This window comes from Necator americanus, chromosome I (assembly GCF_031761385.1).
Source record: "Necator americanus strain Aroian chromosome I, whole genome shotgun sequence".
NCBI lineage: Eukaryota > Metazoa > Nematoda > Chromadorea > Rhabditida > Ancylostomatidae > Necator > Necator americanus.
Genome location: NC_087371.1, coordinates 31011115 through 31154158, shown reverse-complemented (window position 1 = coordinate 31154158; position 143044 = coordinate 31011115). Strand labels below are relative to the sequence as shown.

Genomic DNA, 143044 nt, shown 5'->3' with positions numbered 1-143044 from the left:
TATGGCTAGTCCCAAAAGACCAATCGAAAGTCGATTTTCTCTAAAAGAAAAAGAAAAACGAAAGAAAAACATCTAAGATATAATTCCATCAAAGAATGGTGACTAAAGTAAAGTACTTACATGGTGACAGCTCCCACCATCAAAAATAGGGAAGAGATCAGAGAAACGCAGAAGAAATTCCAACATAATATCCTGTTTGTCGAACACCTGTATCCACCATATTCCCTTAAACGTTCTAAGATTTTAATATACGACCAATACACAGTGAAGACCAGAATATTAAAAAACATACTTTGAATTCTTCCAAGCGACAACATTAGCTTTTCCATGTTTTACTAAACGGAGCAAAGCTTCTTCCGTAGAAAGACCTTTGGAGAAAAGAAGATGATAATCATCTTCCATGCAATACTGAAATATCAATTTAAAAAAAACACTATTTCACCAAAAAAAAGGATAGAAATCATGACACCAAGATAAATATGAGATAGTTCTTATGGTGACACTTGGGAACCTAGGAAGAGTTGCTTAAAAACGCAATGTCGGATATAAACTCTCCTTTTTTTCCACACCAGCATGACTATCATTCCCAGGAAATGAAAGTGCTGCCAATTCGTGAAAACTTCAATTTATGGTGAAAAAATGCAGAATTTGTATTTTTACTGGAGATGAAGGATCGCAGACAAAAACTTACCCCAACTGCAGAGTTTTGCGATAGTTCTTATGTTAGTACTCAGGTTAGAAGTATCGTTGAACTCTGTGCGGGAAAACATTCGTCTAACTCCGTTGGGATACAGTTAAAGGCAACGTTAGGGGTAACTTTTTTTTTGTCAGGAATCCCTTCATCTCCAGTAAGTAAGAGGACAGAAGTCCCTACTATTCTGTTTCTTTTTTTCCCCTTCTTTCTCTTTGCTTTTCTCCTCTTTCTGCTTCTGTCTGCCTTAAAGCCGGTGACTTGATTGAAAAGATCCGCACTAGGGCTTTGGGGTATTCCAGCTTACACAGCTTACTATGTATTTAGCGATTAGTTTCACCTTCTTTGAATTGCGTAGACGATGCCACGGCAGACATACTTAAAGGCATCACCCCAGGAATCTGGAGGTCGTAGATGGTGGAGAAGAGACCGTTGCGCCCCGCCCCTCCTGCGATTGGTCTGAATGAGTTTTCGACAAATCGCAAGCGGGAGTGGGACGCAAAGGTTGCGCATTGCAACAGTCGTAAAAAAAACAGCGTTCGGGGTCGTCCGTTTACGTTGACACAGGGAGAGATCAACGGAATCACCCTCTTCTCCACAATCTACCACCCCGAATAGGGACCACCCGCCTGAAGTCAAGAGAGGAAGTGTTTCACCCAGGATCAAGCGTAACGATGGGACACGACCTCCTTACCGGTGAAAATACGGAATTATAAGGAACATTGCGCACAGGTCAAAGGCAGCAATAGGACCGTACAGGTTCGATTCTCAGCGCAACCAAATTTTTCTAAAAAAGGAAAATACATAGTATATTAATATTTATAGTTAAAGTGAATTCAATAACATTTGACAACAAAAAAACACACATAATATCTGAATAGTGTTAGGTTTATAAAAGATCGTTAATAACTTCGTGAGAAGACCACTTTGGAAAAAATATTAAGACCATGTTTCGTGGAAGAAAGGTTGCTCTACAGAATGCTTGGATTGCTATTAGGGATCATTGTTTTTTTTGTTTGGTATAGTAGACAGATGTGATACACAAATGGGAAAATTGGCACTTTTTCCGTCTGTGTCCCATCTAAATATTGTATTGTAAATATTCTAATAAGAACATACTTGGGAACAGTAAAATCTGGAATTTGATAGAGAAAATCCTTCTTTACAACATACTAAGAACCGTACAACTTTAAAAATACCTCTTCCGAGTTACTAGACATTATTTAAGATCTTTACATACTTATCCACGCTCGAACAGAAAGCAAAATTCTAGCAAGTTTTCCGATCCCAGAAAACGGCTCAATTGTTTAAGAACTATTCTCATATCTGAATAAAGTGTGAGGAAATCTCCTTACACAAAGTTTCTCTTTTCCAAGTAATCCGATTCCTTGAAAATTTAGACTGCAAAAATCTTCAAAGAAAAAACAACAGGAAATGTTCAGCTTTTACCGTCTAGATCCCAAGAAAAATGCAGGAAGTTCCACAGAATATTAATCTGAAATTTTTGTAAAAAAAAAATCCTTCTCTGAAAGATACGTCTAAAAGTGTGCTTCAAAGTGCTCTTCTCGCAAAATTATTAACTATCTTCTAAACTTAACAATGTTCACACAATCTGTGCATACTTAGTAAGTAAATGTTATTAAACTCATGGTTAAACTGTTGCAAAATATCTAATTGTGGGTTTTCAACTTTTTGGTCCAGGTCTAGGTTCCTTCGTTCGCGAAAATTTCGATGCATGAGGGGTTCAAAGCCTCAAGACTTTATTGTCGTCTTTGTGCAACATGTGTCCTGTTCTCTTTTTTTTCTTTTCTTTGAAGGCAGCATACCACGAATCTGAGGTGGTACGGATTTCACGTGGAGTATCCGTATACTGGGTCGTAGGTTGTGGAGACCAGGGTGGTTCCGCTCATCTCTCCCTGAATCACTGCAAGCAGCCGGCCCCTGAATGCTGTTTTGTACGATGCCTTCTATTGCAACGCGCCACCCTTGCACGCGTAGCGTCCCTCACTGCCTACTCCGAATTGATTTTCGACGAATCGCAGGGCGGAGGCGGCGCAAGAGGTGGAGCTTTGCAATAGATGGCGTCGTACAATACAGCATTGTGGAGGCGGCTGTTTACAGTTATGCATGGAGAGATGGGCGGAACTACCCCCGTCTCCATAATCTACGACCCCGTATACGGATACTCCATCTGAAATCCGCGCCACCTCAGATTTGTTGTATGCTACCTTTAAGATAATGTGCCTTTATCGACCTCCCTTCTTTGTCGTTCTCTCCTCCAATCCCCTTCCCTCTCTTGACGTCTTTTCTCCTCACTATCCGCGCACCTACAGTTCGCCAACCGTCAGAAGATGAACAGCATCCTTTCGCCAACCGTCCAAAAGTGGAAGGGGTCGAAGCACCAGCTTGACTATCCCAACTATGTTCGAGCGTGAACCATAACTCTTCTTTGTTTACCTTGATATCTGGATATCAAGGTATACATAGAAGAGTTCCCGACCCCTAGAGATCGATATGTTCTCATTTAATTGCTTTTTTTTTGGGGTAGATGTAGTTTGGGGGGGAGGAATCAATCGGGGTCCTAAGGCGTAAGCATTAGTCTTAGAGGATCTATGACATGTAAGCTTCAGTTACAAAGGGAAAAAAGTAAGTTAGAGCGTCGACAAATAAGGGTGCCACTGAATGATTCCACCCCTCAACTACATTTTCTCCCATCTTTTCTGTGTTGCGATTGCAAACGCATTATACAGATAAGACGGTATCTTATCGATGTAGCAAGGAATTCTTCTTCTGCGGCTCACCTCGAACACATTTTGATCAATTGCGGGCAGAACGTTTTATAATCGATTAATCACCGCTACAGGATCCCATCACAGCATGAAGAAGGAAAACAATATAAATTACAACAATTTGTTCAATGTATTGGCTGAGTCAAGAATCCAACATTCTTGAACGGATCCCAAAGTCCTGTCCCGGCATCTAGTAAGCTCCTAGCTGTTTGATCGCCTACTCACGACAGCTTAAAGTCACCGTCTCAGCACTCACGAATCTGAGGTGGTGAGATTTAGGAGGATAACACTATACGAGATGGGAACTAGGGAGGAGGTGATTCCGTCCATTTCTTGCTAATTGCTGTAAAAAAACGGCCCGGAATATGCGGCGCCGCACAAGACTTGCGCGCTCCAATCGAACATCTTGTACAAAATGGTGCGCCAAAACGAATGAAGCCGTATCTTCCGGGCCGTTTTTTACGGCAATTAGGAAGAAATGGACGGAATCACCCCCCTCTCCGTAGTCTCCCAAGATGTATACGAATACTCCACCTGAAATCTGCACCACCTCAGATTCGTGGGGTGATGCCTTTAAAGTCACCGTCTCAGCAGCTCAGCATTGCTTTTTTCTTCTAACGCCTAAGCATTAGTCTTAGAAGATCTATGACATGTAAACTTAAGTTACTAATAGAAAAAAAGTAAGTTAGAGCTTCGGGAAATAAGGGCGCCACCGAGTGCCCCCGCCCCATCGACATTTTCCGCCAGCTTAAATCACTAGTGAACATGTACAGTAGTTACACAGAAGACCTTATTCGCTCTGGAATAGATAGGAAAAACCAAAAGGAGCTTGCTAGTGCGGCAAAGTTGTTTTCTGGAAGAAAAGAGGGTAATAAAATGGGCGAAAAGAGAGTTAATTCCAAGCACTCAACACTGCCTTAATCGAACTGTTCTTCAGAGCGCTAAAAACGTTTTTAGAGCACAAAAATCGTCCTCAACTCTCAAATGCGGATTGGGGAGAAGCCATCTTTCAGGCGTTCTCTTTCAGTTTCGGTTTTTTTTTCTGGGTTGAAACTGCTACATGATATGACTTCACTATTCACCTTCAGTAGGCCTTATCGGAAAATTTGTAAGAGTTAAAGCATTAGTAGTTCCAGCTCTTTACCCTCTTTTTCTCTCCCTAGCTTTGGCCTACATCGGATGGATCCTCTAAGAACAATGCTCAGGCTTTAAGGCTCGAACTGACATAGCTATCCTCTTCCAATAAGCCTCTTTGGAGGATTTGGTGAAATTAAAGCATTAGTAGTTCCAGCCTCTATATTACTTTTTTCTTAGTTAAACAAAACAGCGGACACGAACGTCTGAGCGAAGAGAAAGTTTCGAATATTTGTGTGGTTTGGAAACTCATTACGAAGAACATCAGAAAACTGATGTGTTACACGTGTGAAGCGCCTAATTATCGGGAAATGTGGGCAAGCCAGTTTTTACATCTGAGAACAATTTCGATTAGAGCAGTGTTGAATGCGCATCCCTAACTCTCTGTTCGCCAATAGAATGAGCAAAAATGTTTTGGAAATGCTTTAAAAGAAGTAATGAAGAATATGAAGAATTGAAAGAATATGAAGAATGGTGGAAAGAAATGGAACGCTGGAAAGACTGCAACAAAAAGACGAACTTTGTGAACTTTGTCTATAAAGAGTGTCAAAGTCAGAGGAAGAAGGAAGTGGAACAAAAACCGGAACAACTAGACGGAAATCTCGAAAGTAAAAGAGCACAGCAAAGTCGAACAAACTCAGAAAAAAAATCTCTCTCTTTCACCGAGTTACGCCACATGACTCCCAAAAATCAGTTCACATTCGAGAAAAAAAAAAAACAGTACGTGAAGATTTTACACCGATTTCACATCTCAAACCAAAGCAACTAAAGAAGAACAAGTGATGAACAGCTTCCCGAGTTCGGAGCAAGTCTAGAGACAAGTGTTGACCAAAGCAAGGTGCTGAGTGTAGTCGAGTAACATTGCTCCCCACAAAAAGCCAATGAGAAAGGAAAAGATACAAACGATCATTGAAAGTAGATCAACAACAGTCTGAAGGAGAGATACGTCAACTAACTGACCAATGGAGCGAAAACATTGTGAAAATTTACTCCAAGCAACAAGAATAATACTCTACAAACAACAAGGATAAAGCTGACAATGCATCAAAGTTTGAATCCTATGAATGAAATGGACATTACTGAGAAGAATATAACCTCAAATGGGGTACTTAATTCAAAAAGACAAAGGCAGGGTTCTTATGACAATTCAAAACCAAGTCGAAATTTAAATAAAAATAAAAACGCATCACAATGGATCATCCTAAGGTCAGTAATGCTGAATAGTGTATATATAGTACGGCCAAGACGACATGAAGCACATACGCAATTGCGTACGCAGCATCTCTCGCAGCGTAGCGGCTACGAGCGTGGTGAAACGCTTGCTGGCATCACCCATCGCTGCAGTTTGCGACGGTCCCAGCTCGGTCCCACTGCTGCCTCCACTGCGCCGCTTCGGTCGAGTACGTAAATGCAAGGCAGCTAGACTCCTGATTCATGTCCTTTTGACCCGACTACAGAAGAGTCAAAATGACATGAAACACGTCGCAGTTGCGTAAGCGGTTGCGCTCGAAGCGGTGAGGTGGAGCGCAGCGGTTAGGATCGAGGTGGGCCCACTGCTGCGGTTCGCGATGCAACTGCACCGTGTTTCATGTCATTTTGACCCGGTTATAATATGAGAGGGACCTTCGACTGCCACTCATAAAAGACTGCACTCAAGTACACATTATAAAACTCGGGGAAAATGTGGTTGGCGGTACTCCACGGCGCTCTTCTTTCTGGAGGCTCTATCTCCTTTCTTCTCTTAGACGGTTTAGCCTAAATGTCATATAGTCGGCTTAAAATGGCATGAACCACGAGTGTAGTTGCGGTGCGTTTGCGTAGGCGTTCGAAACGGCGCGGTGGAGGCAGTTGTGTATGAGTGTTTCCGAAAACATCCGTTTGCGCCATATTGACGCAAATAAGATCATTTTAACTTATTTTAAGATTTTAATGTATCTTTTTCGCAGTTTGAGAACTGAAGCACATATTGGGATCAGATTCATGGTATTGCGGCTTCTCGCTATTATACTGAGATCAGTTCACAAAATTATTGGCTTTAAAAGATTTATTGGCCGAATGTGCTCAACCAAGCGGTTGCGATTAGCAACGCATTTCTTTCTTTGCTCACACACTTTCCTCACTTCTTCTTTTTCGTTCCCTCAGCAGCTTTAGCAGTAATATTCTGAAATTACAGAATAAACTACTCCCGTGCATAATTTTCATAGTTGTCTTCCTATCTACTCCTTGTAGGCTCACGCTCTTCCGTATGATGTTTATGCCAACGTTTATGAACGGTTAGGAACCTCTCCAGAAAGCTCAAAATGTTCAATTTTCCCATTAGATCCCACAAAAAAAACTGTACTTGCTAGAGATTGTATGGCATTACTGTAAGTGCACTAAGTCAGTAAGGTGAGTAACGATACACAATTCATGTGTCGAGCTAAAAATATACAAAAACAGTACGAATTCGTCTAATGTAATCATTTATCAACTGCTCGTGATTAAATCGAAAATAACAATCGCTTGAGCATCTCTTCTACCACGTTCGCACATATTTGCTTCGAAAATGATGGAGAAATGAAGAGAAACGAGAAAAACTGGTTCCCCACACGCCACCGAGGTGCTACTTTGACCACCGCGCGGAGATCGCACGCGGCGGAAAAGACGAAGTGACGGTTGGCCGGCGAGGAGGATCGGCGGGCCTTCATGGAGGTACGAAGCAGTTTTTATTTCCATCAGCTATACAATGGTTGATCCGCTGAGGAAAAAATCCAAGATTCTGAGGATCAGCTGATGCAACTAGCGCTATCCATCTTTCTCTTATTTTTTTCCTCAAGAAAATTAGAGGTGTTTCGAACTCAGTGATGAAGAGAGGCGATCGATTCTCGTCTCAACTTTTCCTCATCGCCACCCTGTGTGTTTATTCTGCCCCTGTTTTTCTGCTGATTCCATTCAACTGTACCTTTAACAATATGGATCAAATACGTGAATTTCAGGACATAAATCCAATGGGTATCCGCAAATATCCGCTTTTGAGAGGAATGACATGACAGGATGATAGAAAGAGATCCCTATCGAAGATAAAATAACCAAATTGTGAATTCAATCGGAGGAAAGTGTGATTCCAACACTCATACACGACTGTGTTCACGTTTTTTTATGGTGCACACTGGACGAGTTCTTCCCCGGAACATTGTTTATCTCGTCCATGGTTTGAGAATTCGAGCAGTTACATCATCATATGACATTGACATAGTTCATTCACGCTGCTTATTTTTCTGTGGATGAATAATTTTGGCATATATCCAGTTTGTTTCAGGTTCCTCCTCTCGAGTATGCCAGTTAAGGACTACGCTGAAATTTACTAGATTCACAGATTAGATATGTACTCCGCTCGTATTTTACCAGGTGCTTTTCGTATTTGTTTCAAAGGACCAGTTTCAGTGAGTTTTTGTTTCAAATGCTTTCATTTCTCCCAACAAGTGTTCACACTACTTACCTATATTAGTCACTAGATGCTACGTGAATGCTTTTGAGGACCCTTTTCTTTCACTTGTTCTTTAAGGAATAAATTACATTGAAAATAGCAAACTAACTGTTTGGGTGGGAGCAAAACTGTCAAATTCTCCTAAACTAAGTGGTAAGGGAAGAAATAGACAATTGGAGTAAACAGTTTTAGAAAAATGTATAGGTTAAGAGAGACTATCGAGCAAAATATTGGATTTGGCTTCTTCGTTAAAGGCATCAGTCCACGAATCTGAGGTGGTACGGATTTCAAGTGGAGTATTCGTATACGGGATAGTAGATTATGGAGAGGGGGGTGACTCCGTCCATTTCTCCCTAATTGCCGTAAAAAACGGCCCGGAAGATACGGCTTCGGGCGTTCTGGCGCACTATTTTCCACAAGGAGTTCGACGGGAGCGCGCCAGCCTTGTGCAGCGCCGCATCTTCCGGGCCGTTTTTTACGGCAATTAGGAAGAAATGGGCGGAATCACCTCCCTCTCCTTAGTCTACGATCCCGTATACGATTACTCCACCTGAAATCCGTACCACATCAGATTCGTGGGGTGATGCCTTTAAGCTGTTTCTGAGATTGACGCCCCTTTGTCCCATTCAGCCATGCTATAGAACACCTCTACAATCGTTTTTCTCCTCTTTTCCATATTCCTATTTGAAATGAGGAACTATCTATCCTAAAACAATTTTCCTTTCAGATACGACAAATATCCACTGTTGCGAAGTCGATAGAGTCACGTTTTCCACGGAGCTTGTTTAAGAATAGTGTTAGTTAACCTCGTTATGATATCCCAAGATAGTAGAGGATAATGTTATGAGTTTTTTTTAGAGAGGTGTTATAAAAGTAATCACAAGAACATGTTTTCATCCGGGTGCAAGTACGCTGGTGCCGATGCAGGTGATGATTTGGTTTTCTCACTTTTTTTTTACTAAATTTAATTTTGGGTTGATGAAGATAAAAAAGTGTGCTCTAGTCGGACCGCGGGGCTAACCTAGTCTCAAGTCGACTCAATTAAAGCGCAGCTGCTCGTGCAATTGCACCACAAATCAGAGCGTCCTAACCCCTCTATATCTGAAGCTGCTTCTCAGTAAGATCGTAAGATCTTTGTGATCATACATGCGATAGTCGGAGCCCGTGTTCCAACCCCCTTAATTTTTGGACGGTTGGGGAAGGGGCCTTCATCACTGGAGCTGCATCACATCACATGAACTAAACCCCCTTCACCTGAGGTGGTGGTAATATTAACCAATTATTAAGCATACAAGTCATTGTAGCATTGCCACATAGTAATTACAAATGTAAGCAATATTCTTATATTTGTTTTCTCTGTTTGCTTATCTGGTTAATCTCACAGAGTGTTTCACTTTGGTTTTTTTTTTCAAATAGTATTTCCTCTTGCTTCGTTCGCTGATATACCAGCTTAGCTTAGATTACAGTTTTTAGTTTGGGAAAGTGACCGGGGCTCATATTCGTATTCCTTGGTACTTTTTTTATTCTTTATCCTCATTTTAAAGTGATTTTCGGTGCAAACATTCAATTCGTTGAACATTTCTGTTATTTTTCAGGCCAATGCTCAGCTCAGCGGATGGCAAGTTATTCGACATTTGATGGAGTTTGTTTGGCCTAAAGGAAATGGAGCAATTAAAAGAAGAGTGCTTGTTGCTCTTTGCCTCCTTGTCGGAGCTAAAGTTAGTCTCCAACTTATCCATTCGACTTTTTCGACATATTTGACGTCAATCACATTATATACAGCTAGCAAACGTTTCCGTGCCGTTTCTGTACCGTGACGTCATTAACTTTTATAACGAGAAGACGCCTACATTTTTACAACTCACATTTGACACAGTGCCAAATGCGTTACTGACAGTTGGGGTGTGCTTAATCATCGCATGTGAGTTAATTGTTTTCAAATATGTTCAAACTTATGTTCGTAAACGTTTTCTAAACTAGCAACTTTGCAGATGGGTTGGCGCGGGTTTCCTCGGCCTTGATGAATGAGCTGCGGAACGCCGTTTTCGCTAAAGTTGCCCAGAATTCTGTTAGGCAAATCGCCAGAAACATCTTTCTTCACTTGCACTCTCTTGACCTCTCGTTTCACTTAAACCGCCAGACCGGTGCACTTTCCAAAGCGATTGGTAAGTATTTTCCGGTAATTGTTATCGCTTTAATTGGTACAAATTTGATTTGAAGGTGTAGATCCTTCCAGTATAATCGAAAGTACAGAGGAAAGTTTTAAAAAGAAGGCTGAAATATTGCTTTGCTTTTTTAGTACTTTTTTGTCCTGATTCCCACCACGCTTATTTTAAATGTTTTTTAAATCTTCTTCTTTGTTGTTATGGCCATTATTACGGAGACAGTATAGTCGAGTCCAGACGACGTGAAACTGGCTTTAGTTGCGTAAGCAGCTGCCCTCGAGGCGATGCCGTGGAGCGTAGCGGTCAGGATCGAGGGAGACCCTTGGTAGCACTTCTCATCACCGCAGTTAGCGATGGTCCCTCCCTGATCCTGACCACTTGTTTCACCGCCCCGCTTACGCAATTGCGCTGAGCTTCTTGATGTTTTGACCCGACTGTACCTTCAATTACAAGCTTTCAATAAAATACCCGTCTGAGCACGTTTGTTACTAGAAATAAGTAGAAGAGTCTTTTGAAGGTTTTGAAGCAATGTCGACAACTCCGGTTTTGAAGAGTTTCAAAGTAGTTTTTAGTGACGCTGTTTTCTACATATGCTTATATTGTGCATGGAATATGAAAATGTCTCAAAAATTTAGGCTCTAGTCTTACTTCTGTCTCTCATCTTCAAAATCCAAATGCACTTTTAAGTGTTTCCATATCTCAGACATCAATTTAGCAGTTTTCTGTTGCGCTTGACTTTTTTTCTGTTTTTGATTCAACGAAACGATACATGCTTTACAGACCGTGGAACAAGAGGTATGAGTTTTGTACTGTCATCGTTGGTGTTTAACATCATTCCTACTGCTGTAGAGATTGCAATGGTGGGAAGTTTCTCCTACTTTGTCTACTTTGATTACTTCATGGAGCATTTCCCTAGGTATCAGCAATTTTTTGCGGATCGCTGGGTGCGGAATTCGCTTATATGACCTTGGGTAGTGTTGGAATGTATGCAACAGCAACCTTGGCAATCACACAGTACGTTGTTTGAATTCATGTTACTACTTCTTTTTGCCATTTTTTCCTTTACAGATGGCGTACTAAGTTTCGTCATGAGATGAATCAGGCAGACAATGACGCTGGCAATAAAGCAATTGACTCGCTTATCAATTATGAAACGGTGAAGGTGCTGTCTTTGTTCCTTTTTCTGTAATGAGTATCTGCAATGCATGTAGATTCTTATTATAAATTCATGCTTTTCCAGTTCTTCAATAATGAGAAATTTGAAGCTGACCGCTATGATTTTTTCCTAAAGAAATTCGAGCATGCTTCGCTGAAAACAACTTCATCTCTCGCTCTTCTAAACTTCACCCAGAACGCCATATTCTCCGCCGGTCTTATTGGAGTAATGTATCTAGCAGCGCACAAGATTTCTAGTGGTAAGTTAGATTTTTACTTCTGCTTCGTATCGGGCATCCCAGTTGACCTACAATTTTTCAGGTGAAGCCACTGTTGGTGACCTTGTCCTTGCGAATACGCTGCTTTTTCAACTTTCGATACCATTAAACTTCCTTGGTACATTGGAAATTACTTTTCTTTTCCTATCCTTCCTTACTGAGTGTATTTATTTTTTTCAAGGATCTGTTTATCGTGAAGTTCGACAAGGTCTCGTAGACATGAACACCATGTTTTCGCTTCTCACGTTGAAGTCAAAAATTAATGAACGACCCAATGCCAAAGATTTAGTCGTAAAAGGAAACGACATCACCATCAGTGTAAGTGAAAATTTTGCTTTTTTTGTTATAAGTTCATATTAGTTTTAATCTGTTGGATTCTTTCTAGATAGAAAATATACACTTTGGATACTTGCCAGAAAAGCCAATTCTAAACGGGTTAACAATGATAATTCCAGCTGGGAAAAAGGTTGCAGTGGTCGGAGGGTCTGGATCAGGGTAAAGTAAAGCCTCTTTGCGTTTGTGTCCGTTACGTGAAGATGTGTTGTAGAAATGGCTTCCATAACTTAAACATTCCCACTGCAGAAAATCAACACTTGTCCGTTTGCTCTACCGATTATATGATGCGGATAGTGGCCTCATCCGTATTAATGGAACTGATATCCACGACCTAACCCTGAATTCTCTCAGAAAAACGATATCAGTCGTACCACAGGTGAATATAATTTGTATAGCTTTGCTGCATTTTATGCAAATAATGTGATCTGTCCGTTATTTTTTCGTTTTCTTTTTAAATCAGACTTCTTGAATAAGTTCATTCAGAATAGATGTTTTTGGTAGAAATTCTGGTCAGATTTGTTAATCCTTTCTTCTTTGCTTTTTTTTGGTTTCCTTCCTTATTGTTGTTTTTACGTTTGTCATGTTATTTTAGACCTTGTTCATACAGTTGGGTCAAAATGACCTGAAGCTTGGTGTATTGCGCAAACGGTTGCTCTAGAGATGGGATCTTCGGTTGTTCTAATCGCATTGGTAGACGAGCACTAACACGTCGCTTTGATTGCAACCGTTTACGCAATTGCGCCAGAATTCAGTTCGTTTTGACCTTCCGTCTTTTCGCGGTCGCAATTTTGGGTTTTAGTTGATTTCTTTCAAAAAGAACGCATTTTTGAGCATCAGAGATGATCAGAAAGGACAAAGGATAAAGTGCACACCATTGATCAATTCCTACGGAGTTGCCCTTGTGCATTCGACTTTAATTCAGTGTCGTTTGAAGTTTATGAACGCTAGAGTTTTTGTAGTCTTACAATGACTTGCGGCGGCGAGCCGATGTGCCATCGATCATTTTCCCCCGGAGATACTTCCCACGAATAGCAGATTTGTGGTGACGGTTATGTATAACTTTAAACAGAGTCAAGCTTACGTTGGGATTTTCCCAGCAGGGTGGTGCTTAGTTCTACCATTTGTGTCCTATCTAAATTTCAAAAAAAAAAAAAAACCGAAAACTGAGGGGGGGGAGTAGTTCGAATACTACTTCGAACATTTTCTAAAGCAAAGCCAATATTCACAGAGCAATTCTTGGATTCTGCGTCCTCCTTTTCATCGCTTTTTTCACTAACCATGAGAACTTAGCTATCGCTCCACACACTGGCTTATATACACTGTTACAGGATTCTGTGCTTTTCCATGATACAATCTTCTACAACCTTGCTTATGGCAATCCAGCAGCAAGTCGCAGTGAAGTTATGGATGCTTCTAGATTAGCCGATCTTCACTATTCAGTAGAAAGAATGCCAGAGGTAAAGACCAGTTTTTGTACTAAATCATTTCACCAGCCATTCCATGACAAGAGGTTTAGGGTTACGACACCATCGTAGGTGAACGCGGCTTGAAATTGTCTGGAGGAGAAAAACAACGTGTTGCTATCGCTCGAGCAATCCTTAAGGTCTGTATTTGGTAGCTTTCCTCCACAATCAGATAGCTTTTATATACGATTTTCTTTAAGAATTCTCCGTTAATTGTTTACGATGAAGCGACCTCTTCTTTGGATGCAATAACAGAAGCCAACATCATGCGTGCTTTAAAAGAAGCTGTGCAACAAAGGTTGTTACTTTTTAGCAGACTACTATTATCTCGATGTTAATTTCCATAGTTTATACAGGACTTCCTTATTCATTGCACATCGTCTTGCTACTATTGTGGACGCAGACATAATTTATGTTCTGGACCATGGTCGCGTTGTAGAGAGCGGTTCACATGCACAATTAATTGCCAAAGGAGGACTTTATGCTCAACTCTGGAGCAGTCAAAATCGTCTGGGAACGGCTGTGCCGGTAATTTTCACACGACTAGCTCCATTATCTTTCATTTTGCTCTGTCCTTCTTTTTTCCAGCCAAAAGAAGAAAAGAAGCATGACGACGTACAAATACTTGAGTTGGATCTCGACAAATGCTGTGGCAGTTCAAACTGTAATCGTTAACATGTAGGAAATGTTCGTTTTAATTCCGAGAGAAGTGACATTTTTGTGTATTTGTTATTGTTGATTTTGCGGTTCAGATTAGTAGTTGCCAGGGTAAGAGTCAGCACGTTTAGTTGTCTCTCATTTTTGCCGATGTCTGTTCACTCCTTCCTTCTTGCTTTATGCCAATGTTTTGTTTGAAAGCAACGTATTTCCAATTCTTCGCAGATGATTGTCTTCCCAGAGTATATTTCAACTTAGTACATTTATAGAGTGTTCACTTAACCGAGTGATAAAGAGAGCTCATATCGATTGTCGATTAGATTGTTTAGACCGTATGAATGATGAAGCTGTTTTGTTTTTACTTAACCGTTGCTCTGCGGTTTTGATATCTCCGGCTGTTTACTTGTCGTCGTAATTGATTTGTGTGAATTTTTTTTTTCAGAAGCAGAATTGATGTCAGGCTGTTTCGATCAAATCAGCTGCAACTGCAGCCTTGATTTGGACGGAAAAAGAAACGCTATTGCATCAGTTACTGCAGCTGCACTTTTCTCAGTAGCATGGTGGCTTATGATTGACACTTCGGCGGTTTATGGGAAGGTATTTCTTATGCTCTTTTCAGGTGGTCAATTGAAAAAAAAACATTAATCTTCCTAAATTTGTGGTTATAAGTGTATTTATGCGTACTGTAGTGTACTTAAGAGCAACTGGGGGAATTTCCGATGTTGTTTTCTTTGCACTAGTAGATAAGTAACGATAAACACCAGCTGTAGTTTTCGATAGTGGCAGCCGAAATGCAAAGCTTTTGTGCAAAGTACAAATCTTGCAATAACAAACCTAGCTGTACGAGATGAAAGCGCTGTTGTAAAGAGTTGTTCCATTGAATAATCGCACAGCTAATCCACTTTACACACTTTTCTCCATCATTTCCGTGACTGAAATAGCATGGCTCATCGGGGAAATTGAGGTCTCTTGTTCCTGAGTTTGTAATTGATGTTTCGGATCTTTACTGCCATAGTTCAAAAATAGGTGCTTGACACAGCCTAGTAATGGAAAGATGCCAACATCGAAAATTTCTGCGAAGCTGATCTTAAGAGTACATCGGCAATGGTTTTGTTCGAAAACCTGATAGAAATGAAAGAGCTCGTTATATGTGTCTCTGCATAATCTGTTTGGGTTAAGGCTGACTGGAACAACGTGTACTACATAATCACTGTAGGTAGTACTGTAGCAATGTTCATGGTTAATGCTGTGTCGAACAGTCAGGTGCGTGGTGAAAGTCTCCACGAAGGACTGCTGGGCACTAAAGGTATGTAGTTCTATCATGTTAACAATGGCTGGTTCCTTTCTCAACTCGTTTTTTAAGGGTCGCGTCTATGGCTGATGGCAGCGTTTGTGTTATCGTTTGCATCTTTAGTCGCTGCTACCTGGATCCTCTTCAGTGACTATGTTCTTCTGACTGGCGATCACCCTGTATGGCCGGGTGTTGCACTTTTTCTCACAAATTTCATAATATTTGCTTCTTCATGTGTATACAAATTCGGTCGTACTGAAGAAATGTGGGGATGAACGTCTGCAATGTTCACTTTATATTTATTTCCACAACTCGAGTTTTCAATTGGCCATTCCTCATCCATCATGTATTTTACTTGTTTTTTTTTATTTGTGCGTTCGTGTAATTTGTAGAAAGATATTTCCATAGTACTCATTTCTGTTTTGGTAGAGGCCTTATCTTTGCCTGAGTAGTGTGGTCGCAAAATAACACTGGAATAGTATTATTATTCTGCAGGGCATAGCGTGGGCTGTAACAATTCATAACGTCCGAAAGCCGTTGCAGGTACAGATGACTACTTAGTTTTGTGATCTGATCGCCAAATAGATGAGTAGCAGTGATCGTTGGTATTCCGAGGAACCAATGTTGCAAATAAGTTTTTTTTTTCTTGTGCATGTCAAGAGAACCCTCACCTGAAGTGTTGGCCCTTCCCGTCTTCTCTCGTCTTTTTTTTTTTTTTGGAATACTCGGGAACGGTGTGTGGTGAACGATTAAGAGACTTTTACATTGCGAACAAATGAAGTAGATGTGGAATATGAAAGTGTTAGTCTAAGTTAGCCTCATTTGATATCATCCACTGGACATTTGTCTTTTCATCAAGAGAATCAAAATCACGTAGAGTTGTGCAAGTCATGGATGAGATCTCACGCGTGAAAATCGTATTACATGTCACATATTACATTTCATTTCGATACATCATAAACAAAACAGTAAATAGAATTGTGATGAAGAAAAAAATGAAGCAAGTGTCAACGTATTTCTCACAAGGCTAGAATATTAATATTTGGCACGAAGTTCGTTAATGATGCAATGTAATGTACAACTCCCCTTCGTCTTAAGTTTCAACAAAGATCCGAGGGAAAATGCTGCCGACTAAATGTACCGTCCGCATCGTATACCGGTTGTTGAGGTTGATAGGGCATTCGTATTACTCCAACACCGCCACCAAGACGGCTGAAAAATCCTTTGTTTTCTTAGTGCAAAAGTCGATCGAGGATATGATTACGTACCGGTAGTTCATGCAACCATGATGTCTCCATTGATTTGCTTCTGGGTCGAAAACCTCGGCAGTTTTCAAATAGGTTGTGCCGTCAAATCCACCAACGGCGTACATACGTTCATTTACAACGGCGAGCCCAACCTATAAAAACCAATACAGGGAAAGTGAACTACTGTACATTCAATTCCACCCACCCCTGACCGCCTATTGTTCATAGCCACAACTGCAGTCCACTCATTTGTCACCGGATTATATTTCTCGGCAGAGCTCAGTTCACAGGAATCATCTCGACCTCCTACTGCGTACAAAAGACCGTCAAAAACTGCAGAACCTAGGTGTTTTCTTCTTGTCGACATTGGTCGTACCACATCCCACTTTCCAACACGTGGATCAAGCCTGGAAGTTGTAGTCACTCTCAGCAAAATTTACTACTTACTATCACTTCATATTGCATTGGTCGAAATTTTGCTCTTCTGCTGCTGCAGCTAAGGCAAAAATTCGATAGTATTCTCAGCAACACTCATTTGAGTAGTTACAATAGACATCACTCCATCAGTTAACCATTCCAGTTTCAAACAAGTAACAAGTACACGAAGATTACTTGCCGTTCCACTGTATTTAGAGGAGACTGGCCATCTGATCCTCCTACCGCATACAGACATCCATTCAGCACAGAAACAGATACTCCTAATCGGCGAGTTCCCATAGGTGCTACACAGGTCCATTCATTCCGTCGAGCATCATAACTGCAGAGTATTCTAACTAGATGGGAACTAGATTATTCACATAAATAGATATAGCTGTACCGTTCAACAACGTCAAGGCAATTGATACCGTCCTGGCCTCCGACAGCGTACAGAAAACCATCGAGAACAGCGACACCAACTGATGTCCGACATGTTGACGTTGGAGCAACATCACATGACCACTGATTGGTTGCAGGGTCGAATCTGTATGACAGAAAATATGAACATCTGCAGACGGCAAAGGTATACACAACAGATGGAGGCAAAAACAACACTTTTGAAGTAAGAGTCTTATAGAATCACATCAGTACAATTTCGATGAAACCCCAAATTTAACGAAAGTGCTAACAAGTCCGCACCAACAATGCTTCGGCAACAAATCACTTTTAAAGCGCCTTTCCGTCGTTGTAATTTCATAATTACCTCATATTGTATGCTAGAAACGTACCGCTCAATACTGTTCAAGTAAGTTTGTCCATCATGGCCACCAACAGCATATAACAAATTGTCCACCACGGCAACGCCTACACCACATCTACAAAAATGACGGAATTAAAATGCACGACATGTTCCTCTGGAATCGCCGTACCTTCGCTTACTCATTGGAGCCACACACTGCCATACAGGAATTGCTTTTCCGGGATCAAGACGCTCTACCGAGGCTATGGCATCTCCACTGCACCATCCGCCCACTTAAATGCAAGACACCACTTTCGTGTTCACCGTTTCATGGGGAAAACAAGCAAACACACCAGCATACAGCACTTCTCCAAATTTGATAGGTTTTCTTGGTCGAGTCCGAGGCCCTTGCATGTTTGCCCGTTCCAGTGGTAAAAGCAAGTAGTTCTAAATAAAAAAAAGATGAAAAATAGGAAAACATACCATTACATTCAATATGGATACAAAAAAAAAATAGAAAAGAAAATAGAAAGAACCATAAATATGTGAATGTATTAAAAGTGTTCTGCCAAACCTTCGCTTCGTCCACAAGATCACGGCATGCAGCATCAGCTTTTACCAATGCATCTTCACTAACGGTGCTAACGAGAAATTTCGGATGACATAACGGAAGCCGCACATGTTCCAGCAACTAAACTGAGATGTCGTGGTTTGAAAAAAAAAATAAATAGTAGAAATAAGAAAGGAAAACACTCAAAGAACACCTTAGATAGATACTGCTTTCGCGACGATAAGTCAAATCGAACCCATTGCACTACAGCAGCAAAGACCTGGACAATAAGTATATCTAGTAACGAACAGAACTAGCGCAAACAAAACGCATTGAAAGTGTGATTAAAAACCTACCTGTTCCTCTGAACGGACATGAAGTTCTTCACTTGAGATAAGATCCACCAATTGATTCACCGGCAGAAGATGAAACTCTTCAGTTCCAACAACATCCTACAGAAATTGTTACTCACATTTCTTCAAAGAGATTCGCGTGAAAGTTGATATCCCCCACAATTAGTTCTTAGTGGCTTCATGATAGGTTTGAAGTTTTCTATGATTTTATTCTTTAAAAGTTTAATTGTTTTCTTTCAAATTTTTCTTCTTGGTGGTTTTTTGGAATGGTTATTCTCGGAGGCAAGATGCGATGAATGGAATGTCCGCAGGTTTCTTTTGTTTCTACAGTTTTTGTAGATCAAGAATGAATGTAAAACGAGAGGAATTTTCCAAACCATCACAATAACAAAGGAGAATGAAATTTATGACCTCTTGGAGGCCAAGTGCCGAACGATTCAGCTACGTTACAAAAAAGATTTCTCTCATAGTATATTCTTTTACTGAAGAAAAAAAAACCTGCACATGACTTTGGAAAACAAAAGGTTTAATTTTTAGTTAACTTTAGTAATTCTGATCGAGCAAAAATCACTGGTGCAAAAAAAAAACAGACGGAATGTAAATGTGTGAGAGGTCCACTTAATATCAATTAAGAAATGGATCACCTGAAAATTATGCAAAGTGTACTTGTCTGCACTTCGTAGTAGTTCTCGACATGCATGAGTATCTGCAAAGGCCCGAATGCCTAAGCAGTTAGATGGATCTAATTGTTTTTTCAGGAACTCGCAGCACACTTCCTGAATCATAATCATGCTCTTCTGGAAAGATAACCCTGACAAAAAAAAAAACAATAAAAATCTGCACCTGCACTTCGTTCAATTGTAGTAGACATGCGGCCGGAAGGATGCTTTGAACGTTAACATCTGTGATTTTTATTTCACCAGAGTAACAAAAATTGACTAGTGCATCCAACGTGTGAGCATCCATGTCGACCATTTCAATCTCCTCTGCAACGAATTGTAGGAAATCGGCCATGCTTTACCTCTTCATTTTGAGTATTTCGGGACAAGAAATGCCAACACAGTGTCTTACCCTCTTTGATACCCATCTGCGCTCTGGGACCTTTCTTTTATGTTTCCTATGCATAAGCATAAATAAATTTCAAGAAGAAAAAAAAACCAAAAATCTTTAGGGACTCGGAAAATTTCTTGCAGTAAAAAGGACAATTAAAGTAATTTACTTATTGCCGTACTGCAACCAGCCCAACAGATGCTGTTTTCCTTCTGAACGGGCTTAATACTAGAGATCTAAGGCATCCAATCAGCATTGCGCAAAAGTCCAACAAGAGTGCTTTTCGAAAATGTTCCATAGAATCTTTTGATGAAGATAATACTAGCTACAGCTCCTTCCTCATGATTTTATTCAGCCTCAGCACAACCAAACATCCAGAGAAATACTGAGAGGAAAGTAACATTCGCTCAATTAAGAATTTTAGGGCGAAATTCTAATAATTGATGGAAGTAATACAATTGACTTAAATAATCTAATATGATTCATTTCAACTCTACTTGTTTCTTTGCTCGTTCCTCTTTTCTTATGACAGATCATCTCACAATCAAAATTCACTTGATTTCAGCTCCATCAAGCTAGGCTAATAGGTTGCCAATTGAACAAAGCGGAACATTCTCTACACCTTTTGCATTCTGCACTTATTCGAAAAGTTAGAACCACCGAAGGTGATCTTCAGATTTCTGTTGTGGATGGAGGGCACCGAATGAGCCACAATAAGCTTAGAAAAGAACAAAAGACATAATGAGAACCAGTACGCGTAAAGCATAAAAAACCTCTGGCAGGGGGTAAAGAACGCTGGAAATGAGAGTAGGAACAACAACGGAAAACAAAGTATTGATAAATTTGCAACAGTTTTTCATCTCGAAAAAAAATTACAAAAACAATTCTCATTGAACCAGCCAAAATTGGTCGGTCGATGTTTGATCACGATCTTTAAATTCAAATTTCCCAGTTTTCAAGCACGAAAACAAACGACGAGCGGTATTTTCACGAAATGACTCCTTTTTCATAAACAGCACAAGTCTCAGCCTGGCAGTGGCCTTATCGTTAATGAGAAAATGAGATAAAAATTCAAATAGTAAACACTCATTTCAATTATCTAAAATATAAGAATTAAAAAAAAACTTCAAAAAAAAAATCAAAACTTCAGTTCTGTAAATCGAGAAATTCTCCATCAAAAAGTATATGACGTTCTGCCACTATTTTTATTTTTACGTGGGTTCCCAAGTTTGAAAAAAACAACCATGAATCATTTCCCAATCCAAAAATTCTAGTCACAGTCATAGTGAAATCTTTTTTTCCGCCGACATCATCGCTATCATTATCGATTGCTGTCCTTTCGATCGGAAGGGGGAATCAGCAAGCGCGTAATGCTTCTGGATTACACAACAGACTCCGTACGTTTGGTTTTTATTCCAAAAGAGAACTTACGTAAACGGCTTTCTGCCATTTCTCCCGTAAACATTGCCTTGAAATAGTTCGAGCATGCAGTCAAGACAAGTCGATGAGCATTGATTCGGGTTCCCTTGAAAATGAGTTATTACACTGAAGATCCGAAACAAATATACTGTAATAGGAGACCAGACTAAAACGCTAGAGAGAGTGTGAACACTGAATAATTGTATCAGGTTTTGCTGAATGATAACCGAAATAAAAACAGCATAACCGTTTCAGTCCACTGAGCTTTATTACGGTAGCTAAACTTAAGATTTACACTTACTAGACGTATCTTACAAGAAACAAGCTTGGAGTTACGAATGAGAATGAAGCGAATGGGACTCCTACATAATTAGCTTGTTTTCGGATCACAACTACCTAAGCTGTAGCGCAATTGCGTAGAAGGGCGCTCTTACGGTGGATCCTTCGCTAGTGGCAATTGGGCTGCGGAACTGAGCGAAAATCCCGTAAGAGACTGGTAATACGTCACATTCAGAAGGCAAAATAAAGTTATTTTTTGACAGTTAATATACTTATAATGTAATAACAACAAAGCCTGACTGTAGAGCAAAATAAGCGTTGCGGACGACCTTATCACTGGGCAATATAATAGATCGAAGCGAAATTGTTCTATGTGCTCCCTGTTGGGTTACGGTAGGTGTGCTGTAGAACAAACCCCTTGTGATTCCGTAGAAAGAGGTCGATTCGAGTGCAAATTAGTACCCACATTAGCTTTACATATGAGTAACTATCCTAACAACGCAAAAAACTGTTCTAGAAACATCCAAAACACTATTTTTAAAATATACGGACAACAATGTGCAAAGTAGTGTTGGTCTCGACCAGAATGCTAAACGATTACCATGCTAACATTATGCCAAGATATCATACTATTTCATGTCGAGTATATTAGATGGAATAGTTTCAATGTCCACATATTTAGTAAGAACGTATAAGTACAACCTGAATTTGGATTCATGCAAACAGTTCAATCAACCCATTTTCGCGCATATTGTCATCTGCCCATTCTGCGCCCGCTCTTCCGCATTGAATATCTACACAAACCTATTTTCACATTTATATAGTAGAATATTACCTTCACAACAAGTGCAACATCACAAAGCCGGGAATCGTCACGAAGTTCGGCAAGCTGTGAGAGTAACAAACGGCTGTGAGTTGAGCTCTGAAGTGAACTCCTCGCTTTAAAGCAAACAATGGAGAAAAGTAATTGTAATTTGGCCAGAACAAAGCAGAAACTAGAAAAGAATGCAAAGAAACAAATACCTTGTGGTACATTGGGACCGTCATCGTGGAAGAACTAACGGATGCTTGCGACGTCTTAGAGTCTAAAACTACGTCTCCGCCCGCATCCATGATGAAAACGGAGACATTAGGAGATCCATACCTCCACCATCATAAAAGAAGGAAAAACGGCGCTTCACATTAAAGCTAGAAAACCTACGGGCTACAATGTCCCGTGGTCGGTAATCCCAGGGCTACGCAGAAATTTTGCGTACGTTACAACCTACTTTACGTCTACAAACATTCTGTCGTTGCATTTTCTTGCCTTTGTCGCAGTGTTTGTCGTGGTGCTTCTTTCTATTATTTCTCCCAAAAGTTCTTAGCATCCTAAAGGAGTCTAGTAGCGTAGAAGTGGCCTGAAAATATAATTCCTTCCCATGCAATTGGAGTATATTAGTGTGTGGGTGGAGAGCATTCTTTCCCAGATGTGTATAAACTGAAAATAAGTGTCATTTTTCTGTTGTAGATGCTACATTTTTGAGGTGATTATTCTGCATTACGACGAATGGTAGGAATCGGAAAGGAAGTTTTCCATTGGAGTTTTGTGAAGAGATAGGAACACATTTTCTTAAATGGAGATTGAAATAGATTCGGTTCAAAATCACTTGAGCACATTTAAATCTTAGTGCAGAGATAGAATCCTCCTTAGCTCCTATCGGACACCAGAAATGAGTTAGGGTCTCACTGTGCCACTTCGAACGCAACGCCGATTACGCAGTTGTACTAGGCTTCGGGTTTTGTCCCGACTGTAAAGTGAATAGTGTTTTCGAACAGTGGGTCACTTTCATCCTCAAATATTCCATTAAAAATATACAGGTAAAATGCGGATCAAGTATTTGATTGCGTTTTCAAGAGGTCTTACTATTAATGCAACAATATGGGGGAAAAATGTAGTAAGTTAGAGCGTCGAGAAATAAGGGGCCACTCAGTAGCACCCTAGCTTAGTTTTTTTTTTCTCTTAGCAATTAGTAATTAGCAATCAGAAAATTTAGTTCGCATGTTATAGATCTTCTAAGACTAATGCTTAGACCTTAAGGGCACGATTGATTTAATTATTTACTTCGAGAAGTGCCACCGAGTGCCGCCTCCCCAACTACCTTTTTTATCCCAATATGACACCTCAAGGGTTGTTTTTTTTTTATAATCGCTGGTTTTTGCTTCAGTTTCTCTTTCTCCTTTATGTCTTTATTTATATGAATGAATTTGCAATTTCGTTACTAAACAGTTAATATCCTCGCGTTTAATCGGTTGATGAGTTCCTGTTACTAAATAGGTGGTTATTCTACGTTGAACCATGGAGTCACCTGCGTGGATGTTCACAAAAGCTTTGTCACATCGTCAGAAGGTGTGTCGTCTTTATAAAAAAGCACTACGTGAGGTGGACAACTGGTATGGTGGTGATAAGTGAGTTTTTGTCTGTTTTATTATACATCATTATATTATTATAATATTATATATTATTATTACATTATTATATTGTACAAATGACAGGGCGTAATCAGCATGAGCTGATGACTCACACTTATTAGGAATTCCTCCTTCAAGGGAAATAATTACAATTATTTATAGTGTTCGATTCTTTGTATAGGTCAAGTATTTTAGCTTGGAGGTCCGTTACCAAAAGGTGATTATGCGTGCACGATTTGAAGCTAATAGAGATGAGAAGGACACTCGTAAGAGTCAGTATTTGCTCGCTGATGGCTGCCGACAACTGTGGGAAAAGCGTCATTTTAAACCATTCAGATGTATGTGTTTAGTCTTTGAATTATATGTTCATCTCTCTTGGTCCTTTAGTTTTGATGAATTGAATTCTTGCAGACCCTCTCGACCCTGGAGGCAGCAGTTACGATCGAGAGCGGGAATCACCCGACGTGGTGCGTTTTCTTGCTCAGTTACTGTTTTTTTTTCAATGTTCGCGCCCATTTCACCTATCTATGATTTATGTATTATGCAGTATAAATGATGATATTACTTCAGAAGAAGACAGCAAATTTTCACACTGTTGTTCCGTTTGGTTTTGAATCTACCAATTTTGTTCTTCCAACTTTTCTTCTATAGGGGACAAAATCTTGGAAATTTCGTGGATTTCGATCACATGACTTTCTAATAAATACATGCATAATTTTTCTATCACTTCTTTACTCACCTCATCAAGGTATCCAAATTATGGTTAGCGTAAACCTGCCCGACAGAAGAGGGGGGCAATTCCGTCCATTCCTTCCTAATTACTATAAAAAACGGCCCGGAAGATACGGCTTCGAGCGCTCGGCGCACTATTTTCTACAAGGGGTTCGATTGGAGCGCGCCAGCCTGTGCACGCGCCGCATATTCCGGACTGTTTTTACGACAATTAGGAAGAAATTGACGGAATCACCCCCCCCCCCCCTCTCCTTAATCTACAATACCGTATACGAATACTCCACCTGAAATCCGTACCACTTTAGATTCGTGTTGCCTTTAATGTTGCCTGTGTTATAGTTTGAAATGTGTAGTAAATCTGCATATAGGTTGCTCAGTTACATGTAAAAACTTGACAAAAACAGTGATGTGAAGTGCTACGCATTTCAGTCATCAATTCCTGCTGAGTTCAATGTGTTTTCCTCGGATGAAAATTTCAAATTCAGGAGATTTTCGAAAAATTTCTACATGAGTTAGACTGGTGCAGGGTTTGTTTCCTAACTATAGGAAACTTCTTATTTTGAAAATTTTTACGCACAAATGTAGAGCCGTATTCAGTTTCCTGCACTATATTCTAACGTTCAGTTTTCTGTACTACGCCGTGAACTTCAAAGATACAGAGCTTTAGTAAGGGCTTCAAACAACGATGGTGCTGTAGATCCTTCTCTAAGCCATCCGGGCAAGGATACCCACTACAAATTTAGTTCCATCTACAGTGCCACCACTTTCATTCATTATTCATTTTGTCTAAAATGTTAGTTCATTATGTTTAGATCCTGGATTCCGATCAGTGGACGTTGGCTGAACGAGAGCAGTTCCCCTACTACTTCAACAAACGCGAACAGAGGAAAAAAGTAATTTACATTTACTAGTATGCAAACATTTGTCTTCTCTGTTTATGTGTAAGATGAAACACACTTACTATATATCCCGTGTCTTGAAACGTTGCAAAAATGATTTAGTTTTTATTCAAACGAGACAGTGCAATATTGAGTGTAGATTTTCTTCCTATGGATTTCATTTGAAAGTAAATCGAGCTTATTATAGGAACTGCTTAGTCACTGGTCCAAAATCGAAAAGGCATGGGATGACGAAATCGCCTCAATTCAAACAGTTCTACCGAAAGAAAAGCCCACGACGAAGGCAATGTAGATGTTAAAGTTGAAATTTTTGTATCGTAGAGTATTCATCTGTGAAAGTGCGAAGGAGAACTGATATTCTTCAAATTATTTCTTAGATAAATAGATTTAGCACTAATGTTTAACATGACACCATCGTACTGCAGCTGAATTTTCAGATTTCTGGAGATTCTATTTCCCTTGCTCTTATCCTTACAATATTTCCCTTGTCTTGAAGTGTTGCAGAAAGCGTTTTAGAAGATCCAATCCTCTGGAAAATGTGATTTTCTTCTTTACTGTTGTCTTCAATAATGTTCCTAGTCTTCTTTTCTTATCTCAATCAGAGAAACTACGGGAGAGGGTGAGTGCAGTGTCACACATGAAGATTTAAAAGGACGAAACTCAGGATTTTGGAGAAACATGTAGAATGGTTGAGAATGATGAAATGTACTGCTCCTTTCGTAAAGGAATGTAGGTTCGAAATCCTGAGAGCTTTGACGGGTCGTTTTCTTACACAAAATGGAGGTTAACACTTTCTTTGGGTTTATTGAAGCTAACGTTGAGGTACGGTAGCTTCTAAATAGCAATACCTGCAAGATCAAAAAGAATGCTGTTGCTGCTGTACTGTGATTCATGCTGTCTGTCAAATGGTTTACCATGCTGCTGGAATAATTGGGAAAATTAAAGGAAATGCGATGGCTGCATTAGAGCCCCAAAAACCTACAACTTGTCACTCAGTCAGGATGAAACATTTTGGTAGTGTAGCGGACGAAACAGTAAAGTAAGCGTTAGAATATCCATTTTATTAAAGGTCATACAAATCGCCACCATTGATTAATATCCATAAGGTTATAGTGCACAGCAAGCTGTTCCACTGTCGTAATTTAGTCTGTTTCTTTTCTATTTTTGGGCAGTTTTAGTCGATTCAAAAAGGTTGTGATACTGTAAACGTTCACTATGAAGCAAATCTCACGTTTTTTTTTCTGCACAGGAACCGAAAACCCTTGATCGCAGCTGTATAACAATTAAATACTCACAGAGACTTGCTACCTTCACAGCGTGAGTTCGGGATGAATGTGGGTTGAATTGGATTCTCAGGTGGTGCTTTCGTAGTATTGATGGACTTTGCGATGAAATAAAGTGTAAAGTGTTTAGCGTTGATCAATCCGCTTGGGATGACCACATTCACTTCAATTCAGAATCGTTTGAGGTTGACGAACGTGTTACCGGCCAATACAAGGACTTGCAGGGGCTGGCTGATGTGTCAAGTCAGTGTTTTATCCTCCTAGATATGTCTGGTAGAGGGCGGAGCCTCTTACCGAGTGCGCTACACCCGGCCAGCATTCTATAAATTCCTAAAATGTATAACTATTCGAAGGATTGTAACCAGAAGCAAGCAGTGGCTTCGTAGCCTCCCAAGCAGATTTTTTTGGTCTCATATATGCGTACATTGCGTCTACATGATGACCAGTGCCATAACTTTCTTGAGTTAATCGACTTGATCGATAGGGTGGTCTCCTTGGAGATGTGTTACATGAGCATAGCTCTGCCTAAATTTTCCGATCTTCAGCGTTCTTCGGAACTAACACAGAATCAATATATTTTTTGCCATTAATTCTCCTACAAACCCTCATCATTTATCATTCTTGCTCAGTCACAGACCAGAGATCTGACCCAGTCGGTGGTTCAGCGCTGATCTCGGTCCTATACAAATTCAGGAGCTGATGGCGCTTAGTGGTTCACCAGGGTGTTCAGGTGATCCTTCTAGTTTGGTAAGGTTCCCTTGCCAACAGCGAATTCAGACGTTATTAGTCTTGAGGACTGAAAACATTGTTAAACAGTTACAACAGTAAAGCGTAGACTCCATTATCCTCGTGTGCCTTTCCAAACCCCTTACTTCTGGGCGTCCGGGTTGTTGTGGGTGGCAGAAACAGAATTTTGTTTGTATCTTGTTTCCGCAGATGCAAAAGCGGACCTCTTTCTTGGCATTAGAATGTTCTTGCAATGTCCTAGTTATACTTTGTAAGGGAATCTGGATCATGAAACTTCTTCGTCGCCTGTATTCCAACATTTACAGACACATGTTGACGGAATTCTGTTCAGCAGTCTTCATTTATCAGATTTGCCATTTCTACTTTCGGTCGAGCAGGAACTCTTTAGTTTCTAGCGCATTGGATTGCTGTTTAAAGGCGTCACCTCACGAATCTGAGGTGGTACGGATTTCAGGTGGAATATTCGTATACGGGATAGTAGAATATAGGGAAGGGGGTGATCCCGTCCATTCCTTCATAAAGCCGTAAAAAACCGCCAGGAAGATGCGGCGCCGCACAGGGCTGGCGCGCTCCAGTCGAACTCCTTGTAGAAAATAGTGCGCCAGAATGCCCGAAGCCGTATTTTCCGGGCCGTTTTTTTACGGCAATTAGGAAGAAATGGACAGAATCACCCTCTTCCCCATAATCTACGACTCCGTGCATGAATACTCCACCGGAAATCCGTACCACCTCAGATTCGTGGGGTGACGCCTTTAAGTACTTCCTTTGCAGTCGCGTCGATTCCGTCGACAATGAGCTGGATAGATATATTAGACATCAACACACTGAACTCATGTAGACATCCATATTGTTGTATTCAACGCTTCCATAGGTTCGCTTCCGACACTTACGATTTAATGCATCTTCTAGCAATCCGGTGGCTTTAGAAGGACATATCTAGACGATATTGAGCCAAATCCTTCAATCATATCGCCTTGGTCGTCGTTCCTCACAGCGATCACGCAGGCTTCTACCTTCGTCTCATCACCATCACGTCAGCAAATGGCGAGGTCTACGATCTACCTATGACGATCCGGTCTCTGATGCGTGCTACCTATGTAGCAAAGTGCAGCAAACGGTACACAGAAATATCTTAGAAGTCTAGACAGGGCGGGTTTTTGGAGTACACTCGACAGTGTCTGGCAGTTGAGCGTGACAAAACGAATAGTTGTTGACAAAGACATGTTTCCTTCAAGTAGTTGACCTTTCAAGTTATGGGCATTGACGATATGCTGAACAACAGCACCTTGTTGCAATAAACGTAAACTGATTGTCTCTCGGCGCTTCGGTGAAGCGTAGCGGCTAGGAGCGTAGTGAAGCACTTGCTGGTACCACCCATCGCCGCAGTTTGCGACGGCCCACCTCGGTTCCAACTGCTGCCTCCACTGCGCCGTTTCGAGCGCGTACGCAAATGCACCGCAACTACACTCGCGATTCATGTCGTTTTGACCCGACTATGGCTGATGCGTTCGCGGGGAGGTAGGAATCAGAGCCCTACACGCAGCAACGATTGGGGCAAATAGGTACCTATCCTGGAATATCTAGATACCTTTTAAGCACCGCGACTCGCGATAACTTATAAGGAAATTCTCGGATTTCAAGCTTCTTAAGTTTGAAATCTCAGATTTCCTGCAATTTCGAAAAATACGGAGGATTGTTCTGAACAAGGTTCTCTTATTACTTGGAGATTTTCTTCCAAAGAACGAGTCTGTTTTACCTACCTTCAGAATTTGAGGGAAGGAGGTTGGAGGGGAACAGTGACTTGCAATTCTCGGTAAACACAGAGATTTCATGTTGCCCCAACCATGCTGGGCCAGTTCAATAACGAAGCTAACAATAGGTTTTGTTAGTTGGCGAACATTTTTCTGCTTAGTAACATCATACAATCTTTATTGGATTCAGAACAAATATTAGAAATGAAAAAAAAAACAACAACTAAACGTATTTCTACCCATATATTAAGTGATTCAATAAGAGCGAGGTAAAAAAAAATTTCCTCTCGGCACTAAGGCAAATAATATACAAACTGATAGTGAACGAAAGATTCCTTGAAGTGAAATCACCTGTTCCTTGTCTATAAATAAAGCTAGGTAAGAATAATACTTGGACAAGACGTCGTCTCAATCTGATATCTGACGATCTAGTGCCTGCCTGGGATGGTGGGATGCATTGAGAAACGTGTCAGGATGGAAGGATGCGGAACTGTTGAGCGCTCGAAGCGAAAATCGTGAGAGTGTTGATGTGAGAGATGTTTTGGTCCATTTCGGTGAAGTTTCCGACGACCAGCGTTTCTCCAGCGTTCTGCGATTTTGGCGGGTGCTATTTCTTCTAATGCGGTAAAAGAGTAGTGGAAAATTCTGGAGGTAGTGTATGAACGTGACCTCCATCATGCCCGTGATCCCTAGAACGAGCAAGTTGGTAACTCCTTTAGTTTCACCACGAGGATATCCAGACTATGAGTGGAAAAGAGATGAAAGAACTGTGCTAAACTCACCCAAAAGCAATTTGCAAAGCAGCAATTACGGCAAACCCGATAAAAATCGCCAACAACTGTTTGAGGCTGTTGTGTTCGTTGTCTTTTTCTTGTGCTAGCACCTGAATTTGTACTAATAGAACATATTTAAGAAATTTCGAGTGTAAAAGTAAGTGCTCACCTCCAGAAATGTGACGTATATGAATGTGCCTGCTGCGAGTGACTCCAAAATTAAAACAGCGCCGTCTTTATGCAATGGGCTGATATTGGAGAGCTTAAAAGACAACAACTCTCAGTAAATCATTTCTTTTTGTTTATTGTCTCACTGCACTTCCATTTCATAGTGTTATTTATCTAAAGTGGATCGTCCAGGTAAAGGCGAGACGATCCTTCCTTTCCATTTTAGCCTCTATCCTTTTTCTTAGTGACATTTTAGGTGTGTGCAACGCGAAGGTCGCTCTAACAGAGCGACAATTTTTGAGTTAGAAAAAAGAACACAAAAACACAGGCAAAAGAAAACACACACACACACACAAAACAAGCACAACGATGATACTTCGCAGTGGTTAAACTGTTACAAAATATCTAATTGTGGTTTTTCAACTTTTTGGTCCAGGTCTAGTTTCTTTCGTTCGCAAAAATTTCGATGCATGGGGGTTCAAAACCTCAACACCTCATTGTCGTCTTTGTGCAATATGTGTCCTGTTCTCGTTTTTTTTTCCTTTCTTTAAAGGCAGCACACCACGAATCTGAGGTGGTACGGATTTCAGGTGGAGTATCCGTACACGGGATCGTAGATTATGGAGACCGGGGTGGTTCCGCTCATCTCTCCCTGAATCACTGCAAGCAGCCGGCCCCTGAATGCTGTTTTGTACGATGCCTTCTATTGCAGCGCGCCACCCTTGCACGCGTAGCGTCCCTTACTGCCTATCGGGGCAGTCCGAATTGATTTTCGACGAATCGCAGGGCGGAGGCGGCGCAAGGGGTGGAGCGTTGCAACACATGGCGCCGTACAAAACAGCATTCTGGAGGCGGCTGCTTGCAGTGATGCAGGAAGGGATGAGCGGAACTACCCCGTGTCCATAATCTACGACCCCGTATACGGATACTCCACCTGAAATCCGCACTACCTCAGATTCGTGGTATGCTGCCTTCAAGGAGGAACAAAACGCGACGCCAACCAATTCTTCAAGGGTTCCGCTTCGGAAGCAGCCATCTACGCAACCGCATCGAACTTCAGATCGCTTTGATCCAACTATATCGTAACGTATGCCCACTGATTTTAACTTGTATTGGAATGATGTGTGAAGAAGCGAGATTTCTAGATCTTTGGTGATCAGAAGTATTAAAAAATTTTTATTCCCTTTTTATTCTCCACTATTCTTTGACTTCCGTTAGCATTCAAGATGCCTTTCCAAAAATATTATTTCTTCTTCTTCTGGACTTCAATGTGATATCAAGAGTGCCGGAAAGTGATTTTATTAACGCATAGAATTTTACATTGAATCCGATTGAAAATCATCTTTATTTTGTAGTTGCTTAATTGCATTTTGTATACGAAAAAAAGAGATAATTTTACCTGAAGAAGGGTGCCGAGTCCGGAACCCAACGGGGTCATTAACGCGTACACGAGAATCGTTGCTACAACGGCTTTTATCTGAAAAAAGAAGAATAGTCCATAATATGTGCTTAACTGTCTTCCAGAATCTTACCTTATTGCTATTCCCTTTCGATATTTGTAATCCTACGGAAAATGCCTCTACACCTTTGTGTAAAATGAGTGAAACAAATAAGGTTACGATTCGGGCGGTAGTATTCTGTAAAATTCCACGGATTCTTTTTTTTTTCGGAGAGTAAAATACAAGGATACAATGTAGTATACCTGTACACCGAGAGCGAATCCTTCCAGGATTGAATGGAATGACATCGCTACAGCGAACGTGAGCGATTTCAGTAACGATCCTTCAGAGGATTCGGCAACCGCATAATTAGCCGTCTCCTCCATCACCAGGCTGAATCTGCACTTAGGAGTTATACAAGCACTGTTCTTCGGTTCGGATGAACTCAGGGACTAACTACTTCTATGTCGGACATCCCTTCGCTTTTTAATCCCTACCTATTGCCGTAGAACCTTACCAAATCGCTGCGATCAGAAATATATAAGGTTTAATAGGAGTTTAGAGAGGTGGGGTGGGGGTGGGGGAAGGGAGGGGAGGAACTTTGAAAAAATAATTGTAGCTCAAGTGTAAAGTGTCCTGTATTGATCCACTTGGGATGCGCCAGCGCGTTCACTTCAATTCACAATTATTTGAGTTTTACCAACGTGTGTCTAACCTATACAGTACCAGACAGAGTGTCTGGCATAGTAGGGTCAAAACGACATGAAACACGGTGCAATTGCGTAAGCGGCTGCGCTTGAAGCGGTGCGGTCAGGATAGATTGGGGAACTATGCTAGCATCTCTGGTTGGTCCCACCTCGATCCCAACCGTTATCTCCATCGCGCCGTTTGGAGCGCAGCCGCTTACGCAACTGCACCGTGATCCATGTCATTTTGACGTTACTATACCAATTTACCAAGGCAGAGGGATCAAAGGCTTGATTGTCACGAAGTGTGTGATACAATACGTGATTACGTACAGTCCGTTTAAAACGTGCTATCACATGTCGACGCGAAGCGTCTTCGGTGAAGCCGTGCACACAACTGTTTCTACAGTATGCTTGGAACTCTCCGGACAACTTTCTCTCTTGCTTTTATTTTGTTACTTTCTCATATTTAATAGTATTTCGTAAAGAGGCTTACGTATCCTAAAATACATCACCCCACGAATATGGGGTGGTACGGGTTTCAGTTGGCTTATGCCTATACGGGATGCGGCGTGTGCACGAAGCTGGCGCGCTCCAATCGAACTCGTTGCAGAGAATAGCGCACCCCGGAACGCTCGAAGCTGCATCTTACCGGCCGTTGTTTACAGCGATTAGGAAAAAAATGAGCGAGATCCCTCTCGTTTCTGCAATCTAGGATACCATATAGTCTTTGACCATCGGAAATCCATATCACGTCAGATTCCTGGGGTGATTCCTTTAACAAGTTTCTTTTCCGTTAGTTTTGTGTTTTCAATGTCTTTGTCCAATTTTTTTTTGTTGTGTAAATTGCATGATTGGCGCTTGCTGTAATCGGAAGATGGTAAAATCCCGAAATCCATCCAAGATGAAGGCTAATCATGCTTAGTTACACAAAGAATGAAGCCGAAATCCAATCCCTGCAAAACGAAATCTTTGAGGAGATCCTCCTGCGGGGTCACGAAAAACATCTGAATCAGCAAAAGAGTGCGTTCTTTGTATTTTTACGACTACGAAAGATGAATAACGTGCGCAAAAGAAAAGGCAGAAAATAAATTTTTACAAGCTAAGATCGTAGAGGAGCCCTAAAAGTGAAATAAACGATAAAACTAGGAAAGGATTCCACTCAGATTGTGTAATCCAACTTGTGAATTATTGCAAAGTCTGCAAGAATCCAAAGCTCCGTAGCACAGCGATTCGGATTGCTCTGTTAGTGGCGCTGAATTAGGTTGCAGCAAAATTTCGTGTTGTTTCGCATGGATTTGCTTCAACTGCTTCTTTTCTGTTGTTATCCTTGTAAACCATTCCCGGTCGTCCTACGCGTTGTTTCCCTCCTCAGGACATCGATCCCCTTTCTGAAAAAGTTCAAGGCGAATCCGTATTGTCCTTCACCCTCAACCGAACCCTCTCAATCACTTTGTACAGCGTTCACTTGCTGTTTTCTTTTATTTGCATTGGTAAAACAAGTATGAGCGCATTCGAGAGTTTTACTCATCACATACCAAAAAAATTTTACCTTCGCAAAGAACTAGTTATGGATACTGTTTACATAAGACGAAACCTCAAGAAGCACTCTTTTACGAATAGGTGTAGATTCATAACAAAAAAAAATCTTCTGCATCAAGAAAATGTACGGAGATAATTACCATAGAATCCACTTTCCGAGAAACGTGATTTCTGAGCGTCGGATTTAATCTCGTTTTGCGAATAAAGTTCCAAAATCCACACAGAAAAATCTTCGAGGATCAGAACTCGTACCTCTTTTGGATTTAGAACGACTACCAACTAAACCCATTGATTTTTAAAGACGAGAAAATCTTGAAAAATTTGCACGTTTGCGAAAAACCTTTGCAAACAGTTATGGAACTCCTTTATAGAGTTGGGTCAAAACAACTCGAACCCGGATGCAGCTGCGTAAGCTGCAGCTCGCACCCGCTAGCTTCGATGTGGATCGAACAGTTCCGGGCTCATCTGAGTTAGAAAATTGAAAAATGTTTAACAAAAGGAATTCCACGAGATGCTTGTCGATTGCATCATTAGTTTTAATTTTAGATAAAAATGATAAAAAGTCACTGGCGTATCAATCCACTTGGGATGCGCCAACGCGTTTTACTGGAATTCGTAATCGTTGAGGTTTTTTGGAACGCGTGTTGGCCTATACAATGAATTGCGGGGCCAGCCGATGATCAAGTCAGTGTTTTTATCCTCACAGACAAGTCTGGCACCAATTCATAGACCCCAGAGGGATGAAAGGCTTGGTGAGCACTAGGGCGGTTTCGAACCATTGACCCATGTGGCTACAACGGACCTCCAACCGACTGCGCCACACCCGCCCCATTTTTATTTTTAAATAGTGATAGGATATTAAAGAGATAAAGGATGAAACTGTTGACGTCAATAAATCCATTCCAGGTGCGGCCCGACGTGTTTAATTGAAAATCTTAGATGTTCATGAACGCATATGTAAATTATCTACTTTTTTCCCAAAGCAGTTTAGTACCAATTTATAGATCGCGATTCAAAGCGATTGCAAGCTTGGTTGGACTAGAGCAGTTTCGAAGTAGATGACCATTCTATCGCTGTGGAACCTCCATTTATTATTGATTTACACCTGTCCGCTGAAGATAGATGGAGAAGGAGAAAAAAATATAGCAGGGTAAAACGAAATGAAATTCGATGCACCGCAAGCGACTGCGCTCAAAGGGGCACGGTGGAGCGCAGCGGTTAGGATCGAGGTGGAACCTTTGCGAGCACCATCTTTGGCTGCAGTTCCCGATGGTCCCACCTTGATTCTATCCGCTTTCTCCACCGCTGCTCGTTTTGAGCGCAGCCGCTTACGCTGTACCGTGCTTTATGTCGTTTTTTGCAGACTATATCGACATTGGGGCGGGTGTGGTGTAGCGGTTAGAGGTTTAGCTTCCTGCACGATCGAACGGAGGTTCGAATCCGCCCTAGTGCTCACCAAGCCTTTCATCCCGGGTCGATAAATTGGTACCAGACTTGTCTGGGAGGATAAAAACACTGACTTGACCCGTCGGCTGGCCCCCGCAAGTCATTGCTAGGGCCAGTTACACGTTCGTAAACCTCAAACGATTCTGAATTGAAGTGAACGTGAGGGCGCATCCCAAGCGGATTGATTAACGCCAGACAGTTTATCCTTTTATCCTTTATATCGACATTCAATGGTTACGTTTCAAGGGCTGCAATCGCTCCTGGATAAGCTTAACTGATCAAGTACCGTTGCTGGAAATAGAGGTTCTTATTTCCTCCTTTTAGTTCCAGGTTTATGTTTGACTTCTGTCCTCATCAAGTTTTGGCTGTGATGCATTGGATTCTGATCAGCCGAGTAAGTAAATGAAATGAAGGAAAACTAGAAATATTATGGTAAAAAAAAAGAATTTGAAAGTGAAGAAACCCCCTCCAGATCCCGAAAACAAATAAAATCCGAACACACCGAAAGAGAAAGCCAGGTGTTACGAAAGGTTTGAAGAGGGTTTTGTTGAACCATTGTTAGCAAAGGAATATCCGACAAGCTATTTTGAACTACTAACACAATATTTCAACTGAAAAATCCCCTTGATTACATTTCGAATTCTGCCGCACTGGTAAGTTGAAATAAACAATGGACGAGTTCGTTTTTTTTTTACTTTTTCGATGAGCTTTGAACGAGCCAAAAATTCTGTAGGAACGTTCCAGCACATCCACAATATTTCCATGATTTTTGAAGGCATTGCTGGTGTTTCAAGAATACCAAGAATGCAAGAATGAGAACAGGTTGCGGGTTTTTTTTTCTGGAAATTGTTGCAAATATGTATGAATTGTTAGTCTCACTGAATGCGTCATTTTTTGGCACTTATTTGCAAAATGGGTAGAAAAGAAGACACAAAATGCTTTAGGACTGAAAATGAGCCACGAAATGTGGATCCAAAAGAGAAACATTGCATGCCTATCATCAGTTACATTTCCTTTTGCTTGTGATAAAAACAGCATCACTAAATTTGTAGATTACGGTAGTAATTTCGTTGAAGATCTGCTTTCAACACAAAATATAGTCGATTCGAAACGATATGAAGCACGGACAATTGCGCAAGCAGCTGCGCTCGAAGCGTTGCGGTGGAGCGCAGCGGTTGGAATCAAGGTGGGTCCATGGTGAACTGCAGAGATGGGTGGCGAGGATCCTTACACGATCCGAACCGATACGCTTCACCGCGCCGCTTCGTACGCAGTCGCTTACGCAACTGTCCGTGTTTCACGTCGTTCTGAGCCAACTAAACGAATTTGTTTACGTATCAAATTCATTTAGAAAAAAAAAACATGGAAAGGAAATTGCGACTGTGCAAGCATGTCAGTTTTTTTTACAGTACTTTTTGGCTCGTTCTACATTAAGAGAATAACAGGAAGAAGAAGAAAAAGAAGAACTCATGCTATAAATGATACTGCAGTGCAAAAATGATCCACACCTGTGCGTTTGCATGGTGTTTCGTAGGTCCTCGTTGTCCTTTATACCGAGCAGTGCTTGAGTACTGAAAGCGATAGCACGTGCAAAGTGTTAGATAGCAGTAAGAAGCTGTTAGCGTGTTTTTTTTAGGATAAGAGAGGTTTAGTTGCTGATTGGTACGATGTACGATGCTACAGATTGTTGTTAGCAAAGTAGTAGATAAAAAAAGAAGAAGGCAGTGAAAGAAAGATTGACTTGTTAGAAAAGATCATGCCACACACATTTGTTTATAGTCAGCGTGTAAGTATGTCTAGCGGAGGCAGAATGTGCGTTGCGGCAAGCGCGACGCGTCAGCGCGGCTGAACACGTTCGGCAGCGACTATACATAGCGAATACTGTATATCAGTGAATGCAATGGTTAAGATGAGTGTTCCGGTATAATCCTCAATCCTTTTTCACTTCTTTCTCCGGCTTCCGGAAAGAAAACGATGAACTAAGATAAAAGTTAGGAAGTATGAGAAACATGCAGAAGAGAAGCAGAAGCGTTGGCAGAAATTTTCGTTCTTGTCATAAAACGTAAACCAGCCTACTTTCTCAGATTAAGTGTGTCCTTTTGAGACAGAGCCGGTGGTGCCGCTTTTTCGATTTGATCATGATTGTGATCGTGTTTCATTGAGAATACCTGCAAATTGCTGATTTTTTTTTTGAGTTAGAAGACTTACACTGCAAAATTCTTTGAGAAAAAATCCCATACAATTTGAAATTTTGAATTTGAATTGAAAAACACCACAAGAAAATTCACTTGCTGACTTTTGTGTTTTGTGTCGAATGGTAAAAAAAAGTCGAATGAGTTCTACTATTTTAAGCAACATCCCGAATATTCTGTCCTAAGAAGAAACATTGTAGTTAACGTTCACGGGATTTAGCAGTAGCAGGATTGCGGGGTTGTGCAGCTTGAAAAATTTAGGATAAGTTCAGTTATGCAGCTTAAAAAATTTAGAGATTTATCTTTGCGTAAATCTAAATTGAATTTTTATCGGGTCTAAACGGTCGCACGAAAACACTTGAAATTACAGTACGCACATGAACTTCTGCGGCTGAAACGTGATCTCATATCCGTTACAGAATTAATCCTGAGATGACGATGACATTTTGCATGCCTTCAGTTCCTTGAAATCATTGTTCGGTGGAAGCATTGTGATTTATTCCACCAACTCTCTGTCCTAAGTTGGAATGAATCAGGAAAAGGGAATTATCTAAATTACTGAAGTTTCCCACACTTGCTTCTCTGAACTGGCTGAAAAAGTGAAGGAAAGTTCTGGAATATACGTCTTCATGGTTTATATGCACATAGAGAAAGGATCATTTCTATAAAAGTTTCAAAAAAAAATCCCAATTTCAGCACATTATCCATATCATTATCTTATTTGCGAATTTTCTTAACTATAGTAACGTGACAAAAACACCGTTGCCGGCTTGAGTTCGAAAATTCGTCGCAAACTGTTCGAATTCTTGATAGGGTGCAAAATTAAATTTTGAAAATACCATTCAAGAACGAATGGGAGTCGCTGGTTTTAAAGACACTTCCAGAATTTAGTTTTTAAAAATGCATGGACTGAAAACAGGTAATGTTCCCCCAAACCTTCGTTAATAACCTCTACACCTCAATCTTGCTATTGGAAAACTCGCGAATGTATTTTCGTGGAAGGAAGAGTTTGTATTATTTGCACTAATTCTTTGAAATTAGATAAAATGATGAATATGTCCGTACTCAGGAGGTTATTTAGAACATTATGGTACCCCGGATCATACGTGGGTTCAAAATTTAATATGTCTTCAAAAATTGACGAAATTGTTAAATTGAAAATTAATTTCTAAAAAAAAATCATTGGTACATACCTTCATGCAGATCTCCTCGATCAAATACACAAGAAAGAATCCAATACATGTGCAAAATTGAGGTAAAGGGAACTGGAAATCGGTCCCAGATAACAGTTTGAAATCTTCGTAGTTCTCGCTGAAACGGTGAACACCAGGTGACGAGTGTAAATCGTGTAAACGTTCTGTCGTGCAGTGACTGCACGTGAAAAACCGTCACTGACGAAACCGACAGAACGTCACCGACTGTGTGTTTTTTTTCATTGGCCCCTAGGAAAACACTGAAGGTGATTGTGCTGCTTGACGCCCGCCGTTTTTCGATTGATTCCCCTTATTTGATCGAATCGAACGGTCGCAGTAATCGGCTCACTAATTCCCTGGCGCTCGATGGTGAACAATGCATTGCATAACTTGACTAGGCGTGACTCTTTTTCTTTGTTTGTCAGAAATTTCGATAAGAAGAGACCTCGATTCTGATTACAATTATTTCTCTTCCATCTAATGGTTTTTGTTCGCCCGTCACGTCGTAAAATATTGATAATGTTAGATGCTGAGGAAATAACAACAGAACTAATCGTTAAGTTACGTCTAGCATCTAAAATCTAAAAGAGGAAGTTCGTATTCGTGTTTATTGACGTATGCGGAAGAGTACTCGACTATACAAACACAGGATTTCACACTTATTTGCTGTTCGTGCGCAAAAATCCAGAGGTACAGCGTGCAGAAGTTTTTAAATTTCCGGTAAGAAACTTCTGGAACACTTCAAATGTTCTCGTGTCCTGGAACCTCGGCATCTTCTGCTTATGTTTTCTATCCGCGTGCGTACAAGGTCCTTAGATGAAATCTTTATTTGTCTGACGTTTCGGATAGTTTTCCTTCCTTGGTGACCCAAACGCAGCAATACTCATTCGCTGGTACACTGAGCAGTGACAAGTAGGTGCTACCAGGTGCCGCACACACGGTGGAACTCTATGTATGGTAGGGTCAAAACGACATGAAGCATGTACGCAATTGCGTACGCGGCTTCTCTCCAGATGCTTCGGTTGAGCGCTTAGCGGCTAGGAGCTTGGCGAAATCGTTGCTGGCACTACCCGTCGCTACAGTTTGCGACGGTCTCACCTCGGTTCCAACTGCTGCCTCCACCACGCCGTGACGAGCGCCTACGCAAATGCACCGCAACTACACTCGTGATTCATGTCGTTTCTACTCGACTATAAGACTAATTTCTATTACTGTAACATGCAAAGTAATAGAAATTAGTCTTATAGAAATTAATAAAAAAAAAGGTCAGATTTCTTCACGAATTCCTTCAAAGAAAATTTTGATGCTCTTCGTGTCCCACGCGAAAGGAGGAACCACAGGGCTACTCTGGCACGCGATCGGGACAAATGGAAGAATTACTGGCGTCCGCTCGACCAGTTCGAAGAAGATCAACGAGAGTCAAGGTGATCAAGGTGATAAGACTAATTTCAACGTATATGGCTTTCGTTTTCATCACGAAAACGACATGAGTTTGAACAATTATGGAAATCCTGACCCAGAGTAGTGTGGCACAACTTAACAACTTCGTGTACAGCATCATGAAGAGTCAAAACGACATCTTACTACGCGGTGATTCCTGGAATTTCGGACATTTAGATAGCTCCACAATGTTCGACCCAAGTATTATCGACTTGTCAAGACAGAAGATCGTCACAGCTAGACAGTCACGCCACTTTCTCAACCTCTGTCTGCAGCACCCTCAAAACGTAGGATTGTAGTAACCACATCTATTTAGGACTCTTGAGACAGCGAAAAAGCCGAAACGTCAGGCTAACTTAGGTCCCATCTAAAAACCTCGTAAGCACACGAGCAGAAAACTTCTAGAACATGGGGTTTATTTCAACAGCTTCTAGTCATTAACCATTTTTTACCATGCTGTCTTGTGTTACCATTCTATTTTAACTACTTTATTCCCCCGTCTTCTTTGTATCTCCCGTCGACAGAGTCTCTGTCACGGAAACAGCAGCTGTCGGATGCGGATTAGAACTTTTTGGAACAGGAAGCAGATATCGAGGATAGTCCGGTGGCAGGATAAACAGAGGAAGAGAAGAGCTCAGGAACTCACATGACTGTGGCCCATTTGCAACATCCTCCGAAAAAGAATGCTACTATTCAGTCATCATGTAAACAGAGCTCTCTTCACAAACTACTACTATGTTTGATCTGTTTCCACAAAAATCAGCGGCGTCCTTCTTTATTTTTGAGATTAAATGAAGCATCAGAGGATTTTATTACTGGCAACTAGTTTATGTTACACTTTGCAACATTTCATTTGCAAACTGTCCATTCTCGCACATTTAGTTTTCAATCACTGACGTATCCTCTATCGATATCGATACATGTTGCCAACGTCCAGGCAATTTCTGGACTCCCTTCTTGTAGAAGTCCAGGGACTTGCGACCAGAGAATGACTGAAGGTCCGTTTTGAAGTCATCCTCAGCGAAGGAGAGACGTCCTTTCAAGTCAGAGAGTTGACCAGTCAGAGATCGGATCAAATAGTAGTCGGATGGGATAGTATTCGGATTGTGTGGCGGATGAATGAAGAATGGTTCAGTTGAGACAGTGCAACTTCATCGGACCCAACTTGGCGACATGTGGGCGCGTGCTTCGTGGTAAAAGAATAGTTTTCTCTGTATCCCTCTGAGCTTAACAGCCACCACGTTCAGTCGCTTGCAGTACTTCCCAGCATTGATAGAAGACCCATGTGGGAGAAGCTCCCAAAGAACGACTCCCTCGACATTTCGCCAAGAACACAACAATATCTCCAAGCCCTCTCTTCTTGAAACCTCGGCATTTGATAGTGTATTTATGTTTTCTTGTTATGCCAACGAGGTTTAGGTGAAACTTTTTTTATTGGCCTGACGTTTCGACAAACTCGTCTTTTTCAAAGGCCTGAAAATGGTTCGAGCTTTTGATTCCATGCATATCCCATCAAACTCTTCCTCTCTCCTCGCCAACCCTCGCCAACCCTCGACTTCAAACAATGTCGAGGGTTGGCGAGTAGAGAGGAGTTTGATGGGATATGCATGGTATCAGAGACCTCGAACCATTTTCAGGCCTTTGAAAAAGACGAGTTTGTCGAAACGTCAGGCCAATAAAAAACTTTCACCTAAACCTCGTTGTTCACTTAACAATGTCGAGGGTTGGCGAGGAGAGAGGAAGAGTTTGATGGGATATGCATGGTATCAGAGACCTCGAACCATTTTCAGGCCTTTGAAAAAGACGAGTTTGTCAGGCCAATAAAAAAATTTTCACCTAAACCTCGTTGGCATAACAAGAAAACATAAATGCAACAATATCTTCCTAAACTCCGATCGGGGGTGAGACTCCCCTCCCTTCATGAGATAGAGGAAGCGCACCGCCAGGAGTAGCTATCAAAGGGGAGCGTTAGTGATAGAGTGTTGAGCAGTCAGGACAGATTAATAATCTATAGTATTGGGCTAATAAGTCAACTAAATAACCTCCTACAGGCAAATCTCTAAAGTGTAACAGAAACTGCTGCCAGCCCAATGGATAAACTGCCGTATTACGTTTAGTATTCGAGAAGAAGAAACCTTCAACATTGTCGAAAAAAAACCCCTGTGTTTAGTTTTCTCACAAACGACTTAAGAAAAACTCTCCGAAAATATTTGTTCGCCAATCGTGCTAGAGCTTAGAGTAAATGCAAAAAACGACGTGTAATTTATGGATCAGTGACCGGTTTTGCAGCGCCGCGTCAAACATCGCGCGGCGCCACCTCTCCCCGCAGTCAGCAATCGCCTATGGTGAGCCGTGCACGTATTGTTACGTAAAATTGAAGACATCGAGAACACAAAAAAAAAACTCACTTGATATGTGGAATTATATCCAGAAAACAGGTTCCCATAAATACTCCACCGGAAAAACATGACAATAGTGACAACCATTTCCCATGTTTCTTATTATCGCCATGTTTTTTGTCGAGAATTCGCAAAAGCTGAACAGTGAAGTGGATTTGATGACAAGAAATTGTAGATTTCTTTTTTTTTGATTTTTTCGAAATTCTACGCGGTTAGCACATACCTTTAACGGGATGAATCCAGCGACGGCGGTTGTCAGAAACATGACGATCGCTAGCGTCACTTGTAGAGCAGCTGAGCTCATTTTTTTGTTTTGCGTTGGCGATTTCTTACGACTCTTTCAGGATTGCAAGTGTAGTGATTTATAATGTAACTGTTTAGTAGTGAACTCCACTTCTACCGGTTCTTCTTCGCTTCTGTTTTGACAATTCCGAATATACTCTGCAACAAATTCTTTTATAACTTCCAAATTCGACCTTATTTGAATCTTAGCATCGTAGAGTTTGATTATGTACTACTTTTAATGCACTTTTAACTTTTACTTTTAACGTGACTCAAACGACTGGTGGTCCGCTAACATCACGATTTTGTGGCTATGGTGGTCTGTCTTGTCTTGTGGGATGAAGAGGCGTTTAATGGAGTAAATTACACGAATCTTTGATTTTCAAGGCTCTGAAGAAGGCGACAACGCCGAAACGTCGAAGGCTAGAATAAAAATCAATAACAAAAAAAAATCTTGGGTCTGCTGAAAAAGTAGTACACAATCAAACTCTTTTGTAACGCTTTCAAAATGAAGATTTAAAGCCTCGGAATGAAATTTTAGAGAATACATCCATAAGAGGGCGGGAAACATTGCAAAAGGAAATCGTAGAGGTGCCTTGCAAGCTCCGTGCGGAAGAAGTGACACGAAATGTCAGTGGACAATTGATAAGGAGGAAATGACCATCCAAAGTACTAAAATATGATCTTTGACTTTAGGAAGCTGGTGGCGTTTTAAAAATTTCATTGATAAACTTCCCTATTATTCTAATAATCTATTATTAATTATAGTTTTGTATTTATTATACTTATTTATATTTAATTTCATAATTATAGTCCTTGTATAGTTGTTATAGATAATTTATTACTAATTAATATATTATTAATTATAGATTTGCATTTATTTATTATAGTTATTATACTTATTTATATTTTATTTTATAATTGCAGTTTTTTGTATAGTTATTATAGATAATTTATTATTAATTATAGTTTTAATCTAAACTACAGATGATTGCACTCGAAAAAAAGTCCAATTATTTGATTTTTAAAAGTTTGCTTCTTAGCTGGACTTGTATTCGATAGAGAGAACTTGGGAATATTTCTACGAAAAAAAATGGAAATGGAAAAAATGGAAGATGGAAAAAAAATGAAAAATGGGAAAATCTCGAAGAAAGAACTTGCTTTTATCTATCTAAACTTATTTTTTTTTATAGAATATCACCGAATTGAATTGTTATATATGTAAAATTTGATCAATTTCGACTTCACAGGACAGGAAATAGAGAAATAGAAAGAAATAGAAGAAATAGAAATAGATAGAGAAATATATAATCATTGGAGGGAAAAAAACAAGTACGATTGACAGAAGTGAGTGTTTTTCCATGGCAGATCCACACCACTGTTTTAAAGGCTCCTTTTGGCCTTTTGGAAAATGGGCGTTTCAGAAACAATTGCTTGAGAACGTGTATCTGTGTTGGAAAGTGTATCAGCAAATTACTTACAAAAAAACTGAAACCGAGAAGAGAAATTATGACGTCACCACTTACTTGGACATTCTACAAGTTACATTTCTGGAAAGAAAATCGTTCAAGTATGATATTCGCGGAATATTCTATTGTTAAAAGGGGACGGGAAGAGAGATGATTAGGGACAAGAATCCAGAAAGAGGAGGATTAGATTTAGTACCGAATACAAGTACTATATGAGTCAGAGTTAAACTATTGCGGCCGTGCGTGCTCGATCGTCCACCCATACCGGATCATCCTCAACTATCTATTTTGCGTAAGAATCGATTGACCGATCGATCGACATAGCTTACCACACAGTTTTCTGGATGTGCTTGAACTGTTTTAGTTGGAAAAAAACTATCGAGAAAACTGTGACAATTATCGTGGACTTGAATGAAACGATTCGAATCCTCAACGAAGATCCTCATGTGCGATTTTCAGAGCATAACAAGAAAACATAAATACACTTCCAAATGCCGAGGTTTCAAGAAGAGAGGATTTGGAGATTTTCAGAGAGTTTACGGAGGTGAAGTGAAAAGAAATCAGCTATCATTGTCCAAGAAAGAAAAAAGAAGACAGATAGAGTCCACAAAAAAGTGCATAACAGAGGAATAGTACCATAGGGAAGGAAATGGGAAATATGGTGGACGATTGGCGACCACACTATCGCATATACAGGTCACAAACATGCGTCTGATGCCAATCGCTGAACTTATACAAGTTGTGCTTTGATAACGGGTACGACACGCTGTCTGTGCATTTTATCTGCTGATGCAATTTTCTACTTCGACTTTAACTCCATTGGAGGAAATATGAGGCTAACTGACAACTATTTAAAGGCATCACCCCACGAATCTGAGGTGGTACGGATTTCAGGTGGAGTATTCATATACGAGGTCGTAGATTATGGAGAATGAGCTGATTAAGCCCATTTCTTCCTAATTGCCGTAAAAAACGGCCCGGAAGATGCGGCGCCGCACAAGGCTGGCGCGCTCCAGTCGAACTCCTTGCAGAAAATAGTGAGCCGGAACGCTCGAAGCCGTGTCTTCCGGGCCGTTTTCTACGACAATTAGGAAGAAATGGACGGAATCACCCCCTCTCCATAATCCAGGATCCCGTATACGAATACTCCGCCTGAAATCCGTACCATCTCAGATTCGTGGGGTGATGCCTTTAAGTGTAAAGTGTAAGGCTGAAGTAGAATCTATGAATCGTAATATGTATACGATAATATATAAATAATTAAGTGGAAAGTTTCTGAAGATCAGCAATCCACTTCGGACCCGCCCCCGCGTTCACTTCGATTCAGAATCGTTTTAGGTCTACGAACGTGTAACTGACCCATACAATGACTTGCAGTGGCTAGCCAATGGGTCAAGTCAGTGTTTTCACCCTCACAGACAAGTGTGGTACCAATTTATCCGGAGGAATGAAAACCTTGGTTGACACTAGGGCGGATTCGAACCTCCCATTGATCATACAGCCACAGCCGAACCTCTCACCCACTGCGCTACATCCGCTCATATAAACAATATCATAATATACATCATAATTTATCATAAAATAATATGTAGCGTATGAACTGACAACTCCATGTCCACAATCGTTCAGGATCTAATTTAGCTTCACGATATGTACAAAAACCTCGTTGTGGCTACCGTCAATGAAATAAATAAAATGGAAAGAAAAAATGTAAATGTAAATAGAAAATATGGAAGAAGAAAGGAAACTGTGTGAGTAACCAGGAATTAAAACCAATAAAAACAACTGCAACTGCATCAATAAAAACAACTAAATGAAAACAACTGAAATAACAAATCAATTAGTGTTAGAAATGATTACTCGATAAAAAATAAACAATTTTCAAACACGTAAAATTGTGTGATGGTCCCGATCGAGAAAATAACGTAAAATATTTCTCGTATTTTTAGCGTAACGAAGATTCTAGTGTATTCTACGCATATGATACTGTTTCAGCGCCAATTCAGAAGAATGTGAGGAACTTTTTGTCTCTCTAGCGGGTCATATTCGTCAAAAGTTATATATCTGCGTAAAAATCAGGACTAAGGATTGAATAAGGAAAATACTTGTGTTTTTGAACAGAGTTAAATAATTCTTGAAATAATAAGTAATAATTAAAATAGTAAATATTAAGTAATAATTAAATGTAAAATAATTCAAGTTCCCCAGACGAGAACTTGAAAATGGCTTATGTTATTGAGCAATTATTAGGAAAATTCCAGAAAATTCCAAAATAATAGAAAGGGCTGCTGCTGGCAGTTTGCCAAATGTATGCAAAATTCGCAGTTGAATGTGTTCCAATCGGTTTCTGTGGACATTTAGTTAACATAACAATAGAGGGTGGATGTCCAGGGGTGTTGCATCGACGAAAAACTGTATTCGATTGACCTGCAGAAGAAAAAAAAAGCGATTCGAGCAATTATCGATCGAAGGATGAAGGTCGAAACGTGGAATTTGTCGATAATCAAATTTAATCAACAGTCAAGATTGTTAACAAACTTTATTACGGTTAAAATTTCGCTGTCGACGCCTTCGTCTGGAAAATCAGACCATTTGTGATTGATCCTCTCAAATGCCTCATCCAGAATCCGGTCATTATTCCCTAGGATGCTACATCCAAAATCAAAACCAAAAAAGTGCAAATCCAAAAGTTTGGCAATTTTTCAACAATCTTTCCAACAGTTTCCAACAATCTTGGAAGTTGCTTAAATTGGTGCAATCGAAAAGTTGCAATCTCTATGCGAAGATTCAAGAAATGTCGAACTTTCGCATTTCTGGAACGTGGAACGATTCGGCACGATAGGATCCAGAAGGATGAGTTGAAGATTAAGTGGAATTATTTGTTGTTTAAGTGAGAACTAGAATTAGTTAAATTACACTTAGTATAAAATAATTAATAGTAGTAATTAGATAATAATAATAATAATAATAATAATAATAATAATAATAATAATAATAATAATAATAATAATAATAATAATAATATGTTTATGACGTTAAGAATACAGAATAGGAGTAGAGGCGTCGATGGGTGGTGGTGTAGGGCGCGTAAGATGGGTCGTTGGTCGTAGGTATGGATTCGTCTGATAACCATCTACACTTCGCCTTATGTTGGCTGACTGTGTTGGTCGAAATGAAATACAAAACAACAGGGAATCGGTGTGAAATTGATAATCGAATCAGAGAAACCCCTCCCCCCCCCCCCCTCGAACCCTCGGCGCGACGACCTTTGGAATAGTTCTTGGTTGGTCGAAGAACAAATTCGAACAAATGTCGAAACGAGTAACCAAAGAGCGAATCGTTAAGATATTTACCACATTTTTCAAAATTTCTGGACTGGAATTTTGTACTCTTCTCTCCTTCGCTGACGATGAGGATTATCGTCAACGACGTTTTTCTACGTTGTTCTATCGGTGATTCCCCGATTTAAATACGGCCAGTTTCTACAACGAAAACAACATCGTGGTGAGAACCAGTAGTAGTAGTCGTCAACTTTCGAATATTCTCCTCTCCACGCACACACACACACACATACACATGCCAGCGGTCGCCCCGGCCGTAAACAACTAAAAATACGTTGATGTGTTTGGAATTGGAGGAGTTGAGGTACCAAAAATGTCTAAGAAGAGCCTGGCGGCGAAAATATTCGTCCTATTCTGCTTCGAAAGCTCTCAGAATCGAATTGAGGACGTTGAGGATGAAGGAGGATAAGCGATGGAATGAAAGGAATAATGGAATGGACGATAAGCGATGGAATGAAAATGAAAGACTTCAGAATCCACGAACGATTACGATTCACTTTCGTCTCTTGTTGTTGTTTCTTGAACAATGACTGGCAGCAGCAAGGTCCTTTTTTTTCAAGGACAGATAAGAATGTCCTGCCTGATTAACTGGAATTCCGGTTTATTTTATTCAACCGATTATCACACACATACATACACACGTCTTCAATCTAATCAAAAACAACATTACATCCTTATAATATTTCCGGACATATTTTTCGAAATTAATTGTTCAATGTTCAGCGCACAAATCATTCGTGTTCGTGTTGTTTACACTTTTGACGGATTCTAATAACGTTGAAGTATGTTATTTTGCAAATTCACTGCTGGAAACGAAATTTGAAATACTGAGCCTGACACTTCCAGAATGTGGTCCGGTTATCGTTCACCAATGAGTTGTGTAATAATAATTCGGTGGCAATCACAATTGAACCATCACCACGGAAACCTCCCATTTATCTCCGAGATTCGCATAATGGTCACACCATGATCTCTACCGATATTGCTACCAATCAATACACATAAAAGGATAAAGGATAAAGTTTCTGCCGTTCAGCAATCCGCTTCGGATCCGCCCCCATGTTCACTTCAATTCAGAATCCGTTGAGGTTCACGGGATGTGTAACTGGCCCGTACAATGACTTACGGGAGGGATGAAAAGCTTGATGAGCACTAGGGCGGATTCGAACCTCGAACCATCGAATCCGTCCTAGTGCTGTGTGATTTCTCGGATGGATCACACAATCGAGAAATTAATAAAATTAAATTAGATTTCGGTAACAAGCGCATTAAATTTTTTGCTTTTTATCTCTGTGTTTGAATGAAAGAAATTTGTTAAGAAAGTGTAGAACATGACAGAGGAGTCGTTAAAGCTTGGTGAGCGCTGGGGCGGATTCGAACCTCCGATCGATCGTGCAGGCAGCGGAACCTCAAACCGCTACACTACAACCGCTCTATCAGTATACAATATACAATATTAATGCACATATTTTAGTAAAAAGGCAATTGCAGAGATCAAATGAGGTCCTTCTCAGTATTTATAAGATTGCTAAGCTCTGAATGAATAGAAATGTTTGTTAAAAATTCTGGATCGTTCCACTTTTGTAGATAGACCATAAATATGTAGTTGGGATTAGTTTTGCACTTTAACAGTGGTTAACGTTTTGAAGGGAGTACTGTAGATTTGATCATTTCATGGAACATAAATCAGGGAATCAGGCACAGAGAAGTTAGTAATGAGCCTAATCCTCCTATGCTGTCACAAACATGAGACTGTACTACCTAAGTGAGACAGGATTTATTTATTTATTTATTTATTTATTTATTTATTTATTTATTTACTTATTTGTTACGCTCAAAAAGGGGTGCCCAGAGTAAGAGGCAAAGAATGAATACAAATAAAAAATAGAAAATCCAGCAACGAGAAAAGAGTAGAATGAGAATAAGCCGGGATAAGTCACGCGAACAGTAAAGCAAGGGACGATTTAGTAATTTCAAAAAGCACATAAACTCGGCAGCGTGGGAATTAAGACTTAGGATATAACAGTCCTAATTTCAAATATCGAATAAATAGAACAATAAAAGACTACAAATAAACGAATAAATGTGTAAACTATGAAAAAAATTACTGTTTGGTCCAAATAAATACATTAAGCACATCGCTATTATTTCACTGTTAGTCTATTAAACTGGAATAAGTCATTCGTTCAGGCACTGCATCCGTGGTGGAGTGAGAAAATTTTCAACGATAAGATTCGAATAGAAGTTTTTTTTAAATTCTTATCGGAAAACGAATACTATTTGTCAGTCACTTCCGGAAATTGATATTCACTAGACGGATTAATTTAGAGCACCGTAGATACAAAGGTATTGAATATTCGAAGGGAAGAGCTTAAAGAGCTTCTGATGGCTATTTAAAATGTTGAGGTGGTCCGAGTATGAGTAAGAGGGTGCAGATAACAAGTTTTCGATATCTATAGACATTCCAGGAGCTCTTAGTACGGGAAAAGAATACTATCTGTTAAAAATACCACCTAAACTAATCTAATAAAGTGGATTATTCTCAATTAATGAAGGAGAAAACAGCCATAATAAGAAGCACTGAGAAGTTTTCGCCGGAAATTTATGATGGAACAGGAATCTCACCGTAAATGACAGAGAAGGGTGTAGCAAAAAGAAGTCTCTAGCAGAAGAATGTGAAGTGAAGATGTGTAGCTGGTGGATGGTGTTTCTAAAGTGTGAAACAACACAACTGAAACCGATTGATTCTGATCGATACAAGCCCGGAATGTCTTATGGAGATAAGGAGGCGACAACATACGTTGTCCTGGTGCTCTCTATAAAATGTGGTCCAGTCCGAAGAGAAAAGAAAATCGAATTCAAATTGCCGAATCCGAATTTAGGATTCTGGTGATGAGGATTCTGCGCGCAGGGAACGCGCAAAGATGACGTACGGAACTGGCTACCCCTAATCTGGGGCTTCCGTATGTGACCTTAAACACACACACACACATACACGCACACAAACATTGGTACACACCGAATCGGACTGGTTTCATGGCTACAAACAACAGCGGAATCCTTGAGTAATCACTGTGACCAGCTGGTGAGGCTTCGCTGCTCTGCTCTCAGAAACGAACGAACGCATCGCTGACGGAGACGTTGACCATGCGTTCAAACGTAGCGGAATAGGCGCCAGTAGAGCACCACCAGCCTCCCCCACTGCGCCTCCTCGCCTAAGAGTGTTACGATATCTTGGAGGGAGTGGCGTCGGGCGCCGCAAAAGGCAAACACACGATTAGGTGACTTGGGAGGGGGGGGAGGAACGTAGAAGAATGAAAGACTGCACCTTGATCGAAGATAGGAACACGCCGTGCCGATTATCGAGGATTTAGACGAAATCGTGGGAGTCATTCACCAAAAATCGCTGTTTGTCAAGAAACATGATACACCAAAGATCACTGTTCATGTAGGAAAGTTTTGTAGGAAGGTCATTCGGTAGGGTTATTTAGTAGTTCCAAGGGTTTCCTTCTTATATCCTCATGTTTTTTTTTACTTGCTCCTTATTTCTTTTTAGTACTATATCCTTATTCAAGCGACAAATGATTTCACTCAAATAAAATCACAAACATTACAATTAAACATGCAAGTTCGGTTCAAAAACTCGTTTTTCTCTTCGATTTCGACTAAATACGCTTTTATCCATATCCGCTAAGTATCAACTGAATGTTTTGGGATTAATGGACAATTTCTAAGCACACACACACTGCATAATTCACTACTTAGCTTACTTAGGACCCAAAAATTTGTCCTAGATCATTGAAAGAAAAATTTTTCGTTATGATTACGTTTATTTTATGATTAACCTGCTAATATTTGTTTCGAAAAAAATCCCTTTCTTGCGCGCACAAAAAAATTAAATTTATTTCACTTCGACGAGAAAAACGACAATTTTTGAAGTGAACTTACATGTTTAATTGTAATTTTATTTGAGTGAAATCAATTGTCGCTTGAATGAGGACCATGAACATTAGTAATAATTAAAATTTGTATTGAAGTAATTATTAGTAGTAATTAGATAATAAGTTCATCACTGAAAGGACTAAACCGCGTAAAAGGTGAATCTCTAATGACTAAAAAGTTTTGCAGTAAAAAAAGTGTCGCAGTGAAAAAAGAGTCGAAAATGAGTATAAGACTATGAAATCTTTTGAAAGCTATGCGCAAAATATTTTGATGACAACGGGTCCTTCGAACTGACGTATCATATAGTCGTGTCAAAACTAAATGAATCACCATGCAGTTGCGTAAGCTGTTGCGTTCCAAGCGTGCTTTGGAGCTGTGCGATTAGAAGTTTAGTGCCTCAGTGTTTCTCTAGTGTTCAACGAGTGAACGTGATGCATTTGGCACAACCCTCTGTCTTGCTCCTCCGCTCCTGGCAGCACGCGACAGCGGAGGAGTAGGTGAGAACGATCTCTGAGGCTTTCTATGTGGACCTAAAGCGGTTCTACAGAAAAATTGTATTTTCTACAGAGCTGCTGCTGTTGGTAATTTCAGTGCCAACATTTACCACAGTAGTACGTCTGGAAAACGTTATCTCCGAGACCTACAGTGTACTGTGGAGGGAGTAAGAAGAAAAGACTTTCCGAGTACAGTGACGACTGAAACTGGGGATGTTTCTATCAGTCCCAACGCATCATTCTTGATCTTCTTGGCTTGCATTGTCAGATCCTCATTGGCTGTTTCTGATATGAGTCCGATCCTTATGCTAAGGAAAAGAAAAAAAAAATAAAATTAGTCGGGCCGGACAGGTGATGCGTTTCAAGGACATTCACTGGACCATAGTTGCGACTGAATACCACGCGATATCAAACGCGATGCAGGAAGACCGTCGAGCCAATGGTCAGACCTCTTCACGATGTCCTTCAAAGAAAGATATGATGCTCTTAGAGTCCCTAGCGAAAAGAGAAGCCACTGGGGCAATCCTTGAGCGCGACTGGAGGAAATGGGACCATTACTAATCCCCACCAGAACAAATCGAGAAGAACAACAGGAGCACAGATGACATAAGTGTGATTTCGTTTCCGCATAATCGCTCTTGCAACCACTTCCGTTTTGTCGCTGTTCCAGGATTACCAGGATAGTTTCTTACGGCTCTTATAGTAGAAAAAGAAGCAGGTGACAAGCGTGCTAGGGTCTATACCTATGGAATGTGGGTAGGACGTTGCCTCCTACAGGATTGAGCAGCCCGAGCTTTGTTGTAGGCAACTCCAAAGCGCCTTTTTATAATCCTAGCCCAACAAAAATGGGAAATTTGTCTCCTGAATACATCTGTGTCTCAGTGCTGGTACGGGATTGCTTTAAAGGCATCACTCCACGAATCTGAGGTGGTACGGATTTCAGGTGGAGTATTCGTATACGGGATGGGAGACTATGGAAAGGGGGGTGATTCCGTCCATTTCTTCCTAATTTCCGTAAAAAACGGCCCGGAAGATACGGCTTCAGGCGTTTTGGCGCACTATTTTCTACAGGAAGTTCGACTGGAGCGCGCCAGCCTTGTGGGGGTGATGCCTTTAAGTCGCATCTAACGTTTTCTCCACCAACTATGGATGGCGTCGCGTAGCCTCTCGACAAACTGGCTGTTATCTCTTCACTGAGTGAAATGTGCTGGAGGAATGAACAACAAATACAAGCAAGTTGGAACCACCTGGACTTAGTACTATTTTAGGAGATTCCTTCTCCTAAAAAAAATAAGCGCCTTTACGCACTTCAAGACTCGAGGGAATGTAATCTTCAACCCAAAAACGTCCCTAAACAAGGAAAATATTTAATCTAATTACGACTACCAGCAACTCATAGTTTTCTCATCATTTCTTACCGTCTACTTCCGAATTTTTGCACTGTTTGTGTAATCGAAAGGTTATTGCTTTTAGAAAAAGAGTTAAACAGTGGGCAAAGATAATTACGTTTGTTTTTCCTTTCCACCGTCTATAGCTATCCCATAAATAGTAACGATACGCAAGGAAACGGACGCCGAGATGTTTCGAGGATATAGAGACGTTTCTTATCCTAACATTGACATTTTCATTTGTTTTTCAATATCAATCAGAAAGAAGTTCCGTCTGTACAGTGGAATTTCTTCGCAAGGATATTCTTTGAGCACTGGTTGTTTGGAAGTAGGTAATAACAGTGGAAGCAGGTTATTTCGAAGAAGTGAGATGAGATTGAGGATATGAAGTAAATAGGCAGCATGCGGGTGTTCACTCCTCCAGTTTCTGCTTTCCTTAACACTTGAAAAATGTCCTAGTGGACGTTAAATACACTGAAGCGGCTTTATTTTGACAGATATGCCGAGGCAGGTGAACGTAAGGTCAAGCAGAACTGAACTGAGGTCTAAGAATTTGAGAGAATTGATGCTCGGATCAATTGGCGCATTTTTCCGCTGTGGAAAACTCCGTCCAAAAATATTCTGGTTCCCAATTAAGTACTGTTTTGCATTGAGCAGATGGTGAGCAACGTTTTCATTTGGTCCGCTTGTGAGGGATTCCTCTGTTGGAACAAATTTGTTGAAATGAAGTTCTCTGTTTTCCTTGATCATCTACTGTCGAATTTTGGTAATTTCGAAATGCATTGATAATTTTTCCTAAGGAATAAACCAAGCAAAAGTAGGACAGGTAGATATATAATAGATATATAAAGTTAAACTTAAAGTTTCTGGCGTTAATCAATCCGCTTGGGATCCGCTACCACTTCAATTCAGAGGTTTGAGGTTACGAACGTGTGACTGGCCCATACAATGACTTCCGGAGCTAGGCGGCGGGTCAAGTCAGTGTTTTTATCCTCCCAGACAAATCTGGTACCAATTTATCGACCCCGGAGGGATGAAAGGCTTGGTGAGCACTAGAGCAGATTCGAACCTCCGATCGATCGTGCAAGAAGCGGAACCTCTAACCGCTACACTACACCCGCCCTTGATTATGATTATTGCGAGGAGTTACTGTTTTCCTTTGCTTTAAACCGTTGTTACAAGCAGAAATTTTTGGAACAGCTACTAAATTTGTAATTAAACAGTAACAGATCTGAAATTTCTAAGATTTTCTTGCTTGTGGTAGGCAAGTTTTGTCCGTACGCTAGAACAGTGCAAACTTTGAAAACCCTATTTTTCGTCGTTTTCATTCCATTTTCTTCTCTTCCTTGCACCCTTATGGATCTTCACAACACACTTCAAATTGAATGAATAAAGCCGCAATCTCAGAACACATAAAGTACCTTGGGTAAAAAAAAGTCTTTTTTTCTATATAGATGTCGCTTCCTTCCTTATGGTACCATTTTTTCTGACATTCAGCGATCAAGAAGGTGGAACTTCCGGCTAGATTTTATGTTATGATTTCAATATTGCATTCACTACATTACTAAAAGCTGAATGTTGCATGCAACATAGCACAGCCCTGATTTGACAGCAAAAGTCTTTCATGGGAAACTGAAAGAGTGCATAATCTCTCTCTAAAGAATGCACTGAGGGAGTGCATTCTTTTTGAAGGAGTTTCGCATGGAGTTCCGCGTTCACTAGTTACTTCCACGCTTTTAAGTTTCAAAAGCGAATGCTTTCTTGTTGAAGTACACTCCTGATAATGAAGAAGGAATGAAAGCTTTGGATGACGACGCAACTTCCCTCTCACGTTTTTCCTGACTGAAATGGCCAAGGGGCACACATACAGAATTATACGTGGATTTTGTTTCCGCAGATTCAAAGATAAACTTCATCTGCGGCAATAGAACCTTTAGAATAGCAGCGTCCTAGATACACTTCAAGGAGGAGTCTAAAGCTTTTTTCCTGGTCTGCACTTCAACATGAATACACACACGTTAGCAGAATTTTGTTCTATAGTCTTTGTCTTTCTTTCTTCTTCTTTTTCTTCTTCGTCTCCTGTTCTCTAAAGGAAAGTTTGGCTGAAGAGAAACTCCTCGCTTCCTTTTATGGAACCGTATTTTGAAGCTTAGAAGAACTGGACGGTGGTCAGTGTCAAATGCAACGTCCCAAACAGCTTTAGATTCTCGGATATCCGACTGAGGAATTTTTGCGGTCAGAACGTAGTCGAACTTAGGGACGTCGAGCGTCCTACTGTAGTCTGCAGGGATTTCCATAGGTCCACGTGAACATACGATCCAATACGAGCTTACGTCTTCTACGATAAGACATGCAAGGGCACATCAAGACGACGTTGAGCAAACTCTTCCACCAGGTTGTTGTAGTTCTTTCTCACAGCTATCGAGCAGCCTCTTGCCTTCTTTTCATCAGCATCTCCACAGAATATGGCGTAGTTTTCGACAATGATAACAGGCCGATTTCCGATGAATGTTATATGTGGTGCAGCAAGGACCACAAAAAATCTCGTAGAAGCCTAGACAGGACGGCATTCTGAACTTCTTCACTCGAGAGCGCTCGGTGGCTCAGACTAACGAAATAAACGACTGGAGCCAAAGATTCCACATTCCCTCATAGGCATTTGATGTATGAGAGTATAGACTTTGGCGATGCGCTGGACAACAGCAGCTTTTTGCAATGTCTCCCGACTCTCTACACTCGAACGACTAATTGGCTCTGGTAAAAATAATGGACCACTACGTGTAGGTAGTAATCAGACTTAAATATGCAATCCCAATTCTACTAAACGTTTTAATTACATGATTGTGACTTATTTTTGGGTACAGTTCTCTCGCATTTCCCTTCTTGTGGTCCTTAAAGGCAGCATACCACGAATCTGAGGTGGTGCGGATTTCAGGTGGAGTATTCGTATACGAGAGAGTAGATTACGGAGAGGGATGTGGTTCTGTCCATTTCTTCTTACTTGCCGTAAAAAACGGCCCGAAAGATACGTCTTCGGGCGTTCTGGCGCACTATTTTCCACAAGGAGTTCGACTGGAGCGCGCCAGCCTTGTGCACGCACTGCATCTTCCAGGCCGTTTTTTACGACAATTAAGAAGAAATGGACGGAACCACACTCCTCCCCATAATCTACGACCACGTATACGAATACTTCACCGGAAATCCGTACCATTCCAGATTCGTGGGGTGATGCCGTTAAAGCATTAATATCAAAGTACAGATGACGTTTGCAGCATCCCCCTCAGGATACAGTGGTTACATGTGTGCGAAGGTGTACCTATGTTTAACAAGAACAGGAGTATGCGAAAGGAGTGTTGTTTTGAGGTTTTTCTGTACCTGTGTGCGTCTGCGCAGTCTTGTCACAAGTACGAACAAAAATTGTCTGGTGACTTTCTCACGATCTAAATCACCTGACATGAAACAAGAAGAAGATCAATGAGAACTGGGCATAATAGTTGAAGAAAACAAGAAGATGACTTTGGACATGGCGGCAAAAGTTATTTTATATTAATCACAATTCATGCATAAGAAACTGAAGAAAAATGTGGAAAATCTGGTGTGAAAGTTAGTCATCGTCTATGTAGTAATGGTACAGACATAACATCACAGCAAACTGCTTGTCATGAATGAGAAATGGGGAAAAATAGAACTGGTGATTACTCATGAGCTCAATGAAATGGCTCTCTGTTTTAGTGTTCAGTCTTCGAACCATCTAAATACACCATCACTACTAGCTCACCAGTATTAAAAAGATTACCTTCCAAAAAGTCGCTCCAAGAAATAAATTAGCTACATTTTTCATTATATTATTAATATAGAAAACATTAATATCACAGAAAACCAACCGAAGCGACTTTGCTCCAAATAACAAAGTACACCCCCCTAAGACGTCATGTTTGATGGAGTTCAAGGTTTCTCTCAAATTAAACCAGCAAGATTGTACTGTTGCAATGGGAAATACTTAAGTGGTATTGACAGCTACTATCTAATCTGCAAAAGAGCGGATGTAGTGTAGCGGTCAGAGATTCCGCTTCCTGCACGATCGATCGGAGGTTCGAATCCGTCCTAGTGCTCACCAAGAGTTTCATCCCTTCGGGGTCGATAAATTGGTACCAGATTTGTCTCGGAGGATAAAAACACTGACTTGACACATCGGATAGCCACCGCAAGTCATTGTATAGGCCAGTTACACGTCCCGTAAACCTCAGACGATTCTGAATTGAAGTGAACGCGGGGTGCATCCCAAGCGGATTGATTAACCCCAGAAACTTTATCCTTAAAGGTATCACCCCACAAATCTGAGATGTTGCGGATTTCAGGTGGAGTATTTGTGCACTTTTGTATTTGGGATAGCTCGAAGCCGTGTCTTCCAGGCCATTTTTTTACGGCAATTAGGAAGAAATGAACGGAATCACCCCCCTCTCCATAATCTACTATCCTGTATACGAATACTCCACCGAAAATCCGTACCACTCTAGATTCGTGATGCCTTTAACTTTTATCTAATCTGCATACCGTCCATAATTTTTGACTTCTTCACACGAGTAAATCCTCAACTGGCTTGAAAGAGCATAAGACGTCAACGACAACAGTCAAGCAAATGTAGACTTCGATAATTGAGAACATAGATACTTGTATAGGAAAAAAAACACATAGAAGAGTTATAAATTCACAGGATTTCAATATCCCTTAAGTTCATCTGGGACGAATAAAAGCCCTTCTTAGGTATCGGATAGGAAAACCTTGGACAAATTTCTCAACTCAGTAAAAATCTTCCCATGTCATCCGTCAATTTTAAGATTGACTTCCACACAGCGTTCACAATTGCGTCGAAAGAGAGATTCAGGAGAGTAATGCAACTCAGATAAAATACTAACTGCCGGTCCTACGAACGTAATGCGAAAATTGGACTGGAATAAAATGGAAGCGATAGTTAGTGGTGGCCGGCCGGCAGTTACACCTCCTTCAATTTCTTCAATGACATTTTCTTATAACATTAAACAGCATTAGCAAAGCGGAACGAATGCCAAGGCAAATTTAGGCGAAACATGGGCAAGGATTTGTCTGCTGAGGCTGAAGCGCTCAAGTACACGATGTTCATGAGAAACGAATGGATTTCTAATGTCTCATTCATAGTCACCACAGCAAATATATATATCCGAATATTCTTAGGTATCAAATAGAGAAACCTTGGACAAATTCGCGATGTAGCATCTTAGGGGATGGTGACTTGTTCTGGATTCTGAGGCATTTGAGAGGATATATCACAAATGATCGGACTTTCCAGGCTCTGACAAAAGCGACGACGCCTGAAACGTTAGCCGTAATAAAGTTTGTTAACAATCTTGGCTGTTGCTAAATTGGACTATCGACAAGTTATATCCAAATACTCTAACAATGTGAATATTTGGCTTGGGAGGTCAGTGTGATCAACAGCGGATTCATGGATCTGAACGAACGAAGAGAGTGTCTTTTTGAAACATTAATATTTAATGAAGAAGACCGCGATCAACCGTAGCAAACACACTTCTTCAAATCTTCTCAATCTCTTAATCTTCAGTCTCTCTATTGCCACCATTCCTTCTCCTTAAAGGCATCACTCCACGAATCTGAGGTGGTACGGATTACAGGTGGAGTATTCGTATACGAGATCGCAGATTATGGAGAGAAGGGTGATTCCGCCCATTTCTTCTTAATTGCCGTAAAAAAAACGGCCCGGAAGATACCGCTTCGGGCGTTCTGGCGCACTATTTTCTACACGGAGTTCGATTGGAGCGCGCCAGCCTTGTGCACGCGCCGCATCTTTCGGACCGTTTTTTACGGGAATTGGGAAGAAATGGTCGGAATCACCCCCACCCCCTCTCCTTAATCTACGATCCCGTATACGAATACTCCACCTGAAATCCGTACCACTTCAGATTCGTGGGGTGATGCTTTTAAACCTACGCATCGAAAACCTGAACATAACCCGAAGATCAGTGTCATCTAATACTCCATCGAAAGGATGATGGTGGAGAAGACATAAAGTAAAAATCAAAAATTATTCCTCTGACGAAGTTACGTTCTCTTATTTGAGAAAGAACGATAAAAATTGAATTGTTGGTAACTGCAAACTTACAGAACTCATTTATTATATTTATTTTCAGAATAGAATTGTTGCTTTTCAGGATTATATTTATTTTTGTGTTCATCGAGGCATTATACAATCATAAGAGAGATAAAGTGGCAGAATATTAGATTCTGCTGTGAGTCTTTTCTTTACATACGCAAATAAAAGGACCTGGGGAGTCGTAGCAAGCGAGATAAATGACAACAAATAAACCTAATGAAAGATAGGTAGTGAATGACCCCAGGATAATCCTGAAAAGAGATGATCATTAAGCAGTTCTACTCATAGTTGCGAACAACACTGAATGAGATGAATATCAACTTATATATACATATTGTCGAGAAGATTTAAAGGTCGGCACCAGTACATCCATTATCGGCGGAAACGGATCGTACAGGAAAAGTGGTGGGACGCTGTTCAGGTTATCCTGGATTCGACCATCGCATTCGAGTTAAATTCGAAATCGAACGAGTTTATCACACCTGTGTGTGTGTTCTCCTAAAAAAGGCACCATCTAAAACTTTGAAGAACGTTACAACCCAGATTCACTGGATTGACGGAACCCAAGCTAATGTTGCTTAACTGCCTTGATCAACACATTCTTTCAACTGATTGAGTAGTTTGCTTAGCATGGCAGAACAACGCATTTACCCTCATTAGGAGTAGGAGATTTTCCGTATTTTGCGCCGTAGCTCCTGAAAAGTGACACCAAGAGCACTGCACCTATTACCGTTCGTCCATGTCTTCTGCATGCATTCATCATGCCTGAATAAGAGAAGAAATTTTGTGAAGTTTTTCATCGACAATTCAAGACAAGAGAGGGGCAGGTGTGGCGGTTAGCGGTTACGAATCCGAAGTTATTGATCTACATGAAAAGATTTGTGAATGGCAGCAGTTGTCAACTTAAATACGAGTGCTAAATTGATTTTGGAGTTATTCACGGGCGATTGATTCGCCGTCTCCACATAAATTTTACTATTATCGAAAAAAAAGGAATAAATAAGAATCCGCCCTAGTGCTCACCAAGACTTTCATCCCTCCGGGGTCCGGATAAATTGGCACCAGACTTGTCTGGGAGGATAAAAACACTGACTTAACAAATCGGCCAGCCACCCCAAGTCATGGTATGGGCCAGTTACGCGTTCGTAAACCTCAAACGATTCTGAATTGAAGTGAACGTGGTGGCGCAGGTCCCAAGCGGATTGAGCGGATCGCCAGAAACTTTAAACTTTAACTTTAAACAATACAAGAAGACTGAAATGAGGTTAGTCTTAGGTTTTCTTCATAGTTACACTTCCAACCACGAAACCATCCAGCCTAATCAAATCTAGCGTTTACATGAAAAATTAGAATGTATGAAGAAATGATGATAAGATACGAGATTAAACCACACACCCAGTCACACCTCCTCAACGCGCAAATGCTTAAAGGCATCACCCCACGAATCTGTGGTGGTACAGATTTTCGGTGGAGTATTCGTGTACGGGATCGTAGAGTATTGAGAGAAGGATGATTCAGTCCATTTCTTCCTAACTGTCGTAGAAAACGGCCCAGAAGATGCGGCTTCGAGCGTTCCGGCGCGCTATTTTCCACAACGAGTTCGATTGGAGCGCGTCAGCCTTGTACACGCGCCGCATCATCCGGGCCGTTTTTTACGGCAATTAGGAAGAAATGGACGGAATCACCTCCCTCTCCATAATTTACTCTAAATTTACTCTTAAAATACTTGCAGTAACGTTACATAGTCGTCATTTTTTAGATAACCATACCGATTTTCACATGAACACAGCATACGTTATATGAAACGCCAGCATATTCTTCTTCTTTCACTGTGGTTGAGTTTGAAAAACACCACAATACACCTGTCGTTCAGTAATAATCGTCAAAACTGCAGAACGAGGTCTGCACTTTGGAAATCATGAATCATAATTTTTCTGGAGGCGAAGGCGGAAGTGTTGAAGAAGTATTAGATTCGCAACTAATTTTTGTTGCACTTTGCAAAGGTTAATTTGCAAAGTGTTTATTCTTGCACATTTAGTTTTCAATTACTGATGTATTCTCCATCGGTGTCGACGACATGTTGCCAACGTTCAGGCAGTTTATACATTCTTTCCTTGTAGAAGTCCGGGAACTTGCGACCAAAGAATGGCTGGAAGGCCGTTTTGAAGTCATCCTCACCAATGAAGTGACGTCCCTTCAGGTGATGAGGTAGAGATAGGGATAAGTGGTAGTTGGACGCGAGAATGTCCGGACTGTGTGGCGGATGGGGAAGGATGGCGCAGTCGAGACTGTGGATCTTTATTTAAAGGCATCACTCCACGAATCTGAGGTGGTACGGATTTCAGGTGGAGTATTCGTATACAGGATAGTAGATTATGGGGAGTGGGGTGATTCCGTCCATTTTTTCCTAATTGCCGTAGAAAACGGCCCGGAAGGTACGGCTTCGAGCGTTCTGGCGCGCTCCAATCAAACTCCTTGTAGAAAATAGTGCGCCAGAACCCTTGAAGCCGTATCTTCCGTTTTTTACGGCAATTAGGAAAAAGTGGACGAAATCACTCCCCTCTCCATAGTCTCCCATTCCTTGTACGAATACTCCACCTGAAATCCGTGCCACCTCAGATTCGTGGAGTGATGCCTTTAATCGCCATTCATCAGGAGCAACTTTAATCAAACTAGTTCCTCTGCGATAAATTGGTCACTATCAAAAAACGGTCACTATGAATGGAGTTACACATCGTCACCGGGAAATAATGGTTGTCAACAGGAAACAAAAAAATCTGTCGCACAAATGCAACTAACCTAACTCTATATTTAGGACATACAGCAAATGAATTGTTTCCGTGAAAAAAAAATGATGTGAACTGTGACCTAATGAAATTTCGGTCTTTGTAGTTACAAACCACGTGAGTAACGTTTCAATGATATTGCAACAGGAATCGAATTATTATCTGCAAAGGTTGTTACAACAAACAACAACAGTGGAAGCAAACTTCGCACAATTATGCATCAAAAACTCGTTACAACTTGAGGCACAGAAGCACAGGCAACGATCATTGCAATTCTTCTAAATCATGTTGAGATTCCTTTATTTTTTCTTTCGCTTTTGTGGAAAGATCAACTGTCTCAACTGCCCGAGCTTTTCATGACCGATTCTTAATGCATCAAATCTGAAGGTTTTCTTAAGTCTCCAGAATTATATTTTCTAAGACATGGCATATTATCAAAGATGAATAATTCTTATATCGTATTCATCAAACCAGCATGCTTATCAGCTGTCCTTCATCCGACATTTTTGAAATTCGATCAGGCATTATGGATTTAAGAAATAGATTGAGCGAAAGTTGGCGATTTTCTTGACTTATAGTCTAATACAGGGGCGGATGTGACGCAGTCGGTTAGAGGTCCGTTCTAGCCACACGGTCGAGGGTTCGAAACCGCCCTTGTGCAAACCAAATCTTTCATCCCTCCGGGATCAATAAACTGGTTGGTACCAGACTTGTCTGGGAGGGTAAAAACAGTGACTTGATCATCGGCTTACCCCGCAAGTCATTGTATAGGCCAACATGCATTCCAAAACCTCATCGATTACGAATTCCAGTAAAACGAGTTGACGCGTCCCAAGTGGATTGATACGCCAGTGACTCTATCCTTTATCCTTTTATAGACCAATACAGTCTTCCTAGTTTCACCAAATGATAGAGTCAAAATGACATGAAGCACGGAGCAGTTGCGTAAGCGCCTCCACGTACACCGTTTTAGTTGCGCTCGAAACGGGCTGGTAGAGCGTAGCGATCAGGATCGAGGTAGCACACTTGCTAGCACCAATCATCGCTGTAGCTCGAGGCAGTCGCACCTCAATCGCAACCGCTAGTACCACCGCGCCGCTTCGAGCGTACCCGTTTATGCAACTGCATCGAGATTCACTTTCTTGGCTCCCTGACCCGACTATAACTTTGAATTCCTGCACATACCGTATGCTACTACATGTAATGCTTATAGTCACGAATATCGTCCGACTGAGTCAGCGGTGGTTCCGTTGTTCGTTAGATGCCACGTGAATAAGCCTCAAACTTGGGTAATTAAACCTTTATTTATCACGTACAATATACACCAATATCAGAGTAAGGCACGTTACATGGCAAATGTAAAAGAACAGACGTGATATAATACACACTACACACACATACACTTGCACAAACAGAAATGCATAAAATACAAGCATCACAAAAAGGGAGGTAAAAATATGTAAGCACACGTGGGAGGGAGGCAAGAGAAAAGGAGATGCTTAAGGCGAATGCTCGACTATGCTCTGAGCAATAAACACAGTTGGACTGTTTATATACGGTCCAAACTCTTTGTCTGCCCTCGGCGCTGTGTTGCTCTTCTGCTCTCTGATTGTGCTCGAATAGTTTTTGCACACCAGATGCGCCTGCTGTGCGAGAGTGCAACTCTCATTCATTGCCTGTTATTCAAATGCTCTTTGTTTGAGCATACCCACCGAGCGTAAACATATTTTTCTTACATCTTCATTTTTATGATCTATGGTCAGGTTTGTGACACTCCCCCCAGGGTTGTGAATTCGAGGGCCCTGGTTGACGGTTTTGGTGGTTCCTGAGCGTCTGCAGCTCTTCCCTCACCTTTTCCAGCTCTTTACGGCGCTTGTTTATCGTCTCTGGCAGGGCACAAAAGGTCTTGTTATGGTGCGTACTGCCGCAATACATGCATGTCTTGCCCTTGCTCCAGCAATGCTCCGTGTCATGATGGCTGTCGAGACATAAGACACAGCGTGCTCTTCTTGATCTCGTGTCCACAGTTGCATACTCTGGACAGCTGTCTGAGTAATGTTCTCCCCTGGCCAAACAGAATGAGCATGTTAGGAAGCGTTCTTCTGATCTCATGTAGTTAAGTCGTCTAATTTTCCTTTCTGGTACTTCCCTATTGTATCTGAGGAACTCCTCGATCCTGGCTCTTCGTTCATCTAGTAGCTCGCTCTGCTCCTTCTCTGCATACTCCTTTTTCGCCGAATGCTTTCTCTGGTATAGGTTGAAGCCCTTTCGCTTGTATCCTTCTGCTCCGTATATTCGTAATCGCCATATAGATCTAAGAGTATCCGAGGCGTTATGAGCTCTTGTGTACTTGGAAGTAGCGCCTTCAAGGCTCCTGTCAAAAGGAATATCTCCCCTTGTCGGGTTTTGTTGGAGGTATCCTCAACTCACATTACTGTGAGATTAGGTATTGAGATTGTGAGATTAGGTATTGAGCCCTCCGTAACGTGTGCGCTTTGCTTCTCGCACCTTGTTAAGTTCTGCCGTACATATGACGGCTTCTTCCTTTCTTCCTTTTTTTCATTTGAAACAGGACCTTGTTGAGGCGGCTTGACTGGTGCTGTCTTGAAGCACGTAGACGTATGATGCTTTTTTCTGCAATTTATACAGTCTTTGCTTTTGCAATCGGCATAAATATAGGACTTTGATCCACACCCAATGCAGCAGTTTGTCTTTTTTAAATATTCCAGTCGTGCTTTAGGTGCCGCTATTTTCGTGCATCTTGTGGACCAATGTTCTTTGCTATAGCAATAGAAACAAAAGGGAGACCGCCCTTTGATTTGGGACTCCGGTTCCTTTGTAGTTTTGCTTAGAAGTTGTGGACGTTCTATCCTCTTTGGCAAATGCAGTTCAATTTCTTCTTCGCGTTTTATGACAATGTCAATTGTTGTCATCAATTTCTTTAATGTCCAGGTCTCTCCTTGGGGCAGAGAGACCTTTTCTTTAAGTGTGCTGCGTTGAATCCTTTCTGTGAATTTAGAAAGAATTTTTGATAGCAGGCATGGACTATCGGGAGGTTCGCCTTTGCTTTCGAGTTGTGCGATAATTGCCGACAGTTGATCATGCAGTTTTCGTTGGTCCCTTAATTGTGGGCTTCTAGCACTCCAATGCTCTAGCTGTCGATGCAGTCCAGTGATTATATTTTGGACGTTGCCGTATCTCTCCTTCAAATGCTGTACTGCTAGCGGGTAGTTTTCTGAAGTGATTTGAAAACGAGCTATTGATTCACGGGCTTCTCCTTTTAATGTTCTCACAAGATAGTTGAATTTTTGCAAATTTGAGAGCGGTAGAGAATGCACCGTAGCGTTGAATAGCTCCCAGAAGCTATCCCATTGCCAGCTTTTGCCGTTGAACTCCGGTATTGGTATCCTCGGCAGCTCTATCTTGGCTGCAGGAACTTCTGGTGGAGGATGAGATCCAGTATATGTTGGAAATGTAAGGTTATGAGAGGCTAGGCTAGCCTTGGTCATTTCCAACTTAAGAAGCATATCAGTAGTACTGGCGATGAGTTCCTCTGCGTTAGTAATACATTCGGACACTTCATCGTCTTCTTCCTTGGTGAGGGGTTCCGATATTCTGTCCACCGTGTCCGTGAATGCGTATAGGGCTCCTCCAGAGGTTGTTTGAAGGGTTTTTATCTCCACTATAGCATTCTGGACTTGCTTTAGTGCTGCGTTGCATGCTTCCCTATCCTGTAGGTTGACGTCGCTTCCCAATTCTGCATGCTTTGCCAAAAGTTGCGTTAGGGAATTGAAATGCCTAGTCAGAACTCTCTTTCTTGTTTTGAGAGATGTCGCCATTTTATCTTGGCTTGGTCAGGCTGGAATATAATTTGTGAACTGATGATGTTCAACAATTATATTTAAGTGGTTTCGAGGATAAGAGAATGCTTTGAATGCAAGAGGAATAGTTTCCCAAGTTCGAACAGGCGATAATGATGAATGCAAACGCAAAGTTATAAGAGCATGCAATAATATTGTGATGCTCACCTTCATATTTTTGTGGTAGATTTGTTGGTGTTGGCGCGGTCGTTCGTATTGCCGATGCACCAGTTGAGTCAGCGGTGGTTCAGTTGTTCGTTAGATGCCACGTGAATAAGCCTCAAACTTGGGTAATTAAACCTTTATTTATCACGTACAATATACACCAATATCAGAGTAAGGCACGTTACATGGCAAATGTAAAAGAACAGACGTGATATAATACACAGTACACACAAATACACTTGCACAAACAGAAATGCATAAAATACAAGCATCACAAAAAGGGAGGTAAAAATATGTAAGCACACGTGGGAGGGAGGCAAGGGAAAAGGAGATGCTTTAGGCGAATGCTCGACTATGCTCTGAGCAATAAACACAGTTGGACTGTTTATGGTATGGTCCAACCTCTTTGTCTGCCGTCGGCGCTGTGTTGCTCTCCTGCTCTCTGATTGTGCTCGAATAGTTTTTGCACACCAGATGCGCCTGCTGCGCGAGAGTGCAACTCTCATTCATTGCCTGTTATTCAAATGCTCTTTGTTTGAGCATACCCACCGAGCGTAAACATATTTTTCTTCCTTCTTCATTTTTATGATCTCTGGTCACGTTTGTGACACCGACGACCTTCCACGTGTCATCCGCCGGTGCACCACATTGATTGCACCACCATCGGAAGTGGCTACATAAAATCGTCTTCACTTCTTTGGTACCGAGGAGATCAACAGATTGCCTTATTCAACGAGTTCTGAGGAATTTGTTGGGTTTAAACGGGAAAAGGCCAGCTGATTACGTCCAAGCTTTCGCAGAAAATCAAGAAGGTCGGGCAGAGTTATGTCCATGGACAACGCACTTCGGCGAAGTGCCAAAGTGAGCCTAATCCGACGACAACTTTTTATCTATGTTTTCTATTGGGTTCAGATACAGGTCTGGTGTACCCATCGAACCCTATTTTATGGAAATCTGGCGCCGGCGCACCAATCCGACGCCGTTGGGCTCGTGGCAACCCACTTTATGGATATCTGGCCCCGGCGCACCAATCCGATTATTTAAACCCTTATTGAAAATTTTAGTGCATATAATAATAAGATACGAATCAATTGGTTTTTAAAATGATTTCCTTGAGCTGTAGCCAAGATTGGTATTGATCGTCCTTATTAAACAACGGCTAAACTAACAAGAATAAATTGGTATGTATCTTCTAACTTCTCTGTTCCACAGCAGTTCTCCCTCAAAAGCACAAAAATTGGAGCAAAGAGGAAAAATGGTAAAACTCAGAAACTTGAATAGAGGGAGGCATGCCGTCCAGATTAAATTAATGAAAATTGTAATTCTTGGATATCGCAAAGAAAACCTTCCACTAGCGCTTAGCAGTAGTTTGCCAAGAAAGTCTTGTCAGGGTTTTTTTTTTTGAAAAGTCCGGAAGCTTAGACTTTTGATGGATACCAATGATATATCATGTGGTAGTTGTAGAACATCCTCGAAGCTTCTCCGCCAACGGTACTTATAGCCGGCTACGCTTAAGCACAATGTCAGTTTCACAGCAACTGCTTCGAGCCGTCATTTTCTATGAACGACGTCGCGGCAGCGGTGCGACGACAACAGTCCGCAATATCAATAGCGGATTGGCAAAGGACACCACTACCCTCAGGACTAATCACTCCTGGTTCGCTCTCTTCACGGGAAGAGACACTATCTTCGAAATTAAAGGCATCACCCCACGAATCTGAGGTGGTACGGATTTCAGGTGGAGTATCGTAGATTAAGAAGAGGGGGTGATTCCGCCCATTTCTTCCTAATTGCCGTAAAAAATGGCCCGGAAGACGCGGCGTGAGCACACGGATGGCGCGCTCCAATCGAACTCGTTGTAGAAAATAGCGCGCCGGAACGCTCGAAGTCGTATCTTCAGGGCAGTTTTTACGGCAATTTGGAAGAAATGGACGGAATCACCCACCTCTCCATAATCTATGATCCCGTATACGAATACTCCACCTGAAATCCGTACCACCTCAGATTCGCGGCGAGATGCCTTTGATCCAGGTCTTCAAATTGTGGAAATGCAGTCATTTTCGACACTGTCAAAAAGCAGTAGAACCAAAGCAGCAGTAGACCAAATAGGGCCGATTTTTCACTCCATCGGTCACTAATATTTGATAACGAGTCAGTGCTCAATATCAGCAATGGAGTTTTCTGGTGTACGTCAGGTGTTTTCTTGACAAGTAGCACTAAGAATTCATATTTGCCCATATTTGAGCAACAACTGCGAAGTTTGGAGAAGCACGAGGCCAATAACTGGTGAAGTATACTTTTTACGGCGGAGATGATTTAATTGACTTCTATTAATTATTATTATTATTATTATTAAAAATAGAGAAGTTAAAAAAATGAGATGAAAACCGTACTGGTATTAGAAGTACTCCACAGTCAATCAGGATAATAAAAAGAGGTCCCAAGTCCCAATCTTCTGTAGGAAGAAGACGCTGAAATTTACGACTGCTTTAATGACTGGGGGAAGCTGACAGATACAGCTAAAAAATAAAATTGTAGGTACCAAGTGCTAAAAAATAAAATTGTAGGTACCAAGTGCTAAAAATTAAAATTGTAGGTACCAAGTGGAAAAAAGCAGATTTGTTCCGAAGAAGAGTGTGAAAAATCAAGTGACACCACCACAGGAACAGTAAAGCTGAGAAATTGCATAAAATACGCTGAACATTTTTTCTAAAAAGAGAGAGGAGAAAAAATGAAATGTAGAAAAGAAGTAGAAAACACAAGAACAACATGAAAACTGCTGAAAGGCTAAAAGAAGTACACAAGAGGAGAGAATTTTAGTTCCATCCACAATTCATCAACGCCTTATACGATTGTAATCGAAAAAGTGTACTTAAAAAGAAGATTCTTCATTATTTCTGGGAAAATTCCCCGTTCAGATTCTTCCATATATCAGGAACTATGCAGAGAAATGAGCTTTCGTATGAGAACAGATGTTGGTTGTAACAGAACGAACCCTAAACAGAAATCACTCGTTCGATCAATAAACATTGACATTTCAAAAAGCTCAGATATCTCTATTTTTGATCGGTTTTTGGTGAGCTTCCAAATATAAGTAATTTTAAGCAAAATTCTGCGACCATGGAGAAAAAGAGCATCCAGTACCTTAAGCGGAGAAATGCAAAGAAGTTCAAACATGCATTTTCTGACAGAACATTCATATTTTTTCATATTATTATTTATTTTATTTTTCAATTTATTATTTATTGTTTATGTCTATTTATTCCCATTATTTTTATTTTAATATTGCTTATTATTTTACATTTATTTACTTATTTTATTATTTTGTACTTTTATTAATTATTTATATGAATAATTAATAAAAGTATAAAATTATTATAAATATATAATAAATATATAATAAAGTATAATTAATTATATTAATTCCTAAACATTTTCTTATAACTTACTGGGGGAACTCATGGTTTGAGAAATTTAATCTTTTGAGAGGAAAAATCTTTTGAGAAGAAAAAGATTTGAGATTTGAGAAATGTAGTCAACAATACTATCTTCAAGCAATGATCTCTGAAAAATTACAGAAAAAAATTAGAAGAGGCAGCGGGTGCGGTTGTAGCGGTTGGAGAGGCTCCGCTGCCTGAACGATCGATCGGAGGTCGAATCCGCCCTAGTGCTCACCACAAGCCTTTCATCCCTTCGGGGTCCGGATAAATTGGTGCCAGTCTTGTCTGGGAGGATAAAACCACTGACTTGACCCGTCCGCTAGCCCCCGCAAGTCATCGCATGGGCCAGTTACACGTCCCGTAAACCTCAAACGATTCTGAGTTGAAGTCGATCGCGCAGGTGCATCCTAACCGGATTGATTGACGCCAGTAACTTTATCCTTTTATCATTCATCCATACCTTTTTTATAACTGCTTATTTCCATTGCTTCTATATCAAACTATCTATTTCTTTCACTAATTTATACTATTATTTATAACTATTTCTGAACATTTTCGATAAAACTTACTTGGGAATTCATAAGCATTGAAAGGTGTCGCCAACAGAGCCATTTTCAAGGAATGGTTTCTCAAAAATTACGAGTTGGTTAAAAAAGTGCATTGTTTAATGAATTGTGATATCTTTGAATATGAATATGGATTTACAACTAGCTGTATCCACAAAATCCGTGACCCTGAATTCCAGCAAATTTTACTGCTGTATGATATTGTGAAATCATATATATTTATACTATTATTATTATTATTATTATTATTATTATTATTATTATTATTATTATTATTATTATTATTATTATTACTATTATTTAATGAAGCACTCAGGATGTTATCGTTTCCACTCCATCGATCACTGCCATTTCGTTCGTATCATCGAATGCATCAAATCATCCAATTTTCTAAGTTCTCGGATTTGTTCACGTATTTCACGGCTGAAATCGATCGATGTGAGATCTGTCGTCCACTAGGTTCCCTGCATCCATGATCTTATCCTGGTTGAGCAGCTACCAGAACTCATCCCTGACATCTATTGTGAAAATCGTAAAAATACATTAAAAAAGTAATATCGTGTGAATTTTTTGCGAAAAAAGTCAATTTTTTTCGCAAAAAATTGTCTTTTTGCAAAAAATTTCTCGAAAAAAAATTGCAAAAAATTTTTTCCTTTATCAGTTCCATGAGTTTTCACTAAGGTAACGGTTCGGCGACTTGTAGTTCAGGCGCTTGAAGGTCTAGGATGCGCAGCTGTCGAACGAAGGCTATTCATCCTGGAACTAACTCGGATGAGATTTCAGACAACCTTTCAAAGTAAAGAGTAACGAAATTAATCTCTTGGCAACGTACACGGCAGCACTAAAGAGGACGCTGCTATGTAAAATTTAGGGAAAATTCTAGTGAGCTTTGTTTTTTATTGTTTTTCATTTTATAGATTTTTCCATTTTTATGTTGTTTATTTTTTGCGCTTTCAAATACACAAATAGATAAATAAGCTTCGATCCGTATTATTTTAAGAATAAGGGACCTTCATATTTTAACAATTAATTTTTACAATTGATATGTAGAATATAAATATATAAATTATATAAAATTAATAGATAATTTTTATCGCCATCAAGGGCACCGCAAATGTATGTAGCTCGGTTCTGTAGGAGCACTACCGTTCATCTCTCACTTGAGTTCATTTTTTTTCTTAAGTTAGACAGAAAAAAATCGAGTTTTCTTTTTTTATGGATCTTTTCCAGGTGGAATTTAAGAGGGCAAGACCACTTGGGAAGCAAAAAATTTGCATATAGGTTCATTTTTCATTGTCGCACCTGCTGCTGTGTTTTTCTTTTCCACTTTTCTTAGTGTTAGTGTCCTGCTCCTCATCTCTCTCTTTATTTTTCTCATCTTTCAGCTCTCCACCTTTTTGTTTATGTTCCTCTTTCCTTCTGCTATCCTCTTTTTCGTCTTTCTTCTCACTTTCCTTGTCATCAGCTTGCTCAACCTCTCCATGAGCTGCCCTTCTTCTTCCACATCATCAATATCCTTATTTTTTCTGTGTGGATAGAGTACATAGTGTTGAATAATGAAAAAAATATCGAAAAGTGAAGATACAAGACCCAGTCTGCACATAGGTTTTTTCTAAACATTCTTTTCATCTTTCTATTGATTTTCTTGAACTGTAGCCAAGATTGTTATTGATCGTCTTTATTAAAAAAACGGCTAACGTTTCGGAGTTATCGCCTTCGTCAGAGCCTGAAAAATTCAAAGGCATTAGGGATTCACCCCACGGAAAGCATCCAAACGGTAGGCAAACTCGTCACTCACAGATTTAAAGACAGTCGAACATGGGCAATATTCTTTCCATCTCTTGGATGTGTGTCGGTATTTCCCAGTCAGCCTGTTTTAAGCACTTTCGTCTAGCCTTTATTTATTTGGCTTACAACTGCAGGTTAAATAGTTACCTTGGAGAGAGATTGAACTCGGAACCATACATAGATCTCCACTTCTAATTAAATTACTTGAATTCTTTCAAAAAGTAGCTCGGTGTTCAACATTTTTTTTTCAACATATCTTTTTTTTAGGCCTACAATTCTCAGTACCTGGAAATGATAGATGCATAGCTTACTAAAAAAATTATCTATCTTAGTATAAAAATTATCTATCTATCTCATAATTTTTGCGAGGACTGCGGCAGGAGAATTCAAATTTCGCTAGGATCAGGGCAAGAATTGCATAAACGCTGTGTAAGCCTAAGCACTGTGTAGACTGAAGTTTTTTTTAACGAATATCAAATTCCAGTACTTGTCTCTTTTTTCTATGTTTTTTGTACTGTTATAGTAATTGTTTGGAGTGAACAATGCAACAGCGTTTCATAACTTTACGCAACCGTCACACATTGATGACCACCACCGTAGCATTCCGGTTGATTTTCATCGCCGTAATTGTTATAATTGCATTTCATTCGCTTCACCGCTCATCGACATTTTATGATGACAACCTTAGTCTACGCTTTTTGTATTCATGTTATTTTTTCCTGCGAATTGTGCTAAATCTTTAGCAAGGTACCACGAAGCACAGCGTTACTATGAGTAGCATGAGATGTAACGTACAACACCGCTACTAACTTGTGTCCCAAAATCCGTCGCCGACGGATTAATCCGTCGCAAACCGTCGGAATTCTACAAAACTAGAAGCTTACAATGTAAACTATTGTCAAGTACAAGTTGTTTGCTGATAAATTTCCGAGAAGATTTTTCACAGCTTGGAAAGCATGGCGTTTTATTAGTCTTCGATGGAGCACTTTCGTGAATTTCTGAAGAGAATGGAAATTTCGGACCAACATATGATGTGGAGTACCAAAATGCTCTAAAAAACCTCCTGATTACGGATGTAATGAACATTTTGTCCAATTTCGAGAAATAAGCGGAAATCTTATGAACACCCCTTCCTTCCATGATGTATCCGCGGGATATGCCTATGGAAGGATTGCGAAGGTGTGAAAGTAATTAACGGGGCTTGAGGAAACTTTTCCCGTTTTCAGGCCACACATTTGTCAAAAGTAAATTCTGGAAGTATATTTGAAATCAGCAGCTCATTTATTTTCGAATGGTACTTTCAAAATTTAATTTTGACCACTTCCAAGAATTCCGACGGTTTGCGACGGATTAATCCGTCGGCGACGGATTTTGGGACACAAGTTAGTAGCGGTGTTGTATGTAAAGCTTTGCTTTATGCAAATGTGGTCGTAATCCTCCCAGATCTATCATGAACTAAGAAGAACTTCGACACCGTACCGTGCACCAACACGTCCTGTCACTGTCAAAAGATTGCGTTTCGCTAGATAAAGGATAAAGGATACAGTGTCCGGAGCTAATCAATCCACTCGGGTTCCCTGCTCGACGTTCACTTCAATTCAGAATCGTTTGAGGTTTACGAACATGTAACTGTCCCCTACAAGGACTTGCGGGGGCTAGCCGACGGGTCAACTCAGAGTTTTTATCCTCCCAGACAAGTCTGGTACCAATTTATCCGGACCCCGAAGGATGAAAGGCTTGGTGAGCACCAGGGCGGATTCGAACCTCCGATCGATCGCGCAAACACAGCGGTAACTATTACCGACTGTGCTACTAATGCCCCATTACATTTATGTTATTTATTATTTACATAGCAGATAATTAAGCGGAGTCGGCAAAGATTTTGTAGACGATTCCAGTGCTCGAATAATAACGGAAAGATGAAGCTCAATGAAAGTGGAGCAGCATGGAATCACTTCTAAATTTATTGTATCTGATTCAAGATAAGTTGGCAGCACCTTATCCACCGAAATTGGTTGCAGAGATATGCGCAGAAGAAGCGATTGATATAGAAAGGTTTCGCCAAGCTTGAAAGTTTGATCATTTATATGTTTGTAAAGTTTGTAAAGTTCAAGTAAAAATATATCTTTATGTTAACCGCTTGTTTTTTCACATTTGATGTTAAATCTCGGCCCCATAAGCACAACCTTAAGCACCTCCTACACTTAGGATGCTTGGATAGAAATGCGATTTTTTAAGCCAATTTTAGAATTTCACAAAAAAAAAAAGCAGTGCCAATATTTTATTCCATGATATATTCTTCAGGGTGTAGCTCAGCCAGTAAGAGGATTCGCTGTGGCGCTATGATCGATCGGAGGTTCGAATCCATCTGCAAAGTTTGTGAAGTTCAAGTAAAAAGATATCTTTATGTTAACCGCCTGTTTTTTCACATTTGATGTTAAATCTCGGCCCCATAAGCACAACCTTAAGCACCTTCTACACTTAGGATGCTCCAATACCAACTAAGTCCTTCACCGCTCTGGGATCAATAAATTGGTATCAATAAATTGTCTGGAAGGATAGAAATACTGATGCGATGCATCGGCTAGACTCCGAAAGTCATGGTATCCGTAGGCTGGGAACTACGGGTTCGTAATCCTCCAGCGATTCTGAAATGAAGTGAACGTGGTTGATTGATTGATTGATTGATTGATTACCGCTGAACACTTCACCTTTTGTGTTCTTCTCAACCATTAACAGCACTTTGCTAACGTCCACGTAGAAAGTCGATGCCCTCCTTGTAGAACTGAGCCGAGTGCGCGTCAAAAGAGGTTGGCGGTCCAGATGCGCGCTTCATCCATGTCGTTGTAGTTTTTTTCTTCCATATTACTGTCCAGATGTAGTCAGGAGGAATCTCTGGAGTTAGGAATGATTTCCGAATGAGTGCAGAAATTCACAGAACAATCATTATTTAATTATTTAACTATTATAAATTAATTAATTAATTTTGCAATTTTTCTTTGAACTGTTCGTGATGAAATCTTCTGCATTATAAATAGTTAGATTTGCAACAGGAACAAGGAACAAATGAAGTGACAAGGGAAGTCAGTGTTTCCAACGATAATCACGAAAAAAATCATTAAAAATTACTTTGAAAGTAAGATACTCATGTGATGGATGATAAGGCCCCTGCAAAAGACTTTAGGGGGGATTTTTTTTATTTTTAAGGAGACGTAACTTCTTCCTATCAGTAACATTCCGTTTATGTTTGCAACCCCAACGGATTAATTAGGTACGTGATTCATTATCGCTATCAAATTTAAGACGAGTCCATAAGCTCCTCAACGTCCAAAATAAGACGACAACATTCGTTTCTCACTCAATCTGTACGTTATTGACCGTTCCTGGGTTTTTCTCATTTTTCTGAGGGGATTTTAACCACAACTTTCGTGCAAAATGTGCTGAATACGATACCACTTGCTACATTACACGCTATCTGAGCGCTAAGCGTTTAAAATTGAGGTAATTTCCGAAGTAAACAGTTCTTGTTTACTCAAGAAACAAGATTTTGCAGAGTAAAAATTTATTTTTACAGTTAGAGGTTAAACTTCTTTATTTTAGCTGCGCGGTGCTCACAGCTGGGCAGAAATATTTAGTATTGTAAGATTTACGCTAATTCCAAGGGCCTATAGGATTGACATCGTTCATATTAAGCAAATTTTTATATTTAGTGTAGAGAGACACGGGAAAAATGCGACTGATGGTGTTTGGGTGTGGGATTGTTGAAGTGAGAATCGAAACCATGGAATGACGAAGATGGAGTGACGTTCAATAATTCAATTCATTCAATATTCAACAACTCCTTAGAAATAATTTATTATTCACTTTATTCTATTCTAGAACCTAAATTATGATGAATTACTTCATAAATAAATCGCAGTAAATATGTAGATCTTAAATGGAAGTCGTTATAGAAAGGTTAATAGTTTATAGTAATGATTAAAATCGGGGTGGGTATAGTGTAGCGGTTAGAGGTTCCGCTGTTCCTGCACGATCGATCGGATGTTCGAATCCGCCCTAGTGCTCACCAAGCCTTTCATCCCTCCGGGGTCCGGATAAATTGGTACCAGACCTGTCCGGGAGGATAAAAACACTGACTTGACCCGTCGGCTAGGTCCCATAAGTCATTGTATAGGTCAGTTACACGTTCGCGAACCTCAAACGATCGTGAATTGAAGTGAACGTGAGGGCGCATCCCAAGCGGATTGATTAGCGCCAGACACTTTATCCTTAAAGGCATCACCCCACGAATCTGAGGTGTTGCGGATTTCAGGCGGAGTATTCTTATACGGGATAGTAGATTATAGAGAGGAGGGTGATTCCATCCATTTCTTCCTAATTGCCGTAAAAAAACAGCCCGAAAGATGCGCGCGTGCACAAGGCTGACGCGCTCCATTCGAACTCCTTGTAAAAAATAGTGCGCCGGAACGCTCGAAGCCGTATCTTCCGCTAGCCGTTCGTAAACCTCAAACGATTCTGAATTGAAGTCGATCGCGTAGGTGCATCCCAAGCGGATTGATTACCGCCAGACACTTTATCCTTTACACCTCAGGTTATTCGAGTAATCATAAGCGAGAGTATTAGGTCCTGCATTTCCAATCTTCCACCTGGGATGTATCTTTTGATCTAAGCTAAGTTTCACTTTCGAGTTTTAAATTTCTAGTTTCTAGTTTTAAAAATCCCTATGTAGCTGAGTACGCAAAAAAGTAGGTCTATATTAGGCTGAGGAAGATGTTTCGAGAAACTTTGTTCTTTTTCAAAATTCATCTCTCTCTCCTTTTCTTCATTACTATCCTATTTATTATAGAATGGAAATGAGTCCCACTCAATCAAATTCAATACCAACTGATCGATACCTGTGGGATGAGAAAGTTTGGTTGGCTTCAGGCGATGTTGATCCGTCGACTATGCTGGGACTGTAAGAACTTCTTACAACCTCCAAAGCACACCCACTCCAATATCCAGTGAAAACAAATGTCAACAAAGAGAAAAACAAAGATTTTCATAATATTGCTGAACCTTCGGCGTGACTGGACAAAGAAGGATTTGATTTTTTCCGGTCGGATTCCCATTCCTCGTAAAGGGCAAGTGAAAGAGAGAGAATCGAATCAGCGATGGTACCGTCAGATTAGCGATGTCCTCGCAATTTCCACAGAGGAATCGAATTCAAATCCAGTTGATGGATTCGGTCACGAACAATTCAAAACTCACTTTCACGAGCCTCACATTCGTTTCTTTCCAAACCCATTCTTTTTTCGCATTTCCTTCCTTTTCTTTTGTTGCTGCTGACGGTGTGCGTCGGCCATCAGCCAGGAATGGGATTTCTTCGAGTTCATTGAGCACTGATTCGTTAATGTGTCTGAAACCAGCACCACCACCACCACCTGCACCACATTGACCTGGAACAAGGAAGAGGCTCAAGGAAGCCGCTCAGCAGCGTTGACCACATTACCTCATCCGCTACTCAAATCGTCTATGGATTTTTTGATTGACAAACCCCCCGGGGGAATTTCGAACGGTTAAAATCGTAACTATTATGGACGTTACCGTTGGAACATCAGGAAATATACCATAAAAAATAAAATGTAATAATAAAATGTAAAAAAAATATTTAAAAAACATAAATAAATATAAAAAACATAAGAATACAAACATAAAAATAATATCTAATAATACCATAATAAAACAATATGAACGTTTTTCAATCATTTTTCATTTTCACATTACAATTACATTTTTCAATCGTTGCTATGAATTTTCGCTGGAAATTTCCCGTTACTATGGATTGGTAGTAATTCCAACACTTTAATTACAACTAGATCACCTAGGCCGGCATCGTACATCGTATCGTACGGTATCGTACTGATCCGTAACTGTATTATTAACTGAGTGTATTATTTTTTCCGTTTTTCACTATGTATTTACGGTATTTCTTTTTTATTTGTACTTGCATATCCGTCCTCTTTGGCTGACCACTGAGCGTAATAAATAAACAAGTAAACAACTGCAACCTACCGTGACAAAATAGCAACTTGAAAGTAACCGAAATCCACGGGACCGAACCCTTTCGCAGGAATTTCACAACCTATGTACTTCAGCACTTGATTATGCCCTAAATCATTTTCATGCGATTTTTTCTCGCCCCGTCGGCGTCCACGCTCAAGAGTATGGACGACTCAAATAAGGACATCGCATAGCTGAAATTATTCTTTCCACTGCCCGATACGACCGTTTAATGAGCGAGAGATGTTTATTTTTCTTCTTTTGCTCATTCGTTGAATGTTTTTGTTGTGGTTATCGCTACGGTGGTTCTTCGCCTTCAATTCACAGGTCGAGAACGACTTTTTTTCCCCCGTTCTCAATTCGAAATCACCCGCACGTACATACTCTAAGCGCCTATCCTTCCTTATCCTTTCGAGGATTTTCATTCACTTAAAGTGCAACTCACAAATCCTTGACTCTGCTTTCTGCAGATTTCGTGAGCGGTGCAAATTTTTAGTTTTTCTCGTTTTTCAATCTTTCTTTTTTTCTATTAAATGCTATAAATTGTTATGATTTATTATTTTATTTTTCTACTAATTATTATAAATTAAGTTATATATTATATTGTTAAATATTATAAATTCTTATGATTTTATTCATTACTATAAATTATTAACCATTCTATAATGACTTCTACTTAAGATCTATCTACTATTATTTATTCGTTTATGAAGTAATTCGTTATAAATTAAGTTTTAAAATAAAATAAAATAAAATAGCTAACATACATATTTTGAAGGGTGTTTCCATATTTTCTCCTTTTTTTCGCTTCAAGATATACGTGAATTTGAATTCCAACATGTACGGTGCAATTTCTGCCACATTTATTCCTGCTTTAGTTTACTGGCTAAATTTATTTATAATTTATATATATTTATATTTATATAGAGTTTTAAAATTTATTTATATAATATAGAATGTGGAATGAATAATATAGAATGTTATAATAATAAATAATAGTAATATAATAATAATAATAATAATAATAATAATAATAATAATAATAATAATAATAATAATAAATTTATTTATATAATGTAGCATGTGGAATTTATTTTGGGATGCAACTTGGAAAATTACATTATTTACGTGATTACATCTGTAGTTCCGTGTATTCAACAGGAAAAACTGCATGGCCCCAGTTCTTGTATAGGTCCCGTACTGATTATGATCTACTAAAGCCATGGGACCTAGCCTTAGACTAAGAATAAATATATAAGCAGGTGAATTGCACCCCGCTCCAAGTTACAGTTCAAAAACCGTCATTTTAAAATGACGTCGAGACGAAGAAGAAAGAAAAACTGCTCCTGGCTGCCAATTTGAATAATTTTATTTATTTATTTATTTATTTATTTATTTATTTAATACATTCGGTGGTGTGTCAAGAAGGATGTGACATGGACAAATACAAAATAAATACTGTGAATAGATAGTGAAAAGAGAAGAAAAAAGGGTACAATCTGTAGGGATAAAAAAAGTAGAAATAAGTGTTAGGATTATTATTTTGTTATTATTGATTTATCATTTATTTATTCATTATTATCATTGATTTATTATTATTGATGAAGAATATCCGTGTACGATTCCGGCCTAAGTAATTTAGCACTCAAATCCACCCACATACAAGATACAGGATGTTATCGCTGTAGCGAACAATCGCTTCTTGTACCTCTGGACACATTCGTGAACGAGAACGAGCCACTAAAAGTAACAATTACAGGTTTAGTACAATGTATTGCACAACTGATTGACTTATTTGATTTAACTGATTTAATTTTACTTTTTTTAACAATTGATTTAATTTTTTAATTTTTAATATTGTCATTTTTCGGCTTGTTTTTCCTTTTGTTTTTTTTTGCTTTTTTGTTCGCTTTTCACCGAAATAGGGGATCCAGGATGAAAGTTCACGCGCGGCTGCTTCTGGGCGCTCAGCTCAGGTCTTCTGCGTTCGAAAAGACAGTCGATTCCAGTTCAAATTAGGGCTCAATCCAAAAAAAAGAGTATTTTTTTTTGGTTTATATTTTTTGTATATTTTTTTTTGTTTTTTGACTTCATCAATTTTCATTATGCTGCTAATATCTATAGCTTTAAAACTCCACAGCTCTTAGATCCCTAAGTTTCCTTCCTCAATCTGGATACGCCCTAAGCACTAAATTACCTGGATACTAAGTACTAAATTACCCAATCGTACACGAAACTGACCCTGCTCATTTTTTTTCCTTTTTTTCAATATTATTATTCTTTCGGTCTTTTCACTATGTATTTATTGTATTCATTTTCTATTTTCCCTCACCACATGCTTTTGGCATAGCGCGTAATAAATAAATAAATAAAATATTAGTCCAGGTCGTATATGTAGCTTGTATTTTCCAAACGTAACGTAACATAGAATGATTGCGTCGAAGCAGAACCATCTGTATATGCGGCGGCCCCCCGTGGAGTCTATCCTGGAATAAATTCGGAATTCCCCAACATTGAGCGATTCATGACGCTTTTGTCAAGCTTATTATTAAATTCTGGGGTTGGTGTAGCGCAGTCAGTTAGAAGTTCCGCTGTCTACACTAGCGGAGGTTCGAATCCGACCTGGTGCTCCAAGCCAAGCCTATCACCCCTCCGGATTATTTGTCCATATTCCATGAAAAATCTGACTTTTTATCCATGACAAAATTAAGCGAATCTGGGATGAGTTACTTGAAATCGTTCTGTGGAGTAAGAAATATTCCAAAATATGATAATCCTTTTATTCTTCCCTTTATCCTTTTATTCTTAAATCCTACCATTATATTCTTACTAGTCTTCTTACTCATAATGAACACTAGTTATTTCTTATAAGTAAACAATATAACTGATTTCAATCCAGCATTTGTCTCCTCAAGTTGAGGTGGACACACGATTTTTATAATCCTTTATCCCTTAGCTAACGTTCCGACGAATTTCGCTTCTTCAGAGTCTTAGGATCCTAGGATTTCACTGCCGCTGTTAGATATTCGTGGAGATTTCAATATGTTCGAGAAGTTTATCTTTTACAGTGATTTAGATCTGAAGCTATTTGTAACTGCATCTCTTCGGGGTGAAACTATCTGAACTGCACGAAAAGGATCTCACCCCGTTTTTTTTTACATTGAAATTAAAGGCCAATTTTTTGGATTTTTGTTCTAACTCATATGAAATGAGTTCTTTCTTTGGCACACCATTTTAGTTCAAGAAAATAAATGCGAAATATTGAAAATGGTTAGACATATTGAAAAATTATCAAAAAAAAATAAATTAAAAAATATAAGGGGACGAAAACTATAAGAATATTATATTACAAAAATATTTAAAAAAAATTATAAAAATAAAATGGTCAAATTGCCTTGTTACTAGAATTAGCTAGTGTGGTCTTTATTAACGATAAATAGGAAGCTTCACAAAACCAGCATCAGTCGGCAGCCGCCGATCCAGAACGTCTGAGGGAAAATATTCGGGATAATATTTTCTGGACAACATTCATTGAATTATTGCTATCTTTTGTCTATTCGTCTTTTGTTGACGCTAAAAAATATTCGGATAATTTTTGCGCATGTCAACTTAAATTTTTTTTCTTAAAAACGTACTTTATTTTATAAAATTCACAATTGAAAACAAACAAAACAACTCGGACGATTAAAAACTGGATTGAAAGTCTGTCAACACAAGGTCATTCTAATGATAGTGTCTATTGACCGATGATAAAATTATCTAAGTAAAATTTTTCTTTTTTCTATCGATTTGCTTGATCCGTAGAAGGAAAGAATGCGATACCTTTGGTTAGGACCGTTACCGTAAGCAAAAGTGTTAATTTCCTCTAAATTTTTTAAAATACAAATTTTGATTGAATATCTTCTGGTTTTTTTTGTTTATGTTTATTTATTTTTTAATTATATCTATTTTTTTATTCTTCTAAATTTTTTGAAATACAAATCGATTGATTGGGTTTTTTTTCTGGTTTTTTTCGTGTAGCGCTGCATGAATAGCGTTTTTAAATCATCGAAAAAAGTGTTAGAAAAAGGAAAACAGCAGAAAGGTATAAGAATTGGTATTGAACTTTATTTCATCTTAATTTTAGCTGTTAATAAAGAAATTTCGGTGGAAAACTAAGCTACGGCTCAAACAAAAAAAAGGGAAGAAAAAAAGAAATCTTTCTGAAATAGAAAATGTTTCTCTAGAAAAAAAAAACAAAAAACTATGCATTCAGCATGCCAAGATTCAAAGGACCATCAAAATGGGCACGGTTCTTTTTTTTAGATTGGCTGAATTACTACCAATAATCACTCTACTTTCCAATATCTCCAATACATTTATGAATTTATCATTTATGAACATTTATAATGCTCTGGACATGACAAAGTACAGTAGTTTTTTCCGGAAAACATCCATCAAAGTGCTGCAGCCTTCTATCCGTCTTCCATTCATTGATGCTAACTTTACGATGAGCATTTGCCGGGGTTGAAATTATATCTCCTCTCATATTTCTCTGAGATATTAATCCTACCGACGTATATTACATCATCGATAGAGTGAAGATCATATTTCACCATGAAATCTGCCTTCATGGATGTCTCCTGCCATTAAATCGACTCACAAATTGTTCGGAAGATTTTCCTCTCGAGAAAAAATCCCCCTTAGGTTATTTGATTGAGTTGATCCTAGCTGATATTCGTATAGGAAGTGGTGCAAATTTTCGATTTTTTACAGTACGTCTTTCAATCTTCGGGTGATATTTTCAGGGAAAAAATCGGAAAATTTTCTCCTCCTAATTCGCAAATTGTTAGGAATTTCGGGGGATTTTTTTAACCAGGAAAAAAATCGTATCGTTCTTAATTGGCAAATTGTTTGGGAATTTTTTTTTCCCGAGAAAAATTTCCCCTTAGATTATTTGATTGGGTTGATCCTAGCTGATATACGTAGTGGAATTGGTGGAGTTGATGATCTTTTCTATTGATTTTTTACAGTATACTTTTTTATTTTCAGGGGATTTTTATTCAGGAAAAAAATCTAATGGTCTTAATTCGCAAATTGCTTGGAAGTTTTTTTTTTCTCGAGAAAAAATTTCCTAGCAATTTGCGATTTAAGACTTAATAATTAAGAAGACGAATTAATTAATTAATTTTTTTCCCGAGAAAAAATTCCCCGCAGGTCATTTGATTTAGTTGATCCTAGCTGATGTTCGTAGTGGAATTGGTGAAGTTGATGATCTTTTTTATTGATTTTTTATAGTATCCCTCCAATTTCGGAGGAATTTTCTAGAAAAAAACCCATATTCAAACGATTTTCTTCGCGATTTCTCAGCATTCCCGTTGCCTGACATGGCATTAGAGACCGAGCGGCATCTGATTCAGAATCGCATTCCATCGTTGGCATAACATCGGCGATGATTCGGCGTCTCGGCCTTCTCACCCCCTCTCCGACCGCCAACGTTTCAGCCATCGGCAGCTGCTGAGAATTTATGAACCGTTTGCCGTCTGGTCGTCGTCATCAACTGAACTGCAACCATCCCCCCAGGGAGCTGAAGTGCGAACGTCCACCCCGTCGACAACGGATGATGTGGATGTTCCATGTATGTATGTTTCGTGCTGATTCCCTTGATCAAATAAATCCTCGCTACGTCCGTTCTTTCGCTGCGTTCGTTCGTTCGTTCGTGTTCCGTCGGTCGTTGCGTGCGGTTAAATGGTGCATGGTGTGCGTCGTCGTCGGACGTTGATGTAATCCTACGCAATTTTCGGCGGGAGGTTCACTTCGCACGGATCTTCGGTGGCATGGCGCCAACGTTCTTTCTTCCAATCATTCCACCTATTGTATGAATTCAAATTGTTGCTACGGATGACCGATTTCGTTTGTGGATTCTACGACTTCTTCGAAATACTTTGCGATTTCCAGCAGGAATTCGTGTCCTGGGCATTATGGCACAAATAATGTGTTTGATCTTTGAGAAAATTCAAAATTAAAAATAAAGTTCAAAATTTTTAAAAATTTAGCACTTCTAAGCGTCCACATTAGTCCAATTTCCATTAGAATTGGATAGCTCTAGTTAGGACCGTTACCGTAATCAGATGTGTAAATTTCTTCTAAATTTGTTTAAAAATTTTTCATTGAACTTTTCCTCCTTTTTCCCGTGTGGCTGTGCATGAATAACGTTTTTTTAGTCGTCGAGAAAGAAATTATTATTTAGAGAGATTAATAGAGGACGAGGCATTTAAACCGAACTTTGAAAATTTTAAAAGTAGTCAACTAATCTCTCCTCTCTTTTTTATTTCATTTTGTAGCAAAAAATCTCTTCTCCTTTTATTTTTTATTTCATTTTCTGGTAAAAATTTCTCCTCCTTTCTCTTCATCAAATTTTTTCTTATTTCTACTCGCTTCATAATTCAGTGCTGATTCTGTTTTTGATTGAGTTTGCTAAGTCCTGAAGCATTTCTTGAATTCACCACTTTCTTTCTAATCCACAAACCGAATCCAGTTGCTTTGACATTTCCAATTTTCCCTAAAATGGTTACATGACTTTCCTAAGGAGTGCTTCTTTGAAGAATATCTACACAAAGACTGTATCTCTGTTGGTGTCGCTCTTATTACTAAATTTTATTTTATTTTTCAATCTCTTCAAGTTGCCCATCTACTTCTTTGAAATTTCAAAGAATCATAGACTTCGACAGAGAACTTCTTCGGAACGCGGATGAACTCTGCATTACTCATCACAGTACTTTAAGGACAGAAATAAAATTTTTGCACAATCCTTCCTTCTTCAAAGCTTCTTTTACTTTTTGATGAAGTTCATATTTCATTTTGTACCGAATAATAATGTCTCCTAATTCTTTTTTGAAAAGATTTCTTCTTATTTTTACTCGTCACACATTAAGTGATTTGTGGACAAATGACGCTGATAGTTACCGTTAGAGTCAAATTCTCAAAAATCTCAAAAATCTCAAATTCTCGAATTCAATTTGAATTTTTTTTTTGGAAAAAAGTTCTTCGCATCTTTCTTCTTTCTCTCAATCTATACGTTTGCTAAAGAAAGTGCTCGTTCTTTCTTGAGCGGCCGTATATTTTTATAAGTTTATAGATATTGCGTTCCTTTACTATGTGCGAACCGTCGTTAGCTTCGTCCTAGTAAAATTCGAAATCATCCGAATTTTATCTTGAAAGACTCCTTGGTTTTCTTTTTTTTGACTGAGTATCTCCTGTGTTTTTTTCTTTTGGGAAATAACCTTTTTGGGAACCATCGAGATTCCACAAATATTGCGATCTTCTACATACTACGACTTAATAGCTTAATTTTAATAAAATTCTGGGAAATCTCTTCTTTAATTTGGTAAATTTGACTGATTTTGCTTATTTATTCAATTAGTTCTTTATTTCGTCAGCTGAGCGTAACTTTACTGTGAAATTCGTTGGAGTTTTGATATAGATTACTGCACATGTTTCTAATTTATGAAGTATTCCCCATATTGGTCGAATGTTCTGTTCTTGTTGATTTTATCATTATCTGGAATACTTCCTATACCATAGAGCGATTTCAAATAACTCATGCCAGATTCGTTTAATTTTTATCATGGATAAAAAATTAGATTTCTCATGGAATGTTGACAGATATCAAACGAACAATTTGGTTAGGGAATTTTTTCTGTCTACTAAATTGTCTGGCGAAAAAAATCTAGATTATACACTGAATTCGATTTTTTTCAAATTAGTGTAAATTAGTAAATTATTATATAACATAATTTTAATTAATTAATAAATGCGATGAAAGAAAACACCACTGCAGTGTCCGTATCGGATATATTTGTCGTTGAGAGGATAAATACGATGGAAACAAAACCATTGGTGGTCTCATTTGACAGCCGTGGCATCCAAGTTTATTTAATTATTTTACTGACGCTAACTCGATGCAACTCATGACTTCGCTGTGGGACCTAATCAGAATTTGGTATTTGGAAACGTTCATGTAATCGCTTGCTGCGGGGAACTTCTTTAAGGTGCTTTTTTAAGGCACGAACGTATTTCCACTGCATGTGATGCGTTTAGCCGCCGGGGAAATTTTTATTGGATAGCAATCTGGATCCAGTCAGGGCACATTTTTCCGCTGCGGAGCGCATTTCTAAAACTGGAGGAATTTTTTCTGGATATGGGCTCAGCATTCGTCTGCACGTTGCTGATTTTGTCATGAGTTGTCCGCTACGAAAAGTACTGTGCCAGATTTTCGCTGACAATAAAATGGAAAAATTCTTTTCCTTTTTTCCTTTCTTTCTTTCTTTCCTTTTTTTTTCTTAAAATTTTCCTTTTTTTCCAGATGTTCTGATGTTTAAATGTTTTAATTTAAATTAAGAACGAATTCAACGGATAATGTTCGTTTAAATGTTTTAAATATTTTTAAATGATAAGGTGTGTTTCTTTTTTTTTCTGATGCACTACTGGTCTATGTGAATAAATAAATAAATAAACAAGCAAATAAATACGTTTCCTAGCGATTGTTCAGCCCAACTAATATGTTTTCTTCGTACGGTCGACAACACAAAAAGTCGCTTCGTAGTGCGCTGCGCTTTGTTTCTCAAGGTCTCCGAGCATCGTGATTATGTGAGCGCTTGCTGCCTACCATATGCATGTAATTACGTATGGCGTATGGATACGGCTTACGGCTCCATGACTTAACTCTTCCATATATTACTACTTCAGATGAGCCACAAGTAGTTTAAGCGTAATTCTCTGTTATTTTTTATTATTAAAAAAGTTTTTCACTGAAGAAACAAGAATTTACGCAGAAATTTCTAAACGTCTAGGAATTTTTTTTCTAATGGTCTTTTTTTCCTTGTAATTTCTAATGCCACTAGGAGGAAAAGGGCATATGCTCTGAATACGATGTGAAAATATGGAAATATGGAAATATGGATTAAGGGATACGCCGAGTAAATTAAATAAATTATGAGTTAAGTAGTTAAATTAAAACTTAAAGAATTAAATTAATCGGTTAATGGATTGAACGAAATCCATCGGATACGCTAAAGAAATCAAATAAATAATTAATTAAATAATTCCATTGAAAGGAAAAGGAATTTAATTAATTAATTAATTAATTAAGAAACTAACAACGAATTCAGCGAATAGTGTTCGTTTAACTTTTTTCGACTGCTTCTACTGCTCGATTTTCCTCGATTTGGAAGTACATATGGAAATGTTAATTCCGACTTTTTTTCTCGTCTTCACATCCAATAATTTTTAATTTTTCCCTATGATTTTTTTCAGTAATTCATTTCTTTTTCAATTTTGAGAAGAAAAAGGATTCCGATATACAAACTTTTTTTAGGATGACGTTTTGCAAAGCGCATTTGAATAGTTACAGTTAGAGGAAGAAAAAAACATTTAAAATAGAACTTTTAAAAAAATAGAAATAAAGAAATAAAAATGAAAAATAAAATATAAGAAATTTAAAATAGAATAAATAAACTTAAATGAAGAAATCCAAACTAAAAATGAATTAATTAAGAAGAACTCCTTGCAATGATTATATTACCATGATTAAATTAAGGAAATGTCGTTTATGGGTTGTAGCTTGCTGATATCCGTCGTAGCTCAGCAGCTTCCACACGGGCGCCGTACTTGCGCTACGCAACTCGTTCGTTGCGCGTTGATTCTGCCACACTCACCTCCTGGCTTCCATTGACGTCAGCCATCCATAGTATTAGTCAAGTTTGGTGACCTACTGCATCGTTTTTTCCTTTGTTTCTTCTGTAAATTCAGATGAAACGCGCGCAAAAAAAATAGAATTCCCTTCACCACTCCACATCCCTTTTCGAAGGAATATTCGGTCCTCTGCTCGTCGAGTCTGAGTCATTAAGTCAATAATAAAATCGAATTCTAATAATGATTCTGAAGATAACAACAATGCTATCTTTATTCGACCCTTTCTTTCTTTTTTTCAAATGTTCTGATTCGAAAAGTGTCTTTTCTTCCTTTCTAATATTAATAATAAATAAGTTTAAGAACTTTCTGACTCAGCCAAGTGTGTTTTTTTTTCTTTCTGATGTACCACTGATGTATGAATGTGAATAAATAAATAAATAAATAAATAAATAAATAGCATATGTTTTCTTTTTCGAGAAATTCACAAATATCCCTACGAGATTTTGTCGTATACAGTGAATAAATAACTAAGTAAATAATTAAATAAGTAAATGATAAATAAACAAATATACAGGATACATTTTGTGGGCGAGAAAAGAAAGACAGAAATTGTCTGTGCGAGATTTTGTTGTATACAATAAATAAATAAATAAATAAATAAATAGCATCCATTCCTTGGACGAAAAATCCACCATTATTTCCATTCTGTGCGAGATTTTCTTGTATTCATGAAAACCAAAAGTCAAAACGAATAATTGTGCTGGGAATTGATTTCAATTGAATTTCTACGGATTCATTTTTCGGATTCCTACGTACACACAGTAATTTGCTAATTACGACGATTTTAATGGGAATTTATGTTCTTTCCGAATTTTTATCCACAGTAGGGATTGTTTAAATCGAGTAAAAAAATAAAATAAAATAAAATATTCGAATAAATAATTAAAATGTTTAATTCATAATGTAATATATGTTCGTATAATATAAATAATAATATAATATAAATGTTCATATAATTCATAATGTAATAATTCAATATTCGAATAAATCAAATGATTCGAGTATTTTTTTCCGTTTTTTTTCTTCGTTAAAAAAAAGATTCGCCCACCACTTTTCTAGAACAAGGACGTTCAAATTCAATCACTTTAACATGTTGCTGAAGGTCATCTACTGACTTTGTCAGTTTTGATTAACTGACTTCCAAAACAATCCATTCATTTCATTATGGAAGTGATTTGCCCTTCGTCATTTCGCGACAGATTGGATTTTTGCAAGGTGTAGGTAGAAAATAATCTCATCACGCGCATCTTCGTTCGATTTTTTTAATGAAATCCGATTTCACGGAACTCTCAATCTTTCCTGGAACAATGGTAGATGAAATATGGATCATCCTAGTGCAGCAGATGAAAAATAGGTCTGTCCTCATCCTCCACGAAGGACGCAGATCCCTTCCGTTCATTCTCTGCGGTTTAATTTAGTAATTTTCGGGCAATTTGAGAGCATTTCGGGTGTAGAGCGTTTTTCAGAATTCGGAAAAAAAAATAAATTAGAATCTGATTAGAAAATAGGATTAGGAGACAGAGATTAGGAAATGGGATTTTAAAATGAATTAAGATTAAGATCACAAAAAGCATGTAGTATAGATCGCAAAGAGTGGAAAATTCTAAAACATTGCGTGGAAGTTGAAGGATGAAATTTGCGGGAATTTGAAAAGAAAAACATTTGCCGTGCAGCTGCATTATTTGTTCTTTTAAAATAAATTTCGATGAAACTAAGACAAAAAAAATAAAAAAGTAAAAAGTGCTAAGTAAAAAGTAAAATAATAAATGATAATAAGTAGTAGTAAGTTAGTAATAGGCAAAAAGTAAAATAAAAAATGAAAAGTAATAATAAAAGTGAAAATTAATAAAAATTAATGATTAAAAAATAAAAATAGTGAGTAGTGGTTATAAAGTAATAAATAATAAGGATAAATAAAGGTAAAAAAACAAAAATAATAACAACAATTAATAATAAAAAAATAAAATGAAAATAAAACGAGACGTAAACTTGATTTAAGAGAAAAAAAAAGAATTGTTTTTGCGCTGAGAATGTTAGAGTTAGAGCCTCACTGTAGGATGAATCCTCATCGTCTCAATCCTCATTGTAGGAATGATGAGCCGTCTACGAAGACGTTTAAGAATTAAAAGTAAAAAAAACCCGAAGTTCTGCTACCAAAGGACTAAAAATCGCGTGAAACGACTCGGAGATGTCCACGCTGCGGACACACTTCCCCTTGCAAATCCGAATTTAAATTTCCCGATTTGTGATGACGTTGCTGGATGAGAGAATAGTGCGAAAGGATGTGCTATCCGATACCAGTCTCCTCTTTTCGGAGGATTGCGGCGGGGCGGGGGGAATTTGTTCTTTGCCTCGGCCGTGGCCGTGCTTTCGTTCCTAATTCGAAATGTCCATCGTTATTTTCGCCAACAACGGTGGTGGCAGCATTTTTTCCCCCCTCCAACACCAAACCTCGGATGGTGCGTGCCGCCATCCGAGCGCCCAGTTCCGTGCGCTTTCGTGCTCGCGGCTTATTCTCAACATCTTCGTCCGGGTTCGTGAGGTCGAGGAGTTCTTTGTCACTTATTAAACAAAAACCTTTATGTAAACAATCTCAGAAGGTTCTTTTCTGGATTCGTTGATTGTGATTACTTGAAAAATCGGATACTTAACATCTTTCATTTGCAAATTCGTTCGCAACGCATGGGAGGTGTGCATTGTCGCCCTGTCGCCTGTCGCCTGCGCTTACTCTGTCCGCTTCTTCACCGCACCCCAAAAAAAGAAACGAACCGACGATTCGTCTGCCGTTAGTGCATTGTTTGCTTAGTGGAGGTTATATGCGGAGAGGAACACGCCCCAGCTTCGGCTTTGAGCATAGATTGAATTTCCCCGAATAAACCCCGCCCAAAGTCACACGTCATCATGTTACTAAATCGACCATTTGTAGCCGTCGACATCGCCGCCAATACCGATGATGGGGTCATTCGATACTCTCTTTCTCTCGGGCATAGGGCTCTGGATCTGCTGTGGTGTCCATCCACAGTAGCTTCACGCTTCGCCATATTTATTCAATTCAATCCCGTCCCCATCGAATTCCTTCCCAATCGTTCGTTGTTCGTGGCGGGCGGGCCATTGTGGTACACACACCCCGTATACACATTCGACAGCTCTTTGTTGAATGTTCGAAATATCGATCGATCGATCGGTCGGTCGTCATAAAATGATGCACAATGCGTCATCGACCGCGTCAACGCGCTCTGTCCACACATAATGACACTTTAGGCTTTAGGCGGCCACCACCATGCACAGCGACCACAAAGGGAATTCCCCCCGCTCTTCATCAACTACCTCAACCTCCACCTCAAATTTTTCTTTAGGGTATTTTTTTTGGAAGAGTTGACTGTAAGAATTCCCCAGGCCTTCACCAACTATCTCAATCCTAAACCTCAGTTTTTTTTTTCCTTTAGGTTATTTTTTTTTCGGAAGAGTTGACCGTAAGGATCGGTTTTTTTTTCTTCGGAAGAGTTGACTGTAAGGATACTGTACGGTTAGAGTCGGAATATCTACTGCTTTACATCGATATATTTTATTATTTATATTTTTTCTATTTATTTATTTTTTATTATCATATGTATATTTGAAATCAAGGGGTCATTTGCTTTTAAATTTAGAAAAAAAAAATAAAGGATAAACTCTGTCAATCCAGCTGGGACGCGCCAGAGTTCCGTTCTCCGTTCCGTTTTCCGTCTTACTGTAATTCGTAATCGTTGAGGTTTTGGAACGGGTGTTGACCTTTATGAAATGTCAAGTCAGTGTTTTTATCCTCCCAGACAAGTTTGGAACCAATTTAACTAATCAATTTTTTATTTTTTTGAATTTTTTAAACTAATTAATTTAACCAACTGATCCAAAAAGGATGAAAAGCTTGGCAGATACCGGGACGGTTTCGAACCATCGACCGTATCGCTACAGTGGAACCTCTTACCGACTGCGCTACACCCGCCCCTTTTTTTAAATTGAATTTTCAAAACTTAATTTTGTTCACTTTCAAGGACTCCGACGCCTTAATTCGTCTGAGATGGATTTTGGGAAAGGAATCGTTGTAGGTGTTGTATAAAATATGTTTCAGAAAGGTCACAGGTATCCCTGATTGTTACAGTAAACTCACAATCCTAAGCGGATAATGGGCTAGTACAATTCGGATAATCCGCAACCGATAGCGTGAAATGACCAACGATTGAATCATGCACCAGAAAATACGGTCGCTTCTATCCTCTTTTTTCAGTAATGACTAAATTTTTTCTAATGTTTCTAATGACCATTATTTTATTCATAATCGGATAAAAAATCCAAGAATTAGGAAGATTTCCAGGGAAAATTCTGCGATTTCCATAAACTTGACATTTGAAGGAATCTGTGTTGTTTCATTTTACTATATGGTTTTTCTTAGTTTAGATGCTTTCAGCCACTTCTTCTCCTTCTAAGAATCCACGAAAGACAATTTGTACTTTTAAAGTCTTTTTAAGATTTAACATTCACTTTTTAAGAAGCAAAGAGATGTAAATAGTAATATATTAATAATACATTAATAATACATTAGAACAATATAAATAATACAAATAAATAGTGAATGTTAGCAATAATAATAATAACAAGTAAATAAGTAGCAGTAGTGGTAAGTAGTACATAGCAGAGTAGGTCTTAGTAATAATAATAATAATAATAATAATAATAATAATAATAATAATAATAATAATAATAATAATAATAATAATAATAATAATAATAACAATAATAGTAATAATAATAATAATAATAATAATAATAATAATAATAATAATAATAATAATAATAATAATAATAAAATAAAAAATTAATTATATTTTTTTTTTTTTTTTTTTTTTTTTTTTTTTTTTTTTTTTTTTTTTTTTTTTATATTAATATTATTAAAATAATATAATAAATAATAATATAAATAATACAAAAAAATTGTGGATGTTAGTAATAATAATAATAATAATAATAATAATAATAATAATAATAATAATAATAATAATAATAATAATAATAATAATAATAATAATAATAATAATAATAATAATAATAATAATAATAATAATAGTAATAATAATAATAGTAATAATAATAATAAGTAAGTTGTAGTAATAGTAAGTAGTAGTAGTAGTTTTAAAGTAAGTTTTAGCGATAATGATAAAAATAAAAATAATAATAATAATAATAATAATAATTTAAGATGTTTTCTTTCCAACGTTTCCCTTTGAAAATTAAATCTCTTACGGAAGTTTTCAAAAATAATACCTCCATCAAGAAAAAGTGGAGTTCCCACGGCACGCAGGTATACGGTAGCAGTGGAACAAACGCGAACAACTTTGCTCTCTCCTTCTTTCTTGTTAGGGCTGAGTTCTACTTTATGTTCGAATACACTTCAAAGGAGATTCTGTGAGAATTCTGTAGAGGAGCGGGCGGCGCCGCGCCAGTCGGTCATCTCCCACGTCGTCGTCGGTCGATGTCGGGCGCCGACTCTTTTGCCGGATTTTTTTCTGCCCCGGCATTAAACAGCCGTTGTTGCAGCCATGCCATGCCGCTCCACACACAGCTAATAGAGGTCCTATTGTGCGGGTTTCCGATGCGGGATCAAAGCGGAGCCGCTCTCCGCTATCCGTATCTATACGGATGATGTGGAAATTTTGGAAGCAGCGCGCAGGGACCCGTGTCCACCCCTGATTCCTCAGCAACGAACTTTTTGACGTTGGAAGGTTGCAGTTACCGCTTTCTGATGGGTCACCGGCAAAAAATCCCTTGGAAACATCAAGTTTTTTGGGGTTTTTTGCGTTCGCAAAGGAAAATTACATACATTTCTCATGGACCTTCTTCTGCGCCAATCCATGTTGTTTCACCTTGAGCTCGTCTTCTTCTTCTTCTTTTTTCTGCTCGTATGTAGTCCTCTTTTTTTTGGTCGTACGTACTTTTTCCCTTGCTACGTACGTAGTTACGTAGTTTTCAGTCGTCGCTACGAACCAGAAATGATTCGGTTGTTCGACGTGACCATTACTAACTCATTTAGCCGAAAGCTTTTTAGCCAAGCTAAACAGAGAGTGACGGAGGGAAGCGGAGAGGACGATGCATCTCGCTTTCACGTCTTCATTCACCACTACCACTCCGCTCACTTTGGCCGGTCGGTCACTCGATCACACACACGCAAAAGGACGAGTTCTCTGCGCCCAGCCGAAATCTGCTCTGATTCCTTAATGAATCCTAGACACGCCACTTTCCTCTTCGTTTCGATCCTACTATGGTGGTCATTGCGATCTGCGTCCTGTTGTTGAGTTCTATCATATAAAACTTTCTCAAGTTCCTCAGGCTCGTAGGGTCCCAAAAAATTGTTCGGGATCGGGACCCACCACTCTTCATGCTTTGAACAACCAATCTTGCTGTGTAAAATTCAGGCGAAATTCTAGTGAGCTCTGTTCCATCGTGTTTTTTTTTGGTTTTATGGCACACTTGCAGGTGTTTTCAATAAATAAATAAATATATAAACAAATAAATAAATAATCTGCAATATTCAATGCGGGATTATTGTTTTTTTCCCCTTTCGTGTTGTCTTAAGACATCAAAAGGCGATATGATGCTCGGGTTTTTCACGGATACTTTAATCCAGCGAAGGATGCGTAAAAATCTTATTGTTGTCAGTTTATGTTAGTTTAGTCTATCAGTTTGTTTTTGAAAATATATAAATAGTCAACTAATTAAAATATATTTTACATTAATTTTTTATGTTTGCATTACTTATTTATTATTTTTTTAAAGTCATCTACTTTATTTTATTATTTTTCTTTCTTTATTTCTATTATTTATTTTTCATTTTTTAACCTCTATGTAGAATACAAGTCTTTTTTTTCTTAAAAAAAAACTATTCTATTCTTACCTACTCACCTTATACCTTTTTATTATTTTTTAAAATCATTTACTTCATTTTATTATTTTTCTTTTTTATTTCTATTATTTATTCCTTATTTTTTTTTACCTCCACTTAAAATGTAGATCCTTTATTCTTAAAAAAGCTAGTGGTTTCTTACTTATTCCTCTGACCTTAATCTGCGCAGTTTGCTGGTTGTTTTCGAAAACGCATTATGGTTACGGTATTCACGTTACTTTTCTCGATTACTTTATTTATTATATTATATTTATTATACTTATTACTTTACTTATTACTTTATTCTATTTATTATACTTATTACTTTTACGATTACTTTACTTATTATGCTATATTATTTATTATTTTATTGTGTACTTTATGTATTCACTTAATTTTACTCATGACTTACCTAATTTTTGCATAACTCGATGGTGATCCTGTACAGAAATCACATTACTGACCGGCAGAACGGTCGGCACATCACTTTAGCCGTTTGCGTCACACGTCGACGGTGGCGCACTCTTCGCCGCTGACATTCTGTCCATCCAGAGGGCGCGTTCGCCTTTTCGCGTCGGGAGCGGTTGATGGACGCCTAAGTGGGTGTATGTATTTATGTTTGACCTTCTCATCGTCTTATCTGCAACGCATCGGCGCGAAATCTCTCGGATAATTGAGGTGTAGCACGTCACACGTCAGCCGACATACCGTCAGCAACACAGTTTATTATTCACACCATCGTTTGCTCGAATTCCACACGGGTCCCACAGGTCCAGAACCATCCACATTCAAGAATTTTTAACTCTATTCCCAGAGAGGTGTTGATATTTATTTTATTTATTTTTACTTTTATATTTTTTTAATCATTTTTATCTATTTTGTTCTATTTTTAACTTTTTTCCCAAAGGAGCCATGATTTCCATCGCTTTCAGTCCGATAGATTCAGATCTATAGGTGTAAAGAGTTGCTTCGTCGTGTAAATTCACCTGACCCATCCCTTTTCTTGGAGTTATAAGCTTGACTTTGTCTTTTTTTTTTCAAGGAGTGATGAAATCCACCGCTTTTATTTCATCTATAGGTGTAAAGAGTTGCTTCGTCGTGTAAATTCACCTGATCCATTCCTTTTCTTGGAGTTATGAGCTTGACCTTGCCTTTTTTAAACGAGTGTTGATATCCACCGCTTTCATTTCATCTATAGGTGTAAAGAGTTGCTTCGTTGTGTAAATTCACCTGATCCATTCCTTTTCTTGGAGTTATGAGCTTGACCTTGCCTTTTTTAAACGAGTGTTGATATCCACCGCTTTCATTTCATCTATAGGTGTAAAGAGTTGCTTCGTCATGCATATTCTCACGATCAATTTATTCCTTTTTAAAAAATTTTAAAATTATCAGCGTCTTTGAATGAAAATACAGTAGCAAATAATTAGCCAGAGGATGAAAATCCAGAAATGAATGAGGTACTCAGTTCCGCGAGAACGTTTCCTATACAGGAATGGTCACCAACGATGGCTGCGTAATTCTGCGCTACGCATTCGAAAATCCTTTTTTCTCATAATTTATTAATTTGTTAGACGCACCTTTTGCCCGAATCCCTAGACTAAGCTCAATTTGCACTTTATGTTTACCTTTTGACGCTTTTCTTCGCCGGAGAAGTTTTTCCGAATCCATTCCGTAATTCTCTGGTTTCTCTATGTAGGTAAAACGTAAAATTTCATATTATATTTATCACATATTGTTTTATTTACACTTATGTAATATGTATTTATTCCATAATTATTTTTTATTTCTAAACAAATTCTATTTAATGTTCCGGATCTATTCCGTAATTCTCTGTCGCTCTAGATAAAACGTAAAATTTTACATTATATTCATTATATAGTATTTTATTTATGAGTATTTATGTCATATACTTATTTGTTTTATCTATTTTTTTATTTTTGAAGTAATTATGTCCAAGTTTTCGGATCCATTCTGTAATTCTCTGGTATCCCTACGTAAAACGTAGCACCTTTTATTTCATACTTATTATAAATTATTTTATTTAAATTTATATTATATATTATTTTATATTTATTTTATATTTTTGAAAAAAATTCTATTCAATTTTCATTTATTTGCTTGCTAATTACTTTGAACTCGATCTGCAACGTTTTGTGGATATTTTTGTTCGCTTTTTTTGTTGCTAGATATTTTTTTAAAAATCTTTGCAGGCTGCTATTATCTACAAGTTTCTAGTCTTAATCAAAGGCTAAGATTTAAAAAAAAAACCTTATGAAGGAGTTAGCCGAACAGAGCAATGAACCTATAGTACATTGGAATTGGACTTTTTAAAATCTTTTTAAAATAAAGATCTTTTTTTGAATAGAAATGACTAGAAACTAGGAAGTAGATTGACTAAAAAGTAAAACTAAACTAAAAAGTTGCGTTAAGCCGAATAATGGACCATATATCTGACCTATGCTGCTTCTAAGGCCGAATAACAGGCCGCCTTGGGACCTAACGTTACAGATCGGAGCATTTATAGCAACCATCACGTAATTTATATTCTTCCACAGTATTTTAATGCTCTTCTCGCTGATTAACGATTTCCATGTTGAAAATGTACTTTCGTTCTTCTTCTAAGGAAAGGAGAATCGAGAAGAGTCGATGGTCCTCGGGGACCTTCACATCACACAGTGAACGAAGCCATTTTTCCACGAATTTCACTGCTATTTCTCTTTCCAGTTCATTTTTCTCAACATCAACTCAGAGCGGGGGGAGAACAAAAAAAAACTGGTTTCGTCGCTCCATATTTTGCTCATGCACGTGTCTGGCGTTGTTCACTTTCATAGAAAGCATGAGGCGTGAATTCCTCTGTGTGTACCACATCGTTACGGATTATATTTGTCGAGTTCATCCACATTGTCGTCGTCGTCGTCGTCGTCGTCGGAACTCGTTTGTCGGTGGCGGCGGACGTCGTCCATGTTCCCATCCGTGGGTGAGTGCAGAGGTCGCGCCCAGTGTGCACTCGAACTCTTCCGGACTCCTTCCCGGAGCCCTTTGGAATGGAGCGCTTCCTTTTTCCGCTGAGGAGCCGGGTCGCACACCCTCTTCTTTCCCTTTTTCTTCTTCTTCTTCTTCTTCTTGGCGGTATCTCGTTCCTCCTCTGTCCTCTGATTGCCTATTCGTTTTCTTTGTCCTTCATAACTGTTCAGCGGCCTTCTGTTCCTGTAATTGCATTCGAGATGCAAGATGCAAAGCGGCTTTATTCGTTCCAACCTGTCGATTCCTAACTGCTCTGAGGAAAAAGAAAAGAAATTAAAACGGAGAAAGAGAAAAGAAAAAGAAAAGAGTTGGAATTACTTATTTATTATTTGTTACTTTTAATGTTTATTTGCTTTTATTATTGATATTTTTGAACAACTTTTTCAAACAGCGAATTAACGTTACTGTTTTTCCGCACCTTAACCTGATTATTACTCTTCTAGTGGCTCACATGAAAAATCTTCTAGAATTCTATGATTAAATTAAATTATATGATTATAAATCTTATTTCTTATTAATTTTTATTTTTATTCTTTTTTCTTAGGATTAAATTAAATTATATAATTATAATTCTTTTTCCGTATTAATTTTAGTTTTTTTTTTCTAAATTTTTATTTTATTAGTTTTATTTCTTCTTAGTTTCCTGCTTTGGCTAGGGTTAGGCCAGGGAAAGAGGGAAAACGAAATTAAAACAGAGTAAAAAACATTGGAATTGCTTATTTATTATTTGTCATCTACTATTTTTATCATTTATTTGTTTTATTATTGATATTTTAAATATTTAAAAATATTTGTTTTCTAGTACCCAAGATATCGCAATTATTTTTCTACCCCTTATCCTATTTCTTTTTCTTCAAGCTGTTCGCATGAAGAATCCTTTGAAATTCTCATATGATTAAATTAGATTATATAACCATAATTCTTATTTCTTTTTTCTTATTAATTTTAGTTTCTTTCTAAATTTTTTGCTCTATTAATTTTATTTCTTACTAATTTTTTGCTTTGGCTTCGCTTAGGCCAAGGGAAGAGGGAAAAAAGAAATTAAAACAGAGAAAAACACTGGAATTACTTATTCATTACTTGTTACCTATTTATTATTAGTTTTATTATTTATTTGCTTTTACTATTGATATTTTTAAATAACTTTTTCAAACAGCGAATATAACGTTGCTACTTTTTCCGCACCTTAACCTGCTTCTTTCTCTTCAAGTAATAGCTCACATGGAGAATCCTTTGAAGTTCTCATATAATTAAATTAAATTATAAAATTATATTTCTTATTTCTTATTAATTTTAGTTTTTCCTAAATTCTTTATTTTATTAATTTTATTTCTTATTAATTGAACAAATTTGACACAATTAATCAAAAGAATGCAGGTGATTTGGATGTTTTTTTTGGCATGGGAGAAATCCGTCGAAAGAATTATAAATTTTATTTCCTATTAATTTTTATTTTCATTCTTTTTTCTTATTAATTTTTATTTTTAATTTCTTAATTTTAGTTTTTTTTTTAGTTTTCATTCTATTAATTTTATTTCTTATTAATTTTTTGCTTTGGCTTAGCTTAGGTCAGGGGGAGAGAACAGAGTTAGTAAACCCGGGAAAAAAAAACCACTACCAGGCAGAGTTGTTTGTTCCCGGGCAGTCCAGAAAGACGTATCCGGACTTCTCCCAAGTTTGTTCTTTCCTTCCTTTCCTCACGAGCAGAATCTAACTCTGAACTGGTTTTCAATGGATTCTCTTCTCATTACCTACAGTACCACCACCCTCATCCTCGTTTATTTTTTATGAGTTGAAACCGAACCAATCTGATTCAATTCGAACTTGGCGACATTTCAATGACGCTCCATTTCAGATGTTCTCAACCTCAATTTTTTTTTCTTCAAAATGTTCTGACTCAGACAAAGTCTGCTTCTTTTCTTCCCGTTTTTTTCTGGCGCACCATTAGTGTATGTGAATAAATAGACAAATAAACGAATAAATAAATAAATTTGATAATTCCAGTAAATTCTAATAAAGTATGTAGTTATATAATGTTTTTAATAATGTAATTATATTAAAGCAATTATTCCAATAAATTTTCCTTTAAATTTAGAATTCTAAGCAAAGCGTGTGTACTGCAACTACGGTAATTTTCAATAATAAAAAATTGATACATTAATAATAATAATTCAAAAATAAAAAATTAACATATAAATAATAATAATTTAATAACAAAGTAAAAAGTAAAAAGTAGCAGTAGTACTAATAAAGCAAAAAAATAATACATTAATAATAATAGCAATTTAATAGTGAAAAATTAGTACATTAATATTAACATCAATAATGCAAGTAATTTTCCGAGAGAAAAAAAACGTGAGTACGGCAACTACGGTAATTTTTAATAATAAAAAATTTGATAATTCCAGTAAATTTTGATAAAACAACTATGTAATGTTTTTGATTATATAATTATATTAAAGTAATAATTCTAATAAATTTTTTCTTTGAATTTAGAATTCTAAGCAATCGAAAATGACGAGGATCCGCTTAGTTTACATGAATATTCCCGCGCGCTTTCATTTCAAATCTATGAATACACATAAAGGAATTTCTCATGTTTTTCATTTTTTTTTCCATCGCTTCTCGCGCTTCTCAAACTGCATAACAACAATTTTTATGGTATTTGTTCGTCTTTATGGGGTATTTCAAATTTTTCTCCATCGAACTATCGTTTTCTCTGTGTTTTGGATTTATTTTTGCAATAAAATCATTTAATTCTAATCTAATCGATTTCTGAGTGACTTATGATTATTTATTATTATCATTTATTATTTAAAATGTTCTGACTCAGACAAAGTGTGTTTCTTTTTTTCCATTTTTTTCTGGCGCAGCATTAGTGCATGTGAATAAATAAACAAATAAACGAACAGATAAATAAGTAAATCTGGTAATTCCAGGAGTTATTTATTATTTATTCCAGTACTTATTTTTATTTATCATTTATTATTACTTATTATTTGATTATTTATTAAGAATTCGAAAATAATAACATGCGTCCCCGGCAAAAACCACGACGACGATGTTTCTTATCGCCGTCTAATTCGGAACTGCTTTGTTTTTAATGGAGTGAGATAGCGTTATCACCTCTCAGGGTCCCCTCTCACCTCTCACCGGTCGCCTCCTTCCTCGAGTTTACACGGTGACCTCTTCTCGACCTCCTCATGAGAAACTTCTATTGTCTTCTGTGTGATATCTCACTTCACCTTCCAGGGATATGCGCCTAACAGCTTTGCTGCTGAGACTTGGGACCCATCGGTTGGGACTTTCACTACCGACAGTCCCGATGGCGGCAGTGACGATTGCAGCCAGGTGTTTGTCATGCAAGAACCGCGTCATGTTTTGTATGTAAATAAGGTAGTTATCGGCAAAAAGCTGTTCATCGATCATCGATTTCGACGATTTCGGGGGGACGACGGGGGTAGGTCGGGTGGGGGGAATCTCGACACATGTCCCCGTATTTCGTGTACACGAATTTAGGCCGATTCATTGCTGGTTAACGCTGACGTACGTACGTACGTACGTACCGCCGACGGTCCGCCATCCGTGTGTCTGGGAAGTGTCGCTCGCCTCCGCGGACCTCATTGTCGAGGACTTTCGGCGTATGTATGTGTGTGTGTTTGTTGCATTTGCATTGAAATCCGTCAAGTGGCCCTCAACGCGTGACAAGCCGCGAAAATCTCCGCAATTTTACACACACACACTACACACGACCGACGATCCGATTTCCCGGAGAGCAGACACTTTTTGCACTCGTGAAGTGCTTCTTCCTCCGACAGCACCTCCCGGCGGACCAACCGGAGGAGGAGGTGACAAGAAGATGAGGTGCAGGTCCAGCAGCAGCAGGTGAATTCCTACTGCTGCTGCTGCTGCCATCAGCTCCAGCTCCGGCTCCGGTTGTACAGCTTGCTCCGCACGGGCGCGGTGTTTGATTCCAGTGTCGATCCGTATTATTTGCTCAGATTGTTAATGTTCAGTTCGCACCTTGCTGTGCTTTTTTTCTCTAACTCTCCGGCTACATTTCATGTCTCCTATCTGACTTTCTCTCTCTACGACCTCTCCCATGGACAGATCACTCTCTATTCAAATTGTGCATAATTTCCTTTGACACCTCACCTCTCGGGATATGATGGGGCGACCGACGATCCCGCCGCCTACGGTCAATGCGCGTATTTGCTACGTTTACGTTCGCTGATTCATTACCGGATCGTGGGAATCCCGCCAATTTGTGTAGTTTTGGGGGAATACGTGGGAAGAATGCGCGTATGTGGCCTACGTATGTATGTGGAACGACGTATGACGCATCCTTTATCTCTACATCGTTCCAGAATGTTCCATTTCTGGACAAGTGGTTCCGATTTGATTGCTCCTTTTCACCGCTGTATGTTCCACAAATGTCTTTCTCAATTATCCATAGATTTTTTCGATTGATTTCTTTAGATTTGATTTTTGATCTGCAGCCTGGATTAATGTTGATCTTCTTTGACTAATTAATTGAAGTGTACCACCCTTGATTAGTATTGATCTTCTTTCGTTAATTAAGCAATTAGCACATAAATTGATCACAATTGATTAGAAATTGATTAGATTTTTGAGAATTTGTATTTGTTATCCATGAAGAATAGTTCGCGTTAGTTCTTTTTAATACATTTAGCTGCGGTTTTCTTGTACCCTAACCAAAATATCATTGTCTAGGTCAAAATAATTAACAAGTAATAGGTGAAATTAAAATATCCTTGTATTCGTGTAGATAAATAAAAGGATAAATAAATAAAAACAACGTTTCATCCAGAGATCCAGTAACGCCGCCAGGAGTTCCTCATGTTCTTTCGACGCTCTGTGTCACACTATATTCTACGTAATTTGTCTTCGCAAACATCCGTCCGTCCGTCCGTGTGCCGCCGCCGATACATCGCCGACAAGTGTCGGCATCATTTTTTCCCCAATCGCGTAGGTCAACCGAAGATTCGAACGAAGTCGAGTCGAGTCGAGTCGAATCGAATCGACCCTCAGCCTCAGACGATTGAACTCGTTCGAAACGTTTCTTAAAACGGGTTCTGCTAGCTGGCTGGCTGTGCGTGTGCGTGTGTCTGTGGTTCGCGGTCAACTGCCATTCATCGCTTGACCTTTGCACGTCGTAGCGCGTTCAGATCACCGAGCAAAGGCGTTCGGTTCGGTTCGTTCGACGTTCGTTCGTTCGCGTTCGTTCAGCGATCGTCCCCATTGTGCACGTGCTGTGCTTACCGGCCGTATTAGCTATATGCTATGGATCGTGTTGTGTTTATGACCGTGTTCTCTCTCTCGCGCTCTCTCGCTCGCTCGCGCGCACACACACACTCTCGTCCGATTCGTATTTTCTCTTTTTATCAGAACATCAGCTGAACATCATCGCACAGCTGAATCGTACTGTAGATAGATCTTCTGGATGTAGCACATACATTATCCGTGGAGAACTGGGTTTCTTTATAGAATATTTTATATTATTATTATTATTTTTATTTTTGGGGAAAATATTGTTCGGAGAAGGGGACTCAGTGCCGCCCTTATTTCTCGACGCTCTAATTTACTTTTTACTCTTAGTAACCTTAGATTACATGCCATAGATCCTTTAAGACTAATGCTTAGGTCTTAGGGCCCCGAATGATTTAATTATTTATTTCGAGAAATTTTGGGAAATATAGAAAAATTAGAAAAAAAAAGAAAATAAAATATAGGAAAAAAAGAAAAAAACTTTAGATTACATCTCCTAAATCCTCTAAGACTAATGCTTAGGCCTTAGGACCCCAACTGATTTGATTGTTTATTTCGAGAAATAAGGGCACCGCCCCGCCAATTATTTACGTCAATCCTTTTCTGGACCTATCGCTTCGTCCCCTTGGAATATGCATATCGTAATCGATTCACAAAAATTGTAAAAGTAAGTAAGTAAGTATAACTCTTTGATTCTTGTCCTGGAATCGATTTTGTTTCTATTTTTTCTTATTTTATAGATCTATAAAAATCGTAAATTACTAACTACTTTACGTACTAAGGCATCACCTACGTATGAATTAATTTTTCAGAATTTTCGGCCATTATCAGGTGTTTTTTATTGAATGGAAATTTTTTGACTGCACACTAAGGCTCGATGAAGTTAACTTATGAAACTTTGATTCTTGTCCGGAATCGATGTCTCTCAGATCCAGTAAATGGTTAAATCTTCTGCTCTCTGGATTTTTGAAATATTCCATTTCTTCCCACCTGTCCAGCTATGACCATTGTTGCATTTTATTTTAAAGTTCTAAAAATATTTATTATTCTCTTTCCAACCTTTACTAGAATTAATGCAACTCTAGTTCTTGTTTCTGTCCTCATAATTGAATTCTTTTCAGAAAAAAAACATCGATTTTTTAAGAAATAATTTCCATTTTTTTCTGAATTAACTTCTCATCATCGCTTTCCCCACTTGATTTTTATTTCTATGAAAAAAATTCACTCCTAAACAAATTACGTACTGTATGAAATACTTGGATTGATTTATTCATCACAATTCGTTCAAGAAACAGGTCATGTCACTATCTATAGTTCAGGATGACCGCGTTACCTCCATGCTGTTGATTTTTCCTGGTTCGATGAAGAAAAATGTTTACACAACAAATTGACCCATATGAAAATTTCTCAGTGTTTAAGGATAAATCTACTGAAAAGAAAATCTCTCAGAACTTTTAATTTCAATTCTTTTTCCAACTTTCTCTTCAAAATCATTGAAAATTTCCGAAATTAACTTCCCACCATCATTTTCTTCGCTTGATAATGTTTTTATTTCTTTCTTTAGCTTTCTATTTCCTAGTTCTGTTTCTTGTTTCTGAAAAAAATAATATTTTCAAATTGTGACGATTGGTTCAAGCTGCTGGAACCCACGCCCACCGTAGTGACGTCGCCGGGGACCTTGTCGGGGCTATGGTGATGGTGGCCTTGAGTTCCATGCGTGGATTCATTGTTGCTGGAGGACCCTCGAACCGTTTGAGTTTCCAACCGTCGTCGATTGCTCCTTTATGAATCACTCTCCCCCTAATTGCCTGTCTTTGTTTACAGTACTCGTGTATCGTATTCTTTCTTTTGAATTCTAGAACCATTCCTTCGGTTACGAGGGTCCCATGGGTATTTCTAGGCATATGAAATAGACAAAAAAATAAATAAATGAATAATAATAAGTAATAATAGATAATTTTAAATAAATAAGTAATAAATAGTATTCATTTATTTTTAGGCATATCTAGTAAATAAAAGTAATTAAAGAATAATGTAGATCTAGTAGAATATTATTAAGCAATAATCTAATGTAACAGAATATAATTCAATAGAAAGTTGTAAATAAACAAGCCATAAATAATTGTAATAAAAATAAGTGAAGAAAATTTTAAAAAATGTAAATTAATGAATACGAATCTTCTTAGCACCTACAAACTTGTAGCTGGCCTATCGTATCGTGTAACTAACCCCGATAATCCTTAAGCCGCTCCGCAACCTCAACCCCGACCGTAAGACGTATGGCGGCCTCATATGTGTTTGTATGGATGGTCCTAATTATGCACCAGAACGACCGTAAACAACTTCTTATCCCTAAGATTTACCGCTTATATTTATGTGCTCTTCTGTTATTTGTATTTTTCTGTCGCTTACCGCTGCTCCTTATGTCCTTCGTCTCCAGAATAATAAGAATCTGAAAAATATACTAACAACACTTTTTTAGCTTCAGCTATGTTATAATATTTGTCATCAGAAATTACGGAAAAAAAGGAAAGAAAAAATATGAAAAAAGACAGAAAGCTAGTGAAATAGAATGTTGTTCATATTTTCACCCACGTATGAATAAAATTTTCAGAATTTTCGAAAATTTCTACCTGTAAAGAGGAGATTGCAGGTTCTTCTGTCTGTGAACCTCGACATTCCATATTCTTTTATTCTTCGATCACTACTTTCATTCTTTCGTTATTCTTTTTACTTCTTCAAAATTCTTTTTTCTTTTGTGTATTAAATCTCAAACGTTATGAGGTAAAAAATTGTTCTTCTCACCTATAGCGGATTAGAGAACTTTTTTCTAATCTATCTCTATGTATTTTTGCTTCAGCTTCTTCATGTTTTTTTCTTTCTTTCTCTGTTTTCCTATTTGTGCTGATTTTTAACATTGGGGACTTTTTTCTGCTTATTCCTTAACAAATACTTTGTGGTTGAGTCGTTTGACCTACTTTTTGTGATCCAAATAATGATGAGGATATCTGTATCTAGATTTAAATACATAGTTCTTTGAAGTTGCTGGGAAATGAATGGAACGGCAGAACTTTTTTATTAGATCAATTAAAGTTAGAAAATTCACTGGAAATCTATAGATTTAATTCTTCTTTAGATGACTGGAAAAGAAAGCGAGAGCGAAAAATTATCCAAGTTTTTTTTTCGGAATGTTGCCGAAACCCAGCACTCAGACATAAGGGCTTTCTTTTTCCTCTAAAGTTCTATCAAAAAAAAGAAATTTTTGAATGAAACTAGCACCGAGTCAAATATATGTCAAACTGTGAAAGGTGGCCCCAGATTAAAGACTAGATAATTGCAGCCGATTCAATTCAAAATCGATCACTTTTTAAAGAAAATTTGAAAATTTACTCCGTTCTTTTTGTTGGTACTGATCGATATGTTACAATAATTATAAATTCTGTGAAATTCTAGTCTAACGCAAAAAAGAAAAAGATTTCGTACCACAAAAAAATGAGTAAAAACTGCCAGAATCGCATCACCACACCCATGTAGGATCTGAAAATATGATGCAAAAATATGATAAAATAAAAATAAAATATGGTGTGAAAAAAATATGATGCAACTTTCTTATCAATGCTCTTCATTTCACATGTTTTAATGTTCTCGCACAACATCTTCGAAGAATTTCATGGTCGAATTTTCAAAAGTCTGTAAAGTAGGGAAAATTTTCGAATTTTATGCACAAAAGCACTTGGAATGATTTCTAAACTTTCGTTAAAAAAAAACTGCAAAATCTTAAAAAAAAACAAAAACCGCGAAATTAAAAGAAAAAATATTGCGGAAATAATCTGGAGATCAAAGGGTGTGATTTTATATTATTACCTGGATCTTAATTAGCCTTAATCTTAATTAGTAAGTAATTAAATAAGGAAATATTGTCAATACATAGTACAAACAGCACTAAATGCATACCATTTTCCTAGAAAGATCGTCACTAACTTCCCTGTGAATTTTAATACTTTAAGGTTTATTAGAGAAATTAAAAAAAAAGTGTACTCAAGTAAACAAGCGATTCACAAGCATTTTCATCGATATTTCCTCATTTTTCTCTTCCTCTACTCATTTTCTACCTCGAATCTCTATTTAGGGTGATAGTAAATCCAAGGAACAGCTCTATATTGACAATGACAATGCCACAGTTTTTTGTCCTTTTGTTTTTTGTTTTTCTTTGTTTTTTTTTGTTTTTGTTAATCATCGTTAGCTTTTTTCCATCCACTTTTGAAAATTCTAAAACTTCCTGGAATTTTTTTTGCTGGTTTTTAAAAAGAGCAAACTACATATACATTAGATGACGTAAACATCTTTTCTCTTTTTTTTTAGCTTCCAAAATCCTCATTTCTCAGGAGAAAAGAATTGAAATAAAGTAAAATAAATAATAAGTAATTTAAAAAATCCTTTATAGATAAATCTTTTTATTTAAAAATTTTTTATTTTTTGTCAGCTATACTTTCTATGGTTTTCATATCAGTACCAGGATTTTTTTTTCACATAATCATTAGTCCATTCTTATGTAACCATTCACAAATTGTTCCCTTCTGCTCCACTTTTCCTCCTTGATCCCTATAAATATTGCTTTGCATATTGCCTTCTACCTGATTTTTTAATGATTCATGGGTAAAAGTTTCTTCAGAGTTTCTTCATTTTCCTTTTCCTCTGTGCCTTCTTTTTCAAATCTCCGTTAAGTGTAGCCGATACAAAATTTATGAGATAATTCCAGATCGTGAACATCACTTCTTCTTGATTTCCGGAAAATTACAGTTGACTCTAAACTCACCAGGATTTGTGTTAGGCTGAGATGTAATCGATAACTACTATAAATTAAGTTGATGCATAAGTAATGACGTTTTTTCAAAAATTTTAATTCCCACACAGAAAAAAAGAGTTTAACGTTATGGAAGAAGTTATTTGAAAGAGTATTTCCCTCTAGAAGACATTTTTTTTGATTTTTATACTAACTTTTTTTATACTATATTAGAAAAATACAATAAAATATACACTTTTTTATACTATACTAAAAAAAACAATTGATAATAATATTGTTATATCCGCTACTGGAAAAGATTTTCTCTCCACGAATTTATATATGTACAATTAATAACAATAATAATAATAATAATAATAATAATAATAATAATAATAATAATAATAATAATAATAATAATAATAATATAGGAATACTTTAACTTATAATAATATAACTACAACTACAATCTATTATAAATAAAAAAAAAAAAAAAATTAAGAAACTACAAGACAAATTAAAGTACTACAATCTAACGTAGTGAATTTAGTTATGTTCGCTCAAAAATAGCAACTTTGATGCTGTTAATTAAAGTAAGTTAAAAGTCACTAAATAATATAGTAGTACTAAAATAAATGATAATAATATAATGATATTGATGGTAATTTTGTTAATTTTTACATAAATATTATTAAAAAAATGATGAAATGTGAAAAATGTGAAAAAATAATGTTTTTTTTCTCTTTTTGGTGCACTATCTGTGTATGCGAATAAATAAATAAATAAATAAAATATCTTGGGTAGCTGAAGGTGTTCCCAGGGTATTGTTATGTGTATTCCGCTTGAGTTGTTCCCGGTGCAGAAGAGCTACATACATACACTTCATATGCAGACGTGACAGGCGTGGAAATCTTAGCAGCTCTTAGTAGCCGGCGGATGGATTCACTCCGGCGTGATGCTCACTCACCACTGCACTGCACTCTGTGATTGTTTCTCCACATAATGCGCGTTGTAGCATGAATGGCGCGGACAACATACGGACGTACGTCGCATCGTCGCGAGAATAGGAGGAGTAGGAGAAGGAGGTGGAGGAGGAGGAGAAGGAGGTGGAGGAGAAGGAGGTGGAGGAGGAGGAGGTGAGCGTGAGTGAAGTAGTTGTGACGCTTATATGAGCATTATTCGACGAATATCCTCCACTCGTCCGGTGACGGAATGATACATCACTCCCGGATCCCCCCGCCACGCTACAGCTTTATCCGCTTCATGAAAAGATTTTATCTTCACAAATTTACATATATCTATTCTCAATATGTGTGTGTATGCGTACCAGAATTGCTGAATTCCTGCAAAACTTCAACGTTTCCTCCCATCCTGCAAAGTCGAAGCTTTTTCCGACCCGAATGTGTCCTTTCTTTATTCATCCTCCATCTCTTCACTCACGGTTTGCCGAACAGCTTTTCATGGAAATGCAAACATCCTGATCATCTCGTTGTCCTTCGATTGCTCGAGCGTTGACGTCGCCTCCTCTCGTTTGTCCTTTGCCTTTGACGTTGCCAAGTTTGCAAATCTAAGACGTTCTATCTACGTTTATTTCAGGATGCCACCGGATATCTACCGATTCGTGGCGATTTTTCTTATTTTCGGCACAAATTCTATAGGTGAGTACTTCTACAAGTAATTTTTTTGGGTAGTAAGTAAGGATTCAACCAAAAATAAATTTTGTGGCGTAAAAACTATAATAAAGTGCTAATAACTAATAAAAACTTTACTTGAAATTTGTTCTTCTCAGGACCACACTTATCGAATTCGTTCCATTACGCTTTTAGTTTGTTCTACGTTCGCTCGGCACCAGCGTAGCTGTAAGTTCCGCGTCGAGAACAAGTTCAAACAACCCTAAAAACCTGCCGGTGTAGATTTTTTTAATCGTAGCGTTCATAATTTCATGTGAAATTATTTTAAAAATAATGAGATTAGAATTAAATTAGGGCCAACGAATCCGTTCAACCCCATTTTTTTTTTCAGCAACATCATAGCAATCATTATATCACGTGAAACTCCTCTAAAAATGATGAGATCAGAAAAAAAATTAGAATCAGAAAATTCATCCAGTAGAATTTTTTCTTGCAAATTTTTATTCCTTTTTTTTTGGGGGGGGGCACTCAACCCAATTTGAAGCACATAAGGGAAAGATATCACTGGTTTTTTTAAATGTCTTTTATCATGTGAAATCCCTTCTGAAAAAATAATTAGACTAGAAATAAATTAGATCCAACAAATCCTTTCGGTACAATTTTTTTCCAACAACGTCATAGCAATCATTATATCACGTGAAAGTCCTCTAAAAATGACAGATAAGAAAAAAATTAGGGTCAGCGAATCTATCCAGTACCCAATTTTTTCTTCCAACTTTTTCATCCAATTTTTTCGATGGCAGTCAATCCAATGGGAAGCACATAAGGAGAAAATTTCACTAGTTTTTCATGCTTTTTCTATAATCGTGAAAATCGTGTGAAATCGTTTTAAAAATAGTATAACAAACAGTGTAAAAAATAGTATAAAATAGTGTAACAATAGAATAATAGATATATAATAGATTAGATATAGTAGATATAAAATAGATTAGAATCAAGTTAGGGCCAACAAATCCGTTCGATACATTTTTTCCCCAATAGCGTCATAGCAACCATTATATCACGGGTATTTAAAGGTCTTTCAAAAAAAAAAAAAATTAGGGTCAGCAAACCTATCCAGTACCAATTCTTTCTTGCAGTTTTTTTTTATCCAATTTTTTTCTTGTGGCAGTCAACTCAGTGAGAAACACTTGATATCATCACTCCACGAATCAGAGGTGGTACGGATTTCAGGTGGAGATGGGAGAGTATGGAGAGGGGGGTGATTCCGTTCATTCTTTCCTAATTGCCGTAAAAAACGTGCCGGAAGATACGGCTTCGAGCGTTCCGGCGCACTATTTTCTACAAGGAGTTCGATTGGAGCGCGCCAGTCTTGTGCGGCGCCGCATCTTCCGGACTGTTTTTTACAGCAGTTAGGAAGAAATGGACGGAATAAAATCTGAGATATAGACCGGAAATTTCTTCCATAAATTGTTTTTGTTTCCACTATAAACAAATGTAAAATAAATAACACTATAAATTAATAAATATCTATTTATATAAATACGTTATAAAATAAATACGTTGGAAGCTTCGATGCTTCAGAAAATTTCTTGGACTTGATCCTAAAGATACGGAAGGAAAGAAAATTTTTCTCAAGCATTTCGCATTATTCCGTTAAATTGTCCTGAGATCAATTTTATCCTTTAAATTGATCATATGATCACTTTTAGTGGACAACATTAGTAACACAAGAAAAAACAAAAAAAAAACAAAAATCAGATAGTAAGTAAAAAAAGTGATGAAATAACAAGTAAAGAATATTGACCAGCGGTTTTATGGGGTGATGCCTTTAATCACGGGTGTCTGGATAGGGTTAAGGAACTCCATGTGGGAGGAATCTTATAGCTCGTAGAATAGTATGAATGGAATAAAGTAATCGATAATTGATAAGCGCTCATTTTCTTTTTCCATTAAACGATGAGGGAGGGAGGGCGTCATTTTAAGAGCTGACCGCTCGACTTAGTCGTACCAAATAGTAGCGATTTGAGTATGGGACTTGACCAGTTGAGGCATCTGTATATAACTAGCAGTTATATGCCCCATAACCATGATACAGTTGAAGCCGAACATACCGTAATAGCGATGTCCACACGATTCAAAAGAACAGATATGAGAACCAGTATATATCCGCATCCAGTAGTTGGTTCTGGATACAAGTGTACGGTGCGCGACGGAAAACTGCTGGTTTTTGAAAATGTTGCGCGGTTATACTATTGTGACCATAAGACGAAAAGAGACCGTGTGAATAGCGTACAAATCCCAGGGACACAGTGCTGGAATCAGATCCTGGTCCTTAAGAAAGTTTTCCATAGGCGTTTTTTGATTTTGCGGTACGGTATGTGAACATAGTAGGCGTCAATTCACACATTTTCTATGGCTTCGCGTCAAAAAGAACCATCCTCTACGTACATCTGATTGAATTATATGAAGTACAAGTGATTTGTATAGAATAGAACAGTTTCTTTCTGGAAAACTTTATTTCGTAGGTCTGGAAAGGCGGCACGGACTACTAGACGGATTTTTTTCGAAAATCCAACTATTTTCTTCCCCTGTTTTCACTTCTTCTTTCGAAGAGAAAAGAGGAGTGATTTTTCTCACTTCGGGAGAATAAAAAGTTGTCTGCTTAGTCATGGAACCAAGCAGACAACTTTTTATGCTCCTGAAGTGAGAAAAGCACATTTTTTTTTTAAAACCTGTAGCCTGGTTATTGGCTTACATAATATTTGCGGAACTTAGTGTATTCCTCTGGTTTTAAAACACTTTGACATGACACTTTTTCTTTCTTTTTTCTTTCTTTTCTTTGAATTTCTTCGGTTGGATTTTCAAAAAAAAAAATTGAGAACGCTGATCAACGGGGAGTTCAGATCACAAAAAAATTCTGCTCCGCATGTTTTTAGGAAATTGAGCGAATATCCACTTCAATTACACATTAATCACAAATTTAATGTATGGAAGGGAACGTAACATCAAATGAAACTCCTGAAACTTTACACCTTTAATATTCTGTTTAATTTTTTCTTGATTTGGTTTATTGAATTCATTTTCTCTTACATGAGGAGGCGAGTCAGTAGGAATCCAACGTCCGGTGAAAAAAAAAAACTGTAATGTCTTATCCATAAGGTGGGCCGAGGTTATTATCGGGTTTTTCGAACCGTTACCTTATTTTTCAAGTACTATCAAAATTATCAAAATTATTATTTTTAAAATCAGATGGAAACATAGAGTCTCTAAACATAAGAACATGACAAGTACTTAGTGATTAGTAGCGTGAATTCGAAAAAACCCCTTTTGGTCGCGAAAATTTTGGCCTAAAAATTCATATTTTTTATATTATATTTTTTAGAATTAAAAAAGTGAACAAAGTGAAAAAATTTTTAAAAATTCAAAATTTTTGATGTGTACGTTTGATGAATGCGTTCCGGTGAAACGTTCGTCCGAACGAATTTCGGAAAGTGTCCATGTCCAGACATTGTATTCGACGATCCGCTTCCGGTTTTCGTTCGGGCAAATTTCGCCGTGTAAACAGTGCACTTTAAAAGTGACGAGTGACCGACGTCAGATGAAGTCATTCTGGATTCTGCGTTTTCGTTACTATTTTGGATTTCGTTCATCTTCTAACTAATTCTAGTAGTAAATTATTTCTTGGATTACATCTATACCTGGATTTACCCTAATGGTTAACGTCGTATAAGCCCTCGCAAGTAACTTCCGTCAGTGGCGATGCTGTGGAGAAAAATAGAAACGTATAGGTGTAAAATTTCAAAGAAATTGTAAAATTTGAAAAAAAATTCGTTCCAACTAATTGATCAGTCCTCAAGGAGATGTTGTCGATAGTTATGGAGGAAAATGAGTAGGGTTTGGAGAAATAATTGCAGTTTTCCTTAAGAAATCGTCGCTGAGATGTCGTCAGTTTGTTTTATCTGTATCCGTAAGCTCTGAGGATGCATTTTGATTTCTTCCCATGCAATCACAAAAAATCTCTGGATTCATCTTTGCTCCAGAAATTTATCGTCTTCATTTATATAACTCACAAATGCTACTCTATGCTTGCAAGAAAATGTTAATCTCACTTTATTTGTGGATTCCTCCATGGAATAATCCAGTTTGTTTTTCGAACAATCCCAAAAACTACCGTAATCGCAGGTTTTTTTCATTAAGCGCACCAAAATCGTCTCAATTCCATGAAAGTTCCGTGGGAGATTCTTTTTTTGAACTCCAGGAATAATATTGTGAGGACCAACAATTCTATTGGTAAACAGTATTAGGCCACAGGTCCGAGCAGCGAAACCGGACGTGGCTCGCCTCACACAACGCAAATACTGAGTCGTTGAACATATTATTACACAGACACACATACACCAGGATCAGGAATCTCCAGGAAGCGCAGCGAGAAATTTCCCGCACATTTGAGGGCGAAAATCAAACCGAAACAATACATATATATGTATTTACTATTGTATTTATATGTGTTCCTTGTTAGTTCTCAGCCTGCTACCGTAATGTAGTCTACCAGGATAACAAGAATCCAATCGGATCAGCCATTTCAGTTTTTCTTGATTGATTTAAAAACGAGTTCAATCATAGCTACATTTGGTTGATTGAGCTTTTTTTAAAATTTATTCTTGTATGAAAACAGTTAACGCTTTCTCCCCTCTCCCCGTCCCCCTTGCTACCGTAGTAAAAAAGAGTACAGTAATCCTAAACGTTCGAGATCTGATTTGGATAGTTAGGATTATTTTGTTAAACTTTAAACATTTTATTAGTTTTTTTTTTCAAACATGCGATCAGATCATTTGAGATTACACGACACGCGTGCTACCCGCTAACCATAAACGGCATTTACAGAAAAGTAAATACAATAATATTACAATACTTAATAATAAAGTACAATAATAATGTAAATACAATAGTAAATACAATAATAATGTTGGAAATAAACAGATCAAATCAATCGATCGTCCTGCTCGTCTTACCTCTATCTTGAACATCTTTTTTTTTCTATATTTTTTGGCAGTAAACAAAAAAGATGGAGAAGAATTAGTTAGAAATTTTATATAAATAAAATAAATATTTAATAATAATATGTATAGATAGAAAAATGGAGAAGAAATAGGAAAAAAAAAGTCGCAGCAAGGATGACTTCATTCGGGGACATCACTGACGAATAAAGAGAGATACAACGACTTTTCACTGTTTTCTTCCGAAGCATTTCAGAAATTTTATTTTTCTCCTAAAATATCTCTTTTCTAATAAGGATTTAATAAGGATTTTTAAAAGCAGAGTCCTTGATCCTTTACTGTCTACGCAGATCAAGTTGTTGATTGTTAGATGCAACTTTTCCCAGAGAGGAGATAATTTTATCATATTAGTACATAGATTTTGGTTTTTGTGGTTTTTTTTTTAAATTAATCCCTTAAACCTTAAAGAAATGGCACATTTAAAAATTTTCCCTAAAAACGTACATGCCTTCCTTTTTTATAGACATTTTTTTGAAAGAAATCCTTATCACCATCATTAAAAAAATCTGCTATTTTTAGGAGCAATTCGACCACGGCGGTCCTGTAGACATCACTACTTGGCGAACGTGGACAAGACGTCGGTGCTGCCATTGCGTGCGGACGATGGCGTTTACAACGTCGTCTGTCGTATGCCGTCGACATCGGACGGGCACATGGAAATTATCACCGAAATCCAGTCTGGACTCTCGAAACAACATCAAATCCATGAGAGGCGGAGCGTGAACTTTCAGTAAGTGGTCAGCCACTTTGTCGCAGCATCATACATAGTTCAGACTACCGTATATGTACTGTGAACAGGTGTTTGAGAGTTTTTCGCTGCAACTGACCTTTACCGGCGCAGAATCGGTTCAGAAACATCGAAATGTAAAGGTCGAAGCACAGCAGCTGCGTTTTAAGATCAATTTCGATTTTTTCATCGATGGAAATACGCTTTTCAAAATATGTTGAACAACGGAATGTATTTATTTTTAAAAATGGCGAAACCTGAAGAGCAACAGGATTTATTTATTTACAAACGTAAAAATTCGATGTTCCTTGAATCTTGGCATAACTGCTACTGCGAATATTCGATTGACAATGTCAGGCAATAGCCAGGATTGTTAACTACTTTTTTTCTATTACTGCTAACGTTTCGGCTTCGTTGTCGCCTTCGTCAAAGCCTGGAAAGTCAGAACATTTGCAATATATCCTCTCAAATTCCTCATCCAGAACACCTTCTTCAAAAGCATCACTCCAAGAATCTGGAGTGGTACGGATTTCAGGTGGAGTGCTCGTATATAGGACCGTAGATTAAGGAGAGGCGATAACGTAAAAAACGGTGCGGAAGGTACGGCGCCGCACAGGGCTGGCGCGCTCCAATCGAACTCGTTGTAGAAAGCAGCGCGCCGGAACGCTCGAAGCCGTATCTTCCGAGCCGTTTTTTACGGCAATTAGGAAGAAGTGGACGGAATCACCCACCTCTCCATAATCTACGATCCCGTACACGAATACTCCACCTGAAATCCGTACCACTTCAGATTTAAAAGAAATAGTTGTGCTTGCCCAAATAGTTGTGCCTACCTCAGTAGCCGCGTAGGCGTGATGTTAGCGGATATCCGCGTGATGACTCACTCTCGCTCGTTCCGCTAATACTAATTAGGATACGACTCGCACATAACCCTGTAGATCAAAACCCGCAAAGATCTTGGCACAGAGCCAGTTCGTTGGTCACAGCTAAACACTCTTTCTTTCCATACATTTCTGGACCTTTTACGTTTATCCAAAACGCCTCCAAAGTTCTGCCGGCCACAATTTCCGGTTCGTACAAAAGGAACCTGGTAGAAATGCAGAAAGGAGCATTTTCATGACATTTTCTGCGAAGAACTCCAAGAAGGGTCGCTGCATTCGACTGTTTCATCCCTTTTAGATGTTCTTTACAATACGAATACAAAGTGGTTTGCGCTCTGTTTCGTATTTATTTACTTATTTATTTATCTGAAAACACCCATAGGTGCATATGTCATGAAAAATAAACAAGAGAGAACTAAGCTCACTAGAATTTTTATGGATTCGTATTTGTGAACAAAACGTAGTAAAATACGTGTACAGTAGGCAGTGGAGAACTGTTGGTGCCATTACGGAATACCGTATCTTGTTGTCGTTTCAGAATTCTCGATCTAAATATGTTACGTGATGTGGTTCGATGGTCAGATTGTGAGCAGACGCTAACGGTGAGATGGGACCGCCCACCTACATCGAATTAGTACGTTTCGGATTTTTTCACTCCAATTTTCGCTTCCACAAATCATTATTTTTAGCGGACATTTCATTGTGAGATCACTTTTGAATGAAAGTCTGGATGTGGTCTATATAGAAGGTAATTTTTTGATGAACTATTTCACTATGGAGCAGAATGTTGTGTGAATTTTAGGAAATACAAAGGCTGAGTACGCTCTTCGTGGCCCTATGGCCGGAATTCGCCATATTTTCCCAGTAAATTGGCCGCAGGACACTGCCGCTACAATCACCGCTTCGCCTTTATCCTGTAAACAGAGGATTTTCGTCGATGATGGATGCCTTTTTCGAACACGGGTAAATATCTTCAAATATGTAGTGGTTTCGAAGCATGTTAATCTTTCCGCGCCTGCTGATGACGTTCGGAACATGAATGAAGTCTATTTCCCTGGAACATTGCAAAATTTTTCCATTCCTGTTAACATATTCACATTTCAAATGGAAAAAAATCCTGCCTAGAAATAGGATCTTTCTTCATTTTCGATTTATCTATCCGACAAAGTGTCATCATCGCTTGTATCCCTCACATTTCCTTCATTTCATAAATCTGGATTAAAAAAATCAAATCGGAATGATCTCAGGAACAGTTTAATTCCATTATAAGCCTGTTTCTGCACTTAATCCATTCTTTTTTTACCATCACGCACTCCCATCATATTCCTATTGAAGGTGAAGGTATACCTGGATTCGACGAATCCGACATGGTCCTGGGAATTTGCATTTCGAACACATCGATCCGATCAAGCACTGTTCTCGTTGCGCACTGATAGCTCCGAATCGATTCAAATCAGACTGGAACGAGGTACGTCTCTTTTATTTTTATGTACTGTAAGTACGTATACTCACCATATTCTTTAGATTTTTTCCTTCGAATCGGTTCCGAAAAACCTTCGCCGGTTTCCCAGCTTTCTGATGGTCAATGGCACACGATTACTCTCACCTCTGAGGCTGGTGATGTATATCTGACCGTTGACGATCTGGAGAGGATTCCCGTGGCAGAGGTGCGAGCGTACGGATTACGGTGAGTTTTTGGTTCCGATTGAAGAAAAACAGGAAATTGATATAGTGTCGAAATCACATGGATAGTATAGAGCTGGAGGTGTAGATCACGAATACGAGTGTACTACGCCTAGTTGCCCCTAATCGCCCTAAAAAAACGGCGTGGGAACGGCATTTGTCCCTACGAGGTACCATAGAACGTGCGTGCCCTTTTTACACGCTGCTGTCTCCTCACCAATCGATTCTGTTGGTCTTGCTTAAACAGGCTGGAGAGGAGACCTCAATGATCCTCGACCGTTCGCACGTGATGCGGCGCGCGTATAAGGGGCGCGTTTCAATGCCACTCGTAGGAGCAAATGCACTTTCCCACGCCAATTCTTAAGATGAAAGAAAACGAAAAAAAGAGAAATGAAAAGGAAACTAGGGCACTAACATATTCGTAATATACACCACGAATTCTATATTTTCCACAAGGTTCCCACACTACGTCAATTTTGTGATAGGATACTTTTAAAGATCTTTTTCTCTATATAGGGAAAATCCATTAGGTTTACTAGCCTCTTATGCAAAATAATGAGACGTGATACAATCCATAAAGTTTAGACTATCGGCTGTGGAGATAGAAGTGGACGGGGAAATTTTACTTATTGATCCATCAGACACGTCAGAGAATTGTGAATTGAACGATCGAAGAAAAGCAGTGGGGTGAGTGCAGAGGACATCTGAACGGATCTGAATTGACTTCAAAAATATGTTGAAGTCAGCTCGGATCTGGTTGGGTATTTGATCTCCAAAGCTCAATTTTTTTCAGAAATTTTTTTCTCTACATTAGTTATCCGTTCCAGACAATCACAATTCATGCAAGCGTGTAGCGGTTGTCAATGTACGGTATTGAATGGGATTTTTGACGGATTTCCTGCTCCCTCATGTGCTCACAACGGAGAAGAGGGTGAGAGTCGCTTTTTGTTTTGTCCGAGTCTATCATCTCTCCTTCCTCCTTTCCTCTAACCTACAACCACTATAAGCGCCACTGAATTGTTCTTCAAGGGAGATTAGAGGGGGCGTAGAGGACCTTTAGGTGATCAAAGGAAGGAGTGTTTATTATTGATATTTATATTATTTTTATATTATTTATTATTTATGTTATTTTTATATTACCTATTATTTATATTATTTTTATATTATTTACTATTCGTATTATTTTTATATTATTTATCATTTATACCATTTTTGTATTACTTATTATTTATATTATTTTTTTATTATTTATATCATTTTTACATATATGTGACATGATATTATGTGACATAATAATATATAATATTTATGGGAATATTTGTGGGATTAAGATTTGAGGTCTAAAACTGTGAATGAAGTTTCTTTATAACAAAACGACCTGGGAATTGAAGCAATTTTGATAAATTGCGTCGAAAAAATTTGGAGTCAAGTGGCTGAGTCAACTCTCTTTTTCAGTATTTTTTTTTCTTGAAAGATTGTTTTTTCATTGGCAGCTCCTTTTTTTTGTTTCTTTTTTGAAACCACTCTTTTCTCCTACATACTTTTCCCCCTCTGGGCAAATTTCCATGTGCTGGGAATTTCTGTGACTGAAAAACTTCAAAATTGAAAAGTTATGGCTACAGGGTATTGATTGGCTTTTTTCTATAAAATAAAACTTCAAGGGAAACCAGTTATTATTATTTACTTTGATCAATTTTTTTCCAGCGTATCGTCTACTACGCGACCCTGATCGCCTTTCATTCTTCTACATTCCTGTTTCTGCGGACACACAGCATTTGAAACCATTGACACGAATTGGACTCACCTACAAAAGTGAAATGGTACGCGAGTATTGGAGGGGAATGTTCTCCGCAGCTAAGAACGGAATTTTTCCAGGATATCGGTTTGCTTTTGTTCGGATTTTGGCAAGAGGAAGAGACGAAGGGCCGGTTTCAAGTGTACTACAAAGATCGCCATCTCATCGGGATCTACTGCGAAAACCAGGGCGAAGAAGTCTGCCGAGGGTGTTCGCTGAGCAGAATTGAAGGTATTGACCTCTTTTTACTATTTATCTACTATATTAAATGATAAATAATAAGTAAAGAGTAAAGATAAAGTAGAGCAGAGAGCAAAAAAAAAAGAGAATTTTCAACACCACTTGTTTTTTTCCTTCCTATTGATCTCGGATTTTTTTTATCGTGAGGCGAGTTTTTTATCGTGAGTGAAGATAAACATTTAATATCTATCTTTATTTATTATTTATTATTTAATATTTACTTATTGTTTGTCCATTGTGTGGTATTTTCGCTCATCACAGCATTTTTTACGTAGTTACTCTTTCCCGAATTTTTTTATTACGCGATAAAAAAATCCGAGATCAAAAGGAAGGAAAAAACAAGTGGTGTTGAAAATTCTCTTTTTTTGGCCTTGAGCTTACACTTTAATTATTTGAAAAAAAACCAGTACCAAAAAAAATTAAAAAAAAAACGAGAAAAGAATTCAAAAATCAAAAGATATCTTAAGGTAGTAGATTCTTAATGGAGTGATATAACATTACATAACTTTTATAATTAAAAACATACATAAATATGAATATGATTCAATTGAATATAACTGAGTATTAGTTTTTGGAAAAAAATTTCCCGTTTTCGTGTAAATTTTCCATTCTGAATAAAAATAAGGAAATAAAAGTTAGAAATTTTGAAGTAAAGAAATTAAAGTTGGAAATTTTGAAGAAAATTTTCAAAAAGCTTACGACTTATTTCTCGATCTGGAATGTTTGAAAAAACCTGTTTGTCCGACGAAAACCTACTTTATGGATTTTACCTGGTTTTGCTCACATCCTGAAACATTTCACGATTCTAAGACATGCCTTATCATCGATGAGAGAACTCTTTCTTAAGGGCATCACCCCACGAATCTGAGGTGGTGCAGATTTCAGGTGGAGTATTCTTATACGGGATCGTAGATTATGGAGAGGAAGGTGATTTCGTCCATTTCTTCCTAATTGCCGTAAAAAACGGGTCTGAAGATGGGGCGCATGCACAAGGCTGGCGCGCTCCAATCGAACTCGTTGTAGAAAATGGCGCGCCGGAACGGTCGAAGTCGTATCTTCCGGGCCGTTTTTTACGGCAGTTAGGAAGAAATGGACGGAACCACCCTCCTCTCCATAATCTACGATTCCGTGTAGGCACAATCCACCTGAAACCCGCATCACCCCAGATTCGTGTGGGTGATGCCTTTAACTATTACTGCTAACTACTACGACAAATTCTTAAATTCGCTCCGTTGAACTTCGTAAGTCCCAAGTTCGACCTCTTTGAATTTCTTTGACCTCTTTGAATTTCTTGAATTTCTTTGAATCCTCGTACTATGTAGTTGAATCGTGTACTTTTCCTGCTTTTCCTGAGCGAAACCAAGATTGTTCCCGGTCTCTATTTTGGCGTTTTGACGTCGTCGGCTTCTCCAGAGTCTCGACACCATAAATAAAATAAATAAGTAAACATAAATAGAACCGCGATCTTAGCGGCACGACTCTTACAAGCGGTGGTCCGCGACCATCGTGGTTTCATCGCTACCGGGGCTCTGAAGGAGGCGACGACACCGAAACGTTGGCCAGAATAAAGACTTCGACAAGAATTCATTTCAGTCAGGAAAAGTAGTATCAAAATCCCTATTCATCTCGTATATTGTCGTTGCAGGATTCGGAAACGATGAATGGACGCGGGTTGCATTTTTTGAAGCGTATGGTGAGCTGTCACTCGTAGCAGACAAAGCCGTATGTACCCTCAGCGAATTGGGTAGCACGAACAATCTTAGCCTTGCAGGTAATTTCCTTCGATCATTCTAACGGTTCTGTTACTTTAAGCATTACGCTCGGCTTCTTGTCTTTTTTAATTAGGAAAAATAAATAAATTAAAAAAATTAATGAGTCATTAAAGAAAAAGTTGCTTCGTCGTTTCCTGAAGAAAAAGTTGCTCCACGAGCTTAGATAATGCTCACGTAGAGCTTGTATTGTTCTAGAAGTCTACTCAATCCCTGTTCTTGCCACTGAAAGCGCCATATTTGTTGGTGGGACCTTTTACGAGAAGAAGAAACCGGGTGTCTATTTGCCAAACTTTGAGCACAAGTATTTTGAGAACACTCGAGAGAAAGTTCCTTCGCTAAGGGTGAGTTCTCTTTGTATTTTCCTCATCTACGTCAGATGATCACTTCACCTCTCGTTTAGGGATGTTTGAAAGATATTTTCGTCGACGGAAAGTTGACGGACCTTTCGTCAATACACAGTCAACAGATGGAACATACATTGATTGATTCCGGAGATGAAACTGCGTATGCTATTCAGGTTTGTCGAGTTTCTTCTCTTTTTTCGTTCACAGTAACGCGTTGCGGGTCCCTGTCTGATTTCTTGAAGTAGGAAGCGGGTGTAGTGTAGTGGTTAGAGGTTCCTCTGCCCGCACGATCAATCGGAGGTTCGAATCCGCCCCAGTGCTTACCTAGCCTTTCATCCCTCCAGGGTCGATAAATTGGTACCAGACTTGTCTGGGAGGATAAAAACACTGACCTGACACATCGGCTAGCCCCCTTAAGTCATACATAAGTGGATGACTAAAGACCTAGGGGTTTTATCACCCTAATTGAACAGACCGAAACGGTGGTTCAGTGGAATGTGTTTATTATACGGTAGGCAGAGAATGTGAGCGAAGCCATGAGTGGGCAAAGCGTTTTCTGCCGCACTCTTGGACGGTACAAGTCGTTATGTCACGAAAATAACCACTACAACGAACGGCACTTAAGACCACGCCCCTTATCTATCATCGGGGTCGATGATGGTATAGACCAGTTACACGTTCCGTAGAACTCGAAAGATTCTGAATTTAAGTGGTTGCGTTGGTGGATCACAAGCGGATTGTTTAAGTCCCGGCACTTTATTCTTTGTCTTTTAACCTGCATCTGTTCTGTTCAGGTTGGATGCGCCGAATGTTCACCGCCATGCCCAGCAGGAGTTCGATGTCGTCCAACCGAACCTCGTCAACTGACTTTCGAATGTGATTGCTCAGATATTGAAGAATTTTGGTTAGGAGAATGTAGATCGACGGAAAGTGAGTGATTTCTCCAGGCCCATTATGTGCACCTGAGGATGAATCTCTGTTTTCTGTCTAGGACTCCGCCCAAATCCCTTGGTGCCGCTCTCGACGTTTTATTTGGACACTCCTGCTCCAGTTTTACAACTTCTGCCAACAAAAGCTGCTCTAAGCAAAGTCAGTTTGTGCTTTCGTTACAAGTTTCTGAATAAGGGTCATCTCAATCGATGTTTAGGTGTGGATGAAATTTTCGTTGCCAAAAAAGGTGGATCGAGAATCCATGGTCGCCGAGTTCAACTCCCATCGAGAGATGTTGTGCGTTTTCTTATCTTTCCACAGAAAAAAGTGAACAGAATGAAATTCTGCGTAGTAAATTTGTAGGTTCTACGTCTACGTCGATCCGAATGGATTTGGAGTTCACGTGCATCCTAGCACGCACGATCATTTTGAAACAATTGTACGAGGTAACCTTTTCACACGACTCACTTTTTCATATCTGTGCGGATTGCAGAAAAGTGTAAGTTTCTTTCAAATCCGGAAATGATACACATCAGGTCCCATTGCTTCTAATTTTTGGAATTAAAGTTTTTTCGAAAAAAAATTGAACTAAGATTAGACGCAGCGTACTGCTGCATTTTGCGAGTTTAGTGGGTTTGCTAGCAGGAAATCATACGCGTTGATCACATCTTGTCATGAAGAAGTGCTGTGAGACCTGGGAATTTATTCCATAACTTAAAGGCAGATATCACAAAACATATATGCTATGAAAATCCCAGGGAAAACGTAGGGCCGTGGATTAGGGAAACGAGTGAGGCTCTACTCATCATCTCCTAGTCGTCCTATGAGAAAAAAACAACGACTTGCCAGAGGACGCTCTTTCTTTCCTACGAGGTAAGTTGGCACGTGCGTGCACCGTTGTGCACGCGCCGCGTTCATGAGCGAGCGGTCGAATATTGATGAAGTCCGGTCACTAGACTATTCAAATAAAATCAACGAATATACTGCTGAGCGGACCCGAAAGGTGAACAAGAGTGTGCGTTCTAACGTGGCTCGTATTAGCTAAGGCGATTCCCACGCTGTTTTTAAGAAGAGTAAAAGGAGTTGAGCGAACTCACGTTCGTTTTCGTAAACTACAATCTAAAGTCTACGTTTTCCCTGCAGTTTTCCTACCACATGCTCAATTTCGTGATATGCTGCATAGAATACGTGAAACTGTTAATTCTGCGAACATAACAGGTTCCTTATTAAAGGCACGAATCTGGAGTGGAACGGATTTCCGGTGGAGTATTCGTATACGGAATTGTAGATTATGGAAAGGAGTTTGATTCCGTCCATTTCTTCCTAATTGCCGTAAAAAACGGGCCAGAAAATGCGGCGCCGCACAAGGCTGGCGCGCTCCAATCGAACTTCTTTTAGAAAATAGTGCGCCGGAACGCTCGAAGCCGTATCTTCTGGGCCGTTTTTTACGGCAATTAGGAAGAAATGGACGGAATCACCCACCTCTCCATAATCTACTATCCCGTATACGAATACTCCACCTGAAATCCGTATCACCTCAGATTCGTGGGGTGATGCCTCTAAGCGTTTGTGTCCGTGGGGAATTCTAATAAGGTCAGTAGTGCGGGCGGTATTCATTTTTCGCCAACATTCCTCGAACGAATCCCTCTTACAGTAAAAGACATCTAAGCTACACCAAAAGCTGTCAACCATAAAAACCATTCTATTTGACGAAATCAAGCAAAAATAAACTTGCTACCAGTTTTTTTCGGTTTGAAAAGAAAAAACAGGAAAAACAAAACAGATGCAGAACCTGAACTGAATGGTGATTGCGTGCTGCACATAACTTCAGTAGTGAGCAAAACAATTCCGGCATGATTTCATCGATCAGTCAAATTTTTGTTTTCCTAGCAAATTCAGTGTATTTTTTTAATTAATTTCCCATGAAAAAAGAGGCGCTCTCGTAGAATTCAACTGTTTTTCAAAGGAATGTGCTGCACGTACGTTTCCTTTTCGCTCCGTCGCAAAATAACATCGAATGTCTCTGCTTGGAGTGGTTACTGTACACACTTCGTCGGGTTGGCCTCAAGAATATTCCAGCCACGCGAACATTTTGCTGTGATTTGCTCGGAAAATTAACGTACATATTTGCAGAGAGAAGCACATTTCCGGATGACCGAGTTCATTTGATCTCTGTTGAACGGAAGACTCCACTAGGAACACGTCCTACGTCAAGAAAATTCGATCTTTTCGTAAGTTTTAAACTCGCAAACTCTAACCTTAATCAATAAAGTGCTTTGAGACCTTGATCCATGTAGGAATGATTTCTTATTTTTTCTCTGGAGAGATTTCTTATTGCAGATAGACGGTGTGAATCATGAAATCCCAGACGTCTCTAAATATGTGCTAAATAATATAACGTTGCGAGCTAGTGAGGACAGCGAGAACTTCGTAGTAATCCATGGTAAGAGAAGCCATACAAGATCAAATATAATATACAATATATATATATATATATATATATATATAACAGTTTGAATGCCCAGCTAAAGCCGGACTTCAAATTTTTCGCGGTATTCGTGCTATTTCTGGTCTTCACCGATCAATAAAAAGTGACAGTAGTGACATTTTTTGTAAAATGAGAATTGTTTTTTTTTTATCAGCGCTTCCTTTGATTTTTTTTTTGCTCAAAAATTCAAACATAAAAGAAATATTTCGTGGTTTTCTTCCAAAACGTTACAACTCTGGATTTGGTGAGCATATTAGGTATATATTATTAGGTATAATATTATTATGTCTTTGAAGAGCGGCTGGGACGAAACATCGAGGATGTAGTGAAGAAGACCAGGAACACCCGGCTCCGTGCTCACCTCTTCAACACCACCGTACTCCTGCTTTGACCTATGCTTGGAAACCTGGACATTTCGCAAGCAGGAAGAAAACCGTGAGCGTCATTGAACGCGCAATTGAGAGAGTGATGCTAGGGGTATCCCGTTTCACCAATTGAGGGACGGGATTCAAGTTCTCTCCTACGTCAGCGATCGAAGATAGAGACGTTGCCAAGGAAAGAAAATAAGGTGGGCGGACACGTGATGCGCTTAGACAACCGTTGGACCAGGCCGTGAGCGACTGGGTCCCCCCTGGCATTTCTTCACGAAGTCCTTGAAAGAAAAATATGATGCTCTTCGTGTCCCACGCGAAAAGAACACGGGCTACCGGCACGCGATCGGAAAAATTCCCCCTCACCAGTTCGAAGATCAACGGTGATCAAGGTGATCAAAATATTATTAGGTATATGTTACGTTGGAGCGGGTGTAACGCAGTCGTTTCGTTGATTGTATTAAATTTTTATATAATTTTAACTTACATTGGCGGTTGTGGTGTAGCGGTTAGAGGTTCCGCTGTTCCTGCACGATCGATCGGAGGTTCGAATCCGCCCTGGTGGCCACCAAGCCTTTCATCCCTCCGGGGTCGATAAGTTGGTACCAGACTTGTCTGGGAGGATAAAAACACCGACCTGACCCCGTCGGCTAGCCCCCATAAGTCATTGTATAGGCCAGTCACACTTTCGGTAAACCTCAAACGATTCTGAATTGAAGTAAACGTGGTGGTGGGTCCCGAGCGGATTGACTGACGTCAGACACTTTATCCTTACCCGTTATAATTGTTTTATAACACATACATTTTTATTTATTTTTAAACTAAACTATACATGTGGGTTCAGATATGGGTCTAGCGTACGAGTTCGACGAACACCATCCTTTCCTGCACCATTCCACGAACAGACTGCATCAGGTTCACTTCGCCCTTTGATATTTCAATATTTGCGATTTACACAACTATTTCCATACAGGTTGATCTCCAATCAATGCTACTCCGTCATCGATCTCGTGCGTTGACCGACGTGACGTCGACAGTAGATCGTTTCTTATGGCGAAAAGTGACGTCTCCATCGCAAAGACCATCACCTCACGGCGAAGTGGTGACATACACTCCGGATGCGCACGAGCCGCAACAATTACGTAAGAATTTGTGTTTTAAATTATTAATTTCATTTTAAATATGAGAATAAAAATATAAATAAATATAGAGTAAATAAATAAGTATAATTTAAATACAAATTTTAAATTGAATAGGGTTCGATTTTATTGATAATTTCTTGCCCTCATAAAAGTGAAATATGACAGTAGAGGTTTATTATATGCACTACGCGTGAAAAATTCCCTAATGTTCAGTAATCCGGAAAAATTTTCGATTCTTTCCAATACTGAATGGAACTTCTGATGCCTCTGAGTCTTGAATTTAAAGACGACGATGTTTCATGGTTCCGCTGTTGACTTGCGCTATTTCACAGCGAGAGTGCGAAAAAATCCTAAGAGCGTTGTGTACGGTTAAAGAGAATGGCAGTTTGAAAGTTTCCTCGACCCTTCTTCTTCCTGAGGAACTCTGGAGGAGACTGATGGGGACGGAACATCAGTAGTTGTACGTCTAGATATGAGGCAAAACATACATATATGAACATATATGAAGCAAACCATTGTTCCTCATTCTTTCTCCTCTGTTAAATTATTCTTCATAATTCTATGTAGAAAAGAACAAAACTGAAATACGGTAACTCTGTCGAGTATTGTGAAGATTTTCTACGACTTTTCTACGACTTCTGCGTACTCTTTGAAAAGTAGAAGTATGTATATCAACGTTTCTTGCTGTTTTTAATTGATTTTCTTGAGCTGTAGCCAATATTGGTATTGATCTTCTTTATTAAACAACGGCTAACGTTTCGGCGTTATCGCCTTCGTTAGAGCCTGGAAAAAATCAAAGCCAGTTTCTTGCTGTGTTCTCGGAGTAAGGCAGAAAACTGACCGAAGCTAGACTGTCGTCTCCTTTTTCTCTCTCCCTTTTCATTCCATTCTGTTTTTAATCCAACTTTAATCCATAAATTCTTTTTTTTTCAATTCATAAGAGCAGACTTCAAACAGTTCAGGGCTTAAACACATAAATAAAGGCTCAAATAAACAACTGCTCCACTCATTTGAAACATTTTTCCAGAAAATTTGGATAATTCTTCAATTTAATTTTGTGTCTCGCCATTTTGAGTGTTCAGAGATTGCCACTAATAGTCAATAATGTAGCTTTGAAATTTTTTTCCGGAAAAAGTAAAGGGAGAGTAATTCGTTCATGAAAGAATCGAAAAGTAGTACCAACTCCTACAATGATTCTCTTTAGATAAAAACTGAGTAGAACCTTCCCGAATGGAAATGGAAGCAGTTATTGTTTAGTGTCCGCCAGCTGGGTGATCTACTCGCTGGTATTAACGACTGTATTGTGCCTGTTGCTCACCGTTTGCCTCTTAATCTACTGTTGTATTTTACGGAGTCAACGAAGACGAGGAAGTGAATGTAAGTGGCGATTTACCGTAACAACGAACACGACTACAGTACAAAAGACAAAATATTGTAGCTTCCGATCGAGACCGCATTCTTCGCGACAGTCCAGATTACTCTGTGAAGTTGAGGTCGAATAGAACTGGTCAGCTGTTTCCTCTGTCTTTTTCAAATCTCCATAAGTTATCGTAAAGGAATTATTTAATTCAGAATCTGAATCCTCTTACGATGGTGATGGTTCAATCGGTACTGACGACACCGACCTAAATGCGTACAGAGATATTCCGAGCCATCGCGTAAAAATCTACCGAGAATCAGTGAGTCCGCAAAATATTTGAAACTTTAGCGTATGAAGCAAATGATAGGATAGCATTAAAGGCAGCATACCACGAAACTGGGGTGGGACGGATTTGGGATGGGACAGGTGGAGTATCCGTATACGGGGTCGTAAATTATGGAGACCGGGGTGGTTCCGCTCATCTCTTCCTGAATCACTGCAAACAGCCGCCTCCAGAATGCTGTTTTGTAAGATGCCCTCTATTGCAGCGCGCCCCACCCTTGCACGCGCAACGTCCCTTACAGCCTATCGGGGCAATCCGAATTGATTTTCGACGAATCGCAGAGCGGAGGCGGCGCAAGGGGTGGAGCGTTGCAATAGATGGGGTCGTACAAAACAGCATTCTAGAGGCGGCTGTTTGCAGTGATCCAGGAAAAGATGAGCTGGACTGCCCCCGTCTCCATAATCTACGACCCTGTATATGGATACTCCACCTGAAATCAGCACCAACTCAGATTCGTGATATCCTGCCTTTAAAAACTAGAATAGCTAGAATAACATTGAGATCTCGACTCAAATGCACTATATGACTACATTTATTATTAATGATTTTAATAGTATAACTAATTAATGAAAACAGTAGAGTTGATTTTGCTTTATGCACAGACCGTACCGTAATAAGCAAAACATCTGTCATCCGCAGGATTCGAACCTGCGCCCTCCGAAGAGGACTGCGACCTGAACGCAGCGCCTTAGACCACTCGGCCAGAATGACGTATGCAGCTAGTAGTTCATAACTAGTTATTAGAAACTTAGTAACCAGTAAATTTCTGCAGAAAAAATAGTGTTCGAGGTGTAGATTACGAGTATGCACCTGTTCGCGCCTAATTCGTCCTGAAAATAGCGTGGGAACCCGGCTGGGCTCCGGGTTCAAATTCCCTGCCGAGGCACTTTACTACGCGCCACCGCTGCACACATGTTGGAGAAGACACCAACATTGTTAGTTTCGTGGTATGATACCGTTTGGGAGTGAACAGACTTTATTAAGTGGGGTTTCACTAGCAGAAAAAAATTACCTATGAATAGTATGCTGAGAGAGCCGATATGTGGACGGAGGAGGCGTTACACAGTGTCTCGTAGGGAAATTCGAACTCGGACGCCTTCTTCTCACGCCATTTTCCACAAAAGATAGGGAGAATTGAGCGTGCGCACGCTCATCTTTGTGATCTACAACTCTAACCTTATCTGCTTTCTTTAATTGAGCTGGACCCGGGGTTGCTGTTATAATTTATTCGTGGGTAACGTTTCGGCAATATCGCCTTCTTCTGAGTCTGAAAGGGTGAAATCGCACTGATTTATCCGATCAAACGCCTTATCCGCACAACAAAGAAAGTCCTAAGGTTCCTGTTGGGCCTCATAGCTGCAAGTTGGAGAGAACATCATACCTTAGCATCAGATGACTGTCCTGCCACTGCTAGATACCTGTTGTGAGGTGACAAGCGCAATCAAAAATCAGCCTTAAATAGGGCACGAGTTCCCGCGTAATGCGGAGGCATTCTTCTTTGCGATTCATCTTTGGGCCGTTGGAGTGGATCCAAAAAGCCTCCAGAGCCTTGCGCGCCGTAATACTAGATTCGCGCGCCAATATCATGATCTTAACTTCAAAATCCTCTCCGTTATAATGCCGCACCATATGACTACCTAATGCAGTGGAGCCACATGATTTCCTTTTCCCGTCCAGGTGTTTTTGACTAAAATACATAGTGGTCTAGCTGTTTCCCCTGTGTGTTCTTCACCGCACTGCATACAAAAAATATCTACAAAGGAAATTAGATAGACAGCACATGAACTCATCCAATCACCTTCGCTGTTATCCGGACATATTTTACACTCTGGTGTACTGCAAATACGATCATATTGGCGACTGCGTATGAGCCTTTGTTTAAAGTCATCACTCCACGAATCTGTGGTAGTACGGATTTCAGGTAGAATATTCGTGTACGGGATAGTAGATTATAGAGGGGGGAGGAGTGATTCCGTCTATTTCTTCCTAATTGCTGTAAAAAACGGCCCGGAAGATACGGCTTCGGGCGTTCTGGCGCACTATTTTCTATTAGGAGCGGATTTTCAGCAGGAGCGTGCCAGCCTTGTGAGGTGCCGCATCTTCCAGGCCGTTTTTTTACGGCAATTAGGAAGAAATGGACGGAATCACCCCCCCCTCTCCATAATCTACTATGCCTTGTAAGGATACTCCACCTGAAATCTGCACCACCTCACATTCGTGGGGTGATGCCTCTAAGAATATTAGGGGGAGCTCCACGATTGCAACAGATTCTACCTTATCTTTTCCTGGAGAGGACCCAACATTGTTAGTTTCGTGGCAAAATGGCTTTAATTCTTAGGATAAGTGACTGTTCCTTACTTCTAGTTTAACTTGCAATGGGTAATTTTTAACATTTGTTTTTTTTTTTTGTGTTGTCTCAAGAACTTCAAGTTATATAGATATTTTTCAGATGGTGTCGATATTAGTGCCGGGTGTGGACCAACCAAATGAGGCAATAGTGAAGAGAATGTCGAGCACAGAGCGGGTAGCAAGTACACCGTTGCTCCCACCCAGTCCAGCTCCACTTGTCCGAGTGGATGATCAGTGATGCGATGAATCTCTCCTAAGATAGCTATGAAAGATCTGACTTCGCAGGCTGAATTCATGCAATGTTGATCCTGCGCAGAACTCCTGCTTTAGTTCCGTGTTTTGCTTTCAAAATGTCAGCTACTGTATCATAGTTTTTTTTTCTAAATTATTTTCATTTGATATAACATAATAATTGCTGACTCAGTACAACCTCACCCCGTTGCACTTTGATCTCACGGGTAATTTCCGTTTTATTTGCTCCCTTTCATGAATAAATGCTTTCATATTAGTGTGTACATTGTCTTCTCGCTTTTTTAAATGTTGCTACCAGTCTGAAAACTTCTCAGGAAGACTTTTTCTACATAATAAGAACAGCTAAAGCTTCCTGTGGTGCTCGATTCGTTCGCACTGAGTGAAAAGGCACTCCGAATCGAAACTGAACTTGTTATAAACAACGTTTTATCTCTTCTTAAGTGATCCTACTGATGAACATTTTCCAATATTTTCGTTTAAAAAAAATTGCGTTGTAATTTCAAGGAATTTGTTCATTCATTAAATGAATTAGAAAAATAAAAATAATAATAAATATGAATAGAAAAATCAGAATTATTACTTGGTTAGAGGTTTCACTGCCTGCACGATCGATCGGAGGTTCAAATCCGCCCTACGGCTCAACAAGTCTTTCATCCCCAGGGGTGGATAAATTGCTACCAGACCTGTCCGCGAGGATAAAAACACTGACTTGACCCGTCAGCTAGCCACCGCAAGTCATTGTATAGGCCAGATACACGTTCGTAAACCTCAAACGATTCTGAATTGAAGTCGATCGCGTAGGTGCATCCCCAGCGGATTGATTACCGCCAGACACTTTATTCTTTACACATCAGGTTATTCCAGTAATCGTAAACGAAAAAGCAATACGACCTGGAATTCCAATCTTCCACTTGGAATGCATCCTTTGATCTAGGTTAAGCTTTACAGAGTAAAAATCAATTTTTACAGTTAGAGGTTAAACTTTTTTATTTTAGCTGCGCGGCGCTCACAGCTGGGCAGAAATATTTAGTATTGTGAGATTTATGCTAACTATTCTTGTCTATAGGACTGAAATTATTCATATTAAAGGCATCACCCCACGAATCTGGAGTGGTACGGATTTCAAGTGGAGTATTCTTATACGGGATGGGAGACTATGGAGAGGAGGAGGGGAGATTCCGTCCATTTCTTCCTATTTGCCGTAAAAAACGGTCCGGAAGATGCGGCGCGTGCAGAAGGCTAGTGCGCTCCAGTCGAACTCCTTGTAGAAAATAGTGTGCCAGAACGCCCGAAGCCGTATCTTCCGGGCCGTTTTTTACGGCAATTTTTTACGGAAGAAATGGACGGAATCACTCCTCTCTCCATGATCTACTATCCCGTATACGAATACTCCACCTGAAATTTGCACCACCTCAGATTCCTGCAGTGATGCCTCTGAGCAAATGTTCATATTTAGTGTAGATAGACAGCGACTGATGGTGTTTAGGTGTGGGATTGTTGAAGTGGGAATTGAAAGCAAGGAATGACGAAAATGGAATGATGATTTTAGTGGATATATATCTCAGATGGGCGGGTGTAGTGTAGCGATTAGAGGTTCCATTTCCTGCAGCAGAGCTTCGAATCCTCCCTAGTGCTCACCAAGCCTTTCATCCCTTCAGGGTCGATAAATTGGTACCAGACTTGTTTGTGAGGATAAAAACACTGACTTGACCCGTCGGCTAGCCACCGCAAGTCATTGTATAGGCCAGATACACGTTCGTAAACCTCATACGATTCTGATTTGAAGTGAACGTGCTGGCGGGTCCCAAGCGGATTGATTAACGCTAAACACTTTATCCTTTATAAGCTCATACCGGTTTTTTCTCGACCGTAGATTGCGGAAAAACAGGTAATTCCGTTTGTCTCTTCATAGTCCCTGTAAAAAAACCACCCGAAAGCCGCCGTTTTTTTCTACGACGGCTTGCATTGCAACGCGCCACCCTTGCGCACGCGCCGCATCAACGAGCGACCCTTCGAGAACTAATAAGTTCTTCTCACCACCTTACTCAAGTTAAACTAATGATTAGACTGCTAGGAGGGACGGAACGTGTACGTGGAGGCGCGTTCTAACGTACCTCGTAGGAGATAAAGCGCTTCCCATGCCGTTTTTTACGGCGATCACGAAGAGATGAGCTGAACCACGTGGTTTTCCGAAATCTATGAGCCCGTATGGAAGCTTTCTATCAGAAATCCATGACACGTTAGATCCAAGGTATACTGTCTTTAAGCACATATCAGCATAGAAAAGTGATTTTATTTGGAAACTCTTTCAAAAGCGTAAAAGTCCGACTTTCCTTGGATCTTGGCACTATGACTGCATAAGGATTTCCATGCTCTGAGGGCGAGGAGGGCAACGATAAAGAGTGTTAGCAATCTTGGCTCTTGATTCACATTGATAATCGACAAGTTTATTCGGAACTTCTCGCCCCAAAGTCTTTCGTTACCGTATCATTGGGAGAGTGGTAACACGTCTTTATGAGACCCATAGCAAAGACGATGGAAAAAAAAGCCCACGGATTGGAAGGCATATGAAGGGGTGCACTAGAATACTGTAAAGCAGATGTAACAGCCATTATTGGGTGGGTTTCTAAAATTTCGGAATTCGTAGACTACTTTTCCAATCTTTGCGACTCGAAATCCTGGGACAGGCGAATAACTGACCTCATCGTTCCTACAGCTCGGCGCCAGCCTACAAATCTTCCAATTACACGCTAGACTTTTCGGGTATATTCAGATAACCCATTTTCTGAAGATGATGCATTAATCTAATGCCTTAGACCTGTCTCTCTTTCCTGACATCGGTGTACCATTAAGACATTATTTCGCTTTAATAAGAGCTCTGTTTTCTTGCGCCAAAGTACATATCTGAAACAATTTGACCCGTTTTTTGCTTTCTGCCATACATTTAACATACCTAGCTAGACCCAAACAGCAGCGATAAGCAGAGCTAGCGAAGGTCCGCTCCAACCGCTATGTAGTAGCAAAGGTCCACTGCGTCGCTGCTGGCGCAGCCGCTTACGCAACTACATTGAGCGTCACGTCGTTTTGACCCAATTACACACATATATAAACATACGCTACACATTAGGGTCAAAACGACATGAAATACAGTGCAGTTCCGTAAGCGAACACGGTCGAAGCGGTGCGATGGAGAAACTACTCGAATTCTAGGTGGAATCATCGGGACCCACAGCGAAGAATGGTGCTAGCAAGGGTCCTCCCGATCGATCCTAACCGCTTGCATAACTACACCGTGGTTCATGTCGTTCTGACCCTACTATATGTACACACACACAACACACCACACACATGATAGAATAAGCCCGTTATTATTTACCACGATTATAATAGGACAGTACAGCGTAAAAGTTCGACGTAGTACGGTAGGACATTCACTCATGTCCTCCCAGTTGTGGACAGCCTTCAGTTGTCTAGCAATGACACTCTCCCGGATATCAGCTCATGTCGCTTTACACCATATTTCGAGTTATTTTGATCCGACTGATCCATACATGTGAATTAGGGAAGTTAAGCAAGATGCGGAGAGCAAAATGTGAAAATGTCTCTAATGTATTCTGAACGGCTCATCTTTTACTTCTTTCACTCAACACAGTAAGAATTTCAAACAATATCAGCCAGAGCATTGTTCTCTTCCAGCAACAGCTTGAACAAAGCTCTTTTGCAGGGCAGCAACGAAATTACCTGGCCAAGTTCAGCTTTATTTTCGTTCCTCCCAAACTTTCGTTCTGATCATCTCATTATTTCGCCAGTCACGTTGCTATTAGAGTCAAATTTGAAGGTTTTCTTCAGTCAGTACGACACAATACATTCATCAAAACCCGACACTTCACAATCTCATGTATTTATATAAATTTACAGAGACAACCGATTTATATAATTTTACAAAGACAACCCATATATAAGGTAAATATCCTCAACATTTTTCAACAACAACTAGACAGAAAATACTACTCAATTAATCACAACAACGAATTATTACAGCTGTACAACACATAAAGAAACTTTTACAAGAAACCTGTCAAATTTAGCTGTAGCTGTCTGGATCATAGTTAGGAGAATACGGAGAAGATGGAGTGTACTAAAAATAAATTAGACCTATCAATACACTGAGAAAACTAATTTATTTATTCCTAGTTTTGAAAAAAAAATCTATGGAACTCACATTGGGCGAGCTTGGGCTGTATTGCGGAGAAGTTGGACTGTACTGCGGTGATGATGGTGAGTACTGCAAAGAAATATCTAGAAAGAAAATGGTGCCTTAATACACAAAAAAGAAACAAACCACTGGTGACGCCGGATTTCCTGATGGTGTGTACTGAGGCGAACTAGGCGAGTACTGCAAAACAATAATAATAGTAATAATAATAATAAATCAACAGAAAACAAGAAATTGACTCTTTGAAACTACTACAACAAAGAGTATAAACATATATTCCCTTGCGTCCATCAAATGCAGAATAACTCGCCTGAGGGCTGCTCGGGGTGTACACCGGCGATGTTGGACTATATTGTGGAGATGATGGTGAATAAGAAGGCGATGCATCCGGCCTTGGAGAGCTGGGGGAGTACTGCGGAGAAGACGGCGAGTACTATAAAAGAAGCATTAGTCAGAAAGAGATCGAAATAAATCCAGATCCAACCACAAATTTTCGTTAATCGTTACAGCTCGTTTTTGATCCATCATATATGACATTCAAACTTACATAAATGTAACGATGGTCAAATCAAAAAACTAATGCCAGAACACAACTGACCTGCGGACTACTGGGGCTATACTGTGGCGATGTTGGGCTGTATGTAGGACTAGTAGGCGAATAAGTCGGAGACGTCGGCGAGTATCTGATCAGAGTAATCGAATAGACATGTATTTGAGTAATATGTACTAAGGTAAAGACACCACCGAACTACTGAAAGCAAACACACGTACCGTGGACTCGATGGACTGTATCCGCTGCCGCCATAACTCGGACTCGTTGGACTATACGTAGGAGACGTCGGCGAATACGTTGGAGATGTCGGAGAGTACCTTAAAGAAATATTTATTAGGATTAAAAATGTGTATATCCAACTTCTAATATTCTAAGGGAAATTCTATGGATTCTCACGTGGGGCTGGTTGGACTATAAGTCGGAGAGGTCGGTGAATATCGCGGACTGCTGGGTGAGTACCCAGGGCTGGTTGGTGAATAAGATGGAGACGTTGGCGAATAACCTGCAAGTATTATTTAATGATGGAACTAATACATTAAAGGATGTTCCTTACTGTTTACACTGTGCAGAAGTAAACAAATGTAGCAACAAATAAACATACTAGGACTGGTAGGACTGTAGCTCGGCGAAGTAGGCGAGTAAGATGGCGATGTTGGGGAATATGATGGAGATGTGGGTGAGTAACCTTTAAACAGTAAATAATCAAGAAGAGTACAGTTGAGATTGTTTAGAAGTAAAAATTTGTGAAGGACACCCACTTGGACTTGTAGGACTGTAACTAGGTGATGTTGGAGAGTATGACGGCGACGTTGGCGAATAGTGCGGACTTGTTGGTGAATAACTCGGACTCTGGGCGCCAAATGCATTTGGGCTCGTAGGCGAATAACCGGGAGACATTGCGCCGCCGTAGCGTGGAGTTGCTCCCGATGGAGACATTCCTCCAAGAGGATCACTCGGTGAAGTTGGTGACCATCCTCCTTCGCTGCAAATCCATTTGAAAATGACTTTGAGTCTAAGCGAACGATACAGAATTGAGAATAGACTTACCCAGAATAACCCGGAGACATCCCAGTCTCGGAGTGACCGGATGGAGAAAACCCAGCAGCTCCTGGAGTCATTCCACTTCCAATGGGAGACCATGCTGCTCCGTAGCCTGGAGTCATTCCTCCGTTCCACGGAGTTTGAATAGGAGACATCGAGGAGCTCGCCGGACTATGAGCGGCGCCAAATTGACCCACTCCTCCGTACATACCCATCATCGTCGAAACCTGCAAGGAATTTGCTCTCAGTATCTCTCTCTCTCAATGAGTATTATATGGTTGGTCTATGATTCTTCGAGAACTTAGAAAGTTTTCGACATAAAACTCACCTCTATGCCGTATTTACATTTTTCTGCATCCAAAACAAGGTCGAAGGCACCAGTACCAGCTTTAGCCAATTGTCCAAGCATAATATTTTCGGATACTCCTGTTATGTAGATATATTTGAATGACGAATTACTAAAAGTAAGAAGTATTCTCACCTTTCACAGGGTCTGTCTCAGCGTGAACAGCTGCCTCCATAAGAATGTCAACGGTTTCCTCGAATGAACAGCGCATCAAAGCACCGACCTCTTGTCTATTAATTCCATGACGAGTGATGGCCATTAAGTGACCTGAATCAAATTTCCAGACTAAAGAAACTAACATCTACAACATTTAATCTACAACACCTTTTGCCGTCATAACGTCACAAAGAAGAGCCAAGTGACGATAATTGACATAGGATCCGTCAAAAGAAATGACATTGTTCATTTCGCGTTCGATTGCTTTACGGACAGCTTCAATGCCCAACACCTTAACAGAGTACAGATTAGATGAAGGAAAAGAAGATTAGAAGAAGCAGAATTTGAGCGTCATGAATAATAGGGAAACCTCGAAAATTTCACAAATATCGTTCGAGGTAGTACGCACAGGATCAATATGTTGCTCCGACAATACCTAAAAATAATGCATAATAAAATATGTGGTAACCTCCAAAGAAACTGGTGTTGTTCTTTCTTTTTGAACCAGCGTTCATCTTAAGCTATCACAATTAAATTTCATGCATGGATGAAATAGAAAACGTAATAAAGTCGTTTAGTATACTATAATGAATATGGTGTGAATTAAACCGTGATAAATTCATCTAGCAAATCCCTAAGCGAAAAGAAACACATTGCACAACAGAAAAAAAGAAAGTCGTAAAACCACAAAAAAAGAATATTAAGCCAACAATTACCCTCAGAAGTGCAGTACCATCAGTTTCAAGAAGCCATTCAGAAATTGCTTTAAAACCTCCTTCTGGTGTAATGACCACACGTTTCTTGTCATCTGTTGTAGGCTTATGCATGTATACTTTGGAGATCGAACCAATCCCCTGAAAACTTCTAATTAAAATATCCATTACTACTTTATTTAGTTATTTTCTTACTAAAAACAGCTCCACCAATCCACCAACCTGCAATGTCAAATCCGACAGCATATTTGATTCAATACAACGTAAGAAAACATCATCTTCCATTTTATCCACTTGTTCCACCTACATAATAGAAATATTTGTTCTTGCGAGTACTGTATTTAAAAAAAAGAAAACTACGAAAATAAGTGAGAGAGCAAAAAAGTATAGAAAAGTACTTCTGCGCTTTTATCCGAAGGTTGGTTCGTGATGCGCAGACGGAAGACAAGTTTGTCAGCATTGTCGTCAGTGTAGATCACGTTCAAATCATCGCCGAATCCTTGCTGTATTTTGTCCGCAATATGTTCCATACTCAACTTCTTATCTGTCATCCTAAACATACAACTCAACAAAATGTAAGAAACTAAGGAAAGTGCTAACTGTGGAATAAAAACCAAAAATTACAAAATGACACAGGACAATACCTCTTTCTATCCAGCTCCAATCGTAAAACCCAAGGAGACGCACGACTTGGATCAAAATCAGCCATTTCGTAGAAGATACTGACCCATTCTTCATCTTCTTCGATACATGTATTCTTTGGATCAGGATCGTAGTAGATGGCTGTATTGGCTACAACCTGGAAATTTTTTTTTCACTGGGAATATCTTTAAAGCAATATCGAGTGAAGCACCTTTTTCAGCGTTGTATGTTCCAGTCTGCACAGAACATCTTTCGCTTTTTCAGCATCCTTAGCTGCTGCACCTTGAAGAAACACCGTAAGAGACGGTGTCTTCAGCTGCTTCGACACATTAATGATTTCCTTCAGACGTGGTACACCAAGAGTTACATTCTAAAAAAATAAAAGATGGCGCAGAACAGCTAACAATCGAAAATATTGTTCACGTGTACCTTCGCAGACACACCAGCGTAGTGGAAAGTATTAAGTGTCATTTGAGTTGCAGGTTCTCCCAAAGACTGAGCGGCTAGAGCGCCGACCATCTCTCCTGGTTGAGCAATTGCTTGTTGAAAACGAGTTTCGATCTCACCTGAGATGGCAATGCTGATTGTAGGAAAAAAAAACTGAAGTCAGCGTAGCAAAGTCAAACAACGAACCAATCAACCAATCGAACGCTTCCATATTCAGCTTATGAGTTGAGGCCATCTTCTTCGAACAGAGCGTTGATCGAATTAATATATTCATCAATAAGGTGGCATTGTACTGCGCCTGCAACGAACTACTTCAAGTAATTACGTCTGGCACACGGAGACACATGGCGAGGATAAACTGAGGTGATATATTGAAGTGTTTCTCATAAGCTTACCTGCTTCGAAATCTTATCTTCACCTGACACGATAATTAGCTTTTTCGATAACTTCTTTACTCCATCTATGACGTGCAGTGGGCTCAGACTTGACACTTTCCTTAAATCAGGAGAAGTCAGTAAGTAATAAGGGAATGCAAAATTTTTCATTTTCGAAACTCTTGACAGAATATGATGAGAATCGAGCTATCTTTATATATCTTCCGTCGCATTATAGAATATATAATCCATAATGCGACAGAACAGTAGAACTGAATTTGATACAGTTAATTCTACAACGCTGAAAATATACAACTTAAAACATAAAATTCCGTTTCAAACGGGGACAAGATTAAAGGCATCACCCCACGAATCTGAGGTGGTGCAGATTTCAGGTGGAGTATTAGTACATGGGATGGGAGACTATGGAGAGGGAGGTAATTCCGTCCATTTCTTGCTAATTGTCGTAAAAAAAAACGGCCCGGAAGATGCGGCGCCGCACAAGACTGGCGCGCTCTTGTACAAAATGGTGCGCCAAAACGAATGAAGCCGTATCTTCCGGGCCGTTTTTTACGGCAATTAGGAAGAAATGGACGGAATCACCCCCCTCTCCGTAGTCTCCCATCCTGTATACGAATACTCCACCTGAAATCTGCACCACCTCAGATTCGTGGGGTGATGCCTTTAAAGTCATTGAAATGTCGCTACCATCCAGATAGTCAGGATCCAATCTATTAAGACAAACAAGTGAAATAACTACTGCCAAAAAATCATAATTGTGTGCAGGCGAACGAATAGGAAAAGATACCGTGTTTCGACGTGGAAAATTTTCTGAGCGTTCCAAATCAGTCGCTGAAGATTGCAAGGCAGAACAATCTTTGCATCACCACCAGGGAATATCTTTCGAAGTAAACGTCGATCTTCTTCAAGCTGTTGGAACTCAGCCTCGAGCTAAAATTACTACATATTTAACTATTTCAACTATATCCAACGTGCTAACGACCCACTTCTTTCGTGGCTTCAGGAGAAGCTTGCAGTTCCCGAACGAGATCTTCTGTGTAAAATCTACGCAACGTCTTCTCATCAGAGAGATCATTCTGAAGGTGGTATTACTTAACAATAAGTATCTAAATTAATAAAGCGCTATTAGAAATGGTAGCTGAGCAGCAAATGTGTCTGCAAGAAATAGAAAAAGTATTTATTCGAAAAAATACCTTAAAATCTTTTTCGAACAAAGCATTTGTGGGTTTCATAGTTGGCATGCTTTGATTCTCAACCCACATTCCGTCTAGACCATCTTCTCCGTATCTCAGCTGAATCATTTGTGCCAGCGAATTTCGAACCTGCAATTAACAGAGTTATGACGCTGGATTCCAAAAAACTGTTTTAAAAAAACGAATTAAAAGTAGACCCACGGTTCCATCGTAATTGACCATGACACTCTCCATAGCTTTTATCAAACGACGCTGAATGTACCCAGTTTCGGCTGTCTTCACAGCTGTATCAATGAGACCCTCGCGACCTCCCATAGCGTGGAAAAAGAATTCAGCCGGCGTTAAACCAGCAAGGTAAGAGTTCTCCACAAAACTGTAACTTATATTGTAGCGGATAGATTCTCAGGTAACTGAATAATGTTCTCGAACCCTTTCGATTCTGGTCCATAGTCATCTTTTATGAAGTGAGGCAACGTGCGATGACGGAATCCAAACGGAATACGTTTTCCTTCGACGTTCTGTTGCCCCACACAAGCAATAACCTGAACACGGTATTTAGACGAATTGCCGTTTAGGAACATTTTCTTTTTTCTATTTCCATTTTCGTTACTTCCGGAGACATTCACTACACAAAGAGACTTTTATATAACCCATGAATTAGCAACCACTTCTAAATGGAAGCTAATTTTAAAACTAAAGAACTAAAAGCTGCTCTCCATTCTACCTGAGAAATGTTGATCTTTGATCCTTTAGAGCCAGAAACGACCATAGACTTGAAATTGTTGAATTCTAAACACAGAAAACCATAAGTATTCATAAATGAAGATTAATTTTTTTTTAAAAAGAAGTCCTCAGTTTACGATCTCGGTAAAGGACAACGATAAGAAGCTTGTCACAAAGTTAAAGGCTGCAACAATAGCTGATCCACGAAAGCAAATTAGTTACAACAGAACGCACCGGAAAGCGACTTCTGAGCTGAACTTCCAGTTCTATCACGAGCATCATTAAGAATTCTATTCACTTTATTCTCAAATGTCTGTCGCAGAGTATTACCGGGTGTTGGTTCAAGATCGTCGTTGTGAGCTCTGAAAGAATTCTTTTTGATACTAAAAAAAAACAGCATAAGGAAGCAAGTCGCAACAAGTCTTACTTCTCAATGACATCAATCACATCAAGCTTGGCCTTTCTAATTGTGTCTTGGATGTCTCGGTATGTAGCCTGATCGGCAATAGTGTCACCTACAAAAATGAGATGTCAGCATCCGATGAGCCGATTTAATATATGACATACCTATTCCGATTGTGTGACCTTCTCTCAGTAGCCATGCATTTACAACCGTTTGAATGTGTGAGTAGAACTTGGCGGCCACCTTAGCAAAAATAAAATAAGACTATAAGCATCGTTAGAAATCTTGACAGAGCTATGTCAAAGTCTCTAAGAGTCGACGTAAAACGTTATGTTATATGGCCACGTGATGCGCCCTCGGTGAAGGCCCCACAGTTCCTACAGTAAACGGAAGACTTCTAGGGCCTCTTTTCGCTTTTTATGGGTTTTTATTATTTTTCACTGTAATGACACATGAATATGATTATGTAGTCTTAGTAAGCTCATTTTCAACTAGTTTTATCGTTTCTTTTGTTATATGATATTATGAGATTTCTAAGAACTGAATTAATTTCCGTCCTATTTTTTGCGCATGATTTTCATCTCTCGTAGTTGTGATGCGGAAGGATGAGATCCTTTTCGCTAGTTGAGAAGTTTCTCCTGACTGAAGAGCATCTCCTCAAAAGCTTCAGTTTGCAGGAATCGAATCTCTGCCCCTCTTTTTGTGCAATTTTGCATAGTAAGCCCACTTCTACGAAAGATTTCGGAATTTTGTTATCATTCCGATTACAATGGACGTTA

General features: G+C 39.0%; 12 protein-coding genes across 19 annotated transcripts in view; 4 read left to right on the top strand and 8 right to left on the bottom strand.

Moving 5' to 3' along the window:
• The window catches only part of RB195_007395 (uncharacterized protein), a gene marked incomplete at both ends in the record, with an annotated part of 13885 nt that extends 13483 nt beyond the window's left edge, over positions 1-402 (bottom strand). The window contains 3 exons of the mRNA XM_064180995.1: positions 1-40; positions 121-225; positions 293-402. The exon at positions 1-40 is cut by the window's left edge and continues 111 nt beyond it. Of these exons, the coding sequence (XP_064037822.1) occupies positions 1-40; positions 121-225; positions 293-402 (255 nt within the window). The remainder of the gene's footprint in view (positions 41-120; positions 226-292) is intronic.
• Positions 403-7976: 7574 nt separating this feature from the next.
• Positions 7977-15700, top strand: RB195_007394 (uncharacterized protein; the record flags this gene model as incomplete). 3 transcript variants are annotated; one of them, XM_064180994.1, is made up of 22 exons in its annotated part: positions 7977-8036; positions 8808-8876; positions 8939-9007; positions 9676-9798; positions 9863-10001; positions 10072-10245; positions 11026-11105; positions 11162-11259; positions 11314-11407; positions 11486-11660; positions 11722-11796; positions 11860-11996; positions 12064-12173; positions 12261-12390; positions 13343-13471; positions 13531-13617; positions 13678-13775; positions 13834-14005; positions 14066-14147; positions 14577-14731; positions 15314-15440; positions 15498-15700. In XM_064180994.1, the coding sequence occupies 22 exons, from the start codon at positions 7977-7979 to the stop codon at positions 15698-15700; spliced, it is 2586 nt and encodes an 861-aa protein (XP_064037820.1). The 3 variants fall into 3 exon arrangements, with proteins under 3 accessions (XP_064037820.1, XP_013295132.2, XP_064037821.1); XM_013439678.2 differs by lacking the exons at positions 14577-14731; positions 15314-15440; positions 15498-15700 and having other exon boundaries at positions 14066-14152; XM_064180993.1 differs by lacking the exons at positions 7977-8036; positions 8808-8876; positions 8939-9007; ... (14 more) ...; positions 13834-14005; positions 14066-14147 and having other exon boundaries at positions 14588-14731.
• Positions 15701-16525: 825 nt separating this feature from the next.
• On the bottom strand, positions 16526-22764 carry RB195_007393 (uncharacterized protein; the record flags this gene model as incomplete). 2 transcript variants are annotated; one of them, XM_064180992.1, is made up of 18 exons in its annotated part: positions 16526-16637; positions 16694-16824; positions 16878-17079; positions 17289-17429; positions 17490-17633; positions 17878-17964; positions 18019-18121; positions 18182-18275; positions 18403-18519; positions 18593-18658; positions 18735-18830; positions 19376-19507; positions 19575-19717; positions 21213-21306; positions 22315-22401; positions 22503-22564; positions 22624-22667; positions 22748-22764. In XM_064180992.1, the coding sequence occupies 18 exons, from the start codon at positions 22762-22764 to the stop codon at positions 16526-16528; spliced, it is 1872 nt and encodes a 623-aa protein (XP_064037818.1). The 2 variants fall into 2 exon arrangements, with proteins under 2 accessions (XP_064037818.1, XP_064037819.1); XM_064180991.1 differs by lacking the exons at positions 22624-22667; positions 22748-22764 and having other exon boundaries at positions 22503-22592.
• Positions 22765-23814: 1050 nt separating this feature from the next.
• On the top strand, positions 23815-28656 carry RB195_007392 (uncharacterized protein; the record flags this gene model as incomplete). Of its 2 annotated transcripts, XM_064180990.1 has the most annotated exons (8): positions 23815-23924; positions 24123-24265; positions 24339-24394; positions 25472-25552; positions 25746-25846; positions 26504-26572; positions 26972-27084; positions 28529-28656. In XM_064180990.1, the coding sequence occupies 8 exons, from the start codon at positions 23815-23817 to the stop codon at positions 28654-28656; spliced, it is 801 nt and encodes a 266-aa protein (XP_064037817.1). The 2 variants fall into 2 exon arrangements, with proteins under 2 accessions (XP_064037817.1, XP_013295135.1); XM_013439681.2 differs by lacking the exons at positions 26504-26572; positions 26972-27084; positions 28529-28656 and having other exon boundaries at positions 25746-25850.
• Positions 28657-29955: 1299 nt separating this feature from the next.
• Positions 29956-42921, bottom strand: RB195_007391 (uncharacterized protein; the record flags this gene model as incomplete). 2 transcript variants are annotated; one of them, XM_064180989.1, is made up of 11 exons in its annotated part: positions 29956-30028; positions 30122-30222; positions 30282-30374; positions 31680-31757; positions 31813-31917; positions 31983-32118; positions 36902-36964; positions 37470-37561; positions 38779-38896; positions 42627-42754; positions 42841-42921. In XM_064180989.1, the coding sequence occupies 11 exons, from the start codon at positions 42919-42921 to the stop codon at positions 29956-29958; spliced, it is 1068 nt and encodes a 355-aa protein (XP_064037815.1). The 2 variants fall into 2 exon arrangements, with proteins under 2 accessions (XP_064037815.1, XP_064037816.1); XM_064180988.1 differs by having other exon boundaries at positions 31983-32112.
• A 12950-nt stretch (positions 42922-55871) lies between these two features.
• Positions 55872-60050, bottom strand: RB195_007390 (uncharacterized protein; the record flags this gene model as incomplete). Its single annotated transcript, XM_064180986.1, has 3 exons — positions 55872-56087; positions 59839-59932; positions 60013-60050. The coding sequence occupies 3 exons, from the start codon at positions 60048-60050 to the stop codon at positions 55872-55874; spliced, it is 348 nt and encodes a 115-aa protein (XP_064037814.1).
• A 48-nt stretch (positions 60051-60098) lies between these two features.
• Positions 60099-83815, bottom strand: RB195_007389 (uncharacterized protein; the record flags this gene model as incomplete). Of its 3 annotated transcripts, XM_064180983.1 has the most annotated exons (9): positions 60133-60179; positions 60333-60446; positions 61731-61875; positions 64319-64841; positions 64898-66265; positions 71801-71967; positions 77537-77724; positions 79988-80068; positions 83644-83815. In XM_064180983.1, the coding sequence occupies 9 exons, from the start codon at positions 83813-83815 to the stop codon at positions 60133-60135; spliced, it is 2805 nt and encodes a 934-aa protein (XP_064037811.1). The 3 variants fall into 3 exon arrangements, with proteins under 3 accessions (XP_064037813.1, XP_064037811.1, XP_064037812.1); XM_064180985.1 differs by lacking the exons at positions 71801-71967; positions 77537-77724; positions 79988-80068; positions 83644-83815 and having other exon boundaries at positions 60099-60179; positions 60333-60376; positions 64898-65101; positions 65276-66306; XM_064180984.1 differs by lacking the exons at positions 60133-60179; positions 60333-60446; positions 61731-61875; ... (2 more) ...; positions 71801-71967; positions 79988-80068 and having other exon boundaries at positions 77492-77724.
• A 13994-nt stretch (positions 83816-97809) lies between these two features.
• RB195_007387 (uncharacterized protein) lies at positions 97810-109219 on the top strand (the record flags this gene model as incomplete). The annotated part of the gene is made up of 4 exons (XM_064180981.1): positions 97810-97950; positions 101250-101393; positions 101517-101642; positions 109085-109219. The coding sequence occupies 4 exons, from the start codon at positions 97810-97812 to the stop codon at positions 109217-109219; spliced, it is 546 nt and encodes a 181-aa protein (XP_064037809.1).
• RB195_007388 (uncharacterized protein) lies at positions 97844-101912 on the bottom strand (the record flags this gene model as incomplete). Its single annotated transcript, XM_064180982.1, has 2 exons — positions 97844-98180; positions 101755-101912. 2 exons carry the CDS (start codon positions 101910-101912, stop codon positions 97844-97846), a joined length of 495 nt encoding a protein of 164 aa, XP_064037810.1.
• Positions 108406-109439, bottom strand: RB195_007386 (uncharacterized protein; the record flags this gene model as incomplete). The annotated part of the gene is made up of 3 exons (XM_064180980.1): positions 108406-108505; positions 109037-109232; positions 109397-109439. 3 exons carry the CDS (start codon positions 109437-109439, stop codon positions 108406-108408), a joined length of 339 nt encoding a protein of 112 aa, XP_064037808.1.
• Positions 109440-109666: 227 nt separating this feature from the next.
• Positions 109667-131423, top strand: RB195_007385 (uncharacterized protein; the record flags this gene model as incomplete). Its single annotated transcript, XM_064180979.1, has 26 exons — positions 109667-109727; positions 115280-115490; positions 116907-117002; positions 117058-117116; positions 117171-117331; positions 117704-117836; positions 117893-118055; positions 118637-118738; positions 118879-118982; positions 119756-119871; positions 119927-120077; positions 121732-121857; positions 122054-122199; positions 122259-122375; positions 122997-123132; positions 123194-123291; positions 123350-123429; positions 123496-123578; positions 125266-125363; positions 125473-125575; positions 126836-126906; positions 126965-127133; positions 128391-128510; positions 128572-128640; positions 128706-128812; positions 131286-131423. 26 exons carry the CDS (start codon positions 109667-109669, stop codon positions 131421-131423), a joined length of 3018 nt encoding a protein of 1005 aa, XP_064037807.1.
• Positions 131424-135521: 4098 nt separating this feature from the next.
• RB195_007384 (uncharacterized protein) overlaps positions 135522-143044 on the bottom strand; it is a gene marked incomplete at both ends in the record, with an annotated part of 11063 nt that continues 3540 nt past the window's right edge. The window contains 31 exons of the mRNA XM_064180978.1: positions 135522-135575; positions 135660-135722; positions 135780-135833; positions 135964-136086; positions 136252-136336; positions 136425-136523; positions 136603-136708; positions 136808-136891; positions 136965-137188; positions 137254-137474; positions 137576-137673; positions 137729-137860; positions 137918-138041; positions 138120-138185; positions 138466-138603; positions 138685-138765; positions 138861-139014; positions 139107-139261; positions 139316-139474; positions 139534-139670; positions 139738-139849; positions 139947-140046; positions 140734-140876; positions 140933-141022; positions 141140-141268; positions 141341-141512; positions 141569-141681; positions 141864-141928; positions 142097-142224; positions 142290-142377; positions 142430-142508. Coding sequence (XP_064037806.1) covers positions 135522-135575; positions 135660-135722; positions 135780-135833; positions 135964-136086; positions 136252-136336; positions 136425-136523; positions 136603-136708; positions 136808-136891; positions 136965-137188; positions 137254-137474; positions 137576-137673; positions 137729-137860; positions 137918-138041; positions 138120-138185; positions 138466-138603; positions 138685-138765; positions 138861-139014; positions 139107-139261; positions 139316-139474; positions 139534-139670; positions 139738-139849; positions 139947-140046; positions 140734-140876; positions 140933-141022; positions 141140-141268; positions 141341-141512; positions 141569-141681; positions 141864-141928; positions 142097-142224; positions 142290-142377; positions 142430-142508 — 3576 coding nt within the window. The remainder of the gene's footprint in view (positions 135576-135659; positions 135723-135779; positions 135834-135963; positions 136087-136251; positions 136337-136424; positions 136524-136602; positions 136709-136807; positions 136892-136964; positions 137189-137253; positions 137475-137575; positions 137674-137728; positions 137861-137917; positions 138042-138119; positions 138186-138465; positions 138604-138684; positions 138766-138860; positions 139015-139106; positions 139262-139315; positions 139475-139533; positions 139671-139737; positions 139850-139946; positions 140047-140733; positions 140877-140932; positions 141023-141139; positions 141269-141340; positions 141513-141568; positions 141682-141863; positions 141929-142096; positions 142225-142289; positions 142378-142429; positions 142509-143044) is intronic.